General features: G+C 43.1%; 1 protein-coding gene across 1 annotated transcript; it reads right to left on the bottom strand.

Annotated features, from left to right (window-relative positions):
* Positions 1 to 12211: 12211 nt before the first annotated feature.
* On the bottom strand, positions 12212 to 103354 carry LOC134349230 (organic cation/carnitine transporter 2-like). The gene is made up of 10 exons (XM_063053242.1): positions 102921 to 103354; positions 93809 to 93912; positions 75042 to 75196; positions 60996 to 61167; positions 52169 to 52295; positions 43462 to 43562; positions 33193 to 33407; positions 21963 to 22136; positions 17834 to 17969; positions 12212 to 14057 (listed from the first exon to the last, which is right to left on the bottom strand). The coding sequence occupies exons 1-10, from the start codon at positions 103305 to 103307 to the stop codon at positions 13967 to 13969; spliced, it is 1662 nt and encodes a 553-aa protein (XP_062909312.1). The 5' UTR covers positions 103308 to 103354; the 3' UTR covers positions 12212 to 13966.
* Positions 103355 to 121299: the final 17945 nt, after the last annotated feature.

Below are 121299 nucleotides of genomic sequence, written 5' to 3' on the forward strand. Positions count from 1 at the left end.
CCACATCCCATCACTAAAAAAAGGGATATTCCTTGTCTATGAAGTAAAGAAACCAATGAGTGCAGTCCCATCTCGCTGGACATTGAATGGGGAGTGTTACGTACCCCGTATCTGGGTTGCCAACCCAGCCGAAATGGGACACTCGTTGGAGTCTGGATTACTAGGAACTAATAAAGTTTTATTAAAGAAACAAATAATACAGTACTCTAATCGTAAGGATATAAATGTAACAGGTTAGCAATGATAATACACACCTATACACAGAATTAGCGTAGTAGGAATCAACCAAGCTCTATCGCAGTCTAGGGGTAAATGATCAGTCTTACAGTGACGCAGAGTTCATTTCAGCTTGGTGCAGTTTGCAGTAATCGCTATTGTACCGTTGGAGAGAGAGAGAGAGAGAGAGGGGGATGCAATTTGGTCCAGGCAGACCTTTGATGTCTTCGCAGTTGGTTTCAGGCAGACCCTTTTTGATGTCTTCTATCCCGCTGTGGTCACCGACTGTGACCCCTCCGTTCTCGATACGATCGTTCTTCCATGGTGAACCCGGCACCCAGGGAAGGGCGGACATACACACCAGGTTCCCACCGATCGTACCTTTACACCCTGTGAGCCTACGGTCGATTCCCGTGAACTGGACCTCCAAACTCCCACCACTTGTGGGGGCACACCACTCTTTCCAGGGTCTCGTTGTCTTGTGGTCTCGTGGTGTCCCGTGCCTTAGCAAACCTGCTCTTTTTATCCCCCTGCTGGGGTATCACCTGTCCATCAAACTTCAAACAGTTCAGGTTGAAAGCAACCGGTCTGTCAATATTCTGAATTGTGTTTCTTTTCCGTTAATCCATCTCTCCTCTCTTATTAGCATTTTGAATGTTTCTCCATTGTCTCTCTCATCTCTCTCATTAGCATCAATCGTCCGATAGCTTGGTTTGGCGTCACACCCCTACCCTTCAAAGGATTTTTACCGGGGTAAAAATCATGGGCATGAATGCACATTATTAGATACACACTAATACAGGGTCATCAGCTATTCGGCTAATACAGAGAACTTTAAGTTTCAACACCTTGACAGACAGTCAGCAATCTCATTGTCCGTTCTTTTTATATGTTTTATTTTAATATCAAATTCCTGTAAGACCAGGCTCCAACTTTGTAACCTTTTGTTTTTATCCTTCATAGTGGCCAAAAACACTAATGGGTTGTGATCAGTGTAAATTATCAGTGGTTTCCGTGCTGGACAAATATTAACCTCAAAATGTTGTAATGCTAGTATGATTGCCAGTAATTCCTTCTCCACAGTGGAATAATTTCTCTGATGGACATTAAATTTCTGAGAAAAATAAGCTACTGGGTGGTCAATCTCCTCTTTGTCTGTCTGCAACAGCACCGCCCCGGCTGCTTCGTCGCTAGCATCTGTTGCTAGGCAGAAGGGTTTTGAAAAGTCAGGCGCATTCAGCACAGGATGGTGACACAGAATAGCCTTCAGACTCTCGAAGGCCTGTTGACAAAGGTCGTCCCACACAAACTTCGCATTCTTTGGCAAGAGCTTAGTAAGAGGGAGGGTAATATCCGCAAAGTTTATGCAAAACTTCCGATAGTACCCCACCATCCTCAAGAACCTTCTCAGGGCTCTCTTGTCTGTCGGGATGGGGACTTCAGAGATAGCCTGCACCTTAGCCTGCATCGGTGCCAGCTGCCCCTGTCCTACCACAAATCCCAGATAAGTGACCTTCGCGTGGCCGAATTCACTTTTTGCAAGGTTCACTGTCAGGTTGGCTTCAGACAGTCGTTTAAACAGTTCCTCTACTGCCACAATGTGCTCCTCCCACGTGTCACTCCAGACCATCAAATTGTCAATATACGCTTCTGTGTTCTTTAGCCCTTTTATCACTGAATTAATCATTCTCTAGAAGGTCCCTGGGGCGTTTTTCATGCCAAAAGGTAAAACATTATACTCGTATAACCCGGATAGAGTGACAAATGCTGAGATTTCTCTGGCCTGGTCAGTTAAAGGAACGCACCAGTACCCTTTTAGCAAATCCATCTTTGTGATGTACTTAGCTCTCCCCACTTTATCTACGCAATCATCTACCCTTGGGATGGGGTATGCATCAGTTTTTGTGATGGCGTTCACTTTTCTGTAATCTGTACAGAATCGTATGCTCCCATTGACTTTTGGGACAACCACACAGGGGGACACCCATTCCAATTTGGATGGCCTAATAATATCTGTGGCTAGCATGTGTTCAATTTCTTTCTCCACTAGCTTGCCCTTCTCCAAGTTCATCCTATAGGAATGTTGTTTAATAGGCTGATCTGAGGTGACAACAACATCATGCACCTTTGCTTCGCCTCGGGACATCAAGACATACATCTGCATGACGATGAATTAGCTTTATCAGTGGCTCGCTCTGTTCAGGGGTTAAGTGAGAGACCTTATCAGCAAAATTGGCCGAAACAATAGAATTCTCCAATCTAGTTGGCACCATATTTATCTTTTCAAGATGGGTTTTCCCCTTATCATTTGACACCCCAGCCTCATTAATTTTCATGATAACACCAACTAGATCTGCTTTCTGATCGTGGTAAGCTTTTAACATGTTAACGTGTACCAATTGTGTGGGCTTATGCCTGTCCGGCGTTTCGATAACATAATTCAAAGAGTCTATCTTTTTAATCACTTTGTACGGACTGTGGAATCTCACCTGGAGGGGGTTGGTTGCCACTGGGAACAGAACTAAGACCCGATCGCCCACTTGAAACACTTGTTCGCGGGCACGCCTATCAAACCATTGTTTCATTTTAGTTTGAGAGTGTCATAGATTTTCTTTGGCAAGGTCACAGATCCTTTTAAGCCTCTCACAAAACTTTAAAACATAATCAATCACATTGACTTGGACTGCCGGACTGGACCATTGCTCTTTCAGTAAGGTCAGGGGGACTCTGGACCGATGACCGAAGACGAGCTCGAATGGGCTGAACCCCAATGACTCCTGAACCGTGTCCCTTACGGCAAATAGCAGAAGAGGCAAGGCATCATCCCAGCCCCTAGTGTTCTCTTGACAGTAAATTTTAATCATGGTCTTTAATGTTGCGAGGAATCTTCCCAATGCCCCTTGGGACTCTGGGTGGTACGCGGAGGCCAAAATCTGCTTTGCTCGCATCTCATTCAACATCCGTCGGAATGTGTGAGATGTGAAGACACTCCCCTGATCTGACAGGATTTCCCTGGGCAGCCCAACCGTAGTGAAAAATTTTACAAGCGCCTTTACCACTGTGGGAGCCTTGACACTTGCCAGGGGCACAGCCTCCGGAAACCTGGTGGCGGCGCACATCATAGTCATCACATACTCTCGCCCACTCACAGTTCAGGGCAGGGGACCGACAAAATCCACAATTATTCCGGAAAAAGGTTCCCCGAAAGCGGGTATCGGTCAAAGGGGTGCTTTAGGCAGGACCTGATTCGGCTTTCCTACCACCTGACAGAAATGATATCGCCTACAATAGTCAACAATATCCTTCCTCATGTTCGGCCAGTAAAACTCTTTCGTAATTCTATCGACTGTCTTCCTCACCCCAAAATGTCCACCGAGGAGTATCTTGTGAGCCAGGTTTAAAATCTCGTCCATATAAATTTTCAGCACTACCACCTGGTGCACCACCCCCCATTCCTCATCTGCAGGCACAGTACTTGGTCTCCATTTCCTCATTAGTACTCCCTCCTTCACATAATAGCCCACTGGCTCCCTTTCTAATTCTGTTTCGGAGAAAGCTGTCTCCGTCAAAACCATCAGCTCCGCATCTCGTTCCTGTGCCTGTATAAATTCCCTCCTTGCTAATGATAAGTCTACCTCAACTCCCTCACTTCCTTCCGCTCCACTATGCTCCTTCTTCTCACTTTCTAACCCCTCTTGGTACAAGGCTGGTAAAAACGTCTCAGCTAAATCTATATTCGCTTCGGCAGCCTTTCTGGACATGCGCCGAGTCACTGCGCAAACGGGATAAACCTGTGCGTCCATGGGCGGGGCCTCAATCCTGGCAGGCTTGCTTGTCAGCTTTACTGCTGGGTACACCTCTCCGCCTGCAAGGTCATTACCGAGTAAGACCTTCACGTCTTCCATCGGTAGTTCGGCCTCACCCCTATCATGACCGGTCCAGAGACCAAGTCGCTTTTTAGGTGTATCTGGTGCAAAGGTACTGCTTCAGTCCCTTTCCCAATGCCTTTTATCACACTGACCTCCCCAGTCTCGGCCTCTGAACTAAAGTCTAAAATGCTCCTTAAGATCAATGACTGACAAGCCCCAGTGTCTCTCCAGATCCATACGGGAACTGCGTTTGACCCCTCCTTCACTGACACCAATCCGGCTGAAATAAACTTCTCGCGCCCTTCCTGAACTCTATCAGACCTCTTCTCCCCTAGTGGTTTGTTTGCCAGCTCAATACAGCCAGTCAGAGTTGTCGTTTTTCCTTTCCCCATCTCTTTCTTTGGGGCAAAGCACCTGGACGCAAAGTGACCGGCTTTCCCACAATTATAGCATACGACCCCAGGAGACTTCCTAGCAAACTGCTTCCTGTCTTCCTTATCCTTCTCACTAGTTCTCAAAAGTTTCTGGCTTTTCCAGTGGACTCTCTCCACCCTCTCGACTACCCTTCTGGTAGCTTTTACTTGGGGTAAACTTTGCTTTGTGTGTTAACATGTACTCATCCGCTAACTTAGCAGTTGCGACTAAGGTTTCTGCCTCTTTCTCATCTAGATAGGGCCTCATACCTTCAGGGACGCAACCTTTAAATTGCTCAATCAGTATTAGCTGTAGCAGACTGTCAAAATCCCCATTGACCCCTTTCGAGGCACACCAACGCTCACAATATGTCTGTAGCTCATGGGCAAACTCTAAATACGTGCGGCCCCACTGCTTCCTCACATTCCGGAACCTCTGCCGGTATGCCTCTGCTACCAACTCATAAATCCAGAGTATCGCCTCTTTCACCACATCATACCTCAGGGCATCTTCTGCGGACAATGCCGAGTAAGCTTGTTGAGCCTTCCCTTTAAGTACGCTCTGAAGCAAAACAGCCCACTTAACCCTTGGTCAGTCCTGACTTGCAGCAACTTTTTCAAGATGTAAAAAGTACTGATCAACATCAGCCTCCTCAAATGGGGGAACCAGCCTAACCTCCTGGGTCACCCTGAACCTTCCACCTTGATTCGGCATAGGGCCCTGCGCTAGTGTCGTCCTTAACTTCTCCAGCTCAAATTCCCTGTCCTTCTGCTTCTCTCTCTCTTCTCATTCCAACTGCCTGTCTCTCTCTTCTCGTTCCAGCTGCTTTACCTGGAACTCGTGCTTGAGTCTCAATTTTTCCATCTGCAGCTGCACTGCTTCTCCCCCAGGTTTTCTCATAGATACCACCTGCAGCTCCCCTTGGGGAAACACACCTTTAGATACATAATGCTCAGTGATAGCTCTCTGCACCTCTGCTCTCCTCATTGTCGGCTTCCCCTTAAAAAGATTCAACCGTTTGGCAACAGTCGCCAATTCTGATTTCCTGGCATCGTCTCATGCGTCCAAGGTTGGCGCCTTTAGAAATTCCTCAATCTCCAATTCTGCTGTTTGCCCTTTCCTTCTTTCGGGAATTTTAACCCAATCAATTTACCCAGTCCCAAATTTGGCGTTCAAAATCCCGGACAAGATCCCCACTTATGTTACGTACCCTGTAACTGGGTTGCCAAACCAGCAGAAATGGAACACTCGCTGGAGTCTGGATTACTGGGAACTAATAAAGTTTTATTAAAGAAACAAATAATACAGTACTCTAATTGTAAGGATATAAATGTAACAGGTTAGCAATGATAATACACACCTATACACAGACCTACTGTAATAGGAATCAACCAAGCTCTATCGCAGTCTAGGGATAAAATGATCAGTCTTACAGTGACGCAGAGTTCATTTCAGCTTAGTGCAGTTCGCAGTAATAGCTGTTGTACCGTTGGGGGGGGGGGATGCAATTTGGTTCAGGCAGACCTTTGATGTCTTCGCAGTTGGTTTCGGGCAGACCCTTTTTGATGTCTTCTGTCCCGCTGTGGTCACCGACTGTGACCACTCAATTCCGGATACGATCTTTCTTCCGCGGTGAACCCGACACCCAGGCAAGGGCAGACACACACACCAGGTTCCCACCGATCGTACCTTTACACCCTGTGAGCCTATGGTCGGTTCCCACAAACTGGACCTCCAAACTCTCACCACTTGTGGGGGTACACAGCTCTTTCCAGGGTCTCATTGTCTCGTGGTCTCGTGGTGTCCCGTGCCTTAGCGAACCTGCTCTTTTTATCCCCCTGCTGGGGTATCACCTGTCCATCAATCTTCAAACAGTTCAGGTTGAAAGCAACCGGTCTGTCAATATTCTGAATTGTGTTTCTTTTCCGTTAATCCCTCTCTCCTCTCTTATTAGCACTTTGAATGTTTCTCCATTGCCTCTCTTATCTCTCTCATTAGCATCAATCATCCGATAGCTTGGTTTGGCGTCACAGGAGGTATTGGATGCATATGGTATGTCAACTTCTTTGTTATTTAGCAAAAGTAATTGTACTTTTAAAGTGGATTGGTTTGCTTCTGAGATATTCAAACTGTATATTACTTATGATTCTTGTTAGAGATATTTCAGTAATTCTACTAGAGGATTCAGTATGGGGTCCATGAGATTGATGTGGATGAGAGAATCAATTGGAGGACTATATACGAAGGAGAGGTTGCAATTAGATTGCAGGATTCAGGTAGAATAGGAAGGTTAAGAGATTATATTGAGGAGTTTAGTGATGACAATTGATTTTTTGGAACTTGGTTCTAACCTGCTTATCATTTTCAGATTTCTCTGAAATCTATAAGTCTATTCTTTCTTATCATAGGCTCCTCTTCTCACTATCCAACCTATTTATGCTTTGTATTATTTTCTGCACTTCAGTCAGGTCTGCTTTCAGCCTTCTCGCTCCAAGGAAAACAACCAGATTCTCCATTGCCTCTTCAAGCTCCATCCCAGTCAATATCCTGGTAAATTTCTCAGCACACTCTGCAAATAGAGTTGCATATTGGACTCTAGCTATTGCATAACTAAGGTCTTAATTAGGAGAACCATGGATGTTGAGGGAGGTGATGAATTTAGTCAAGAGGAAAAGTAAATAAAGCTTGGGAAGCTAGAATCAAAAAGAGCCCTTGAGGATTATAAACAAGCCACAAAAGACCTCAAGAAGTGAATTAGGAAAGCCAGAAAGTGCCAGGAAAAGTTTTTGGCAAGTAGGTTTAAGAGAATCCCAAAGCATTCTATCCTTATATTGAGCAAGAGCAAGTAGGGAGAGGGAGGACTACCCAAGTATAAACACAAAACAATCTGCAGATGCTGGGATCAAAGCAACACAAACAACATGCTGGAGGAACTCAGCAGGACGGGCAGCATCAATGGAAACGAAGAGTCGACATTTCGGGCCGAAACCCTTCATCAGGACTGAACAAAGAAGGAGGGGGAAGGATTTGAAGAATGCTTGTAGGTTCAGTTGAAAGATCGGTAATTTGAAAGACAAAGGGGTGGGGGAGGGGAAGCAGCGTCGTCATAGGCAGGAAAATAATGGGTAGTAGAAGAAGGAGGCAGAACCATGAGGGAGGTGATAAGCAGCTGGGGGAGGGGGCAGAGTGAAATAGGGATAGAGGAAGGGAGGGGGAGGGAATTACCGGAAGTTGGAGAATTCTATGTTCATACCAAGGGGCTGGAGACTACCTACACGGTATATGAGGTTTTGCTCCTCCAACCTCAGTTTAGCTTTATCATGGCGGTAGAGGAGGCCATGTATGGACATATCTGAATGGGAATGAGAAGCAGAGTCGAAGTGAGTGGCTACCGGGAGATCCTGTCTGTTGTGGCGGATGGAGTGGATGTGCTCAACGAAGCAGTCCCCCAATCTGTGTCAGGTTTCACCGATGTAGAGGAGGCCGCACCGTGAGCACCGGATGCAATAGATACAGCAACAGACTCACAAGTGAAGTGTTGCCTCACCTGGAAGGACTGTTTGGGGCCCTGAATGGTGGCAAGAGAGCAGGTGTAGGGACAGGTGTAGCACTTACGCTTACAGGGATAAGTGCCGGGTGGGAGATCCTTGGGGACGGACGTGCGGATAAGGGAGTCGTGGAGGGACCGATCCCTGCGGAAAGCGGAGAGGGGTGGAGAGGGAAAGATGTGCTTAGTGGTGGGGTCCTGTTGAAGGTGGCGGAAGTTGCAGAGGATAATATGCTGGATCCAGAGGCTGGTGGGTTGGTAGGTGAGGACAAGGGGAACTCTGTCCCTGTTGTGGTTGCGGGAAGATGGGGTGAGGGCTGAAGTGCGGGAAATGGAGGAGATGCGGGTGAGGGCATCATTGATGATGGTAGAAGAGAAACCATGATCCTTAAAGAAAGAGGACATTTGAGATGTCCGGGAACGGAAGGCCTCATCCTTGGAGCAGATGCGGCGGAGATGGAGGAACTGGGAATAGGGAATGGCATTTTTGCATGTGGCGGGGTGGGAAGAGGTATAGTCAAGGTAGTTATGAGAGTACCTTGTAGAAGATGTCAGTGGACAGTCTGTCTCCAGAGATGGAGACCAAGACATCGAGAAAGGGGAGAGAAGTGTCTGAGATAGACCAAGTGAATTTGAGGGCTGGGTGGAAGTTTGAAGTAAAGTCGATGAAATTGACAAGCTCAGCATGGGTGCAGGAAGCAGCACCAATGTAGTCGTCAATATACCGAAGGAAAAGTTGGGGAGCAGTACCAGAATAGGTTTGGAGCCCAGACTGTTCCACATAACCAGCGAAAAGGCATAATTCCCTCCCCCTCTATCCCTATTTCACTCTGCCCCCTCCCCCAGCTGCCTATCACCTCCCTCATGGTTCCGCCTCCTTCTTCTACTACCCATTATTTTCCTGCCTATGACGACCCTGCTTCTCCTCCCCCACCCCTTTGTCTTTCAAATTACTGGTCTTTCAACTGAACCTACAAGCATTTTTCAAATCCTTCCCCCTCCTTCTTTGTTCAGGCCTGACGAAGGGTTCCGGCCCGAAACGTCGACTCATCATTTCCATTGATGCTGCCCGACCTGCTGAGTTCCTCCAGCGTGCTGTGAGTATTATCCAAGTATAAAGGCAGGTGGGGGGGGGGCGCGGGGAAGCATTTGCATGGAAGTGCAAGATGTGGGTGAGTTTCTTAATGAGTATTTTGCATCAGTATTTATCAAGGAGAAGGATGTGGAGGAAAGGGAGTTCAGTGCTGAATGTATTGATATGCTTGGGAATTTTGATGTAAGGAAGCTGATAGTGTTGGGTTTCCTAACGAACATTATGTGGATGACTCAAGGGCCTGATGGGATATAGCTCAGGTTATTGAGAGAGGCAGGAGATGAGATTGCTTGGGACATGACAAATGTCTTCATGTCATTTCTAGCCATAGTCAAGATTCTGGAGGACTGGCAAGCATCTATTGTTGTTCCATTATTCAAGAAGGCAATACAATCATAGAAACTGAAGATCAGTGAGTCTCACATCAGTGCTAGGAAAGTTACTGGAGAAAATTCTTAGGAATAGGATTTATGAACATTTGGAAAACCATGGGCTAATTCGGCACAGCTAGCGTGTCTTATTAACTTGATCGAGTTTTTTGACCAAGTGATGAGCATGATTGATGAAGGTAGATCTGTGGATGTTCTCTTCATGGATTATAATAAGGTATCTGACAAGGTCCCTTGGGGGAGGCTCATCCAGAACATTAAGTACATGGGATCAATGGTGAACTCGCCATTTGGATTCAGAGCTGGCTTCCTCATGGAAGACAGAGGGTAGATAGTGGTCAAAGGGACTTATTCTAGCTGGAGGTCTGTGATTTGTGGTATTTTACATGGACCTGTACTGGGACCTCTGCTGTTGTGATGTATATAAATGACTGGATGAAAATGTAGATGGGTAAGTAAGTTTGCAGGTGATATGAAGATTGGTGGTGTTGTGGATAGCGTAGAAGTTTGTCCAAAGAATATAGCAGTATATAGATCAGTTGTAGATATGGGCATTGAAATGAAGTATTTCATCTTGATAGGTTAAATGTAAAAAGACAGTATACTGTTATGGACAAGACCCTTGAGCAGTGGGATCTTGGGTCCAAGTATATAGCTCCCTGAAAGTGGTTACATAGGTTGATAGAGTTGTTAAGAAGGCGTGCAGCATGCTTGCCTTTATTATTGAGGATTTGAGTTCAATAGTTAGGAAGTTGTGTTGCAGCTTTATAAAACTCCAGTTAGGCCGCATCTGCAGCGTTGCATATAGTTCTAGTTGCCCCATTACAAGAAGGATGATGAGTTCTGGAGAAGGTGCAGAAGGTACTGACCAGAATGCTGTTTGGATTAGAGAGCATGTGCTATAACGAGAGGTTGGACAAACTTATGTTGTTTTCTCTGGAGCAGCAGAAGCTGAGGGGAGATGTGATAAAGGTCCATAAGATTATGAGAGGTATAGATAGAGCAGACAAACAGTGCCTTTTTCCCAGCATGAGAGTGTGCACGTTTTTTGCACAGAGAGTCGTGGGTGCCTGGGGTGGTGGTAAAGGTAGTTACATTTGGGATTTTTAATATGAGGGAAATGGAAGAAGATTGACATTGTGTAGGCAGTAAGGATTAGTTTAGTTGGCTATTTGTTTACTAATTTAATTGGTTTGGAACAACATTGTGGGCTGAAGAGCCTGTCTCTATTCTGAACTGGTCTATGTTCTATTTTCACCTTTCCAGGCATATATTCAGTTCTGAAGTTGAGTGCCTTAAGGCCACACCTTCATATGGGATCCACAATCCCATATTCAATGTAGTCATTAGCTAATAACAATGCATTGTGTTCTTGACCTAAGGTCAAGGATTTCAAACATGGTGAATTTCAATTCTTGGAAAGAGAGGTGAATAGACTAGTTATGGTATCTCTAGAATCAGAACCAATAACAAGGAATTTCCCGCATAGCACTGAGTCAGTCAGCAACAGAAGCAGTCTGATCTGTTGAGTTTTACCAGTATCTTCCTTTTACTATCTGAATTCCAGGATATCACCACAGTAGTTTCTCAGTACCCTCAGTACAACCATCTTCAACCATTTCATTAATGATGTTCCTTCCACTGCAACAAGTACAAAACATAGTGATTGCCCCTAACAGTCTGGGCTCAGGCTACTCCATAGACGTGAAATAATAATCCTTTGGAACCTTCCCAACAGATTGGGGTAGAGCAATATTGCTCTTTAGGAGGTGAGAGAAGATACGGAGAACTGTAAACCAGTTAACCTGCCATCAGCTGTTGACATAATGCTGGAATGCATACAGCAAGATCATGTAGTAAATAACAAATAATGGCAATTATGAAGAAGAGCACTAACAAAAAGAAAGCAGTGACAAATCATATACTGTACTGAAACTTTCTAGGTGTATCAGTTTTGGCTGATTATATTCATGCAGCATGGAGACAAATGGAAGGTTGACCCAACATAAGGTTGGCAACATAACAGAACATCACTACGACTTTGTACTCAGGACTGTTTGTCAAAAAATTAGTTAATGTCAGTCATGATTCAGTTATCCAGTGTTTAAATAAGGCCTTCTGTACCCAAAATAGCAACACTGAACTGAATCACTGATTGGGACCCAGTGCCAACCCATTAAATTGAAAGAAAATGGTGTTGAACTTTTATGTGGAATTGAATCTTGTCATATTGAAAGGTTCCCCAAATTTAATTTTTGAATTAGCAAATATCAGATTGTATAGAAACCATTTGATTTGTACTTGTAGGGGGCAAGTTCCCATCCAGTTAAAACCTGAGCAGTAACCACATAGAGTATTGAAAATAATGTGTCAGTTCAGTGTCTACTTTTATTGGAGTCAGAAAAAAATTGTTTTAATGTATTGAAGATAATTTGTGTTTGTATCCATAGGATTTATCTTTAAATTTGCATGAATAACCTGCAACAAAATCTAAATTATTCTTACGAGACAAATCATTTTCTGTTGGGACATTAATAAATTGGTGATGCATTGAGTCCCTCAGACTTTATTTCCATTCAGATCTATCTTAGCTAATTTGCAACTTAGGTCTGTTTATTTGTATTAAGTTCCAACATACAATGATAATTATAATGCATACAATCAGTTTTAACTGTTGCAGCTATTATGTGCCGAATAGAACAGTATTATCCAGACTGTGTAATTTTTTACCAGTGCGATTGACTAGTAAGTGACCTCAGAATGATCTAACGACAAATTCAGGAGGAAGTAGGAGTGGTCAATAAATACCAGCCTCATCAATGAAGCCCATAGTTGGTGAAGGAAAAGAAATATAGAAAGTAAATATCAGATAAAACAGATTTGAACATGTCATAATACATATTTAAATCCTATAATTTATTCGTATACGAGCAAACAAATTCCAGTATTTCAGTTACATTATTCACACCTAATCCCTAAAAGTAGATTTAATAACCGTAATGACTAATAACAATGATCCCATTTTATTTCAGTAAAACGCGCCATTGAACCAGTATCAACTTCTGCATTCACAGTTTACAATCAATTATGCAAGATTGCCAGAATAACTATATCATTTTTAGAGGATCGCTCCAAACATTCCTTCCTGTATTTTCACTTGCAGGCATATCACCTCTATGAACCCTTATCCATGAATGTGTTAACCTCTTCGTGCTGATACTATCACCACTTGTCTGCTCAAATTCCTCAATCAACTAACTGATGACCTGCTCACCATCTACCCAACTTTATTCCCCGAAACGACCTGAGAAAAAAAATCTAAGATCCCTATACCCAACTAATCTAAGTTACCCGTATCTCTTTATACCCTGATATTGGGAAACTCTATTCTTGAGTTTGACTTATGCGCATTCATCTTAAATGCTACTTTGCAATTTATTCTGTTTACAGAACATTACTATATTTCTTCATTGTCAAGTTATTATCTCCAAATGCTATTTCAATCAGGGTTATTTTATTGATGAATACTCACTTGTTCAGCTACTATGCTGAGAAATATCTTAATGTACAACTATTTGTTTTGTAACTTTTCTCCATGTATTTGACACAAATGATGCATTTCCCATTTTATTTCAACTATGGGAATTATGATTCCATATGGAGGAATGGAGCAGGAATAATGTCTTTCAGAAATAGGAAACAGTATCAACTGCAATTGTTACCTCACAGCAAAATTACTCTCTTTGAAGAGAAACTAGAGAATGTTATTTTGTATGGGTTAATTTCACTTCATTTGATGGATTTTAAGTGAGTGTTATGTGCTCAAATGGAGTTTGTAATTATTACTGTTCTATTTAAAAAAGCTTAAATTTCAAAGGGGCCTACAGTTAAGTGGTCAAGTCTCTCCCTCTCATTTGTTTTCAGCTTTGGGAGCATAAGAACGTGACTACTTTTTTAAAGTAAACTGAATATAAGATCTGCTGAGTTTCAGCCACGCTAACTTCCCCTTAAGTGTTCTGGCATCTTCAGGAGCAGTGTTTTGCTGGTGATTGAGACAGATTTATACAGGGTGACCTCATGCTGTTGAGCTACATCAGGATAGTGCTAACACCCTCAGTCTGGTAGCTGGTATTAAAAGTGGCCAGCGATGAAATGGTAGGCAGCTGAGTAGCTGGCATGCTCCAATGATACATTTTTTAAATAGTAAAAATAACTTGACAAAGCATGTTCTCAAAAATTATAAGTGAACTAGTATAAAATTGAGGATCTTCTAGAAATCTAAATTGTGCGATATTCTGTTGGTCTGTGTGTTTTACACTTATCCCTGAGTATTCTGGTTGTATCACTACATTCTGGTTTCTTCAATATATGTCATTGCAATACAGAGTAAACCGGGAAAGTGATTGTTCATCTGTACCGCTGCAGATCAGTTGCTGGATTAATTTTCCTCATTGTTTTGATCATTATGTTCAGGTTTTCCTTTTTTATAAGACCTGATGTGACCTTTACTCGTACTTCCACATTTGAGTCTACAATCAAATCAAAAAGAAAACATTGTTATAAAGAATGAATGCTAACTGAACCCTTTCCAACATATTCCATGGATTGATACAGTGACATAGTATATAATTTCAGAATGGCATTATTTTATAAGACTTGTGGCAGGCAATATATGTTAACAAAGAAACACATTACTATGACAAAGAACTCCATTAGCAAAACATGCCACATGTCAAAGATGGTAAAGGAAACTTTGCACATATGGTCGTTCACAGAAACATCAGTTTTAATTCATTAAGCAGGAACCACAATTAGTGACCACATTATTATTAAAATACTGCAGAAAGTGGGACAACTGGAGGCAGAATTTATTTGATGGGACTTCCAGGAGTGCATTAGTCTGGAATTAACACCCTGGAAGATGGGTGAAAGTGGATAATGTACTCTGGAGGAAGATGGTGTATTGTAAGGAATGAAGCCAATGGCCAGGTTTGAGCAAGTGTGGAATTTGAAGGATCCTGAACAATCAAAACACACATCAACCCTTGCCATGGCTTTGGCTATAAATAGTTCCCAAACCACAGAAAGCAATAAAGAAAATAATAAATTAAAAATTAAATGGGGATCATAGAGTCCTGGTTCGTCCCCTAGCTTCGTCCCTCCATGTTTCCCTCACTCTGCTCTGACCGTTATCTCTGGCTGGCATTCCATTTCCCACCCTCCTCATGTAACAGGATGTCATCAATCTGTTAGATCAGGATGACACCACTGACATTAACGCTGCAGCTGAAAGGGAGAAACACCAAGTCTATATGCTGATGGAATTCCACAGAGTGTGTGAGAACCTGTTGCTGAAGGTTAATTTTAAAGTATCATGTCAAAGAGGAGTCCAATCGTAGAATGAAGCTGAAGAGAGCCTTCAAGGGAAGACAATAGAATAATTGAGCTGTAGTAAGGAGGAAGGGGACAAGGACACCAGTCATTGTTGCAGTGATTGGTGTTTTAAAATGCTCCACATTCTGTGACAGCTGAGAACTGTGGAAATTATAATGAGAATTACAATGAGAGAACAGGCATTCATGGAGACGGGATGAGGAAACTAAGATTTTCAGGGAGGAGAGAGGCTAATGTTTGAGATAAATTTGCAATAATTTTGCGATAAATTTTTTGGAAGGAGGAGTGACAGTTTGCAAACATAATGAAAATGGGCACTGATAATGTGGCAGCTTCTCATTCAACTCCCAGATAACCTACACATTGTCCTGTTGAACTGCCTGATACCAAGTCATAAGTGAATATTTTTGCAATTGAAGAGAGTGACAACTGTGAAACGGTGGGAATAGGACCTGTTATACTGCAGGATGGGAGGCCTGTGGTGTATGGATCATGAGCACTTCCGGACTGTCAATGCCGATATGCTCAAATCGAGAAGGAATTACTCGCCATAGTTTATGGGTGTGAGAAGTTCCACCAATATGTATATGGCAAAGAAATCCAGGTTGAGAGTGATCACAGATCACTTGAGAGCATCTTCAAAAAGCCACTCCACCAAGCTCCTATGAGGCTGCAAAGGATGCTTCTCAGGCTACAGAGGTACACTCTCACAGTCACCTATAAGCCAGGAAAAGAACTGTACGTTGCTGATGCTTTGAGCCGTGCTCGCCTCAAAGAGCAAAAGGAAGAGTTGCTAGGAAGAGAGCTGGAGGTCAACTGGGTTACACCTCAGCTACCCATCTCTGAGGAGAAGTTGAACATCTTCAGGAAAGCGACTGCAGATGATCGTGAAATGCAAATGCTAAGAGACATTACAATGAATGGATGGCCAACAGAAAGAAAAGATGTTCCAAAAAAAATGCAGAAATACTGTACATTTAAAGAGGAAATCAGCTATGCATCAGGACTAATGTTCAAAACGGCAAAACTCATCATACCAAACCAAATGAGACAGGAAATGCTCAAAAGAATTCATGAGTCACACCTGGGGATAGTGAAATGTAAAGAAAGAGCTAGGGACATTCTCTATTGGCCAGGCATGTCAACTCAGATAGAGGACATTGTGTCTCAGTGTGCTGTCTGTAATGAAAACAAAAACAGCAATCTAAGAGAGCCTCTGCTTCCCATCCACTACCAGGAAGACCATGGGAGAAGATTGGCACAGATCTCTTTCACTACAATGGTGCAGAATATCTGCTTTGTGTGGACTACTATTCAAAATATCTAGAGATCACCAAGTTAAGTTTCACATCCAGTCGAGGTGTCATTACCACAATGAAATCGACATTCGCAAGACATGGTATTCCAGATATTGTCGTTAGTGACAATGGTCCACAATGTGCCAGTGGTGAGTTCAGAGGGTTCTCAGAAAGCTGGGAATTTCAACATGTTACCAGTCCAAGGCACGCTCAGTCTGATGGACAAGCAGCGAGAACTGTACAAACTGTCAAGAACATGCTCAAGAAGGCACAAAGCAGCAACGGTGACCCTTACATTGCTCTGCTTGAATACTGCAACATACCGATTGAGGGTGTGGGGTTCTCTCCTGCGCAGTTGTTGATGGAACGTCGTCTGAAGTCCAAACTGCCAACATCCACAACTCTACTGACTCCTGAAGGTAATGCTCACGTACATGACAAGCAAATAAAGCAAAAGAGCTACTATGACAGACATACAAGACAGTTGCCAGATCTGCATACAGGTGAAAATGTCAGAGTACAGAGAGGAGGCACTTGGCAACCAGCTGTGCTTGTGAACAGACATCAGCAACCAAGATCCTTCATAGTTCACACGCTGGATGGAAGAGTCTACAGGAGGAACAGGAAGCATCTGCTGAAGACAGGCGAGAGGGAGTTTCCATGTACAGATGCACAGGACATTTCCACAGATACAGACATGAAAACAGACGACACCAAGAGTGATGCAGACTACAAAGACACAGAGGTCACTGGAGAGACTGACATTGATGAAGGACAAGCACAGTCACAGTTGTATCACACACGGTCTGGGAGACAAGTCAAACTTCCAGCTAGATACAGAGACTAGACAGTCTCACACAGTTTGAGGCAAAATCACACATGACATAAGTTCCAAGGTGTGAAATAAAAGGTTTATTAGTCTATGTTAGTAAAAGAAAATACACTACTGTTAGTATTGTACAATACAATGCAGAATACAGTACAAGAAGTTAAGATTTTGTTTAGTTTATGTTATGGTTGTTGCACTGTAAGAAGGGCATACCTAGAGGCATTGTTTTGGTAATTCACTGTGTTGTAAAAAGAAAAAAAATATTGAGAAGGGGGATGTAATGTATTTTGTGAGTATTCATAGTGTCAGAGTGCGTATGACATCAGGACATAGAGAAGTAAAAATGGAAGTCTGTTGAATAAACATGGTTATTCAATCTACAGCGGTGTCCAAGTCACATCAATATTACAGTAAGAGATTTAAAAGTGGGAGGTGGAGGGGGAGATCCAAAAGAGCAGGTTGACAGATGTTGATTAGTTAGGGTGTCAAAGGTTGCGGGAAGAAGGTGGGAGAGTGGGGTTGAGAGGGATGATAAATCAGCCAAAATAGAATGGCAGAGCGGATTTGACAGGCAAAATAGTCAAAATTGCTCCTATGTCTTATGGTCTTATGGTCTAAATCAACTCTTGTTATTTTAACTTTAAAAGTAAAGATAGATTGTTTCTTAATATCTTGTTAGAGTCACCTTGTAACATTTGGTGCATTGAAATTATTATACCAATGTACTGTAAACTGTTTGGAGCAGAGAACTGAGAGAAAAATAGAAACTATTATTACAACTTACCCCTTTACATTTTGCATCTGTTCAAAGGTGTCTGGGAGAGGGATTTTGAATGTTTCAGGCAGCAACAAAACAAGAAGTCCTAAGAATGCTGTAAGAATTCCCATTAGAGTAAAAGGCAAAAACTTATCATAAACACCTGTGAAAATACAGAAATATTTTTTAATAATATGAACACGTGTACATCCACACAGAACAATGGACTCAGCTTACCTCACCACATGTTGTCAATAAACACCCTTAATGCAGGCACTTTAATTTTCAAGTTAGTATTTAACCCTTGCAATATATTCCATAAAAAAGGGCAGTTTGTTTCCAATGAGCAACTGGAAAATTCATCTGAAATTTACTAACTGGCTCAAATCCACAGACTCTCATTTCGCCATAAAGTGCAGAAGGCCTTACAGCAAGTTATACAGGACAGTAACGAGAGTCCTAGATGAGGATGGCTTAGACCCAAATGCTGGAGTATCTGAGGCTAGGATTGAGACACGGTATCAAACTGGATCGAGAATCTGAGCACAGAGCAAACACTAGATGAAATCATGAGTTGGCTTATAATTGAGCACCGAACCTTAGTTCAGGTGCCCTTTAAACGCTTAATCCTTGGTGCCCAAAACACGATTGCCAATTAGCAGGACCATCCTGAATCTTTAAAGGGGCCGTGCCAACTATCCATACTCTGGGGAGTTAAAGCGTCCAAACCTCGGAAGCTGGTGTGGATGGGTGCATGTCATAACAGGACCTCTTCCCCTATGCTGCCTCCTGACGGATCTAGCTGCTCTGATAGATAAAGATTGTAGTCATGGATGAGAGCCTGATCCAAAATGTCTCTTTCAGACATCCAGCACCTCTCCTCTGATCCAAATCCCTCCCAGTCCATGAGATATTGCCGAACACCTCAAAAAGTATGTGAGTCCAAAGTTCCTCTCTCAGTGAAAACCTGTCCCCCCATCAACAAACCTAGGTGGTGGCAGAGCTGATGGTATTGGGGCTAACAGCTGGTGTTCATAGGCTTTAACTTGGAAGTGTGGAAAGTGGGATTGATCTTGAGGGTTTTCAGAATCTGCAAGGTATAAGCCACCAGGTTCACTTTCCTGAGAATCCTGAAGGGTCCAATGAACTTGGGTGCCAATTTCCTGGACTGCACTTGGAGAGGCAAACCCTGATTCAACACCAGACCAGTTGCCTAGGCTGCAAAACTGGTCACTGTCTTCTCTTGTGGTTAGCTTTTATCTTAGCCTTCCAGGTAGAAGCTAACAAAATCTCCCTGGCCCTAGTGCATCTCTCCTTGCAATGCTGGATGAGCTGTTTGGCTGCAGGAACCACAACCTCTGCCTCCTGCTCAGGGAAGAGTGGCAGAGAGTACCCAGATTGGCATTTGAAAGGAGACATCCCATGTGCCGAATGCCATGAAGTGTTTTCGGTGACCTCTGCCCACATCAAATGGTCTCACCACTCGTACGGTATTTTAGAGGACAGGCATCTTATGGTACATTGCATTACTTGATTCATCCTCTCTGCCTGGCCATAGGACTGTGAGTGAAACCCAGGGGAAAGACTCGCTGTTGTCCCAATCAGTTTGCAAAATACCCTCTAGAAGCATGATGCAAATTGTGGACCGCGATCCGACGTAACGCCCACTGGGTAACCATGGATCCTGAAGGCCTGCTGCAGGACAGTCTTGGCTGTCTCCACCCACAGATAGAAGTCTGTCCAAAGTGATGAATTTGCAGGCCCTTGAAAAACAATCCTCAGTTTCCATGGTAATGGTCTTCTCTGTGGAAGGATGAAGACCCATGACAAAGTCCATGGGGATGTGAGCCCATGGTGGAGGAATCATTGATATTGGGTGTCACACCAGCTATTCATACTCTAGGGAGTTAGAGCATCTAATCCTCAGAAGCTGGCACGGATGGATCATGTCATAACACAGTACCATGATTTCAGATATTATGTGTGTTATTACACAATGGCCAATATGCTACGATGACTTTATTCAGTGTCTACTGATGTCATCTGTGCAGAGTAGCAACATCCATAACAGCAGAAATTGTTTCTCCTTGCCTATATTTCCACAATGAGAAACAGAAGTGAACATTAAAAAAAAGCAGTAGCAAGAGTAGATCACATGCCTTCTGAGGGTGGCCTACTAATCTACCAAGTAGTGCTTGACATTGTCACTTCCACTTCCATGTCCTTTCACTGTCTCAACACCAACAGTTCAATTGACTTCAACCTTGAATATACTCATTGGCTGAGCAGCCATGGCCTATTAAAAAGGAAAACTCCAAACATTCAAGATCTTCTAAGTGAAGAAAACTCTTCTCAGTCCAATATAGTTGATCGCATGTCTAAGACTATGATCCTTAATTCTAGCAATCTTCAGCTAGGGAAATTGTTTTTCATTTTTTAAAATTAAGAGAATATATTTACATACTAGTTGATAATACATCATAATGAGCTCTCAAACCAGTGAACTCTTATTGCATCCACTCCCAGAGAAATCTATTCTTTATTGAGTTTTGAGACCTAATGAATCTCAATTTCACTCCATTATTTCAGAAAAAGTTTTCTGTCTGCAAACAAATCCACTTTCCCTGTTTATATCTGATTCCTTGCTTTTCTGTCAACACCTCAGCAAGACACTTCAGATAGTAATTTCTCAAAATCCACTTAACATTCAATAATTTATTTGGTCAGCTGTTTGTTACAGCCTTAAAATACTGAAATTTGTTTTGATTTTGGTACTTTTAATGTTGCTGGAAGATATTCTTTACTAACAATGATCATTTTAGACCTTTTCAGAACTTTCATGGGAACTTTGTTTTCTTCAATTTTCATCTATTTTCTGTTAACAAAAACAAAAGGGAGTAATTCATCTTTGAAGATGTATACAAAACGAAGCCAATGGATTAGGGGTGTTTGGAGTTTTGATTACTGGGGCTAGTTAAAACAAAAACTCTCCTGCTCCTTTGGAGCTGTGCAGATGGATCCAGCTGTTCTCGCCTCCTTCTAAGATAACTAAAGTTGTGGAAATCCAGACAATCTTCAGTGAAAAGGAGGCATGTCACCACTATATATAAAGAAAATCAGGGTCCAGACCCAAAGTCTGAGAGGACTATCTGTCCTTGCCTGTGATAAAATGCTTCTTCTTCTTCTTCGGTTGTCCATTGACGGCTTTTCATCACTAACAGTGAAGGCAAGTAGAGTAGCTGGGACACTGGTACTCCATTGACAAACCACTTCTGTCTTGGTGGTAAAATTTCCCCCGCCATCCAAAGGTAGAACATTCCTATGAAATGGTTCATAAGCCGAATGTCGTAAAGTGAAGAAGCAATTACCATTCAGTTATATGGGACAAATTTGTGAGCGTTCGCAGACCCAAAAAATAAACTACCAAATCATGCCAAATAACACATAAAACCTAAAATAACAGTAACATATAGTAAAAGCAGGAATTATATGATAAATACACAGCCTATATAAAGTAGAAGTACTTTTCTACGATCAATGCTGCACTCTCCACCGTAGCGAAAATCTCACGCAAGCGCTTTTGGCAGAAACACAATGCAAGCGCTCTCGGCAGAAACACTCTCTCTCATAACCTTAAAGCTATGAAGCTACCAAATCATACCAAATAACGCATAAAAATACACAGCCTATATAAAGTAGAAATAATGTATGTACAGTGTAGTATCACTTACCGGAATCGTGAAGACAGCACCAAGCACACTGATGACAGCGTGTTAGGCTGAGTTGTTGGAGGTTGGGGTCCACTGCACCACCCCAACCTCCAGGCCGCCGATCGATACCGATCTGCGAAGCACGCAGGTGTACAGCGGTAGCCGGGACGCACCCAGCACATCTTTAAGAATAAAGCCGAAATAAACAAGCTAATTAATTAGATGCTGCCAAATCGCCTCTGATCTGGGCTGCCATTTACGTGCTGGGTGGCACCTAATTAATTAGCTTGTTTATTTGGGCTTTTCTCTTAAAGATGTGCTGGGTGCGTTCCAGCTACCGCTGCATGCTTCGCAGCAATGTATCGGTCCGCGGCCTGGAGGTTGGGGTGGTGGGACACTTCTTTTTAAATCTATGAACAGTAGATAATTTCAAACAATTTTCTTACCAAGATGAAAAACATAAGGTGAGACAATGCTGCCTATCCTGCTGGCCATTGAACTGACTCCAACACCCATATTTCTTACTGCTGTTGGGTACAGCTCAGCTGTGTAGACGTAGATCATGGAGAAGCCACATGTAGTTGCAAGTTTTCCACTCATCACCAGTGCCGTGGTAAGTCCTGAAATATATAAATAATCCAGAAATAATCAGGCAGATCGGTTCCTAAACTCCTGTCTGTACCTCCTGCCATGTGCTTGTTACACAGGAAGATTTTCTGCAAACATGCCTCTGACCTATTCATAGAGTAATGCAACACAGAAACAAGTCCTTCAGCCCAGCTGGTGCATGCCAACCAGTCCCAGCTGACAGCATTCAGCTCAACCCCCTAAGGCCTCCCCTCCATGTACCTATCCAAAATACCTCTTAAGTGTTGCACCTGTACTTGTCTCAATCACTTCCTCTGGCAGCTCATTCCAGGTACTCACTGCCTCTGTGTGAAGAAGTTACTTCTCACACTTCTTTTAAATTTCTACCCTTTTCTATCTGTGTTTTGGGCTCTCCAGCCCTGGGGAAAAGACTGACCATCCACCTTATCCATACCCCTCACGATTTTATAAACTTTTATGAGGTCACTGCTCATTCTCCTGCTGTCAAAAGAATAAAGATCTAGTGTAGCCAACCTCTGCTTGTAACCCAAGCTGTATCCTTATAATCTAGCCAGCATCCCTGTATATCACTTCTGTACTCTCTCCAGTTTGAATTTTTTTCCTGTAACAGGATGACCAAAATTGCACACAATTCTCCAACTGGGGCCACACCACAAATTTACTTTATAACTGCAACATAATGTCCCACTCCTAAGCTCATTACCCTGATTGATGAAGGTCAGCATGCTAACTGCCTTCTTCGCCACAGTTTATTCGCACAAACTGTGGATTTGTACTCCTCACAGGTTGCTCTGTTCCACAGCACTCGTCAGAAACTACCATTCACTCTATAAACACTAGCCTAGTTTGACTGTCCAATGTGCATAACATCACACTGAAGGTGAAAGTTAATATCATTAAAGTAAATACAATGTGCGCTTCCTTCTTTTTCCTTACCAGAGCTTCAATATCTCTCATCATGGATTTTTTTGTTGTTTTTCACACAAGTAAACTCTAGATAAAAATCCCAGGAGAGCATCAGCTTCAAACCGCCCTGCCTATCACCATCAACTACTCCATGGTCAATCACTTAGATCACTCTTCTTCCTCATTGTGATGTTTGTTCTGAATAACAACTGAACCTCCTGACCATGTCTGCTTGTTTTTTTTATCCATTGAGTTGTTGCCACATCATTGACTGATTAGATAGTCCTGATAAGTGTAACTAATAAAGTGGCCACAATGCGTACCTTGTTCTTACGTTGCAGGCAATGTTGAATTGACTCACAGGTATGTGCCAACAGCATTGGATGATGAAGTCGGTTTGGGACAACTGGAAGAAGTGAGGTGTTGGATAGATTTAGTTCACAACATAAGGTAACCATATCCCGTGGGTGTTAGTTCCATGGTATTAATTAAGGTAAGCTTCATCTGTACCTCCAAGAGGACCACAACATTGTCAAAGGGTTTGGAGGCTTGTGTGCCTCAATGATCCAGAGAGCTATGTTGGCTGAAGTCAGGGCTTTGTGCATAAATCTTGTTAGGATCACACTTGCTAAACAGGTCAAAGGGTGGAGACCAGAATGAGAGTAGTCCACTGGTTCTCCAGGTTTGGACGTTCTGCTCAGGGCCAGCAACACTGACCAGATAAAAAAATATTACAGAAACAGCAATGAAGAATCCTATATCTGTGTGCAAGGGTATTCCGGAGTCTCCACCTGGGATTTGCGTGACTGACAGTAGTGAAAACTGAAAAGAAGCTATTGGCAAGATGACAGATGCCCAGCACACCGCCAAGACCAAGACCAAGCTTGGTTTTTGTGATGTATGACCCATGTACAAAATTGGCACGCTAGTATAAATAACTGCAGAAATACGTTGATACAACCTGCATATACTGGGTGTCAGTGAAAGCAGATGGACAGGGTCTGGCAGACTAAAGACAGCAACCAGTGAAACAGTTTTATACTCAGGAAAGGAAAATGGTCAGGAAAATGGTGGTGTAGTTGTCATTTTGAAGAAAGACTTTGAGAAGTGCTTGATGGAGTGGAAACCAATCAGTAGTAGGCTGATAAGAGTCAGGCTGAGAGGGAAGCAAGTGATCCAGTGCTGTGCTCCAGAACAACAGTGACATTGAAGAAAAGGGTGTCTTCTATGAACAACTGCAATTGGAGATAGAGTTAACACTATGCCATGACTTAATCATATTCATGGGAAATCTAAATGCCAAAGTGGGAAATAACAACTCACATTTCACTAGGGTCATGGGCATGCATGGATGTGGAACAAGGGTGAAAGAATGGCAGAATCCTCTGCCATGAACAATCTGGTCATAGGAGGGATCCATGTTCCACACCATGAAATTCACAACCTACATGGTGATCACATCAATGGATGTGAGAAGAACCAGCTTGACCATTTAATGACCAATGGCATGTGAAGACAATCCTGGCAGGATGTAATAGTGAAGTAAGCAGCGTATTGTATACAGGAAGTGATCACCACATTGTTGTCGCAGTGATGAAACTCAGGTTGAGAAGCACTGGGACCACATGTACAAAGATGTTTTGATGTTGAAAGCTCAAGGATACCAGTGAGGGATCTCCCTTCACCATTCAGCTTAAGAACAGATTTCCAGGCTTTGCAAGACCTTGACGAGGATGTGTCAGTAGACAAGATTGACAAAATGTGGAAATGGATTGCCTTAGTCTTCAAGGCGAGTAGTAAGGCGTGTCTAGGATACAGAGCTGAAAAGAAGAAATGGGTACAGAAGGAAACATGGTCAGCCTTAGAATAAAGATGGAAAATTAAGAAGAAAGTGTTTCATGCAAAGTTAACACGAATTAAGGTGTAACTTCAATTAGCATTCGCTTAAGCTAACAAGAAAGTGAAGAGATTTGGAAGAAGGACTAAGAGAGTTTACATAGAAGACCTTGTAGAGGATGCTGAAGCAGCAGCCAATGGAGGTGATCAGGGAAATATATACAAGGTTTCAAAATTGGTATGAGGGAAGTTCCAGGGCAGATCTAGTGGTCCTGTGAGAGATAAGAATGGTCTCCTTTTGACATCTGAGAAAAACCAAAGAACAATGGACAGAGTAGTTCATAGAATTACTGAATAAACCACCATCAAATGAAGAACCTGACATACAAGAGGCAGCAGAAGACTTCGACAGGTCCATACAAGAAAGAAGAGATCGTTGCTGTGATTAAACCATCAAAAAACAGCAAAACTCCAGGATGTGACAGGTCATATGCTGAACAAAGGGAGTTATTGTTAGGATTCCCAAGAAAGGAGCACTAAGTGATTGCAACACTGGTGTGGCGTCACACTTTTGTCAATGCCCAGCAAGTCATTGTCCAATGGATTACAGATGTCTTCAAAGTGTGCAAGGGGAAAGAGCAACTGGCTTCAGGAGAAACAGAGCCTGTGTCAACCAGATCTTCATACTGCGTAGCATCACACAGTGGCAGAGACAACTGTAGGTGAATTTCTTTCTTTTTAAATCTTTTTATTGAATAAGTATACAAAAAGGTAAGCCATATAGGCACTAATACACTGTTAAAATATAATAAAATTACAGAAGATATTAATACAAAAAAAATGATACTAACAATGTAATTTAAACATAACGTACCAAGGTAACATGATAGTATACTAATTTTTATATATATATCAATAGAGAAAAGGAAAAAAAAAACCCAAAAAAAAACCCACCGTGCAACTAACTAAAAGCAAAGCAAAGCAATGGGCTAACTTGAAACCAAACAGAGTTAAAAAACTTAAAATCACGTCCTCAATCCCGACCTCCATTACAAACAGTAAAAAAAACAAGAAGGGTATATATTACATTAAATGAAAATATTGAATAAAAGATCTCCAGATCTGTTCAAATTTAAATGAGGAGTCATAAAGATTGCTTCTAATTTTCTCCAAATTCAAGCATAATATCGTCTGAGAAAACCAAAAAAAGGTAGATGGAGCATTGAGCTCTTTCCAATGTTGTAAGATACATCTTTTCACCATTAAAGTAAGAAATGTAATCATTCTACGGGCTGAAGGGGAAAGATTACTGGAAATTTTAGGTAGTCCAAAGATAGCAGTAATAGGGTGAGGAGAGATATCTATATTCAATACCTTGGAGATAATATTAAAAATGTCTCTCCAAAAAGTTTCCAGAGTAGGGCAAGACCAAAACATATGAGTTAAAGAGGCTATCTGCCCCGGACATCTATCACAAAAAGGATTAATATGAGAATAAAAGCGCACAAATTTATCTTTGGACATATGTGCTCTATGAACAACTTTAAATTGAATTAGGGAATGTTTAGCACAGATAGAGGAAGTATTGACTAATAGTAAAATCTGCCCCCAGTCATCCACAGAAATGATAAACCCCAATTCCTGTTCCCAATCTACCCTAATCTTATCAAATGGAGCTTTCCTAAGTTTCATAATAATATTATAAATCATAGCCGATGCACCTTTCTGACATGGATTAAGGTTAATTATAGTATCTAAAATGTATGTAGGAGGAAGCATTGGAAAGGAAGAAAGTATAGTACTTAGGAAATTTCTAACTTGTAAATATCTAAAAAAATGTATTCTTGATAAGTTATATTTATTAGATAATTGTTCAAAAGACATAAGGGAACCATCTAAAAATAAATCCAAAAACGGTGAAATACCCTTAGTCTTCCAAATTTGAAAAGCACGATCCGTAAAAGAGGGAGGAAAAAATATGTTACCTAAAATAGGAATCGCTAACCCAAATTGATTAAGATCAAAAAACTTTCTGAATTGAAACCAAATACGTAAGGTATATTTAACTATCGGGTTAGACACCTGTTTAAGGCGTTTCAAATCAAAAGGAAGAGAGGAACCTAAAATAGAGCCAAGTGTATAACCCTGAACAGATTGTAATTCCAATGCTACCCATTTAGGAATGGATAGTATATCCTGGTGAAGTAACCAGAATTTCATATGTTGAATATTAATTGCCCAATAATAAAATCTAAAATTAGGTAATGCTAAGCCTCCATCTCTCTTAGCTTTCTGTAAATGTATTTTACCCAGTCTCGGGTTTTTATTTTGCCAAATAAATGAAGAAATTTTAGAGTCGACTTTGTCAAAAAAAGATTTTGGAACAAAGATTGGTAATGCTTGAAATATATATAACAATTTTGGCAAAAAAAACATCTTAACTGCATTAATACGACCAATCAAAGTTAAATATAAAGGAAACCATTTAGATGAAAGTTGAATAATATGGTCTATTAATGGTAAAAAGTTAATCTTAAATAAATCTTTGTATTTACAAGTAATTTTAATCCCAAAATATGAAAAATAATTATTAATCAATTTAAATGGAAAGTTATGATATAAGGGAAGTTGTTTATTAATCGGGAAAAGTTCAACTGTAGGGGAATTTCATGGACTTTGAAAAGGCTTTTCATAGCATCCACAGGGAGAGTCTCTGGCATATCCTCAGATCGTACGAGATCCCTTCTAAAGCTGTCCATCTTATCCAGAGTTTCTGTGCTAATTTCACCTGCACAGTAGGGTGTCACGGTCCAGATCGGGGTCCCTTTAAATTTAGCTTGTTTATGTTACGATCCAGACCATTGATTCCCTGTTTTCCCGTGTTCCTCAACTTTGGTGATTAGAGGCCATTAACACTCGGCTGAACCGGTAGTTTATAGTCTCCGGCTTTCAGCCGTTTGGTGCGAGAGCGTTTGCAAAGTCACCAAGGTACGGCGTGCTGATGTCATCTGGCCGGAGGAAACTTAGTCTCCGCCCGAAGCGAGTGCCGTTAATTCGCCTTTCCTCACCGGAGCAACCTTGTCAAGTTACCTCGCCAAAGCGAGCCTGCAAAGTTTCCTTACTGAGGTGGGTCCGTCAGTTAACCCGCCGGAGAGAATCAAGAGCCGCTGTCTATTGTTCCCGGGCCAAGTCGAGAGCTCGGCACTACCCGGAGGTTCCAAGCACCACGTCCTGGCTCTGGTGGCATCCAAGTACCACGTCCACGTCCTGGCTCTGGTGGCGTCCAAGTACCACGTCCATGTCCTGGCCCTGGCGGTGTCCAAGTACCATGTCCAAGTCCTGGCCCTGGCAGCTTGTGATTCCTGTCCTACCCCCTTGCCTGAATCCCTTCTCTGCCCCTCTCACCTCTAGCCCTTGTCTGCAGCCCCTGCCTGCACTTCCATCTAGTTCCATCACTGGAGCTAGATAGGTACTGTCTGGTATTCATTTGTGTTTGTCTTGTCTTGTCTTGTCCTTGCCTCCATGGGGTAAGACAGGCAGTCTTGCCGTTGCCCCGCAGGGAGTCATGTCTTGTCTTGTCTTGTCCTGTCCTCACCTCCGTGGGGTAAGTCAGGCCATCTTGCCGTTGCCCCGCGGAGGTTCATGAGTCCCGGCCGTATGTCCTGTACCCAAGGAGGGGTCCCGGCTCTCTGTTCTGTGTATGAGTCCTGACCCTATGTCCTGTTCCCAAAGAGGGGTCCCAGCTCTCTGTTCTGTGTATGTGTCCACGGTTCCATGTACCTGCTCTCCTGAGACCGAGGCTCTGTTTTCCATGTCCCTCTTCTCCCTAGCCCATGTCATGTCCATGCCTGGTTCTGGGGTCCGAGCCTGAGGCAAGACCCAGGTACTGGGTCCTTGCCCAGTCTCGGGCTCGGAGTCCATACCCTAGCCTCTTCATGTCTCCTCTAGTTCTGGGAGCCGATTCCGAGTCCAAGCCCAGACCTTTGGTCCCAGCCTAGTCGTAGTCCTGAGTCCTTATCCTGTTTGCTTTTCCTGCTTCTGTCTGGCTTTCCTGGTATCGTACAATAAACTAAACCTAAGTAACCTCACAAGATGTGTCTTGCATTTGGGTCCACCCTTGCTCCCAATGCCCCGCCATTGAGACATAGGGGGACTGCAAATGAGCTTTGAAAGCAAGACAGGACTCAGGCAAGGCTGTGTGATGTTGGTGATGCTGATGCTGGAGATTGACTGGGTTATGAGGCAAACAATGAAAGATAAGCAGAGATGCTTTAGAAGACCTTCACTTTGTGGAAGACCTTATCACACACACGCCAGAAAGAGAAAACTCAGCACCTATGTACCCTTGGTGGATAGGCCAGACACAGAACCAGCCAGATAAAGACTGAGACCATGACCCTCAATGTAGAGGCTCCTCCTGCGGTCAAGGAATATGGCGTCGATTTCTCCAGCACCGGCAGATTCACCTACCTGGGCAGCGTCATTCGGCAGGACTGTGGGACCAAAAACAACATCCGGAGCAGACTCAGCAAAGCTAAGTCCGGATAAATATTTGTTACATTTTAACTCATTCATATAATCTGTAAATTATTTTGTCTTAAACCACACTAGCTGTGGTATCTCATCAGGAAACATGGATGCATTCCGTTCTGATGCAAAACTAAATTGTTAATGGATACCAGAATAGCCATGTCCCTATCACTGATCCCTGGGTAATGGGTCACAATTGATCACATAGGATATTTAATTGTCCATTTAACTTGCTCCTTGTTGCTTGTAAATTAGCCACCTTCCTAACCAGATTAATAATTTACGTCAGTTCATGCAGTTTCAGCTGAGTTCAACTGTTCTTTGTAGTAGTAATCAGTAGATTTTTAATTAATATTTTAAGAATTGCAGGTTGCTGAAGAGCCTAGCATTTATTACCTTTTAGGTTTCTATACCATTATAAGAGATCAAAGTATCTAAATTGCAAGGGAGATTGGAAATGTAATGTTTTAGACATTTGACTTTGTACAATTGATCATGGGGGAAAATTTTGAATTAAAGATTAAAGTTTTTTTACTGAAAAGACTGACATGTTTTATTTTGTCTTGTGACTTCTGAAAACAGTGAAAAAGGTTTTTTGTGATATCATTTGGAGGAACGTTGTATCATTTTTTAATGTATGCATTTCTAACTGACAATAAACGAGGACTGAGTGTCCTCATAATCTGATCTAATAATCGAAATGAAGAGAAAGTGGGCCTTGAAACCTTCATTCTCTGACACTGTTGAAGGACAGTATCCTGTAATAATCAACTGAACTTTTGAAATGCTGCTCTAATTTGTTAAAAACTACTTTGTGTCAAAGTGTTTAAATTAAAATGAATGATTTTGTTTACAATTGATCTGGATCAGTTTCTAAAACACTAATTCAGTTAGTGACACACATCAAAAGTATAGATTAAATTCAGTGGAATGTATAATTAATTTCTCAGACCAGAAATAAGGGACATTTCTGATTTTTTAAGAAATATTCTTATAGAAATCACAATTGTGAAACTCTGCAATCTCTAATCTTTTAGTGCAAGCATAAGTTTTCTTTAACCATGTCCCTTTAAGTTTTCTTTTTTAAAAATCAGGGTTTGCTTGCAATCATTTCTAATCTCTTCCTCCGTTATCCATAAGACATAGGTTCAGAGTTAAGCTATTCAACTCATTGAGTCTGCTCCACCATTCCACCATGGCTGATCTATTATCCCTCTCAACCCCAGACTTCTGTCTTCTCTCAGTAATCTTTGACACCCTGTTTAATCAAGAACCTTTCAACGTCCTCTTTAAATATACTCAATGAGTTTGCATCCACTGCCATCCATGGCTAATTGTTGCAACACACATCAAAGTTGCTGGTGAACGCAGCAGGCCAGGCAGCATCTGTAGGAAGAGGTGCAGTCGACGTTTCAGGCCGAGACCCTTCATCAGGACTAACTGAAGGAAGAGTGAGTAAGGGATTTGAAAGTTGGAGGGGGAGGGGGAGATCCAAAATGATAGGAGAAGACAGGAGGGGGAGGGATAGAGCCAAGAGCTGGACAGGTCGTAGGGAAAAGGGGATACGAGAGGATCATGGGACAGGAGGTCCGGGAAGAAAGACAAGGTGGGGGGGGGGGGAACCCAGAGGATGGGCAAGAGGTACATTCAGAGGGACAGAGGGAGAAAAAGGAGAGTGAGAGAAAGAATGTGTGCATAAAATAAGTAACAGATGGGGTACGAGGGGGAGGTGGGGCCTTAGCGGAAGTTAGAGAAGTCGATGTTCATGCCATCAGGTTGGAGGCTACCCAGACGGAATATAAGGTGTTGTTCCTCCAACCTGAGTGTGGCTTCATCTTTACAGTAGAGGAGGCCGTGGATAGACATGTCAGAATGGGAATAGGATGTGGAATTAAAATGTGTGGCCACTGGGAGATCCTGCTTTCTCTGGCGGACAGAGCATAGATGTTCAGCAAAGCGGTCTCCCAGTCTGCGTCGGGTCTCGCCAATATATAAAAGGCCACATCGGGAGCATCGGACGCAATATATCACCCCAGTCAACTCATAGGTGAAGTGTTGCCTCACCTGGAAGGACTGTTCGGGGCCCTGAATGGTGGTAAGGGAGGAAGTGTAAGGGCATGTGTAGCACTTGTTCCACTTACACGGATAAGTGCCAGGAGGGAGATCAGTGGGGAGGGATGGGAGGGACGAATGGACAAGGGAGTTGTGTAGGGAGCGATCCCTGCGGAATGCGGGGCGGGGGGAGGGAAAGATGTGGTAGGGAGCGATCCCTGCGGAATGCAGAGAGAGGGGGGGAGGGAAAGACGCAACACTTCACCTGTGAGTCAACTGGGGTGATATACTGCGTCCGGTGCTCCTGATGTGGCCTTTTATATATTGGCGAGACCCGACGCAGACTGGGAGACCGCTTTGCTGAACATCTACGCTCTATCCGCCAGAGAAAGCAGGATCTCCCAGTGGCCACACATTTTAATTCCACATCCTATTCCCATTCTGACATGTCTATCCACGGCCTCCTCTACTGTAAAGATGAAGCCACACTCAGGTTGGAGGAATAACACCTTATATTCCGTCTGGGTAGCCTCCAACCTGATGGCATGAACATCGACTTCTCTAACTTCCGCTAAGGCCCCACTTCCCCCTCGTACCCCATCTGTTACTTATTTTATGCACACATTCTTTCTCTCACTCTCCTTTTTCTCCCTCTGTCCCTCTGAATGTACCTCTTGCCCATCCTCTGGGTCCCCCCCGCCGTCTTTCTTCCCGGACCGCCTGTCTCATGATCCTTTCGTATCCCCTCTTGCCTATCACCTGTCCAGCTCTCAGCTCTATCCCTCACCCTCCTGTCTTCTCCTATCATTTTGGATCTCCCCCTCTCCCTCCAACTTTCAAATCCCTTACTCACTCTTCCTTCAGTTAGTCCTGATGAAGGGTCTCGGCCTGAAACGTCGACTGCACCTCTTCCTACAGATGCTGCCTGGCCTGCTGCGTTCACCAGTAACTTTGATGTGTGTTGCTTGAATTTCCAGCATTTGCGGAATTCCTGTTGTTTATGGCTAATTGTTCTCTGTTTCAATTAATCAAACATTGATTGTTAATTAAGTGCTCAATACAGAATTCTATTAATCTTGCAATTTACTGTAGATGACAGTGCCTTTTTTCAAACACAAATCCGAAAAAATTGCTTACATTTTAAAAGATAAAAGGCTTCAGAAAAGATCTGTAGAGTGAACAGATTTTAAGAAACAATTAGCATTTCCATGCTGTTCAAACAGTGTTTGTAAATGATTGCATCAGCTAGGAAGTGTCTATTATCAAGATTCCTATTTCTTGCAGAAAGCCTTGAATAAGTTTCAGATGTGAATAGAAATTGAACATATCAGTAGTTAAAAAGTACATTTCTCTCACTTCCCAGGTGCTTTCGGGAACTGTGACAATGAATGGTGGAAAAGTTACTGGAGGCGATTGTAAGATACAGGATATCTCTAGCAAGCACCATTTTCTTAACCAATAGTAAAGCTTTCAAGAATCAAAAGAACTTTGGAAAATCATAGTGAAGTCATTAATGCTCTCACATTCAGTTCCTGGAAATGTTTCAGCCCACCATTTTCCCTTCAGTGCTCTCATCCCAGCACCTCATAGTCACAATATAACAAATATTGCTGAGATTGAGATACTTAATAGAAATAATAAGTTGAATATTAAGCCCCTTCAGATTGAGAAAAACTACTTAGTTCAGTAAACCATGAATAAAATGATTATGATTATTTTAGTATCACTCTGAAAATATTGTACCTGAAGGCATAAACTGGGTGAGTATAAGAACAGCTCCACCAAAAAAAGTTGTGCTTGAAAGGGTGAACCTGCGTGAAAACCTCCGAAGGAAAAACCAGGCTGCTGTGTAGGCAGGAACCTCAATGGCGGCACAGAAGAAGCAGTTCAAATAGTTATCACCATGAAGATTGGGAGTGCTCAAGGACAGGCCATGGTACCCAACTGCTGTAATTATCCTGCAACAAAATGATAAAACTAATTGTAAAGGAACTTCAAGTAACTTCTGTCATCAGGCCATCATTATCATATTAGAGTCACAGAAACAGTCATAGTGTTACATACATGGAAAGAGGTGCATTGGCCCCACTTATCCATACCAGTCAAGGTACCCTCCTGAGCTAGTACGATCTGATCAAATTGGGCCCATACATTTCCTATCCATGGACCTGTCAAAATGTCTTTAAACAATGTAATTGTACACACCTCACCACTTCTTCTGGTAGCAGGTTTCAAAAACCCATCATCCTCTGTGTGAAAATCTTGTCCCTCAGATTCCCCTGAAATCTTTCCCCTCTCACCTTGTACATGTGCCCTTCAGATTTAGAATCCGTAGAAAAAGAATTTTTCCTATTACTTTATCTAAGCCTCCAGTGAGTTTATAAATGTTCATAAGACTACTGCTCAGCTTCCTATACTGATACAGCATGTCCAGGATCTCCTTATACTAAAGCTCTTCAGTCTTAGAAAAATCATTTTGAAACTTTTCTGCACCTTTTCTAGCTTAATCACTTTATTTCAATAGCATGATGAGAAAAACTTCACAGAATATTCCAAGTGCAGCCTTACAAATATCTTATATAACTGTAACATGGCATTCCAAATCTTGTACTCAATATCTCAGTAATGAAGGTAGGCACACTATAAACCTTCTCCGCCATCTTGTCAACGGTTTCAGAACTCCATCCTAAATCTACCCATATTATTATTGTTATGGAGCTATGTATTTATACCCTTCAGTCTTTCTGATCTACAGCACTCCCCAAAGTCATGCTATTTGTTGCATATGTGCTGCCTGGGTTTAACTTCCAAAAATGCTTCATTTTACACTTATCTTGGTTAAATTCTATCTTCTGTTCCTTTGCTCGCTGTCCCACTTGATACAGATCCTACTGTAACATTGACAACCTTTTTCACTACACACCAAACAATCAAATTTAATGTTATCTGCAAACCTACTGGTCATACATTATAATCCAAATCATTAATAAATATAACAAACAACAGGGAAACTAGAAGCAATTCCTGTGCCATACCATCGGGCACAGGTCTCTAATCTGGAAAACATTCCTCTACTACAACTATCTGCTTCCTGCTGCATAGCCATTTTGCATCCAATTGGCTATGTCACCCTGAATCCCATTTGATTCCACTTTCCAAACTACACTATAATGTGGGATCTTATTAAAAGCCACACTACAGTCCATGTAGGGAATATCTACTGCTCTGCCCCTCAACAATCCTCTTAGTCATCTCTTCAAATAATCATTTTTGTGAGACAACATTAACCACACACAAGGTCATGATAACAAACCAAAACAAAGTATTTCGAAACATAGATAGATCCTGTATCCCATAATCCCCTCTAGTAGCTTTCCCACCATTCATGTTAGGCTCATTATCACAGTACCCTGGCTTGTCTTTGCATTTCTTAAATAAAGACACAGATTAGTCATCCTCTGATCTTCTGAGGCTTTATCCATTTCAAACTGCAACAATTTCTTCCTTTGCTTCCCGCTATATCCTAAGATATTACCTAATGTCGTATTCTGAGCTTCACTGGAAATTTATAGGAAGCCAAGATCCAAACAGAATGAAAAATTAAAACTGACAGGTAACTAGAAGCTCATTATTATGTTGTAGATTTAATGGAGATAGTCTACAATAATCAGTTTATATATGGTGCATTGTGACCTGAAAGTATATTATAAACTTAAAAGCATACAAGTAGTTTACTAATTGTCTGGGTCTCTCAGTAGAACAGAGGGCTATGATTTGTAACACCATAACTTGATTAAGATAGTTTTCTTTAATGGAATTTAGAAATAGGAGTTTACCTCCTGAAGTACTTGATTGTCTTGAAGTAGATTGATATAATGATGGATAGTTAAGTGCATGCATATTCCCTAAATGGACTTGAAAAATTCTGTACAATTGATTTCAACAAAAATAATTTTTAGAGTAATTACAGGGCTCTCAAAACCAAAAAGAAAAGAGAATATTTTAGGAACATAGAAACATAGAAAATCTACAGCACAATACAGGCTCTTCGGCCCACAATACTGTGCTGAACATGTACTTACTTTAGAAATTATCTAGGGTTAACCATCACCCTCCATTTTTCTAAGCTCCAAGTACCTATTCAGGAGCCTCTTAAAAGAGCCTATTGTATCTGCCTCCACCACAGCCCATTCCATGCACTCACCAGTCTCTGCGTAAAAATGTTACCCGACATCTCCTTTGTACCTACTTCCAAGCACCTGAAAACTGTGACCTCTCATGTTAACCATTTCAGCCCTGGGAAAAAGCCTCTGGCTATCCACACAATCAATGCCTGTCATCATCTTATGTACCTCTATCAGGTTACCTCTCATCCTCCGTTGCTCCAAGGAGAAAAGGCCAAGTTCACTTAACTTATTCTCGTAAGGCATGCTCCCCAATCCAGACAACATCCTTGTACATCTCCTCTGCACCCTTTAAATAGCTTCCACATCCTTCCTGTTGTGAGGTGACCGGAACTGAGCACAGTACTCCAAGTCGGGTCTGACCAGGGTTCCATATATCTGTAACATTACCTCAGATCTTAAACTCAGTCCCACGGTTGATGAAGGCCAATGCACTGTATACCTTCTCAACCACATTGTCAACCTGCACAGCAGCTTTGAGTGTCCTATGAACATGGACCCCAATATCCCTTTGATCCTCCACACTGCCAAGAGTCTTACCATTAATATTATATTCTGCCATCATATTTGACCTTCCAAAATGAACCACCTCACACTTATCTGGGTTGAACTCCATCTGCCACTTCTCAGCCCCGTTTTGTATCCTATTGATGTCCCGCTGTAAACTCTGACAGCCCTCCACATTATCCACGACACCCCCAACCTTTGTGTTATAAGCAAATTTACTAACTGATCCCTCCATTTCCTTATTTAGGTCATTTATAAAAATCACAAAGAGAAGAGGTCCTAGAACAGCTCCTTAAGGCACACCACTGGTCACTAACCTCCATGCAGAATCTGACCCATCTACAATCACTCTTTGCCTTCTGTGGGCAAGCCAATTCTGGATCCACAAAGCAAGGTTCCCTTGTATCCCATGCCTTCTTACTTTCTCAATAAGCCTTGTATGGCGTATCTTCTCAAATACCTTGCTGAAATCCATATACATTATATCTACTGCTCTACCTTCATCAATGTGTTTAGTCACATCCTCAAAAATTTCAGTCGGGCTAGTAAGGCACGACCTGCCTTTGACAAAGCCATGCCGAATATTCCTAATCATCATATGCCTCTCCAAATATTCATAAATCCTGCCTCCCAGGATCTTCCCCATCAACTTACGAACCACTGAATTACGACTCACTGGTGTATAATTTCCTGGGCTAACTCTACTCCCTTCCTTGAATAAGGGATCGACATCTGAAACCCTCCAATCCTCCGGAACCTCTCCCGTCCCCATTGATGATGCAAAGTTCATTGCCAGAGGCTCAGCAATCTCCTCCGTCACTTCCCACAATAACCTGGGGTACATCTCTTCCGGTCCCGGTGACTTATCCAACTTGATGCTTTCCAAAAGCTCCAACACATCCTCTTTCTTAAAGTAAATATGCTCAAGCTTTTCAGTCCACTGCAAGTCAACCCGAAAATTGTCAAGTTCCTTTTCAGTAGTGAATACTGAACCAAAGTATTTCTGACGTACCTCGGCTATCTCCTCCAGTTCCATACACACTTTTCCACCGTACACTTGATTGGTCCTATTCTATCATGCTCTTGCTCATCACATACTTGTAGAATGCCTTGGGGTTTTCCTTAATCCTGTTCGCAAAGTCCTTCTCATGGCCCCTTCTGGCTCTCCTAATTTCATTCTTGTGCTCCTTCCTGCTGGCCTTATAATTTTCTAGATCTCTGTCATTACCTAGTTCTTTGAATCTTCCGTAAGCTTTTTGTTCTTCTTGACTAGATTTTCAACAGCCTTTGTATACCACGGTTCCTGTACCCTAGCATCCTTTCCCTGTCTCATTGGAACGTACCTATGTAGAACGCCACGCAAATATCCCCTGAACATTTGCCACATTTCCACGTTTCTGCTGTACAAATCCCTGAAAACATCTGTTCCCAATTAATACTTCCAAGTCCCTGCCTGATAGCTTCATATTTCCCCTTACTCCAATTAAACACTTTCCTAACTTGTCTGTTCCTATCCCTCTCCAAATGCTTTGGTAAAGGAGATAGGACTGTGATCATTATCTCCAAAATGCTCTCCCACTGAGAGACCTGACATCTGACCAGGTTCATTTCCCAATACCAGATCAAGTACAATCTCTCCTCTTATAGGCTTATCTGCATATTGTTTCAGGAAAGCTCTTTGAACACATCTCGCAAACTCTGCCCCATCTAAACCCCTTGCTCTAGGGACATGCAAATCATTCTTGTGGAAATTAAATCTTCCACCATGACAACCCTACCATTATTGCATCTTTCCAGAATCTGTCTCCCTATATGCTCTTCCTGTTACTATTGGGTGGTCTATAAAAAACACCCAGTAGAGTTATTGACCCCTTGCTTTTCCTAACTTCCACACACAGAGATTCAGTAGACAACCCCTTCATGACTTCCTCCTTTTCTGCAGCTATGACACTATCTCTGATCAGCAGTGCCATGCCCCCACCTCTTTTGCCTCCCTCCCTGTCCTTTCTGAAACATCCAAAGCCTGGTGCTCTAAGTAACTATTCCTGCCCTTGAGCCATCCAAGTCTCTGTAATGGCCATAACATCATAGCTCCAAGAACTGATCCACGCTCTAAGCTCATCCGTTTTGTTCATAAAACTCCTTGTATTAAAATAGACACGTCTCAAACCATCAGTCTGAGCGTATCCCTTCTCTCTCACCTACCTATCCTCCCTCTCACACTGTCTGCAAGCTTTCTCAATTTGCGAGCCAACCGCCTCTTCCTCCGCTTCTTCAGTTCAGTCCCCACACCCCAGTGATTCTAATTTAAACTCCTCAGCAAACCGCCCTGCCAGGATATTGGTCACCCTCAGATTCAAGTGCAACCTGTCCTTTTTGTACAGGTCCCAGTGATCCAGAAATCTGAATCCTTGCCCCCTGCTCCAATCCGTCAGCCACACATTTATCCTCCGCCTCACTCTATTCCTATAATTACTGTTGCATGGCACAGACAATAATCCTGAGATTACTACCTTTGAGGTCCTGCTTCTCAACTTCCTTCCTAACTCCCTGTCGTCTGTTTTCAGGACCTCCTCCCTTCCCCATCTATGTTGTTGGTACCAATATGTCCCATGACCTCTGTCTGTTCACCTTATCACTTGAGGATATTGAGGATGCAATCAGAAATATCTCGGACCATGGCAACTGGGAGGCAAACTACCATCCGTGTTTCTTTCCTGTGTCCACAGAATTGTCTGTCTGCCCCCCTAACTATAGAGTCCCCTATCACTGCTGCCATCCTCTTCCTTTCACAGGGCCAGTCTCTGTGCCAGAGGTGCGGCCACTGTTACTTCTCCCAGGTAGGTTGTCCCCCCAACAGTATTATTGATAAGGGGGACAGCCACAGGGATACTCTCTGGTATCTGACTCTTGTCCTTCTCTCTCCAGACTGTTACCCACTTCTCTGTCTCCCAAAGCCTCGTTGTGACTACTTGCCTATAACTCCTCTCTATCACCTCCCCACTTTCCCTGACCAGATAATGGTCATCGAGCTGCATCTCCAGTTCCGTAACCCTGTCCCTAAGGAGCTGCAACTCGATGCAGCTGGCACAGATGTGGCTGTCTGGGAGGCTGGGAGTCTCCCGGACATTCCACATCTGACACCCAATACAGAATACCAGTCTCACAGACATACTTCCTATTCTTCACAAGTTACTTACCTCGCCTCAACCCGTTATCGCTGAAGCCTCGTCAAGATAAAGCCTTCCTATTCTGTCTCCCACTCCTTCCTCACCCGCTATATAAAGCTGTCTTCGTTTTATACTCTTCCCACCATTCTAACTCGCTGACGTCCACGCGCTTGCGCAGTCGTTCCTCGATCAAATGGCTGAAGAAAAATTTAATCGCCTTTTATACTCTTCCCATCAGTCTAACTTGCTAATGTCCCAGCTCCTGCGCAGTCGTTCCTCTATTTTCTCCATGATAAAAGCTTAGGACTATGAAGTACTAGAGGGATTTGAATGCCCTTGTGCGCAACACAATAATGGCTCCTATGCGTAATTAGAATACAATGTTAGCCGTTATCTTGAAGGGTAGTCAGTACAAAAGGAAGGTCCATTATCTCAGGTCAGGCCTCAGTTGGAAAGGTGTGCTCATTTTTGGGCAGTAAGCACCTGGGACATGTTGAAGGCCTAGTGCAGTTTTACCAGCACCTTTGCTTATGTGGAAAGTTTGTTTAAACCTACTCTCAATGTTCAAAGTTCAAAGTAATTTTTATTATCAAAGTGTATAGATACAACCCTGAGATTCATTTTCCTGTGGACACACTCCGCAAGTGTATAGAACAGTAACTACAACAGGATCAATGAAAAATCCACAACAGTGCAGAAGACAACAAACTGTGCAAACACAAATAAAATAATGAGAACATGAAATAACAAAACTAAGAGTCCTTAAAGTAAGATAATTGGTTATGGGAACATCTCAATGAATGGGCAAGTGAGTGTACTTATCCCCTTTGTTCAAGAGCCTGATGGTTGTGGGGTAGTAACTGTTCTTGAACCTAGTGGTATAAGTCTTGAGGCTCTTGTACCTTCCACCTGATGGCAGCAGCAAGAAAAGAACATGGCCTCCGTGATGAGGATCTCTGATGATGGCTACTGCTTTCCTAAGTCAGCATTTCATTTGGATGTGCTCAATGGTAGGGAGGCCTTTGCCTGTGATGTACTGGACTAAAACCACTACACTTTGTAAGATATTCCATCCAAAGGAATTGGTGTTTCCACACCAGACCTATTTTGTGCCGTCTTGAGTTCAAAAGAGCTAATCAAGATTCTGGAAGCTTTAAGGAATGTGAGAGAATCAATGAGAACATGAAGAATAACTCTGCAGGATCTTAAAATTAATGATTGTCAATTTATGAGTAAAATTAAGAAGTGCATTTTTCACACGCGGTCCAATGGAACTTCGGAATATAGGATAACTTATACACATATAAGAATTATTGATGGTTATTAAATAGTTATTGTTCTGGAGGTAAACCAGGAATGCATAAATGTGTTATACTATGCTTCCCAAGCTCCATTGATTTTGATGTAGGTGAATATTGGAGACAAAACAAACTGAACAGTCATATGGACATTTAGCTCAAGCAATGCTCTTTCACAGAATGTGAAGATAGTATGGAAATCGGGTATAGATGGATTATAAACAAGCTTGAGGTTAAACAGACCTAAACCAATTCCTATGACTAACATTTCAGACATAAGAAGAGTTTGTGAAAGGATTTTAAATTAAGAACAGAAGGGGACTGGAAGTCAAAGTAGAAATATAAGCCACAAATGAAAAAGGGTTAAAAAAGGCTTGGGATTGTATCATATGGAGTGTTATCAAATATCCCATCAGGCTTTGGGACAATACTCTGCTGGCTAGAAAGGGATGTTGAGAATCAAGGACAACAGTTGGATGATTGACACATGGTCAGTATTACTGTGAAAACATGGCGGACATAGCTTAACACCTCACTGTGAACTGTTCATAAAACAGAACAAGCATATGAGGATGTTTAGGAAAGAGACATTTTGTGAAAAGGACAGCCAGATCAATAGTAAAAGCAGAAACAGACTCTCTGATGATTAAGGAACCAATGATTGAGGTAATTGTGGAAAATCACCAGCAGGAATTTGAAGAAGTTAAAGAAATACATATTTGAGTGAATGAGGACTGGACTTGCGGTGTAAAATTTTCAATAAAGAACTAAGTAACAACTAAGCAAGGTATGAGAAAGAATGCATAAAAGAGTGCCTCATGAGATACTGGCTACAGCAACTCCAGAAATCAATAACTAATGAAGAAGACTCTTAAGTTAGTGATTCAGAGAAGAAACTCATCCAGATTGATACCTAGACAAGTTCTTCAAGAGTGAGTAATATCTAAATACAGGTAATGGGTTCTGGAAGTTATGGAAATAAGCTAAAAGTTGTATGACGAAGAGAGTTGTCAAAATAAAGTGTTAATGTCTTGTTCAAAACTACATAGTGAATCTTTGAGTTGTTTATACTAACTGTGATTAAGGAGTATAGTTGTTGGGTAATATAATTTTCTGATGTGCTTTAACAGGGGCTGCATTTAATATGCAACATTTGGAGTCCCAAGGGCAGAAGTGGGGGAGAGGCTTTTTAACCAGATGATTTTGTTCTCATCCCGAGCTGAACTACTCATGTAAATTTTGCACCGGGCTGGATTAATCATACCATGGCTATCCACTCAGTTGTCACATCATGGCCATTGACAGTTAATAATCTCACCGTGTTGCTGCCACTAGCTTCATATGACAGTAAACAATGGATTGTGGTGGAAAGACCTCCGGAAAAACTTAAATTAGAAAGTTGCCCAAATGGTGACAAAACAAAACGAATTAGAGGAGAACGCCAAAAAGTAGGGTTTATGAATGGTGTAGAGAAGGTAAATAATACTGCCCAGAGCATCAGACACATAGTGTCTTATTTACCATTATTAATTATGAGAATCAATGCTCACTAAATCACAATGTGATAATAGCAATTTCAATTAAGTAAACAACAACTTGTGGCAAATTAATGATCAATATTTTTGGTGTGCCCTGCCATGATCAATATATGTGTCTCTCTGTGAGTTATGAAGAAATTCTAGGCAATCATTATAAAAGTGACAATATATGGCTAGGCACAATTCAAGTTCCATCTATTTGCTGGTAATACAACTATTGTTAGTAGAATATCAGATGGTGACGAGGTGGCATACAGGAGAGAGATAGATAAGCTGCCTGAGTAGTGTTGCAACATCAACATCAGGAAGCCCAAGACATTGATTGTGATCTTCAGGAAGGGGAAGGCGAGGAAACACACCCCAGTTCTCATCAAGGGATCTGCAGTGGAAAGTTCCTGAGTGTCAACATCTCCGAAGATCTGTTCTGAGCCCAACATATTGATGCATTTACACAGAAGGCAAAACTGTGGCTATACTTCATTAGGAGTTTGAGAAGCCTTTGTATGTCAACAAAGGCTCTGGCTAATTTCTACAGAAGGACCGTGGACCTTGAATTGGTTGCATCATCATCAGGCATGGAGGGACTGCAGCACAGGAGCAGAAGTTGCGAAAGGTTGAAAACTCAGCGAGCTCAACTATGGTCACGACACTCCCTGGCATTGAGGACATCTTCAAAATCCGATGCCTCCTAAAGGAGGCTTCCATCAATAAGGAACACATCACTACGAGGCACACATTCTTCTCATTGCTGCCATCAGGGAGGTACAGGAGCATGAAGACATTCACTTATATTTTAAGAACAGCTTCTTCCCCTCCGCCATCAAATTTCTGAATGTACAATGAATCCATGTGCATTACCACTAATAATTTTCTGCTGTTTTTCTTCCCATTTTGTACTATTTATTGAATTTAATTTATATATTTTATTGTAGTTTATAGTTTAATTATAATTACTCATTTCAATGTACAGCAAAACAACAAATTTCACAACGATAGTGATATGAAACATGATTATGACCCTGATTCTGAAAGTAAAATTGACATATTAACGAAGGTACATACTCAAGGTGATAAACCAAAGAACTGGCGGCAATAGGAAGAAAAGCAATTTTATGCAATGTGTGGTTAGGATTTCCCTGAAAGGATGACTGATACATATTAAATAGGGTCCTTAAAATGGCACCAAATTAACACTACAATGATAAAAAATTGCAGAAATATGGTTAAAGAGGATGGCTGGGCCAGGGGGTGAGAGGTCCATGTCAGATCTTATGAAACAAGCAGTCTTTGTATCATGGTTCCATGAAATACTCACCATATCAGAACATTAATGACAGTGATAGCTCGGATGTTATAAGTTTTAACAAGATGGAAAACTGTGTAAGACTGTGCTTGTCTGGTTCTCATATCTTCAAGCTGAAATAGCAAAAGAAAATAAACCTTTATTGTTAATGTAAAGTATTGCTAATATTAACTTTCACCATGGTGACATTTGCACTGTTGTGACTGTCAGTGAAAGCCACTTTACACACAAGCTGACGGAATTTGGAGTCACTCTGGAGAGAGGCTCCCTGACCCACCATTACATCTTTATATGCTGAAGATCAAAGGTCAATTCTAAAGTTACAATGCATTCACAGTGCTTCCTTTGAGTTACATCTAATTTTCAAACAACTAGAATTTTGCACCAACACTCAAGACACCCTAAACTGAATGTTAATCAGCACTGTCTCTGAGCTACATTCATGCATCTGCCAACACCTCAGGTCAATGAAGTGTTTCCTGGCTTGCAATCAACCCCAATCTGCAGCTCCAGGAAGGCCATTGTGCTGAGATGAGAAAATCTGCAGATGCTGGAAATGCCAGCAACACACACAAAATGGTGGAGCAACTGAGCAGGTCAGGCAGCATCTCTGGAAAAGAGTAAGCTTTTGATGATTCAGGGCGAGACCCTTCATCAGGACTGGAAAAAAAAAGATGATAAGTTAGCAGAAGAAGGTGTGGGAGGAGAGAGAAAGAATTACAAGGTGGTAGGTGGTAGGTGATAGGTGAAACCAGGAGATGGAGAGGGCTGAAGTAAAGAGCTGTGAAGCTGAAAGGTGAAAGAGATAAAGGGCCATTGAAGAGGGAATCTGATAGGAGAGGTAGATAACCTCGGTAGAAAGGGAAGAGGGAGGAGCACCAGAGGGAGGTGACAGGCATGTAAGGAGATGATGTGAGAGAGGAAAACAGGAATGGGAATGGTGAAATGGGGTCAATTACCAGAAGTTCAAGAAATCAATGCTCATGCCATTAGGTTGGAGTCTAGCCAGACAGAACAACTTCATCGCGGCAGTAGATGTCGGAATGGAAATGGGAAGTATATAACCATATAACAATTACAGCACGGAAACAGGCTATCTCGGCTCTCCTAGTCCATGCCGAACTCTTACTCTCACATAGTCCCACTGACCTGCACTCAGCCCATAACCCTCCATTCCTTTCCTGTCCATATATCTATCCAATATATCTTTAAATGACAACATTGAACCTGCCTCAACTGCTTCTGCTGGAAGCTCGTTCCACACAGCTACCACTCTCTGAGTAAAGAAGTTCCCCCTCATGTTTCCTCTAAACTTTTGCCATTTAAAACTCAACTCATGTCCTCTTGTTTGAATCTCCCCCACTCTTAATGGAAAAAGCCTATCCACATCAACTCTATCAATCCCCCTCATAATATTAAACACCTCTATCAAGTCCCCTCTCAACCTTCTACGCTCCAGACAATAAAGACCCAACTTGTTCAACCTTTCTCTGTAACTTAGGAGATGAAACTCAGGTAACATTCTAGTAAATCTTCTCTGTATTCTCTCAATTTTGTTGACATCTTTCCTATAATTCGGTGACCAGAACTATACACAATACTCCAAATTTGGCCTTACCAATGCCTTGTACAATAAAGTAAAATTGAAGTGGGTTGCTGCCGGGAGATCCCACTTTTTCTGGTGGATGGAGCATAGGTGCTCAGTCATTGTTCTGAGCTAGATTTTAAATTCAATCCAAAATCAACATTCAGATCTGAAGAATGGCTGCTGTTCAAATTATTATTTGCTATATTCCATAACTCCAGAGAACACCCTAACATGCACAATGAAAATTTTCCTGTGAGAACTATTACATTAACAGCTTTGTTCATTCGCTTGTCTTTTTTTCTATTCTGTTCATCTTGAACGGACTGGAATTAAGAGTAGCTAGTCTCATTATGAAAATAATGAGCTGGAATGTGATCTTTGATCTGCTGTAAGTCTCAGCACTTCTCTCTTTATTCCTAGGATATATGATTACAACCCCACTTCAATCAACTATCATTCTTGCTTATGTAACACTCTGGTTTTGTTGGCTGTGTAAGTCTAGGGAGACACCCTCCGGCCCTGCCAATCGTGGGAGGTTGAAGTGCAAGCCTCCCAAAATCCCCTTGTTTGTGTGGATGCTACGCGATTTGTTAGCCTGTTACAAATAAGTACCATGAAATAACAGACAGTACAGTGCTTACAACTAAATGATTTAGCTTTATAATTCTTAACTTGACTAAAGGGTTAGTAAAGAAAAAGCAAAAAAAATGAAAAGGGCCCATTTTAAATGAAACAGTCTAATATGCACAAGTTGGAGCTCACGGTTTTCCCTACGCCGATCCTCATTCATCTCCCCGGGCTTCATCGAATCACGACCCTGCTCCGGGTCAGCTCCTCTGACCTCTTCTCTCTGGCATCTTCTCTCTTCTCCCCTCTCAAAAGCCCCAAGCCCAACCTTAGTGTCCCTCACCAGAGAAACCTCCAATGAATGTGTTCATCCCAATTGGATGGCACACATTTTTCCTATCTCTTATCTTCAACAGTAACCCAAACAAGCAGCTTACACGGAAAACAAACTGTGCAAATGCAGACATCTAGAAGAAGACAGCACCAGTAAACAATGCTACCAAAGGTGACATGCTGAAGACAGGTCACAGAGCAATTTCTTTCATTGATTTATTTTTGTTTATTAATTGAGAGATAGCTCAGCACAGGTCCTTCCACCCCTTTGAGCCACACTGCCTAGCAACCTCTAATTCAATTCTAGCTAATCACAGGACAATTTACAATGACCAATTAACCTATCAACCAGTACATCTTTGGAGTGTAGGAGGAAACCGGAGCACCCATGCGGTCACGGGGAGAATGTACAAACTCCTAACGGGCAGAGGCAGGGATTAAACCCAAGTTACCGGTACTGTAATGCGTGGTGCTGCCTACCACACTAGTGTGCCGTCCCACTTTCACTCTGTTTACATCTTGTGTTTATTTCAGATATGTTTCCAGTACCATTAGGCCCTTCATCTACTTTCTGGCGGTGTGATTTCGGGCCGACCGGGCGATCGGGGGGGTTTGTTGTTTCCGAGAGTCTTCCACGAAGCTGTGACCATGCGGGCCAGGGAGCCAGGAGACGGGGTGCGAGCCCAGGATCGACTCCATCACTTGCTGACCTCACCGATTAAAGCGCCGAGCGGAATGAAGTGATTGAGGTGATTGTGAATGCGAGCGAGCATTCAGCGCAGTCTACCAGCCTCTCGCTGCTGCCAGAGAGGGTGTCTGTGTATGGTGGTCTCTTGTTCACTCTCACTGGCTGCTCCCAAGGGAGTACCCTTGCATTCCAGTGATCCCTCTCTCCCTCGATGCTGTCGGCGGGGAGGGCTGGAGTAATCACCACAGAATGTAGATTGTTTCTAGGATGTGTTCTGGTTTCTAGTTCCATTTCTGGTCACTCTTTTTTTGTTGCTCTTTTTGGGCAGCCTGCAGACAATGAACACTGAGTGGAACAGTGGTGAAATATGTCTTCTCATTTTGTGGTTCATATTCCATGTTTTTGGCTGGTATTTTTCTGTTGCCGTTTGCACAATTTTTTTTGCACGGTGGGGTTTTGACGTTTCATGCTTTTCTTTGACCGGGTTGGTTTCATGGTTGTTATTTGTTTTGTGACTCTGGAGATGATGAATTTCAGGTTTGCATACTGCATACATACTTTGATAATAAATGTACTTTGGATCTCTGAATCCATAAACAAAGAGCAATAAACAATTAGAACATGAGTTAATGTGATAAAGAGTCCTTAGAGTGAGATTATTGGTTGTAGGAACATTTTAATGATGGGGCCAAGGGAGTGTAGTTATTCTCTTTTATTCAAAGCTTGATGGTTTTGGAGTAGTAACTGTTGTTGAATCTGGTGGTGTGAGTACTGATGCTCCTGTACCTCCTACCTGATGACAGCAATGAGAGGACAGCATGATCTGAGTGGTGGGGATCTCTGATCACGGATGCTGCTTGCTTCATGTAGATGTGCTCAATGGTAGGGAGGGCTTTACCCATGATGTACTGGGCTGAATTCACCTCCTTTTGTAGGATTTTCCATTCAAAGGCATTGGTGTTTCTGTACCAGGCCATGGTGCAGCCAGTCAGCATACTCTCCACTACACAACTATAGGAGGTTGTCAAAGTTTTAGATGTCACACTGAGTCTCTGCAGACTCTTAAGGGAGTAGAGTCACTGCTGTTCTTTCTCTGCAATTACACTTCAGCGCTCAGCTCAGGACAGGTCCTCTGAAATGATACAGTGGAATTTAAAGTTGCTAACTGCCTCCACCTCTGATCCTCTGCCTCTGATGGGGGCGGGGGGGCGGGCTCATAGATCTCTGGTTTCCTTCTCCTAAAGTCTATGATAAGTTCCTTGGTCTTGCCTACACTGCATGAGGGGCTGTTGTTATGACACCACTCGGCCAGTTTTTAATCTCCCTCCTGTATGCTGATTCATCATCAGTTTTGACTTGGCCCAGGGCAGTGGTGTCATCAGCAAACTTGAATCTAGCATTGGAGTTGTGCTTATCCACACAGTAATAGTAAAGTGAGTAGGGGAGGGGGGTGAAGCACACAGCCCCGTGGTACACCCGTGCTGGTGGATATCGTGGAGGAGATGTTGTTGCCAATCTGAACTGACTGGGGTCTATAAGTAAGGAAATCCAGGATCCAATTGCACAAGAAGGTGTTGAGGCAAAGGCCTTGGAGCTTATTGATTAGTTCTGAGAGGATGATGCTATTGAATGCTGAGCTGTAGTCGATAAAGAGCATGCTGATGTATGCACCTTTACTGTCCAAATGTCCCAGGATTGAGTGAAGAGCCAGTGAGGTGGCATCTGCTATGGACCTGTTGCTCCAGTAGTCAAATTGGAGTGAATCCACGTTGCCTCTCAGAAGGATCTGATATGTTTTATCACCAGGCTCTCCAGACACTTCTTCACTGTAGATGTATTTACAACTGAGTGATAGTCTCTGAGGCAGGTCACCATGCTCTTCTTGGGTACTGGCATAATTGAAGCCTGCTTGAAGCAGGTGGGTAGCACACACTGCTGAACCAAGAGATTAACGATCTTTGAGAACACATCAGTCAGTTGGGCAGCACAGGTCTTTAGAACACATCCAGGTACCCTATCTAATCCAGAGGCTTACCTTGGATTCTCCTTCCTAAAGGCAGCGTGCACATCAGCTTACATATCGAGATCATAGGATCATTGGAAGATGTGAGGGTTCACAATTGTTTCACTGTGTTCTGACGGTCAAAGCTAGAAGGCATTGAGCACATTCGGAAGCAATGTCTCCCATGTCTTAAACAGGAATGTCTTCTTGTTTAAGTAAAAACATAATAAAACTGATATTTTAAGTAAATTTAATATGACTGTAACTGTTTAAAACAGCTCAGTAAAATTAATTTGAGGTTTATTCCCTGATTATCAAAGGCATGAATATGTTACCACAAGACCATCAGTTACTCTGGGGCTGTGCTGACAGGATGATAATTTGAAGACTGTTTCATGGATAATTGCAGCAGCCAGACCTCAAAGTGAATTCCTGTTGTGCTGTCACAAACGATAAGCTTGGTCACACCCGAACCATAGAGATGGAGCCTGGATGGCATACATGCGGGCTCTCACTGACATAAGCCATGAAGTTTGTTGTTTTAAGGCGGCAGTGAAATGCAGGTCTAACAAGTTACAATAAAAAGCAAAGTGCAAAAAAGGAATAGCGAGGTGGTATTCATGGATTCACAGACTGTTCAGAAATCTGGTGGTGGTGGAGGAGAAGAAACTCTTCCTGAAACATTGAGAATGGATTTTCAGGTTCCTGTACCTTCCTCTCTGTTAGTAATAATGGGAAGGTCCTTAATGATGGCTGCTGCCTTCTTGACACATTACCTCTGGAAACTTAACTTTATGGTGGGGAGCCTTGTGCCCGTGATGGAGCTAGTTGAGCCTACGTCTGATACATCTTATGATCCTGTGTAATGGTGCCTCCATCGCAGAGTAGGCAACCAGTCAGAATGTTCTCCATGGTACCTCTGTAGAACTTATTAGAGACCTTGGTGCCATGCCAAGTATCCTTGTACTCTTTGACGTGTGCCTGTGAGCATGAGCTGTTTTCACCAATCCATGTGGACTATGGTCTTCCAATGAGGAAGTCAAGGATTCAGTGGCAGAGGGTGGAACAAAGGCTCAGAGTTAAAAGCTTGTTAATTAGTACTGAGAGGATGCTGGTGTTGAATGCTGAGCAGTAATCGATAAACAGCAGCACAGGCCCAACCCAACCCAAAAATGACTGCCTACTCATTGTTACAGTGCCATGTCAAAATTTGTGACATTGTCTCTGTCATCAAAGAACAATCTTATTCTCACAGTATCATGTAAATCAATGGGACTATATTCTAATTACCAGCAAATAACCAAAGAGTGGGAATAAATGGATCATCCTCAGACTGACAAACAAGTAGGGTACTGCAAGGATCAATGCTTGGGCCCCTCTTTTCATAATGTACATATATTAGAGAGTTGGCTGATGAGATCAATGTCATATTTCAGAGTTTGCTGATGATATTACACTGTAGACGACTACAACACAGTACAGGCCCTTTGGTCCACAATGTTGTGCCCACTGTTTAACATACTATGAGATCAATCTAACTTTCCCTCCTACATAGCATACAAATGTAGTCTAATCAAGGTTTTATAGAGCTGCAAAGTTACCTTGTGGTTCTTGAACTCAGTACCCCAACTAATGAAGATGAACAAATCCTGCCACCTCTAAACTGCCCTATCAACTTGAAGCATTAAACTAGCTACACTGTGACTTTGAGGGAGAATAGAAAGAATCTTCAGGGATAACTAGGGAAACTGTATGTGTGGCAAGATTATTGTAAATAGACTGTCATGTAGAAAAATATTAAGTCATTCCCTTTGGAGCACAGCATAAGAAAGTGAAGCAGTATTTACTACATAAAGAAAGACTCTAATATTCAGAGGGAGCCGGATGTGATTGTGCATAAATTGCTCAGGAGCAACATGCAGGTGTAGCAGATAATTAGTGGCAAGTAATATGTTCACCTGATTTATAAGAAGATTTGAATCATGAAGGATTTGAGACATGAAAATTTTATTCTGAATCTTGAAGATCTAGGTGAAATGTACCTCGGATACTGTGTGAAACTGTGGCTTCCTTACTTTTGAAAACTTGTTCTTGCCACTGAGATAGTGCAGTGAAGAATTATTGTTTACAGGGATGGCATATGAGAAGAGATTAAGTAGACTTGGTCAGTCTTCTCTAGAATTTAGAACAATGGGAGATCCAATTAAAATGTTAAAAATGGCTTTATAGACTTGAGACATTGAGGCTGTTTCATTGGCTGAGGACCTGGGGAGTGGGAGGCACAATCTGAGAATTATGGGTAAGTTGTTTTGTACTGAGATAATGAGAAATTACTTCACACAGAAAGTGTTGAACCTTTGGAACTCTCTACACCAGGGGTTTGTTGAGGCTCCATCATCTCCATTCAAAGGAGATCAATATGTTTATGGACAATTAAGGAGTCAAGTGAGAAAATGCTGCTGAGATAGCAAGCAAGCCATGGTCTTGATGTATGGCCAGATTTCCTATTCTTTATTTTCTGGAAATCCACAAGCATCAACTGAGGCAGCCCAGATGCATTGGCTCCCATCTGCCAAGATTCTTGGGACTCTAAACCAGTTCCTCCAGATTAGGGATGACAATTTAAAAAGCAGGAAGGGTATAACAGTGAAATATTGAACAGACTACTTAACCTTGGTGTTGGGGAAAATGCTAGAATCTATTGTGAAAGAAGTAATAAAAGATTTAAAATATTGGTGGGATTGGGCAAAGTGAACATCGATTTTTGAAAGGGAAATCACTTAACACATTTACTGCAGTTTTTTGAGGATGTACCTGGTGGAACAGATAAAGGCAAGCAGAGACTGTGCTCTATTCAGTCTTTCACAAAGCTTTCAATAAGATCTCATAAGAAGCAAGTGTACATTTTAGCAAATGAACTGCGTAACATGGCCTGGCCTTAATTGAGAAGTGATTGCCAGATAGAAACAGACCAGAGGAATAAAGAGATATTTTGTCTGGGTGGCAGATGATGACTGGTGCGTTGAAGCAGAATTCAATGCTTGGGTTCTTATTTATATATCCATAATGTGGTTAAGAGAGCTAAATGGAAATATCCAAGTGTCCCTAAGAGTGGCAGCAGATATAGATAAACTTGTTAAAAAGGCACATGGTATACTTGCCTACATTACTAAGGAGAGAGTAAGAAAACTTAATCAATACAAAATACAGTATTGTCACATTTGAACTTTTCTCTGTGCTTTGCTGATAATATTGTTGTTGCTAAAACTTATGGGGAAGTATTCATTGAGGTTCTCATGGTCTAATCAATACATGGAGAATCCTCCTGGAAAATGCATGTGTGGTTTGTTGCTGGGTGAAAGTGGAGCTGAAATTACCTACACACAGCAGCAGAATTCACATCTGACTTACATGAATGGAATCTTGCTACAGCAAAAGGAGATGGGGTAAGGAAGAAATATATATATATATTTTTAAATGAACTGGTCTCTATTATTGAACTAACCGATCACTCAGTAAGCAGAAACATGGTGGCTGATACCTTAGGTTCATCGAGAAGCAACTCTGGGAGAGTGACACCATTCTTCTTTGCAATATATTGGAGTATTTCTTCTGCCTCCTTTACCCTTCCTTTTACCAACAACCAGCGTGGAGATTCAGGAATAAGCCTGAAAGTAGAAGTGTTATTTTAGGATACTGACTTCACAAATAATTTCGCAAGTTGAAATACTTTCAAATCACATGACATAACGTAATTTAATTACCTAGAAACATAGAACATTACAACACAGTAAAGGCCACTCAGCCCACAGTGCCAACATTTCAACTTCATCTAAGATCATAGAACATAGAACTCTACAGCACATTACAGGCCCTTCAGACAACAATGTTGTGCCGACCATGTAACCTACTCTAGAAATTGCCGAGAATTTCCCTACTGCGTAGCACTCTATTTTTCACATACCCTACCGCATAGCACCTTGCCTGGGTTGACGAGTCCACCACAGAAGAACGGTCCCCTTTGTTGTGGTCACAGTCTGTGACTTTTAAAGGATTTCGGAGGACAACAGGAAGATCGACAGCGTCAGCTCACCTGAAGACTCAAATCTCTCCCTTTCTCTCTCTCCATCACTACTCAACTCAATACCACGAAATGAACTGAACTTTACTCATTATCATAAGACTATCTATTTGCCCCTAGACTTGAAGAAGCTTGGTTTTCATATATATTCCACACTTACTTATCTTGAATCTTTTGTAAGCTTTTCTGTTCTTTTTGACTAGATTTTCTACATCCTTTGTACACCATGGTTCCTGTTCCCTACTATCCTTTCCCTGCCTCAAGGGAACATGCCTATGCAGAACACCATGCAAATGTTCCCTGAACATTTCCTGAGCCAGACTCAGCAATCTCCTCCCTCGCTTCCCACAGTAGCCTGGAATATATCTCCTCCAGGCTCAGCTTTTCAAAAGCTCCAACACATCCTCCTTTTCAATGTCCATATTCTCAAGTGTTTTAGTCCGTGCATTTCCCTGAGAATATTTGCTCCTAATTAATGTTCCCAAGTTTCTGCCTAATAGCATCATATTTCCCCCTACCCCAGTTAAATATTTTCCCAAATTGTCTGCTCCTATCCCTTTCCAGCACAATGGTAAAGGAGAAAGAGTTGGGAGCAAATAGGAGTTTACTAAAAAAAGTATATTACTCTAATCAGAAACATCACGTAGTTGAGTTCCCACCATCTTTTGAATTTTATATACATACTGTCTTTTCTTTTCAAAGATGTTTTAAAAGACCCAGTGACAGGATGTTCAGCTGTACTTTACATTCCAAAGTTTCAGGTGATTATTAAGAAAAGATTCTAAAAGTATTGGTAATCACATCTGAGATGGTTCCTATAGTTTTAGCCTTGGAATGCATTGAAGAAGTGTGTTCACACATTTTTTTCCACATGCAATTCCTTCTGGCATCTTTTCTCCCACTTATTTAGTTTGCGTATATTACACGAGAGCCTATTTACATTCTTCTCTGTATTCAAAATCCCACCTAAATTTGCATGTTTATTGAAATACAAGATTTGGTTCTCGAGGTCATATTTTTCCATTGAGGAGAACTGTGGCCCAACCTCTAACTACTGCAGTACTCCACCAGAGAAGCTGAAAGGAATTCCCTCATTCACGCTCTTTGCCTTATCCCTGGCATACAGTTCTTTAGACATTTCGGTACATTATCTAAAATTCCATGTGCACTATCCCTTTTGACAACCTTCCATGCAAGTGCAAAGTATTTCCCATCAGAAATATTCCTGTCGTAGCTGATTCGCTGATTGGTAGGAGGCAGTGAGTGGCTATAAAAGGATCCTCTTCTGTTTGGCTGCCAGTGACTAGTAGTGTTCTGCAGGGGCTGGTGTTGGGACCACTTCTTTTTATGTTGTATATCAATCATTTAGATGATACTGCGATGACAAACCAAGTTATCAGAAGATTGATGCTGATGAGAGAGATAAGAGAGACAATGGCAAAACATTCAAAATGCTAATAAGAGAGAAGAGAGAGATTAACGAGAAAGAAACACATTTCAGAATATTGACAGACCGGTTGCTTTGAACCTGAACTGTTTGAAGTTTGATGGACAGACGATACCCCAGCAGGGGGATAAAAAGAACAAGTTCGCTAAGGCACAACACACACCACGAAATCACGAGATAACGAGACTCTGGAAGAGCGGTGTGCCCCCACAAGTTGGTGGGAGTTGGAGGGCTGGCCGTGGGACCCGACCATAGATGCACAGGGTGAAAGGGTACGATCGGCGGGAACCTGGTGTGTGTGTCCACTCTTGCCTGGGTGCCGGGTTCACCGCAGAAAAACGGTTGCATCCGGAACGGAGGGGTCACGGTTGGTGACCACAGAAGACATTAAAAGGGTTCGCCCGAAAGCTAACTGCAAAGAACTTCAAAGGTCTGTCTGAATCAGATTTGCATATTATCTCCCTCTCTCTCCAACGGCACAACAGAGATTACTGCCAACTGTACTAAGCTGAATTGAACTCTGCGTCACTTGAGACTGATCATTTTTCCCTTAGACTGCGATAGAGCTTGATTGATTCCTCTTACCCTAGTTCTGTGTACATGTGTGTTTTATCATTGTTAACCTGTTGCATTTATATCCCTACGATTAGAGTACTGTGTTGCTTATTTCTGTAATAAAGTATTATTAGTTTCTGTTAACCAGACTCCAACTAAGTGGTCAATTTCTGCTGGTTTGGCAACCCAGTTATGGGGTACTAAAGTAAGTGGGGATCTCGTCCGCGTTTTTGAACGCCAAATTTGGAACTGGGTAAATTGATTGGGTTAAAATTCCCGAAAGAAAGAAAGGGGAAACAGCAGAAATGGAGATTGAGGAATTTCTAAAGGCGCCAACCTTGGAGGCATTAGAGGATGCCAGGAAATCAGAATTGGCAACTGTGGCCAAACGGTTGAATCTTTTTAAGGGGAAGTCGACAATGAGGAGAACGGAGACGCACAGAGCTATCATAGAGCATTATGTATCTAAAGGTGTGTTTCCCCAAGGGGAGCTGGAGGTGGTATCTATGGGCAAACCTGGTGGAGAAGCAGTACAGCTGCAGATGGAAAAATTAAGACTCGAGCACGAGTTCCGGGTAAGGCAGCTGAACAAGAAGGGAAACAGTTCGAACGGCGAGAGAGAGAGGCAGTTAGAGCGACAAGAGAGAGAGAAACAGATGGAAAGGGAATTTGAGCTGGAGAAGTTAAGGATGACAATAGCGCAGGGCCCCATGCTGAACCAAGGTGGTGGGTTCAGGGCGACCCAGGAGGTTAGGCAGGTTCCCCCATTTGAGGAGGCTGATGTTGATCGGTACTTTCTCCATTTTGAAAAAGTCGCTGCAAGTCAGGACTGGCTGAGGGATAAGTGGGCTATTTTGCTTCAGAGCGTACTTAAAGGAAAAGCCCAGCAAGCTTACTCAGCATTGTCCACAGAAGATGCCCAGAGGTATGATGTGGTGAAAGAGGCGATACTCAGGATTTATGAGTTGGTCCCAGAGGCATACCAGCAGAAGTTCCGGAATGCGAGGTTTGCCCATGAGACGCAGATGTATTGTGAGCATTGGTGCACATCAAAAGGGGTCAATGGGGATTATGACAGACTGCGACAACTAATACTGATTGAGCAGTTTAAAGGTTGTCTCCCTGAAGGTATGAGGCCCCATCTAGATGAGAAAGAGGCAGAAACCTTAGCCGCAACTGCTAAGTTAGCGGATGAATACACGTTAACGCACAAAGCGAAGTTTACCCCGAGTAAAGTCTACCAGAAGGGTAGTCAAGAGGGTGGAGAGAGTCCGCCGGAAAAGTCAGAAAGTAAGCTGGGGACTAGTGAGAAGGATAAGGAAGACTGGGAGCAGTTTGGTAGGAAGTCTCCCGGGGTCGTATGCTATAATTGTGGGAAAGCCGGACACTTTGCGTCCAGGTGCTTTGCCCCAAAGAAGGAGACGGGTAAAGGAAACAACGACGGTTCCGACTGGCTGTATTGAGCTGGCAAACAAACTGCCAGGGAAGAAGAGGTCTGATAAAGTTCAAGAAGGGAGCAAGAAGTTCATCTCGGCCGGATTGGTGTCGGTGAAGGAGGAGTTAAACCCAATTGCAGTGCGGATCTGGCGAGACATTGGAGCTTGTCAGTCACTGATCTTAACGAGTGTTTTAGACTTTAGTTCAGAGACCGAGACTGGGGAGGTCAGTGTGATACAAGGCATTGGGAAAGGGACTGAAGCAGTACCTTTGCACCAGATACACCTAAAAAGCTACTTGGTCTCCGGACCGGTCACGATCGGGGTGAGGCCTGAACTACCAATGGAAGACGTGGAGGTCTTACTCGGTAATGACCTCGCCAGCGGAGAGGTGTACCCAGCAGTAAGATTGATAAGCCAGCCTGCCAGCATTGTGGCCCTGCCCATGGACTCACAGGATTATCCCGTTTGTGCAGTGACTCGGCGCATGTCCAGAAAGGCTGCTGAAGCGAAAATAGGTTTAGCTGAGACGTTTTTCCAGCCTTGTACCAGAAGGGGTTAGAAAGTGAGAAGGGGCGTAGTGAAACGGACGTTGAGGTAGACTTATCATTAGCAAGGAGGGAATTTATACAGGCACAGGAACGAGACGAGGAGCTGACGGTTTTGGCGGAGACAGCTCTCTCTAAAGCAGAATTAAAAAGGGAGCCAGTGGGCTATTATGTGAAGGAGGGCATACTAAGGAGGAAATGGAGCCCAAGTACCATGCCCGCAGCTGAGGTATGGGGGGTGGTGCCAAAAGTTTATGGGGATGAGTTTTTTAACCTGGCCCACAAGATACCCCTCGGTGGACATTTTGGGGTGAGGAAGGCAGTCGATAGAACCATGAAAGAGTTTTACTGTCCGCACAGGGGAAAGGATGCTATTGACTATTGTAGACGTGAGCTAACACAGTTACAGGCTATTGATATGCTAACAGCTTGCCACGATAGGCGAGCAGACCTAGTTGGTGTTATTACGAAAATTAATGAGGCTAGGCTGCCACCTGATAAGGGGAAAACCCATTTTGAAAAGATAAGTGTGGTGCCGACCAGATGGGAGAACTCTATTGTTTTGGCCAACTTTGCTGATGAGTTCTCTCACTTAACCCCCGAACAGAGCGAATCGTTGATAAAGCTAATTAACCAGCATGCACACGTATGTCCGGATGTCCCGAGGCGATGCAAAGAGCCGAGACATGGTGTTGTTGCCACATCAGGTCAGCCTACTACGCAACACCCCTATAGGATGATTAATTCAGTGACAAAAGGGCTAAGGAATGCAGAAGCGTATATTGGCGATTTAGTGGTCTGGAGTGACACGTGGGAGGAGCACATTGTGGCAGTAGAGGAGCTGTTTAAAAAGCTGGCTGAAGCCAGCCTGACAGTGAACCTCGCAAAAAGTGAATTCGGCCATGTGAAGGTCACTTATATGGGATTTGTGGTAGGACAGGGGCAGCTGGCTCCGATGCAGGCTAAGGTGCGGGCTATCTCTGAAGTCCCCACCCCAACAGACAAGTGAGCCCTGAGAAGGTTCTTGGGGATGGTGGGGTACTATCGGAAGTTTTGCAAAAACTTTGCGGACATTACCCTCCCACTTACTAAGCTCTAGCCAAAGAATGCTAAGTTTGTGTGGAACGACCCTTGTTATATTTGTCCGGGATGGAAACCACTAAGAATTTACAATGATCACAACCCATTAGTGTTTTTGGCCACTATGAAGGATAAAAACAAAAGGTTGCTAAGTTGGAGCCTGGTCTTAGAGGAACTTGATATTCAAATAAAACATATCAAAGGAACGGAAAATGTGATTGCTGACTGTCTGTTAAGGTGTTGAAAACTTAAAGTTCTCTGTATTAGCCTTATAGCTGATGACCCTGTATATTAGTGTGTATCTAATAATGTATTCATGCTCATAATTTTTACCCCGGTAAAATTCCTTTGAAGGATAGGGGTGTGACAACAAACCAAGTTATCAGAAGATTGATGCTGATGAGAGAGATAAGAGAGAGAATGGAGAAACATTCAAAATGCTAATAAGAGAGAAGAGAGAGATTAATGAGAAAGAAACACACTTCAGAGTATTGACAGACCGGTTGCTTTGAACCTGAACTGTTTGAAGTTTGATGGACAGGTGATACCCCAGCAGGGGGATAAAAAGAACAGGTTTGCTAAGGCACGACACACACCAGGAGATCACAAGATAACGAGACCCTGGAAGAGTGGTGTGCCCCCACAAGTTGGTGTGTGTTGGAGGTCTGGTCGTGGGACTCGACCATAGACACACAGGGTGAAAGGGTACGATCGGCGGGAACCTGGTGTGTGAGTCCGCCCTTGCCTGGGTGCCGGGTTCACCGTGGAAGAACAGTCGTATCCGGAACGGAGGGCTCACGGTCTGTGACCATAGAAGACACTAGAAGGGTTCGCCCGAAAGCTAACTGCGAAGAACATCAAAGGTCTGTCCGAATCAGATTTGCATGTTATCTCTCTCTCTCTCCAATGGCACAACAGCGATTACTGCTAACTGTACTAAGCTGAACAGAACTCTGTGTTACTTGAGACTGATCATTTTTCCCCTAGACTGCGATAGAGCTTGGTTGATTCCTCTTACCCTAGTTCTGTGTACATGTGTGTTTTATCATTGCTAACCTGTTGTATTTATATCCCTACGATTAGAGTACTGTGTTGCTTATTTCTGTAATAAAACTTTATTAGTTTCTGTTAACCAGACTCTAACTAAGTGGTTCATTTCTGCTGGTTTGGCAACCCAGTTATGGGGTACGTAACAATACGAATATTGATGGAGGGGCATGAAAAGTGAGTTGCCTGATGTTGCTGAATTGAGTCCTTAAGGTTTATGAAGGCCTTTACATTGGAGAGATCAAACACAGCCTGAGGGATTGCTGTGTGAAGCACTTTATTCAGGGGATTGGAGGGGCATGCGTATTCTGGCCCAGTCCCATTTTAGGCAAAAGGTTGGGAACCCCTGTTCCAGAGGGAAACAGAACAGAATGGTGTTTAGCTTGACTGTTCTTGTAGTTGCGTATCAGGAGATCGTAATTCCTCTGAATCAATGATTATTCCCCATTATTTTCCGTCCAAAGTTTACTTTGCATTTTGTTATTAAAAGAGATAGTGGACAATATTCGCATAATGAGTTGCAATTTTTGGACCTGAAGTAAAATTAGATTTGTAAGTAAATTCTTCTGTGGTTCCTTTGTGAGGTCAGTACCAAAGTACCATTTAAATGTTTTGCCAATTCTTTGTTCCCAGGTAGTAATCTCTCCCATTTCTGAGTTGGACTTCTAATTCAGGTACAATGTCCTTAAACTTGATCTTTTGAACATTATAACCCAGTGGTCCCCAACCACCCGGCCGCAAAGCATGTGCTACTGGGCTGCGAGGAAACGATATGATTTGGTGATATGAGTCAGCTACACCTTTCCTCATTCCATGTTGAACTTGAATGCACGCGAGGTCATTACGCACGCATCATCTATACCAGCGCAGGAAGATGATCAACTCCTCAAGCTTGCAAATGACGACGGGCTGAAAAGCATGTTTGACATAACATCTCTGCCGGCATTCCAGATCAAAGTCAAGACTAAATATCCTGAGGTAGCAACGAAAGCACTGAAAACATTGCTTCCATTTCCAACATATCTCTGCGAAGCGGGGTTTTCTGCAATGAATGTAACGAAAACCAAATTGCAGAATAGACTGGACATAAGGAACCCCCTTCGAGTATTGCTGTCTCCCATCACCCTTCGATGGCACCGTCTTGTTGCAGGGAAACAAGCCCAGGGCTCCCACTGAGTCAGCGATATTGGTGTGTTGCAATGATTTTATATGTTCATACAGGGAAAATATGTGCTGTGTGTTTAATATTCAAATGTTACTTAAAATATTATGATGCTATTGACTTATAATTGACATCACTATATTCATGCGCTGTGTCACATAAAACTTAAAATAACATTAACATATAGTAAAAGCAGGAATGATATGATAAATACACAGCCTATATAAAGTAGAAATAATGTATGTACAGTATAGTTTCACTGAACAGAATTGCTAAAAACGATTTGTAGAAAAAAGTCAGCACGTACACGCATGTGCACATCACACAAGCGCACATAGGTGCCCACGCAAGGCTTCATGGTCATGGTAGACTTTCTCGGGGTAAACACAACGTATTTGACTGCTACTCTTGTCCGTTGGCAACCCTACCCTCCCCCCAACCAGTCGGCCGGTCCGCAAGTATATTGTCAATTTTAAACCAGTCCGCGGGGCAAAAAAGTTGGGGACCACTGTTATAACCCCTCTTAGATATTTTTATTTGTGTCATGGCCCTACTTCCCTCTCATCTTTTTTATTTTCTCTTCCATTTATGCTCCCTTTTCTTTTTGGTGATTTCTTCACGTTTCTCCCTTCTCTTTCCCTGCTCTAGTTCCTGTCAACCTACCACTCGAGTTTAAACCCTCCCGGAGAGCAATACCAAACGCGGTGAAGCCTGTCCAGTCTATGCTGGTTCCATCTGGCCCACTCATTTCAAATTTACTCAATTTTTTACCTCAAACTGGTCCTTAGTCTTGTGAAAATGATACAACAGGGTAGCAATCATTTGATGCCAAGAAATATTTGATACTTATGTTACAAACAAGCAAGAGATTACTAGACTTTTTAAATACATTGCCAGTATTAACACAATCCCTAACCTCACCTGAGGAGGACACTCATCCTATTTCAAGTTGTTTGTAATTTCTGGCAGAAGACAGCAAGAATAAGTGGTTAAGGTAGAAATTGCTACGTACCACCACAAAGGAATGTATGTCAGGCCTATGAGAGAAAGAGCCAAAAGCAGTATCCGCCAGTTTCTTAGAAAGTATGCAATGAAGGGCAGCAACATGTAGCCAAGAGCATAAGAAATGCACACTCCCAATGTGCTGTACACAAGCCGAGTGGATTTTCCGAGAATTTCTGATCCTGGAAGAAAAAAAGTAGTAATTACAACAGAATTCATGACTTCAGTTGATGATAGGTCAACACAATGACATTTTGTTCTTTGCCAATATTGCACTTTGAGCATTTTCTGTCAGTAGTATACATCTTCTTCTTAACCATCATTTTGTTGACTTGATTGTCCAGTCATACCTAAAATAGAGCATGTGAGCACAATGTGAGCAAATTTATGGTTATGAAATATTATTTCCTCAGCATTTGGACAGAAGTGCAAAGGTCAATTGTAACATCTGACTGACTACCATAAATCAGATCAGGAGAAGCCAACAATCTTACTTTGCAATTAGTTCTGAGTTTCTTGGGCCACAAGAAAAGAAAATGGAAGCTGTGTGTATGATTCAAATCCATTTATAGAGAACAATGAAGTTATTAGATGAGGGTCGGGGAGTGGGTTATATGTCCTCACAAAACAAAGAAATATAACTGGGGAAATTCCTGGTCTCCCATGGGAAGTTATAACTTTTCAAGTACCCAACACCCAAAATGTAGAAAACTAACACAGGTTTTGCTAAGGACATTTAAAATGTCATAAAATTTTCACAGCAAGTATTCATTGGTTCCAGTGAGATCTACTGTACCTCCATTAATTCCAGGACTCTGCAGAGAGTGGTGTGGACAGCCCAGCGGATGTGTAGTTGTGAACTTCTCATGATTCAGGACATTTACAAGGACAGGTGTCCAAAAAGGGCCTGTAGGTTCATTGAGGACCCAAACCATCCCAACCAGAATCTACTCCAGCTGCTACCATCTGGGAAGCAATACCACAGCGTAAAAACCAGGACCAACAGGCTCTGGGACAGCTTCTTCCACCAAACCATCAGACTGATGAACTCACTCTGATTTGAGTGTACTCTATATTACATTGACTGTTCTATTTATTGTAAGTTACTATGATTGCACATTGCACATTTAGATGGCGATGTAACGTAAAGATTTTTATTTCTCATGTATGTGAAGGATGTAAGAAATGAAGTCAATTCAATAAAAGTGTAAGATAACATGTTTTCCTGTCAAGCCACTCTTATTCCATCAATGATAATGTGGTTATCATCCTGGCAATTGATCTGGCGATAATATTGAAGCCTCTTGGAGATTGAAATCAATCACCCCAGGCAGTGATCTGTGCAAGTTGGAATGGGAGGGTGATACTAATGGAGCAAATCCAGAAGTTACCCAACAGTTTATTTACTGATGAGTGCATTTCTGTTGTGAAATACAGGAGCACTGAAATAGAAATCGCACTTGGAAAAAATCCTCAAATTATATTAAGGATAATATATGCATGAAGAGGACTTATGCTGTGCTTGTGCTTGGCACCGAAACACAAGCATTTCTGGTGTGTTTCACATACTGGCAATAAAGTGATTCTGATTCTGATTAATTAATGAGGTATAAGAGGAAACAAGTTCAAAATTATCTACCATGTGAAATAGAAATAGTTAAATACTTTGACCAATTATACATGAAGAATGATCATCTCACAAATGAAAAATACAAATTTGAAAATAGTTGATTCAATAACTATGTCCTTAAGTTCTTTTTTTCTTTTGTAAAGGAATACCAGGAATGTGTTGGTCAGTGGGATAAACACTGGTTAATTTCATTGTGGGAGTGTGGAATGTATAGCTTCTGATTGTTAAAATGCGGTGGGTTGTGTTTAATTTCCGCACACAGAATTTAGCTCATGTACAATGAAAACAAATATCGAACCCACAGAGAATTAAAACACATGGGAGCACAGACACATTAGAGAAGCAGTCCCTCCAACCTATTATTTAATGAGACCATGGACTAATTTGTAGTTAACTTTATCCATCCATATTGTACACTGTAATAATACAGTATTTAATGAATTTCAAATGAATCACCTGATTTAAAATTATGAAATGAAGTGAAATATCTTCGTCATTTCATAGTACAACTTGTCATGCACAAATACAGAGAAAATGAGTTTGCAACTCTCATACTCAATGCTATGAAACAACAAATAAAATAAATAAACAATAAATAAAATCAAGTAACCAGCCAGCACAAGTATTGTCCAGCAGTACAAAAGCACAACTCAGATGCATGACCGCCATAAAACCAGTAGCAATATAACAAATTTATGGATGATGCTTGATCGATTGGTTCAGAGCAATTATAGCTCTGGGGAAGAAGCTATTTTTCAGTCTGGAAGTGTGGGCATAGAAAATCTTATAACAACTGCCAGGTTGAAGAAGTTCAAACAGATGATTGCATGGATGTGTATTGTCCTTTCATCTGCTACATTTGAGGAGAAAAGGTTTCACACTTCCAATACATTTTGTGAGAAAAGGGGCTTTATTTCCTCCTAAAGGACCAACTCTAATTTTGGAGTTATTTCTGTTTGTTTTTGGTTTCTCCTAGTACTAGGAGTTTTAAACTGCCTCATAAAGTCATAAAAATCTCAGTCAAATATTTTCTTGATAATTCCCAGGGTGTACAAATTTAGTTTCGGCAATCGCTTCTCGTAAATTGATCACTCGAACTCTGAAAATTCCTAGTGAGATCTTACTACTTGTATATTTACTGGAATTAGGATGCAACAACATTACGTGACACTCTAGGTGCGCTCAATTCAGTGTTTTGTGTAGAAAAGCTTCCCGTTTATTTTATATAGCGGACAAAAAATATTTCAGTATTTATTGATCTGTGTACATAGATCCCAAGGTATATTAGAATTCTATTCTTTGATTATCATCAGTTATAAGTGTTCAGGTCTATACCTATTTGAAAGGACGGTCTCAGTAAAGTGCATCTTCCACCTTCAACCCACATTCTGATTATCCATGGTTCTTTGTAATTTAATGCTTTTGTCTACACTACTTATTGGGCCAGCAATCTTTGTGTCATTGGCAACCTAAGTTAATTAGCTAGTTGATTTCAATGTTTTTGTTAATATAATACCTATAAATTTAATAAAACTGTGAATGATTAAGTGCCACTTAAGTTTCTTTTGAGACATCAGGAACATGGTACATAGAACATAGACCAGCACAGCACAAGAAAAAGTCCTTCAGCCCACAATGTTGTGCCAAACCAATTAATTTAGTAATCAAATAGCTAAACAAACTAATCTCTTCTGCTGAAACAATGTCTATATCCTTACATTATACTCACGCTCATGTGCCTATCTAACCAGCTCTTAAAAGTCTCTAATCTTCTGCTTCTACCAGCACCCCAGGCAGTGCATTCCAGGCACCCATAACCCTCTGTAAAACACTTGCCCCTCACAACTCCTCAGAAATGGCCACATCTCACTTGAAATTCATGCCCTCTGGTATTGAATATTTGAACCCTGGGAAAGAGATACTGTCTCTCTGCTCTGTCTCAGCTTCTCATATTCTTATAAACCTCTATCAGCTCTCCCCTTGGCCTCTTCTGATACAGGTTACCCCTGCCCTGTAAGCGGTTCCGATGATCCAAGAACCTGAAACCTCGTCTTCCTACACTTGTACTATCATCTAATTCCTGCCTTGACTAGCACGTAATACTAGGAGTGAAGCAGGGATTACTACCTTGGAGGTCCTGCTCTGCAGCCTCTTTCCTAAATCCCTATACTCACTGTGCAGGACCTCTTTCTCCTTTCTACCTATGTCATTGTTGCCATTGTGCACCATCACCTCTGGCTGAGTTGAATGTTTATCCATCATCACTAACGTCTCTCTTCTTTCACCCAACCAATTTTAATCAGGCCAGTAAGTTGCTTTAACTCCATTTCTCTTCCCTGTTGTAATTAGAGAAAATTTTTCTTCACCTACCATTGTCATGGTCCCGTCTGGCTAGTCCCCATCTCAATCCCTGGATTGTGCCCTAATTCCCGTTGTCTGATTCCCAATTGCTGCCTGTTCAATTAATTACAGCACACCTGGTTCTCATCAGGGAATACAGGATAAGAACTCCGATATCACAGTCATAGGTCACCAGTTTGTTGGAAATTCCAGTGAGTGTTAGCCTTGTTTCTTGATCCCTTAGGACTGTTAGTTCTAAGCTCCAATCCATTCTCTAGAGATTCTACGAAAAGCTCATCTTCAAATCAAGACTCCCGTTATCTGTTCTACGTTTGTGACTGAGCCAGCATCTCTTGACCCTGTCTCCATGCCTGTGTCCTGCACTTGGGTTCATCCCCAGTCCCTCCCTTGCAACAGAACGAGCAGGCCAAGAATGAACCCAGCAGACATGAACCTCCCACAACAGTCCCTCGCCAGCCAGGGCTCCCTACTGGGCTTCCACGATCAACTGCTCAGAGGTCACGGAAAACCTTCGAACTCTGTCTGAGGATGTAAAGAAGGTCAGTGAGCAGGTCGACTGAGTATCCGCTCCCCTTACTTTGTCCTTTCCAGGAACCCAGCCTGACCAACCCGCACAGCCTGGGATGACAACACAATCACCTAGAGAGCCGCACGTTCCCAAACCAAACCCTGGGGACCTAGGGAAATGCCGGGTTCTCTTACTGCAATGCTCCTTGGTCTTTGATCAACAGCCATGTACGTACACCACCGACAGATCGAAGATAGTGTTCATCATGGGGTTGTTGCGAGGGAATGCCCTAGCATGGGCCACGGCAATCTGGGATAACCAGCCAGAGACCTGCTCTTCTTTCTCCACCTTCGTCTCCGAAATGAGAAAGATTTTTTTGAACATCCCATTCGCGGAAAGGACGCCGCTAAGCGCCTACTGACTCTCCGTCAGGGCTCACAATATGTAGCCGAATACTCCATAGAGTTCCGAACATTAGCGGCCGGCTCAGGGTGGAATGATGAGGCTATGAGCAGAACCAAAGGAAATGGGGGAGATCTTAAATAGGTTTTTTGCGTCTGTATTTACTAAGGAAACTGGCATGAAGTCTATGGAATTGAGGGAATCAAGTAGTGAGATCATGGAAACTGTACAGATTGAAAAGGAGGAGGTGCTTGCTGTCTCAAGGAAAATTAAAGTGGATAAATCCCTGGGACCTGACAGAGTGTTCCCTCGGACCTTGAAGGAGACTAGTGTTGAAATTGCGGGGGCCCTGGCAGAAATATTTTAAATGTCGCTGTCTATGGGTGAAGTGCCGGAGGATTGGAGAGTGGCTCATGTTGTTCCGTTGTTTAAAAAAGGATCAAAAAGTAACCCGGGAAACTATAGGCCGGTGAGTTTAACGTCGGTAGTAGGTAAGTTATTGGAGGGAGTACTAAGAGACAGAATCTACAAGCATTTGGATAGACAGGGACTTATTAGGGAGAGTCAACATGGCTTTGTGCGTGGTAGGTCATGTTTGACCAATCTATTGGAGTTTTTTGAGGAGGTTACCAGGAAAGTGGATGAAGGGAAGGCAGTGGATATTGTCTACATGGATTTCAGTAAGGCCTTTGACAAGGTCCTGTATGGGAGGTTAGTTAGGAAAATTCAGTCGCTAGGTATACATGGAGAGGTGGTAAATTGGATTAGACATTGGCTCAATGGAAGAAGCCAAAGAGTGGTGGTAGAGAATTGCTTCTCTGAGTGGAGGCCTGTGACTAGTGGTGTGCCACAGGGTCCATTGTTATTTGTCATCTATTTCAATGATCTGGATGATAATGTGGTAAATTGGATCAGCAAATTTGCTGATGATACAAAGATTGGAGGTGTAGTAGACAGTGAGGAAGGTTTTCAGAGCCTGCAGAGGGACTTGGACCAGCTGGAAAAATCGGCTGAAAAATGGCAAATGGAGTTTAATACAGACAAGTGTGAGGTATTGCACGTTGGAAGGACAAACCAAGGTAGAACATACGGGGTTAATGGTAAGGCACTGAGGAGTGCAGTGGAACAGAGGGATCTGGAAATACAGATACAAAATTCCCTAAAAGTAGCGTCACAGGTAGATAGGGTCGTAAAGAGAGCTTTTGGTACATTGGCCTTTATTAATCAAAGTATTGAGTTTAAGAGCTGGAATGTTATGATGAGATTGTATAAGGCATTGGTGAGGCCGAATCTGGAGTATTGTGTTCAGTTTTGGTCACCAAATTACAGGAAGGATATAAATAAGGTTTAAAGAGTGCAGAGAAGGTTTACAAGGATGTTGCCAGGACTTGAGAAACTCAGTTACAGAGAAAGGTTGAATAGGTTAGGACTTTATTCCCTGGAGCGTAGAAGAATGAGGGATGATTTGATAGAGGTATATAAAATTATGATGGGTATAGATAGAGTGAATGCAAGCAGGCTTTTTCCACTGAGGCAAGGGGAGAAAAAAACCCAGAGGACATGGGTTAAGGGTGAGGGAGGAAAAATTTAAAGGGAACATTAGTGGGGGCTTCTTCACACAGAGAGTGGTGGGAGTATGGAATGAGCTGCCAGATGAGGTGGTGAATGCGGGTTCTTTTTTAACATTTAAGAATAAATTGGACAGATACATGGATGGGAGGTGTATGGAGGGATATGGTCCATGTGCAGGTCAGTGGGACTAGGCAGAAAATGGTTCGGCACAGCCAAGAAGGGCCAAAAGGCCTGTTTCTGTGCTGTGGTTTCTATGGTTTTCACTACAGGAAGTATTTCAACAGGGTATCTGTGACACAGGGGCGGCGCTAAGGTGGTGCCAAGCAGAAATTGCATTAGCACCACCATTGCACCACCAAGAAATTAACTGCAGCTGCTTTGTTTTCTCTGTATAGTTTTGAATACAGCTTGTTTCTCCAGTTGATCTGGTGAAACAGCGCCCCCAGTTACCATAGCACCCATGCAGTAATAAAGTTATAAACTCTGTCAGATCCACTATACACTTCTGCTTATTCGTTCGTTGTCAATGTCTTGCCGTTGCTCTCCTCAGATCAGTTAAGCTAATCTAAGATCACTTAAGGTGGTGACGTCACTCACTCTCAGTCACGCCAGAGATTGATAGTATACATCCAGGCACAGATCCATTGTCTCGCGAGACTAACGGATGCCATATGCAAACATTGTGCTTTTACAAGAGAGCGTGGGCCTGGCACGTGCATTATTTTGGCCGGCGTGAAAAATGGATAAATTTTTAGTCAGAAAACAACCTCATCCAGAGGAATCAGTGGTGTCTCAGCCTGAGCCTGTCTTAATTGAAAGTGACATGCAGAAAGAAGTAAGTGGGGATGAGGACGACAGCAGTTCATTGAAGGAGTGTGAGGGCAAAGTAGAGGAACAAGAAATGGAGCGGGATTCAGAAGAGAACATGGATGAAGCTGCTCTTAGTGCTAGTGGGAATACTGTTAGCGATGTTAGCCAGCAGCCTGAGGAAGAACCCCGTCGGCCAGCATTGAAAAAGTACCCTTCGCAACAGTTTGGCAATCAGCAAAAGAGTTTTATTTGTGGCTGGTTTGACCTGTACTCCTGGCTGGAATATTCAATCACAAAAGGTGCTGCATTCTGCTTCGCATGCAGGCATTTCCTGTGTGGAGGACATGGGTTCCATTCTGAGTCTCCCTTCGCAACTGGTGGAAAGCTACAACAGCTTTCAAAACCCACCCTGTAAGTGCAGTTCATAAGTTTGCTATGGAGGCATGGGCCGAATTCAGATTGAGAAACCAGGACGGTTCAAGATTGGGAAATATGCTTGATAAAGGACATGCAAAGATTGTCCAAGAAAATCGTGAGTATATGAGAACAGTAGTTGACTCTCTACGCTATACTGCGTGCCAAGGTATTGCCCACCGAGGACACCGGGAGAATGATGGATCCGGCAATAGGGGAAACTTTGTTGAGTAGCTCAGTGTAATTGGGAAGTTTGATAAGACTGTAGCTAAAACAAAAGAGAACAATCCTGGAAATGCAAAAAACACCCATCACGATATCCAAAATGAAATTATGGGTATTATGGCAGATATGGTCAGACATCAAATAAGTGTAGAAATGGTTCACCAGATTGATTCCTGGGATGGCGGGACTTTCATATGAAGAAAGACTGGATGAATTGGGCTTGTACTCGTTGGAATTTAGAAGATTGAGGGGGGATCTGATTGAAACGTATAAGATCCTAAAGGGATTGGACAGGCTAGATGCAGGAAGATTGTTCCCGATGTTGGGGAAGTCCAGAACGAGGGGTCACAGTTTGAGGATAGAGGGGAAGCCTTTTAGGACCGAGATTAGGAAAAACTTCTTCACACAGAGAGTGGTGAATCTGTGGAATTCTCTGCCACAGGAAACTGTTGAGGCCAGTTCATTGGCTATATTTAAGAGGGAGTTAGATATGGCCCTTGTGGCTACGGGGGTCAGGGGGTATGGAGGGAAGGCTGGGGCGGGGTTCTGAGTTGGATGATCAGCCATGATCATAATAAGTGGCGGTGCAGCTCGAAGGGCCGAATGGCCTACTCCTGCACCTATTTTCTATGTTTCTAAATCAAGGAGGCTGGATATTTTGCCATCATGGTGGATGCAAGTAAAGATTTGAATAAAAAGGAGCAAATATCAGTGGTGGTGCGGTATTTGAATAACGAAACAGTGCTTGAAAAATTCTTGCACTTCACTCCAGCAGAAGGGTTGGACGCAGAGTCGCTTCTTAAAAGCATTGAACAGACACTCGCCCAGTGTGTTATTGATAAGAACGTGTGTATGGGTCAGTGTTATGACAGGGCGGCAGTGATGTCCGGGTGCAATAACGGGGTACAGGAGAGGTTCAGGAAAGAGGTCCCGCAGGCATTATATATACACTGCCATGCTCACAGACTTAACCTTGTTTTAGTGGATGTTGTGAGCAATGTACCACAAGCGGGTGAGTTTTTTGAAACTGTGCAACCTCTTTACAACTTCCTTTTCTGTTGCCCACGATCTTTTCATGAAGAAACAGAGAATTGGAATCAACTGCACAGCCCGTGGAGTTGAAGGAATTGTCAGATACACGTTGAGCATGGCAGTATACAGCTTTGTGGGCGATGAGGAAATCACTCCCTGCCATTCTAGCTACACTACAGGATATTATGGGTCAACCAAATGCACGGAGGAAAACAGAGGCCAGAGCTGTAAATGGACTGATTGACGAGCAGTTTGCTTTACTTCTCACTCTGTCTGAGGATTTATTCCGAGTCACCAAGTTCATGTCAGACCAGCTACAATCTCCCAGTTTGGAGCTTTCATCCGCTGTGGACTTGGCTCAGTCTGTTATCGATGCACTCTCAGCAAAACGGGAGAGGAATCATGGCGTGAAATTCAGACAAGAGCTAGGGAACTGTGCGTCAAGGCCGGTACACAGAGCAGACCACATGAAAGGAGGCAGGCCCAGCCACCCCGCCGCCTACATGATTTTGTTGTTGAGCCCCAAACTGAACGCACACCTGACACATCCTCTGATGACCTTCGCAAACACTGCTTCTATCCAGTTATAGGCAGACTTCTGACTGAAATGAAAAGGCGGTTCTCAGTTGAGAATGGGAGTGTTCTGGCTGGAGTCTCAGCATTGAGTCCCAAACACAAGTTCTTCCTAGACAAGAATTGTCTTTTACCAATGGCCCAATACTGTGGAGTGACTGAAGTGAACCTGACTGCAGAGCTACATCAGGTTCGGCGTCTGCTGGAAACAAGACGAAAACAAGGACAGACAGTGAACGACACAGTGGAATTTCTAGCTCTAATGAGACCCTACCACGATGCATTTATAGATTTATACAAACTAATCGGCATATCACTGACTCTGCCTTTTACATCTGCCTCATGCGAACGGAGTTTCTCTTGCCTCAGACGCGTCAAAAACTGCTTAAGGAATAGCAGCGGCGATGCTCGGGAACAGCAACTTGGCTCTTTTGGCCATAAACAGCCAGAGGACCAAGGCACTTGACATCCAGAAAATCATTCATGCTTTCGCCACCAATCACAACAACAGACGGATTGTGCTTCTCTGAAAACATTAATGGTGAGTGCAGTTGATTTTTTTTTAAATTGGGCCAAGACTAATGCTGATTATTGTTATTATTTTGTGGTGGATACCCCATAGTCCTTATGTTTCCTGCAAATCCTAAAATATTACATTTACTATTAAACCTACTGGTTTTGCTTGGACTTCCAAGCGGTGATTCTGTTGATTTTTGTTTTATATTCAATAGCCGAATTAATTGAGGTATTGCATGGTCAGAGTACGATTTCTCCAACTCCTGGTAAATCCTTGCGTCTGTTGTTTGCCTTATTTGACTTTAATAACGGTGTATCTTTTGGCATTGCTGTCTATGTAATGCGAATAGCAGTGGGTTCGTTTTGTGTTTTTCAGTTGAAAAGCACGCATTTGACGCTGATTGCGGGATCGGTGCCTGATTCACGTTGTCCGCTGTTGCTCGGATGCTCTGTTTGTTTTTTTTTTGTTTAAGCTCCGTGTAGCCCAGGTTGTCTCCGATGCTGTTGACACTGTAACACTTCACTTCTATATTAGATCTAATTGCTGTTGCTTGTGAATCAACAGAGGCATTTATAGTAGGCACATAATGCTTGAAACTGACTTTCTAACGCCACGCGTCTGGCCTTGCGAATACATTTTACCATACAGTACATCCCTCAGCACCATCACTGAATAATTCAGCCCCTCTGTAGTACCAGCAAGAAAAAATCTCCGGCGCCGCCACTGCTGTGACAAGATAAAAAACGAATTAGCGGCGAGGGATGAGGTTAACAGTGTGGATTCTTTGGTCTCTCTAGGCACCAGGCTAGATACCCGACTTCTAGAGCGTCAGGGAGAGAAGACCGGTCGCCCCACTCCTCGGGTCACTCCACGGCCCGTTTTACCATCTTCGACCAGCCCTAACCTCTCTCTCCCTTCCGCTCCTAGCTTAGCTCCCGCTCGGACTGTTCTGATCCAGGCTACTGTGAACTACCACCAACAATCCCTGTCTCTATCCGCCTTGGTGGACTCCGGCGCCGAGGGAGATCTGTTGGACGAGGACATAGCCCCCGGGCCGGAATTCCTCGGGAACCGTCAAGTACCACTCTGGAGGCCCGGGCGCCGGACGGGAGACTTCTGACTCGGGTCACCCACTGTATGCCACTCCTGACCTTGATTCTGTCTGGAAACCATCGGGAGCAGGTACAATTTAATCTAATGCATTCTCCTCAAGCCCCTATTGTTCTAGGATACCCCTGGTTGAACCACCACAATCCCCACATTGGCTGGTCTGCCGGGAGGATAGTCACCTGCTACCCGTTTTGCCACTCCACCTGTCTGCAATCGGCTCCATCCCCTCGGGAGGCTACAGCGACCTCGCCTGCCTTGGAAACCCTCGACTTGTCCAGAGTTCCCGCAGAATACCACGGCTTGGGACAGGTGTTCAGCAAACAACGGGCTCTGTCCCTGCCTCCACATCGCCAGTATGATTGCGCTATAGACCTTCTCCCCGGGGACTCGTTACCCACCAGTCACCTGTATAACTTGCCCCGGCCTGAGAGAGAAGCCGTCAGTGTGTCTCTCGCGGCGGGCATTATTAGACCCTCATCCTCCCCGGTGGGCGCAGGTTTCTTCTTTGTGGAGAAGGAGAATGGGTCGTTACATCCCTGTATCGATTACCGAGGCCTTAACAACATCACCGTTAAAAACAAGTACCCACTGCCCCTCATTCACTCAGCATTTGAACCACTTCACGGAGCCACGTCTTCTCGAAGTTGGACCTTCGAAGCGCCTACAATTTAGTCAGAATTAGGGAGGGAGACGAGTGGAGATGGCATTTAATACCCCGCTAGGTCACTTGGAAAACCCGGTCATGCCGTTTGGCCTCACCAATGCCCCCGCCGTTTTTCAAGCCCTGGTTAATGATGTGCTGAGAGACTTTATTAACCGCTTTGTGTTCATCCATCTAGATGACATCATAATATTCTCCAGCAGCCTCCAGAAACACATTCATCGTGTCCGTCAAGTCCTACAGAGACTGTGGGAGAACAAGTTATTCGTGGAGGCGGAGAAGTGTGAATTCCACGTCCCCCTGGTCAGCTTCCCGGGCTACATCATCGAGAGCGGACAGGTGAGGGCGGATCCCGAGAAGATCCGGGCGGTGGTGGAGTGATCCAGACCCAGGACCCACAAGCAACTTCAGCGGCTTCTGGGGTTTGCTAACTTCTATCGCTGATTTATCAGGGATTACAGTCGGGTGGCGGCGCACCTTACCCGATTTACCTCGCCTACAACACCTTTTCTTTGGGACTCCGAGGCTGACTCAGCATTCATTGAACTGAAGAGGCGTTTCACGTCCGCTCCCATCCTGGTCCAACCGGATCCCTCCTGTCAATTCATTGTGGAGGTCGACGCCTCCGACTCCGGGGTAGGAGCAGTTCTGTCCCAATGATCAAGTCCAGACCTGTGCCTTCCTTTCTCGCCGGCTACGTGGGGAACTGGGAGCCACTGGCGGTCAAGCTGGCGTTGGAGGAATGGAGGCACTGGCTAGAGGGGGCGGAACGCCCGTTTATCGTCTGGACCGATCATAAGAACCTCGGATCTATCGAGACCGACAAACGTTTGAACTCCCGCCAAGCCCGTAGGGCGTTATTCTTTGGCCGATTCAAGTTTTCTCTCACCTGCCGTCCGGGGTCCAAGAACGGGAAACCTGACGCACTCTCCTTCAGGGGCCTCCAATACCTGGTCGACTGGGAAGGATACGGCCCAGAGGAACGTTCCTGGATCCCCCGCTCCTTCATCCTGGACCTCATCCGTGACTTCCATGGGGACCATTCAGACAAGCCTGGAGGCTCCCGTTGACGGGGGGGGGGGGGGGGGGGGATACTGTCCTGGTCCCGTCTGGCTATTCCCCGTCTCGCTCCTAACTCCTTGATTGTGCATTACTTCCCGTCGTTTGATTCCCAATTGCTGCTTAATTAATTAATTACAGCACACCTGGTTCTCCTCAGTTCATTTATTGCCCGTCCCTCAATATCTTTTATGATCTGAACTCTGTCTTTTTAGAGTCATGAAGTCACAGAGCAATACAACATGGGATTAGGCACTTCAGCCCAACTTGTACATGTGGACTGCATGCCTTTCTACAGTAGTTCTCTTTGCCCACGTTTGGCCAATATCCCTAATATTTTCTTATGTACCAAATTCTTACTTGCATGCATTATTGCTTCTGACTGACCTCTCTCCCATTTATTGGTAACTAAAGTTCTTTATACCATCTTATCTGACATGGTTGAGAAACAAACTGTTCTAGGAATAACATTTTCTCCTCTCCTAATATTGAGTCTAATATCAAATTAAATAAAACTGCTTCTTCCTCCTGGATCTCATTGCCCCTTTCCATTACCAGATGCATTTGGAAACCACTGCACTTGAACTCCTTTTGAAGTTAGCTCCCAAATCTCATTAGGACCATTTCCCTTCCTCCTGATGTTAGAAGATTCAATAAAGATCACAAGAATTGTGTTTTCCCCCTTCCTATCCATTCTTTCCAGCCAAACAAATGCATCTCATAGAATTATAGAATTAAAAGATGAGGCTATTCTGCTCTTCATGACTGCACTAAGCAAAAATATTTTTTAAAAAAGCTATTCAAGACGATTCCTACTTTTGACCTGCAATCTCAATGTTTACTGCTCTTCAGGTGCTCATGTGGGGCTGTTGTCTGTACATAGGGCCAAAGATTTCAGATACATAAATGTAAAATTCAGGAATTTTTGTGTATATTTTACTGTATCGAATATTTCTGCATTTCAGAAATGATCTGATTAGCAGGTCAACTGAAGCACTCAAACTACTCAAAATGTTTCCAGATTTTTGAGATATTCTTTCCATAGCAAAGGAATTAGAAAAAGAATAAGATTTCAAAAATGTATGGGTGTTCTACTAGCCTCTAGTCAACTGACCAGACTTAATGCTTTACTGACAGTGAAAGAATAATCTATGGTATTCAAGGGCCAGTAAAGATACATACCAAGAACAAAGGCAGCTACATAGTTTGATATTTGTCCGAGACCAATGAGGAAATTAAGAAGGCAGAATATTTCCCAGCTTGGAGCGAACACTTGAGCAATGCTGAATATACACTGTACAGCCATCGTTCCAAATAGAACTAGCTTTCTTCCAAACCTGCAAAGCAACATCAAATGAAGATTTAGATATGCATACACAGACTCCCTGCCACTGATTAATACACATGTTATGGATTTATTCTGTACGTTACTTCATGGAAATGATCTAAGCAAAGATTTATGCATGGCAACAAATCAAACAACTGCATGGGAACCTATTTCAGATGCAGCTTCCTCACCAGGCTCTTATGTTAACCTGGCTCGTTAGTCAGTCCTGACAACAGCCACGGGACTCAGCGGTGAGAAGTCCACCTTTCATAAACAATGGGCATCTGGGGTTGGTATGATTTGGCTTTCAACTAAACAGGAACGTCGTGATGTTCCGACTAAAGAAACCTCAATTTGAGTGAATACTGCATAAATACTGTCCATACACAAATGTCGGTCGGCAAGAAATAACAAATTGTACACTGCATAAAATTTATAAAGAAAGTGTATTTACAAATTTCAACTTTATTGAGCAGTTAATAGGAGAAAGAAAAGGAGAAAAATAAAGAGCAGTAAAAACCTTAATCAGGGCATCAGACAAAACCAGAAATTCAGCAAGTTATGTCCAAACATGCACATAAAGTTGGAGCTCATCCTAAAGTTGTCTTATTACCCACACGCTGGACCCACAGAACATATGAAAACACAAACCATATTCCAAACCGCTTGAAATCTATCTCAAACAAACGGCTGCTCTCATTGGGAGTATTGGCCCTTGAAGCCATTCATCCACACAAAGCACTTTGTGCAACAGGGATGCTCCTTCCCGGGGCATCCTCAGCCTTTTTCCCTCCTGTCCTCTCAGCAACTCCCATCAAAAAAAATGCAAACCACACTGTCCATCAGAAATCTCACCCCACACACAGCTCCCTCTGGAACTGTCTCTCCATTTCACCATCCTGATTGGGTGACACAGCATTCCCAAGCTGAACATTAAAGCCCCTTAGCTTTTAGCCAAAACCAAAACATTCTTATCTGCTTTTACGTAACTGCTAAAAAGAAGTACCTACAACATAGCTTTGAATGTGCTATATACTTGACTTGACTTGATAAATAAGAACTGATAAGGGCAATAATGGGACAAGCCCTTGATACAGCTATGTATGAATGAATACCGGATAAGAAAAGGACCTCCGGATGTTAACAAAGAAACTAGGGAAACAGTGTCACACATCAAAGTTGCTGGTGAACGCAGCAGGCCAGGCAGCGTCTCTAGGAAGAGGAACAGTCCATGTTTCCGGCCGAGACCCTTCGTCGGGACTAACTGAAGGAAGAGCTAGGGGGTCTCCCCCTCCCACTTTCAAATCTCTTACTAGCTCTTCCATCAGTTAGTCCTATCGAAGGGTCTCGCCCCGAAACGTCGACTGTACCTCTTCCTAGAGATGCTGCCTGGCCTGCTGCGTTCACCAGCAACTTTGATGTGTGTTGCTTATGTTACGTACCCTGTAACTGGGTTGCCAAACCAGCAGAAATGGACCACTCGTTGGAGTCCAGATTACTGGGAACTAATAAAGTTTCATTAAAGAAATAAGTAACACAGTACTCTAATCGTAAGGATATAAATGCAACAGGTTAGCAATGATAATACACACATGTACCCAGAACTACGGTAATAGGAGTCAAACCAAGCTCTATCACAGTCTAGGGGTAAAATGATCAGTCTTAAGTGACGTAGAGTTCAGTTCAGCTTAGTACAGTTCGCAGTAGTCGCTGTTGTGCCATTGGAGAGAGAGGAGGGGTGCAATTTGATTCAGGCAGACCTTTAATATCTTCACAGTTAGCTTTTGGGCGGACGCTCTTATGTCTTCTATCCCGCTGTGGTCACCGACTGTGACCCCTCCGTTCCGGATACGACCGTTCTTCTGCGGTGAACCCGGCACCCAGGCAAGGGCGGACACACACACCAGGTTTCCACCGATCGTACCTTTACACCCTGTGAGTCTATAGTTGATTCCCACTAACCGGACCTCCAAGCCCCCACCGACTTGTGAGGGCACACCGCTCTTCCAGGGTCTCGTTATCTCGTGATCTCGTGGTGTATCCCCTGCCTCAGCAAACCTGTTCTTTTTATCCCCCTGCTGGGGTATCGCCTGTCCATCAAACTTCAAACAGTTCAGGTTCAAAGCAACCGGTCTATCAATATTCTGAATTGTGTTTCTTTTCTGTTAATCTCTCTCTCCTCTCTCATTAACATTTTGAACGTTTCTCCATTGTCTCCCTTATCTCTCTCATTATCATCTGATAACTTGGTTTGGCGTCACACCCCTATCCTTCAAAGGATTTTTACCAGGGTAAAAATCATGGGCATGAATATGTTATTAGATACACACTAATATACAGGGTCATCAGCTATTCAGCTAATACAGAGAACTTTAAGTTTTCAACATCTTGACAGATAGTCAACAATCACATTGTCCGTTCCTTTTATATGTTTGATTTTAATATCAAATTCCAGGCTCCAATTTAGCAACTTTTTGTTTTTATCCTTCATAATGGCCAAAAACACTAATGGGTTGTGATCAGTGTAAATAATCAGTGGTTTCTGTGCCGGACAAATATAACAAAGGTCGTCCCACACAAACTTCACATTCTTTGGCAAGAGCTTCGTAAGAGGGAGGGTAATATCCGCAAAGTTTTTGCAAAACTTCCGATAGTACCCCAACATCCCCAAGAACCTTCTCAGGGCTCTCTTGTCTGTCGGGGTGGGGACTTCAGAGATAGCCTGCACCTTAGCCTGCATCGGTGCCAACTGCCTCTGTCCTACCACAAATCCCAGATAAGTGACCTTCGCGTGGCCGAACTCACTTTTTGCAAGGTTTACTGTCAGGCTGACTTCAAACAGTCATTCAAACAGTTCCTCTACTGCCACAATGTGCTCCTCCCACGTGTCACTCCAGACCACTAAATCGCCAATATACGCTTCTGCGTTCTTTAGCCCTTTTGTCACTGAATTAATCATCCTATAGGGGTGTTGCTTACTAGGCTGGCCTGATGTGACAACAACACCATGTACTGTCTCTTTGCATCGCCCCGGGACATCCGAACATATGGCTGCATGCCAGTTAATTAGCTCTATCAGCGGCTCGCTCTGTTCGGGGGTTAAGTGAGAGTTCTCATCAGCAAAGTTGGCCAAGACAATAGAGTTCTCCCATCTGGTCGGCACCATACTTACCTTTTCAAAATGGGTTTTCCCCTTATCAGGTGGCACCCTAGACTCATTAATTTTCATGATAACCCCGACTAGGTCTGCTCGCCTATCATGGCAAGCTGTTAACATATTAATAGGCTGTCACTGTGTTGGCTCATGCCTACAATACTCAATAGCATATTCGGCCAGTAAAACTCTTTCAAGATTTTATCGACTGTTTTCCTCACCCCAAAATGTCCACTGAGGGTTATCTTGTGGACCAGGTTAAAAATCATGCCCCTATAAATTTTCGGCACTACCACCTGGTGCACCACCCCCCATTCCTCATCTGCGGGCACAGTACTTGGTCTCCATTTCCTCATTAGTACTCCCTCCTTCACATAATAGCCCACTGGCTCCCTTTTTAATTCTGCTTCAGAGAGAGCTGTCTCTGTCAAAACTGTTAGCTTGTCTCGTTCCTGTGCCTGTATAAATTCCTTCCTTGCTAATGATAAGTCTACCTCAACTCCCTCACTTCCTTCCGTTTCACTACGCTCCTTCTTCTCACTTTCTAAATCCTCCTGGTACAAGGCTGGTAAAAACGTCTCAGCTAAATCCACATTTGCTTTGGCAGCCTTTCTGGACATGCGTCGAGTCACTGCGTAAACGGGATAAACCTGTGTGTCTATAGGCGGGTCTTCAATCCTGGCAGGTTTGCTTGTCAGTTTTACTGCTGGTACAACTCTCCACCGGCGAGGTAATTACCGAGTAAGACCTCCACGTCTTCCATCGGTAGTTCGGGCCTCACCTCTATCGTGACCGGTCCGGAGACCAAGTAGCTTTTATGGTGTATCTGGTGCAAAGGTACTGCTCAGTCCCTTTCCCAATGCCTTTTATCACACTGACCTCCCCAGTCTCGGTCTCTGAACTAAAGTCTAAAACACTCCTTAAGATCAGTGACTGACAAGCTCCAGTGTCTCTCCAGATCCGTACTGGAACTGGGTTTGACCCCTCCTTCACCGACACCAATCCGGCCGAAATAAACTTCTTGCGCCCTTCCTGAACTTTATCAGACCTCTTCTCCCCTAGCGGTTTGTTTGCCAGCTTAATACAGCCAGTCAGAATCATCGTTTTTCCTTTCCCCATCTCCTTCTTTGGGGCAAAGCACCTGGATGCAAAGTGACTGGCTTTCCCACAATTATAGCATACGACCCCAGGAGACTTCCTACCAAACTGCTTCCTGTCTTCCTTATCCTCCTCACTAGTCCCTGGCTTACTTTCTGGCTTTTCCGGCGGACTCTCTCCGCCCTCTCGACTACCCTTCTGGTAGCTTTTACTCGGAGTAAACTTCGTTTTGTGTGTTAACACGTACTCATCCGCTAACTTAGCAGTTGCGACTAAGGTTTCTGCCTCTTTCTCATCTAAATAGGGCTTCATACCTTCAGGGACAGAATCTTTAAATTGCTCAATCAGTATTAGCTGTAGCAGTCTGTCATAATCCCCGTTGACCCCTTTCGAGGCGCACCAACGCTCACAATACATCTGCATCTCACGGGCAAACTCTAAATACATGCGACCCCACTGCTTCCTCACATTCTGGAACCTCTGCCGGTATGCCTCCGGGACCAACTCATAAATCCTGAGTATTGTCTCTTTCACCACATCATACCTCAGGGCATCTTCTGCGGACAATGCCGAGTAAGCTTGCTGAGCTTTCCCTTTCAGTACGCTCTGAAGCAAAACAGCCCACTTATCCCTCGGCCAGTCCTGACTTGCAGCGACTTTTTCAAAATATAGAAAGTACTGATCAACATCGGCCTCCTCAAATGGGGGAACCAGCCTAACCTCCTGGGTCACCCTGAATCATCCACCTTGGTTCGGCATGAGGCCCTGCGCTAGCGTCATCCTTAACTTCTCCAGTTCAAATCCCCTTTCCTTCTGCTTCTCTCTCTCTTGTCGCTCTAACTGCCTCTCTCTCTTTTGCTGTTCTAACTGTTTCTCTTCTTGTTCTAGCTGTCTTACCCAGAACTCGTGCTCAAGTCTCAATTTTTCCATCTGCGCTGCACCGCCTCTCCAGCAGGTTTGCCCATAGATACCACCTCCAGCTCCCCTTGGGGAAACACACCTTTAGATACATAATGCTCAATGACAGCTCTGTGCATCTCCGCTCTCCTCATTGTCGACTTCCCTTTAAAAAGATTCAACCGTTCGACAACAGTCGCCAATTCTGATTTCCTGGCATCCTCTAATGCCTCCAAGGTTGGCGCCTTTAGAAATTCCTCAATCTCCATTTCTGCTGTTTGCCCTTACTTTCTTTCGGGAATTTTAACCCAATCAATTTACCCAGTCCCAAATTTGGCATTCAAAATCCCGGACGAGCCCCCACTTATGTTATGTACCCCGTAACTGGGTTGCCAAACCAGCAGAAATGGAGCACTCATTGGAGTCTGGATTACTGGGAACTAATAATGTTTTATTAAAGAAATAAGTAACACAGTACTCTAATTGTAAGGATATAAATGCAACAGGTTAGCAATGATAATACACACATGTACACAGAGCTAGGGTAATAGGAGTCAAACCAAGCTCTGTCACAGTCTAGGGGTAAAATGATCAGTCTTAAGTGATGCAGAGTTCAGTTCAGCTTAGTACAGTTCACAGTAATCGCCATTCTGCCATTGGAGAGGGGTGGGTGCAATTTGATTCAGGCAGACCTTTGATGTCTTCGCAGCTGGTTTTCGGGTGGATCCTTTTATGTCTTCTATCCCGCTGTGGTTGCCAACTGTGATCCCTCCATTCCGGATATGACCGTTCTTCCACGGTGAACCCGGCACCCAGGCAGGGGCGGACACACACACTCGGTTGCCACCAATCGTACCTTTACACCCTGTTAGTCTATGGTCGGTTCCCACGAACCGGACATCCAAACCCCCACCAATTTGTGGGGCCACACTGCTCTTCCAGGGTCTCGTTATCTCATGATCTCGTGGTGTGTCCTGTGCCTTAGCGAACCTGTTCTTTTTATCCCCCTGCTGGGGTTTCACCTGTCCATCAAACTTCAAACAGTTCAGGTTCAAAGCAACTGGTCTGTCAATATTCTGAATTGTGTTTCTTTTCCATTAATCACTCTCTCCTCTCTCATTAACATTTTGAACATTTCTCCATTGTCTCCCTTATTTCTCTCATTAGCATCAATCGTCTGATAACTTGGTTTGGCATCAGACTTGAATTTCCAGCATCTGCAGAATTCCTCGTGTTTACGTAGGGAAACAGTGTGGCCACCAGGGGAAATGAGCAGTACATTTGGGAAAAGAACTGCGGTAAAAAGTGGAAATTATTGATTAAAGAATGGAAAGGGAGAGCCCATATTAAATGGAATGGTACCTTACTGGCCAGCTGGAGGAATAATGCATGTGATAAAGAGATAGAGGTATGTACAGCAGAAGGGACTCCCAAGAGTTGGGAGACACTGCAGGCGGAGTGCTAATGGGTAGAAGGGAGAATAAAGAGATAACAAAAAATAAAGAAAACAGGTAAAAGCAGATATAGACAGAAAGGAAGGTTTAAAATTGGCAGTGCCGCACGCGAAGATCTAGGGCCAATACGGGATCCCGAACCCATATCTGGCATACCGACCCTGTTTAAGGACAGTGACCGTGATGAGGATTGGGCACCCACCTTATTCCCCACCTTACCAGAGGCCGAGTGCACCCAGTACTTCCGAACCCCAATCCTCCCAGTACTTGATACGGCGGCCGCTCGGGTAAAACAGCAGCGGCAGGAAAGGGAAGGCTCCCTGTATCCTGAGATCCAGAAAGGGAATACCAGGGATTAATCTGAGACAGGGAGGGAAGAATCCAATAAAACCCTAGAGTTAAGGGCTCCACAGAGACAATTGCCTACCCAAAAGCTGCCCAGTCCACGAGCAGCCGAGGAGGGACAGCCTCGTATGCACCCTGGAAGCCTCAAGAGATGGTAACGATCGTGAATCAGGCCCCCGACAGAAAAGAAAAACCAGCACAGTTTGCATAGTATGTCCGCAGTACTATACAAATGTATAATGCGACCCCGCAAGATTTATTTGGTCTTTGCTGCTGATTCTCTCATCTGATGTTGGGCGGGGGGGTGAAAATGGAAGGCAGAATTAAGATACCAAACCTATCAGGAGTTACCGGTGGGAATCCATAATGAGAATGAACAGACAGACAGTCCGGATTATTCAAGCCTTGGAGAAGGCTCTCCAACAACCTGTAATATCACTAAAGTACTTGAATGCAAACCTAAGCCTGGGAAATCAGGACCAGACTATTGGGAGCGATTTATGGCCTGCTATGGCACTTTCGCAGGAGACCAAGCCTCTAATAATGGAATCCGCTCCCCCAGTTTAATGCCCTACTGCTCAAGTGTTTACCAACTAAGTTAGCCAACAGGATTAAAAGTAATAATATGGATTGGCCTGACATACCGAAATCGAATGCGACGAGCTTTGACATATTACTGGGACCTAGCTTTCGAATCCCAATCAACACCGAAGGGAACTAACATTAAAGGTGAATATGTTCATCAGGAAGAAGGATGCTTCCTACCGTGAGTACCACCCGTCAGGAAGAGCCCAATATAATATTGCAAGATGTTGCAATTCTAATTCCGTTTATGATGGTATAGGGAAAGGGATAGCCAAAACCAAAACATTCTAATCTGCTTTTACGTAACTGCTAAAATGAAGTACCTACAGCATAGCAGTAAAAATCTCAACCAGGGCATTACACAGTCATCATACGAAACCAGGAATTCAGCAAGGATAGACTAGAAATTAAGCTGGATCTTACTTATGCACAGTGAATCTCTAGATTCCAACTTAATTTTTGGTATGACCTCGCTGAATGCCTCAAAGATGGCTTTTGGTGAATATACCTATCACATAATAATAAAGTATTGAAGGGAATATTTCAACCTATAATGTTCTTAATATACCTTGTATGAAAGACCAAGTTGACTTCAATTTTAACACACACAAAATCCTGAAGGAGCTCAGCAGGCCAGGCTGCACCTATGGAAAAAAGTAAGCAGTCAACGTTTCAGGCTGAGACCCTTTATTAGGACAGGACTCTTGCTTGTGACTTCACTTGTAGCCCAATGATCTATGATAGGTCTGGTAACTTTTAGTACATGATGGGTTCTGCTCCAATTATCTCTAGGGCTGTAGGTTCTTATTACCTGTCAACATCACCAAACAGTCATTTCCTTAAAACTGTGTTGCCTCCTGAGTTGGGTTACCTGACTTCCACTCATTCTAAACCTCATAAACCACAATCAGAAACACGAGGAAATCTGCAGATGCTGGAATTTCAAGCAACACACAGAAAAGTTGCTGGTGAACACAGCAGGCCAGGCAGCATCTATAGGAAGAGACACAGTCGATGTTTCAGGAAGGGTCTCGGCCCGATACGTTGACTGTACCTCTTCCTTTCTTTACAAATCTTTTTATTGTTATATTATACAAAAGAAATAACATGAGTACCTTGAAGTAACAACACTTACAATGTCTCAAAAAAGACATTACCTTAAAGATTGAAAAAAATTTGTGATAACAAAAAAAACCTACTAGGCAGAAAAAGTGAGAAAAAAACCCCATTAGGTGTACAACCCCGGAGCCATGCATCATACAGAAAGCTTCTAAAAATATACATCAAACCGCCAGCAAGAAAAGAAAATATACCAAAAAATTTACAATTAGATTGTGGAAAAACTCTGTCAATTAGCTTAAATGATAATAATGAGCAAATGAGCCCCATCTTTTCTCAAAATCAAATAAAGATTCAAAGGTTCGACTTCTAATTTTCTCCAAACTAAGACATAGCATCACTTGAGAGAACCATTGTGACAAAGTGGGAGCTGATGTATCCTTCCATTTCATCAAAATGGCCCTCCTAGCTATCAATGTAACAAACTCAATAACATGTTGGTCAGACACAGAAATACCATGAATATTTTGAGGAATTATTCCAAAAAGCAGTTAATTCATTAGGTTGTAGATTAATTTTAAGTGCTTTAGAAGTTGTTGAAAAAACTGACTTCCAAAACTGTTCTAATATAGAACAGGACCAAAACATATGTGTCAGTGTAGCTATCTCAGTATTACATTTATCACACTTTCTGCAATACCTTCAAGTTGGACATTTTTTACAAAAACATTTAAATATTTTTCCTTACATATTGGAGGCTGACGTGTTAGATACTATTATGAGTATGAATCCTTCGATCAAGGTTCTATTGGAAGAATTTATAATTTATTATTACAATGGGATAAGCATCCTTTATCTAAGATTAAACAGGTTTGGGAAAAGGAACTCAATTTGACTTTTATGACGGAGGATTGGATGCAGATTTTGAAGTTGGTTAACTCTTCTTCAATTTGTGCTAGCCATTCATTGATTCAATTTTAAATTGCACATCGTTATCATTTGACAAAGGTGAGACTTTCTAGACTGTACCTCTTCCTATAGATGCTGCCTGGCCTGCTGCGTTCACCAGCAACTTTTATGTGTGATACCACAATCAGATATGCTTTCCACATCCTCTATCCTATAAAAAGATAATTCCAACCTAGCCCATGTTTCCTCATACTAATTTCTCCAACCCTGGCAACAGCGATGTAAAGCAGAAGTAACCAATTATAGAGAATGTTGGAAATAGTCAACAGTTCAGGCTACAATTGTGGAAAATACTTTAATATTTCAAGGAAATGATTTTGCTTCTCTCTCCAAAGATACTTCCTTACCTGCAAATTTCTAATATTTTCTGCAATTTTTTTCCCCAATTTCTGGCACTTGAACTCTTTTTTCCCTTTTGAATCCCTATAAATGTCCTCTATATCCTGAATTGAACTAGTAAACAGTGGCATGCAAAAGTACGGGTACCCCTGGTCAAAATTTATGTTACTGTGAATAGCTAAGCGAGTAAAAGATGAACTGATTTCCAAAAGGCATAAAGTTAAAGATGACACATTTCTTTAATATCTTAAGCAAGAAAACTTTTTTTATTTCCATCTTTTACAGTTTCAAAATAATAGAAAAAGGGCCCAAAGCAAAAGTTTGGGCACCCTGCATGGCAGAACTTAGTAACACCCGCTTTGGCAAGTATCACAGCTTGTAAATGCTCTTTGTAGCCAGCTAAGAGTCTTTCAATTCTTGTTTGGGGGATTTTCACCCATTCTTCCTTGCAAAAGGCTTTCTAGTTCTGTGAGATTCTTGGGCTGTCTTGCATGCACTGCTCTTTTGAGGTCTATCCACAGATTCTCGATGATGTTTAGGTTGGGCTCTGTGAGGGCCATGGCAAAACCTTCAGCTTGCGCCTCTTGAGGTAGTCCATTGTGGATTTTGAGGTGTGCTTAGGTTCATTATCTGGTTGTAGAAGCCATCCTCTTTTCATCTTTGGCTTTTTTACAGACGGTGTGATGTCTGCTTTCAGAATTTGCTGGTATTTAATTGAATTCATTCTTCCCTCTAGCAGTGAAATGTTCCCTTTGCCACAGGCTGCAACACAAGCCCAAAGCATGATCGATCCACTCTTGTGCTTAACAGTTGGAGAGGGGTTCTTTTCATGAAATTCTCTACCTTTTTTTGTCCAAACATACCTTTGCTCATTGCGGCCAAAAAGTTCTACTTCAACTTCATCAGTCCACAGGACTTGTTTCCAAAATGCATCAGGCTTGTTTAGATGTTCCTTTGAACCTTTTGAATAAACCTCCTGGCTTTTTGTAAGGCCAGTGATGTTGTGGGGATGGAACTGGACTCTCTAACGGTGGTGTCCGAAAAGAGGATGCTTTCCAAGTTGCATGCCATCTTGGACAATGTCTCCCATCCACTACATAACGTACTGGTTGGGCACAGGAGTACATTCAGCCAGAGACTCATTCCACCGAGATGTAACACAGAGCGTCATAGGAAGTCATTCCTGCCTGTGGCCATCAAACTTTACAACTCCTCCCTTGGAGAGTCAGACACCCTGAGCCATTAGGCTGGTCCTGGACTTATTTCCTGGCATAATTTACATATTATTATTTAATTTTTTATGGTTTTATATTGCTATATTTATACTCTATTCTTGGTTGGTGCAACTGTAACGAAACCCAATTTTCCTCGGGATCAATGAAGTATGACTATGACTATGACTATAGAGAAGGTGTTACGGCCAGCTCATCTCTCATGCCTTAGAAATTTCCTTTACTCCACCATAATAATGATACATCTGACTTTAGCTTCTCCTTCTCAAACCTCAGGGTGAATTCTATTGTAGTATGACCACTTCTCCCTAAGGATTCCTTTCTGTTAGTCTCTCTAATCAATTCTGGTTCATTGCATAACACAAAATTCAGAATAGCAGATCTCCTATTGGGCTCAACCATGAGCTGCTCTAAAAAGCAATCTCATAGACGTACTACAGATTCCTCTTGGGATCTAGCACCTACCTGATTTTCCCAATCTACCTGCATATATATTAAAATCCCCAGTGACTATTGTAACCTTGCCCTTTTCACATGTATTTTCTATCTCCCTTTGTAATTTGTAGATCACATCTTTACTATTGTTTGGGGGTCTATATATAACTCCCATCAGGGTCTTTTTACCCTTGCAGTTCCTTAGCTCTACCCACAATGAATTCTCCACCTTCCAACCCTATGTCATCTCTTTCTAATGATTTGATTTCATGTTTTATTAACAGAGCCATGCATTCCCCTTTGACTATTTGCTTATCCTTTTGATACAATGTGTAACCTTGGACATTAATGTCCCAGCTATAATCTTCTTCAGCCATGATTCAGTGATGCCTACAACATCATACATACCGATCTGTACCTATGTTTCAAGTTCATCTACCTTACTCCGTACACTGCGTGCATTCAAATGTAATGCCTTCAGTCTTGTATTCACCCTTTTCAATTTTGTCTGCCTTTTCCATTGCAACTCATCCTGTTGACTGCAATTTTTCCCTTTCACCAGCCTCTCCTTGCTAGCAGTCTCACACACATCCTCTCTTTGTAATAAACTACCACATTCTCTGCCCAACCAGTCCAGTCCCCATGCCCCTACAAAATTAGTTTAAACCCTCCCGAACAGCTCCAGCAAAGCTGCCCACATTGACATTGGTCCCCTTCTGGTTCAGGTGTAACCCGTCCCTTTTGTACAGGCCCTACTTTCCCCAGAAGAGATTCCAATGATCCATAAATCTGAAACCCTTCCCCATGCACCAGATCCTCAGCCACACTTTCATCTGTCAAATTACCCTGTTCTTGCCTCACTATTGTGGGGCAGTCGGCAATCCAGATATTACTACCCTGGTGGTCCTGTATTTCTGTGTCCTCTGGCAGACCTACCCTAGCTCCCTAAAATCTCTCTTCAAGACCTCTTCATCTTTCCCATGTGCAGTATTTATAAAATGAAAAATCTTCGGGCTTTCTTTGATTTTACTTGCTGGTAATATATTGATGGACAGTTTGCAGTTCCTACGTTTAGGGTTGCAGTATTGCAGAACATTAATAGTGAGCTTAAGCATTCACTGCCTCACTCAATCCAGAGTACTTCTCCACCTTCAGCGCTTTGTAGAATTGGAAGCTCCAGCCTTCTTTGTACTGAGAATGTATCTGCTCTGAACTCTGCCGTGTACTTGGATATGTCCCACACTATCACCAATTAACTTTATAGAGATTTTTCCAGTCAACTTTTGCTGCAGCTCTATCTAGTATTTTTGCTCTAATTGAAAATTTGTATTTTCGACCTATGTTTGTGCTTTCCCTCAACTTTGTTAAATCTAAATAAGTCTGTATGCTTGCTGCCAACCAAACATTCTCACACTGATATTTATTCCCCACACCAAAATTAGCTTTCTGTATTCTGATTTAAGATTTTCTGGAACATTGAACAGCACAAGAACAGGCCCTTTGGCCCACAACATTATGTTGAATAACTAAGCTAATGATGTCTAATCAAACTAATCTTTTCAGTCTGCCCACATCCATATCCTTCTATTTTCTACATTTCCATGTACTTATCTGAAAGTCTCTTTAACACCTCAGTCATATTTGCCTCTGGCACCACCCCTACCAGTGCATTCCCGGCACCCACCACTCTATTGTAAAAAATCTTTCCCCAGACACCTCCTTTGAAATGTCTCCCTCTCATCTTAAATGCATACCCTTTACTGTTAGGCATTTTGGTCCTGGGACAAAAAAGTACTGATGATCTACCTATATTTTTCATTTTAATAGCTTCTACTAAATTTCCCCTTAGCTTCCACCACCCCAAGGAAAATAACTCCATTTCTTCCACGCTCTCCTTATAGCACATGTCTTCTAATCCAAGAGCAACCAGGGAAGTCTCTTCAGAACCTTCTCTACAGTATCCACATCCTTCCTATAATGGGGCAACCAGAAATTATTGCAACGTTTCTGATGTGGCCGAAGCAGAGCTTTATAAAGCTGTAACTTTATTTTGTGACACTTGAAGACAATGCATTGACTAATGAAGGCAAGCATAGTTACATCTTCTTTATAACAGCTGGAGTCACCCATCTTGTAAAGACACTGCCCAGATAGCAAAGACAAGCCACTCCTGTAGAAAAATTTGCCAAGAGCAATCATGGTCATGGATAGACCATGATTTCTACATCATACAAGATGGTCCATAATGATGATGATGATGAACTGTTGCCCAAGAGTTTTACCACTTTTGAAAACTTATGAATGTATTTTCTCTTCTCTTTCCCTTTGAGACGAGACTTAACATAGACTCAGTGGCCACTTTATTAGTACCTCCTGTACCTAATAAAATGGCCACTCAGTACATGTTCAGGATCTTCAGCAGCTGTAGCCCATCCACTTCAGGGTTTGGTGTACTGTGCATTCAGAAATGCTCTTCTACACACTACTGTGATAATGCATGGTTATATGAGTTACTGTTGCCTTCATGCCAACTTGAACCAGTCTTGCCATTTTCCTCCAACCTCTCACTAACAAGGCATTTCTGCCCACAGAACTGCCATTCACTGGATTTTTTTTTTTTGTTTTTCACACCACTCTAAGCTCTAGAGACTGTTATGCATAAAAATCCTGGAGATCAGCAATTTTGGTGATACTCAAACCAGTCTGTCTGGCCCCAATAACCATTCCAGTGTCAAAGACACATAGATTACATTTCTTCACCATTCTGATGTTGGTCTGAGCAATCACTCAACCTCTTGACTATGTTTGTATGCCTTCGTGCTTTGAATTGCTGCCACATTATGGGCAAAAATGCCCTGTTGATGAAAGAGGTCAGAGGAGAAAGGCTAGACTGGTTCAAGCTGACAGGAAGGTGACAGTAACTTAACTAACAATGCATTACAACTATGGTTGCAGAAGAGCATCTCCAAATAGCTGACACATCAAACCTTGACACAGATGGGCTATAGCAGTAGAAGACCACAAACGTGCACTGAGTGGCCACTTTATTACGTACAGGAAGTGCCTAAAATAGTGGCCACTGAGTGTTATTCACTTGTCATTGGTGTTAGTTGTAATCCAAAGTTTGCCACTACTGAAGTGCTGGTTTGTAATAACTTCCCTCTTTCCCAGCAATCTACCAGTTGATTACATCCTTCTTTCAGCCTGTGCTATTGGAAGAGGCTCATGTAATTTAATCTTTCCTCTTTGAAATTCTTTGCAGCAACAGTCATGTAAAATACATAGAATAAAATCATGCCTTTGCCTGCAGAAACAACCTGACTATTGAGCAAAACATACAAAATGCTGAAGGAACTCAACAAGTGGTGCAGCATCTATGGAGCGGAATAAACAGTTGACTCTTCATCAAGACTGATGGAAGAAGGCAGAACCCTGAATAAAAAAGGTAGAGGAGGGGAATGAGCACAAACTGGCAGGTGGTAGGAGAGGAGAAAGTTGGGTGGGCGGGAAAAGAGTTTCAGTTAGGAGCTGGGAGGTGATAATGGAAGAGGTAAAAGGCTGAAGGAGGCGGCAATGGACCATGGAAGAATGGGAAAGAGGAGGAGCACCAGAGGAGGGAGATGGGAAGATGATAAGAGAAGGCATGAGAGAGGGAGCATTAAAACAGAGGAGGTGTAGCACTTATTGGAAGTTAGATTAATTGATGTTCATGCCATCAGACTGGAGGCTACCCAGATGGAATATGAAGTCTTGCTCCTTCAACCTGAGCTTGGTTTCATTGCAGCAGTAGAGGACAGACATAAGAATGGGGTCAAATTGAAATGGGTGATCACTGGGAGACCTTGCCTTTTGCAGCAGACAAAGCCAAGGTGAACAATGAAGCCATTACTACTGATTTCACTGATAATATGGCTTTGCTGAGCATCTTCTTCCTCCTCTGTACATTCACAAATGTACGTTGGAAAAGGAACACATATCAAAGTTGCTGGTGAACGCAGCAGGCCAGGCAGCATCTGTAGGAAGAGGTGCAGTCGACGTTTCAGGCCGAGACCCTTCGTCAGGACTAACTGAAGGAAGAGTGAGTAAGGGATTTGAAAGTTGGAGGGGGAGTGGGAGATCCAAAATGATAGGAGAAGACAGGAGGGGGAGGGATGGAGCCAAGAGCTGGACAGGTGATAGGCAAAAGGGGATACGAGAGGATCATGGGACAGGAGGTCCGGGAAGAAAGACAAGGGGGGGGGGACCCAGAGGATGGGCAAGAGGTATATTCAGAGGGACAGAGGGAGAAAAAGGAGAGTGAGAGAAAAAAATGTGTGCATAAAAATAAGTAACAGATGGGGTACGAGGGGGAGGTGGCCCATCTGTTACTCATTTTTATGCACACATTTTTTCTCTCACTCTCCTTTTTCTCCCTCTGTCCCTCTGAATATACCTCTTGCCCATCCTCTGGGTCCCCCCCCCCTTTTCTTTCTTCCCGGACCTCCTGTCCCATGATCCTCTCGTATCCCCTTTTGCCTATCACCTGTCCAGCTCTTGGCTCCATCCCTCCCCCTCCTGTCTTCTCCTATCATTTTGGATCTCCCCCTCCCCCTCCAACTTTCAAATCCCTTACTCACTCTTCCTTCAGTTAGTCCTGACGAAGGGTCTCGGCCTGAAACGTCGACTGCACCTCTTCCTACAGATGCTGCCTGGCCTGCTGCGTTCACCAGCAACTTTGATGTGTGTTGCTTGAATTTCCAGCATCTGCAGAATTCCTGTTGTTTAGGAAAAGGAAATCTGCTTTCCTTACACAGTTGGGTCTTTATTTGACTCCAAACCCACCAAGATGATTGACACTTAAGGTTTCAGATCTTGACCGCAATAGAACCCACAGCAATGTATATCCAAAGGTTAACTGCAATTTCATTTTGGGACAATCCAGAATTGACAATTAATTGATAGCAATGCTAGCATTATCCATACCCTGTGAAAGAAAAAAAAATAAAACAAGATAATAATAAGAAGAGAAACCAAGGAGTTGGGATCAAAACCCAAAACCCTGGCCTCAAAGATCATCAGTGTAGAAGAGGTGGAGCTATGCTTGGTGAGATGATACATGTCCATCTACTTTTAATATTGCAGTGGATGAATATCAGAAAAGTGTAACTGTCCTCAGCTCAAATGTAGCACATCGGTGTCAGATAGCAAAGCTCACAGTGAAAACCTTTAAAGTGGCTGAAGCTACAGCTAACAAATATTATACTCTGGCTATCCAGAGGCCATTTATCATAGCCACAGGATAATGCAGCAGTATTTCTTAATGAGGCAGCATTCAGTCATTATGAATGATTTTCTGTTTGCATAATGTCAGGAATGGGGAAGTCTGCTGATGATCACACGTAGTCCCATTCTGGACCTAAAATATAATCCAACATCTCATGTTTCATCTACAGCAGCAAGTGCTTTCTGGCATAATATTTTCACATAATGATTAACTGAAGCAGATAACCCAGCCATTTTCCTTTGACCTTAAGTCAAAGGAATATGCTTGCTTAGTGCACTGTCGTCGACATTTCATAGAGTCATAGATAAGGACAGAACAGAAACAGGCCCCTTGGCCTGTTTTGCAGAAAATATTTAAACTGCCTACTCCCATCCACCTGCACTACTGGGACCATAGCACACCCCCCCGCCCCCCGCCCCCCGTACCTCTACCACCCACGTACCTATCCAAACCTCTCTTAAATGTTGAAATCGAGCTTGCATGCACCATTTGTGCTGGCAGCTCATTGTACACTCTCATGACCATCTGAGTGAAGATGTTTCCCCTCATATTTCCCTTAAACTTTCCACCTTTCAGCCTTAACCTATAACCTCTGGTTGTAGTCGCAACCAGCCACAGTGGAGAACATCTGCTTGAATTTACCCTATCTATACCATTCATCATTTTGTATACTTCCATCAAATCTCCTTTCAATCTTCTACGTTCCAAGGATTACAGTCCTAACCTACTCATTCTTTTATAGGTTGAAGACAAATGATTGGATGTTATGTTGAAGTGTATAAGACGTTGGCGAGGCCTAATTTGGAGTATTGTGTGCCGTTTTGGTTCCCTTTCAAAAGGAAAGGTGTAAACAAGGTTGAAAGAATACAGACAAAATTTACAAGAATGTTGACAGACAGACTTTTGATAACAGATCTATCAACATTCTTGTCTTCCTCGCTGGCCACTACACCCCCAACCTTGGGGGTCATCTGCAAATTTATTGATCCACTCAACAACATTATTATCCAGATCATTGATAAAGATGACAAGCAACAAAGGATACAGCACCAGTCCCTGCACCACACCACTAGTCACAGGCCTCCAGTAAGAGAGACAACCCTCTACTATCACTGATTGACTTCTCCCTCAAAGCTAATGTCTAATCTAATTTACTACTCCATCCTGAATGGCGAGCAACTGGAACTTCTTGACCAACCTCCCATTGGATCAATGATCAATAGTTACTTTGAATGTAAAACTATATTTTAAAATCAAATGATGTAATGAATTTCATGGTTTCTCATTATCACAAAGAGGCCTACACTCAATTAAGCAAATTTGATTTGCACTCACGACTGCTGAATCATGAGACTCTTGAACAAAATGGATAACTTCCTTCAACTTCACTTGCCCCACATTGAAATGTTTCCACAACCTATGGACTGATTTTCAAAGACTCTTCTCTCATGTTCTTGATATTTATTGCTGATTTATTTATTTATTAATTACTTATTTTTGTATTTGCACAGTGTGTTGTTTTCTGCACAGTGGTAGAAAGCCCAAGTTGGTGTGTGCGTTCATTGATTCTGTTACAGTTATTATTCTATGCATTTACTGAGTATATCTGCATGACAATGAATCTCAGGGTTGGATATAATGATATAGCTGTATGTGTACTTCGATAATAGATTTTACTCTGAACTTTTAACGTTGAACTTTAACTCAAAAACATAGTAGCTCTTACAAATAGCAAATAAGAATGACAATAAAAACTACCTTGGGGCAAAACTAAATAAAGGAGATAACTCACCTGTCTGATAATTGGCCAGAAACAAGGGAACCAACCAGCACGCCTGCAAAGAACATCGACACAGAAAACGGAGCTTTCCAATCATCTTTACATACCAAGTCCCACTAAAAAGAAACAAGAAGAAAATGAGGGGTCCAAATATGTGCTACATTATATTGGATCTAAATCCATGCACTATGGACTTTCAAAACAGGTGCAAATCTCAGTCAACTTCTTTGATGAGTCTCAAAAGTGACAAACAAATGTCCAAACCATTAGTCTAGAGCTTCAAATCTCATTTAATAATCTAAAGCATATACAGTTATGTGAACTATATATTTTCTTCCAGAATGAGAAACAACTCCCATTGCCACAACTATCTTTGCCTGTAATGTGGCCTCAGAGATTATAAAGTTACAGTTTTTTGGAACTTAATTAGTGTTATAATATGAGCAATGTCCCATGACAAGTTAAAAATGCCATGTCATGATATGTTTTGGATGAATTGATAAACTTGTGAATCCAGCTGTTTTCTTTGACAGATATGAAACATTCTATGGCACCTTTGAAGAATATGGAATAGCTGTAAAATTACATTGCTTTTCTTTTGACAGTGTTATGAATAATTTTAGTTCAATAATATGCATAACCAGAAATAATTAAATGTGTTTATCTCATTGTTCATATTGCATTGGGATTTAAGTATCCAAGATTCTAGGATTATGAGAGGTTGTTTCCCTTGGCTGGGGAGGTCTAGAACTTGAGAGATAGCCTAAATATAAGGCAATTGTCAATGAGGATAGATATACAGAAACAATTTCTTCCGAGATGGTGATTCCTTGGAAATCACTTCCTTACCATGTTGAGAATGTTTAGTTGCATATATTCAAGGCTGGTAAATTGGAAATTTGGTTTATTAGTATTACATATACCAAAGTATAATGAAAAACTTATCTTGCGTAATACTGTTCATACAGATCAATTAATTACAACAGTGCGTTGAGGTAGTATAAGGTAAAACAATAACAGTGCAGAATGAAGTGTTGCAGTTACAGAGAAAGTATAGTGCAGGTAGACAATAAGGTGAAAGGTCAAAACGAGGTGGATTGTGAGGTCAAGAGCCCATCTCATCATACTTAGAAATGATTCAATATTCTTAATAGCACTTCCTGAAATGCTGCATTGCGGCAGACGTGACAGCTCTACAATGTACGCTAGCCTACCTGCCATCAAGGGCACATATACAGAAAGATGCCAGAAAAAGGCCAACATTACCCTGCTTGTTTGTCCCACTTCAGTCAGGGAAGAGGTTATACAGCATGCACACCACGACCACTAGACTCAAAAACATTTACATCCCCAAGCCCTCAGGCTGACCAACACCTCCATACAGTAACCCACCAGCAATATATCGACATCAGCCATTCCTCTCTATAACCCTTCAACACACTTTGCCCCCAGCCCCCATGTACCGCCACTTTATGCTTACACTCCACACCTCATACCTACACTGATACAGTCATGTCCTACATGTTTTCATATGTCCTGCTGCAATCTAGAAGAGCTCCTCTTGCCAAGAGACACTTTGTCACTTCATCATTTCCTGTCAGTGTCACCTTACGTACAAGCAATCAGTCAATGTACTGTACTGTATATAAGCTAATCTTATTTATATACAGCCACTCTCCACACTTATTTGTACATTGTGTTTAATAGGTTTGTTCTTATATATATAATCTTGAATCTTGAATGTTGAATATTTAACAGCAGGATAGAAGCTGTGTTGAGAGCACCCTGGCAAGAGGGGGTACTCAATTTTGGAGTGGCATTATCTCTTGCCATCCCTGATAGCTTTACAATGGCTAATACAAGTCAGAGCTGCCTGATTTGAATACTGCAGTGCTAGTCTTCAGTTGGAGTGAATTTCCCAGTTCATCCATGGTTTCTGATTTGGAAAAACATGGATTTTTGCCTTGGTACGTAGCCCTCAACACACTTGCTGATAAAGTCCATGGCAATGGTGATATACACATCTAAAGCAACACACACAAACTGCTGTAGGAACTCAGCAGGTCAGGTAGCATCTATGCAAAAGAGTAAACAGTCGATGGTTTGGGCGGAGACCCTTCATCAGTCATGATGAAAGGTTTTGACCTGAAATATCGGCTGTTTACATCCATAGATGTAGCCTGGCCTGCTGCATTCCTCCTGTATTTTGTGTGTGTTGCATTGGACTTCCAGCATCTGCAGAATTTCCCATGTTTGTGGTATACATCCTAGGCTGCTTGTTGAGTCTTTAAATATGGACCAGCCTACTGACTCAGAAGAGTTGTGTGGAAGATCGTCTGTTTCTTTTGACCAGCACTGAATGACTTTCTGTACTGGATCCTGTTTCAGCTTCAGTGTGTATGCAGAGAGAAAGAGCACAGCCTGGAGGTCTGCTTTTCCAAAGTGTAGGTGTGGGTTGTCTGGGTAGGCACTTTAGTCAAAGGTGTCTGGTCCCCAGGTGAGACAGGAGACATACTGGTAGTATTTTGGAACACATTCTTGGTTGGACTGGTTAAAGGTGCTAGCTGCGCTGAAAAAGAAGAGACCCTCAGGGCATCCTGTATCAAGGCTGTTGTGAAGAGGAATAAGCCATGTTTCTGTAAAACAGAGCACAAAGCAGTTCCTCAGTTCTTTTTGGGAGGTCAGTTTTGCCCTTAATTCATCAACTTTGTTCTTAGCAGCCTGGCATTAACTAGTAGTACAGTGCGGATAGGGAATTTGAACCTATGCTGTTTCAGTCTCAGTTGCAGTACAGACCTCTTACCATGCTTCTGTGGTAAGCGGCTGTGTCTGGTCAGTCCTGGGATCCTGGGATCCTGGAATGGAGTGACCTGGGCTGGAAGGACAGTGATTGCTTGCAGATGGACCTGGAAGGCTGGAGCACATTCATTTGGACCAGAAAGTAAGTGATTTATTCTGGGCTGCACATAGAAAATGCTGGAGGAACCCAGTAGATCAGACAGTGTCTATAAAGGGAAATTAACAGTTGATGTTTCAGGCTGAGATCCTTCATCAGGACTGGAAAGCAAGGAGGAAGGAGCCAGAATAAAAAGCTGGAGGGATTGCGAGGATCACAAGCTGGCAGATGATAGTTGATTCCAAGTAAGGAGGTGGGTAGGTGGGGGTGAGGGAGTGAAATGTAACAATGTGAGAAGCTGGAAGGTGATAGTTTGAAGAAGTAAAGTTTGGAAGAGAAATGAATCTGATGTGAGAAGACAGTAGACAATGGAATAAAGGGAAGGAGGTGGAGAACCTCCTGTCTTCCCCCTTCCTTTCTAGACCTCATGAAAGGTCTTGACCCAAAATATTGATGATCCGTTTGCCTCTATAAGATGCTTCCTGACCTGTTGAGTTCCTCTACCATTTGTATGCATTGCCAGAGATTTTCAGCATCTGCAGAATCTATTCCATCTTCTTCTGGGCTGCCCTAGAAAACCTGGAGTAGATTCAGCAAGTCCATATGTTAACGGAGACACACAGTGAGGCTGTAGATGCTGGAAACCTGAACCAACATACACAAAATACTGGAGAACTTAGCAGGTGAGGCATCATCTATGGAGGAAAATGATGTCCTGATGTAGGGTCTCAGCCCAAACATCATCTATTCCCTCCATAGATGCTGCCTGGTCTGCTGGCTTCCTCTATCATTATGTGTAGTCAAGTTGTTGTAAGATAATGTAACAACTCATATTTTTGTTGATGGAATCAAGGACAATCTGGATCAAGTGAGTTCAAACTGACAAAGGATCAGCAATGATCTTATTGTGTAGTGGACCCTCACAACTACCCCTATTCTCATGTTCTTATGGCAAATTCTCATTTCTTATAGCAAATTTGAGTCAACACATAATTTCTTTCCAAGGGCCAATGACTATTGAACAACATCAAGGATATCTACTCCTGCCCCACTTGCTTTCTTTTTTGAAAACATCTTCTGAATCCTGCTGCCGAGATCTCTTCCGTTATTCCAACATACAGTGAAACATTACGTAGCATATCATCTAGGGTAACGTTTCAGTCCCTAATACTTTAATGCATGGTTATTCCTTACAACTTCAGCCTTAAGTGCATCAACCAGCTTTGCAGATGTTACCGAGAAAAGAGACCCTGGACTACAAACACATTACAACTTCTATAATACAAAATGGAATGAATTTCTCATGAGAAAAGGCTCTTTTATTTAAATAGGAAATTATATTAAGGGAGCAAAGAGACAAATCTACTTGATTTGATCTTTGTCCCTTTGATTTATCCTTTACTTAGCACCTACCTGTACTTCCTCTGATATGAAATATCAGGTGTTTCAGAGCAAGATACCTCTTTTGAGGCAGTCCCGTTTGTCTGTATTTGGCCCATATTTCTCTAAACTTTCTCCATCCATGTACCAATTGTTAAAACATTGTAATTATACCCTGCTTCCTCCAAAAGCTCATTCCATTGACCCGTGATCCTCTGAAAAAATTGCCTCTCAGTTCCCTTTTAAATCTTTCCTCCTCTCACCTTAGATCTATGCCCTCTAGTTTTAGGCTCCGCTATTCTAGGAACAAAACTGTGATCATTTACCTTATCTATACCTAGCAACTTTTCTCTGTACTCTTTCAGTCATATTCTTAACTTTCCTGTAGAAAGACGACCAGAACAGCACACAACACTCCAAATTAGGACTTGCCCATGTCTTATACAACTTCAGTTTAGCATCCCGACTCCCGACTCTTGCACCCTGTATTTTGATTTATAAAGGCAAATATACCAAAAGTTCTCTTTACCACCCTCTCTACCTGTGACACCACTTTCAAGGAATTATGGATCTGTATTCCCAATGTCCTACCATTCATTGTCTAAGACCTACTCTGATTTGTCCTCCCAAAGTGCAACACCTCGTTCTTGTCTGCTTTTGATTCCATCTGCCATTCTTCAGCTCACTTTTCCAGCTGATCCAGATCCCAGTGCAAGCTTCAATAGCCTTTCCTGGTATTCACCACACAAATCTGATAATCCAAGTTGCCAAATTATCATCCAGATCATTGATGTAGATGGCATACAGCAATGGGCACAGCTTTGATCCTTGAGGCACACCACAAGTTACGGCCTCCAGACAGAGAAGCAACCATCTATGACTGATTTCTAGCTGTTCCCATGAAGTCGATGTCAAAACCATTTTACTGCCTCACTCTGAATGCCAAGAGACTGAACCTTCTTGAACAGCCTGCCATGCACTGGGCTTATATCCCTCCACTTCTGTCCAAGTATCGGTTCAAATGCCTTTTAAATGTAGTAAATGCAACTTTCCACACCACCTCCTCCAGAAGATTGTTCTATATAACCACCATTTTCTGCGTAAACAAAATTGCCCCTCAGATTTTCTTTAAATTTCTCCCCTTTTACTAAACCCACCTTTTTTTTGTCTTCTCATTCTTAACCACTATCATTCAGTCATTGGCCAGTTACTTTGTTTACACCCTGCTCCATGGTAACCCCAGCTTTGCCCTATCAGAGACATCCCCTCTCTTCTAGCTTTACAAGCTACTCTTGTCTCCTTTGAAATCATGACAGAGGAGCTTCTTTAATATGCTGGATATTTCCAGCACCATTCTTTATATTTTGGGATTTCCAGCATATTGCATAAAAGAATTTAGGAAACAAGTGATTAAACTGCCTGTTCTTCTGGCATGAGATCAGACAAGCATTGGACTGGAAGTCCCTACAAAAGCCTGTGAGAGCAGCTGACAGGATCATAGGGGTCTCCCAACCAGCCATCAGGGATATTTATCAGGAATGCTGCATAAACAAGGCCCTTAGTATTATCAGGGTTCCCACCAGGCTTCTGAACTTCCTACTGCATTGCATTCGAAGTGTTATGGATTAATCTGTTTGTACCTCACAATATTTAATTTATGCACTTTACTTTGTTTATCTGTTCTGTCCAGGGTGCAGAATCTCCCCCAAACATCACCATTGATGGTTGCTGTCTTTATGTAATTGACTTCTTCACCTATCTTTGGTTGACCATCACCAGCTCCCTGTCCCTCGAAGCAGAGGTAAACAGCAAGATTGCCAAAGCTGCAGCTGTCATGGCCATTCTGAGCAAGAGAGTGTGGAACAACAGACAGCGCACAAAGAAAACAAAGCTGGGTACGTGCCAGGTGTGCGTGCTCAGCACATTCCTCTATGCCAGTGAGGCTTGGATGCTATACTTCAGATAAGAGGCTAAACTCATTCCACCTACGCTGCCTCGGGCACACCTTGCACATCTCCTGGCAAGACAGAAGCACCAACTCAAAGGTTCTGCAGCGGGCCGACACCGCCAGTATCCAAGCACACCCAGCCACAGACGCCTCAGATGATTGGGCCATATCAAACAGGTGAACCAGGGAGGCATTCCAAAGGACGTGATGCAACGCAAGCTGAGTGAGGGTTAAAGCCCATGAGGGAGACCATGCCTCTGCTACAGGGCTGTCTGCAAACACTACATGAAGCTGGCAGGCATCGACCTCAGCACCTCGGAGGAAACCGTTGAAGGCCAGATAGAATGGAGGGCTGCAGTCAAAAGTGGTGTACAACGTGCAGAGATATCAAGAACCAACATGCTCATCAACAAGAGAGCCAGAAGAAAAGCCAGAGTTGATCACCCAGAGCACCTTCCTCCTTCACCTGCAGCCTCTGTGAAAGAGCCTGTCACTCTGGAGTAGGGTTGGACAGCCACTCTAGAAAGTGCAAATAGTTGCAAGACTACAACCCCAAGAAACATCAGAAAAGATTGTCTCTCAAGACGTACATATGCTAACAACTTTGTTTATTTATCCTTACTTTCCTCAGTTATTGTGTATTATATGTGTATTATGTACGCTTTACAACTTGGTTCAGAGAATCGTCTCATTTGACGGTATATGTGTATACAGTTAAATGACAATAATCTTGACCTCACTTGATTAACGGGGTATACTTTAGCTCAGGATTTCTCAGCCAGGGTTCTGGGGAAAGCTAGGGTTCCATGAGAGGTCACTTAAGGGTTCTGTGACAGATTGTGATTAAAAAAAATCATTGTTTTGTGAACTTCATGCGAAGCGGTCGCAGTGGTGGGCAGTGAATGAGCAGCCCCATTAGCACTCTAATCACAAACAAGAGAAAATCTGCAAATGCTGGAAATCCAAGCAACACACACAAATGCTGGAGGAATTCAGCAGGCCAGGCAGCATCTATGGTAAAGAGTATTGTCAATGTTTTGGGCTGAAGCCCTTCAGCAGGACTGGTTTCAGCCCGAAATGTCGACAGTACTCCTTTCCTTGGATGCTCCTTGGCCCACTATGTTCCTCCAGCATTTTGTGTGTGTGTAGCCCCATTAGCAATCTCATTAGATGTCTCTCAGCCTAGTATGGCAGTGTGCAGTAGGACTGTGATTATTTGGTTGTGTCCATTCTCAGTTTTTCATGTGAGATACGGGATGCCATTGATAATTGGTGAGTGCTGTATTGTACAGAGGGGAGGACAGTAGGCTGGTGAGGAGCGTGAAGTGCATTTTCCGAGCATTGAATGGACCCATCGAGCTTGGGCTGTGATGTCAGCCTCTCCCTCCCGGATTACCTCACCCAACTTTTTACATGTGTAAGCAAGCTTTTCTTGTTTAACAAGCATAAAAGCAAGGATAGAAATTGTCTCCTTTCAGCTGAAAGTGAAATCTGTGTATGCTTATCTCAAGTTCAACCCGGAACTGAGTAGTTATGCAGCAAAAACAAGCACAATTTTCACATTAGATGTCTGAGCCTGATCATGTCACCCAGTGCTGGATGGTGGCGCTGTGACATCAGCGCCAGACTTCGGAGTGAAGGCTCCCGAGTTCGAATCCATGTCGGGCCACCCCCGGGGCACGCTTTCCATCCGTGCCGGGTGGAGCGTCGAGCTAGCCCCTCGGCCTCATAAAATCAAGGGTCGAGTCAGGAACGGTTATTATCGTGACCTGATTAATCCGATAGGAGACCAATCCTAACACTACGCACCAGACAGAATGGCTGACTGTCTGAAGCGACATGCTAGAAAGGGTGTCACTTAGTAAGAAAATATATTTTTTAAAACTTCGTATAAAATTGTGTCTTAGGCTATATTTTTATTCATATTGCTTTGGCTTATGGTTTTTAGTAACTTTACATTTCAACATTGTCAATAAATTTTCATATTGTAAATAGCATAAAATCATTTTTCAAACTATTCAAATTAAATCTACTGAGCCTATCTTGAGAAAAAAATTAAATCCCATTTTGGTTTAAGCTAGTTATTTAACAGAAATTTATTATGTTTGCCTTATGAGTTTTTCAAATTTATGGAAGGGAAAGAAAGATTAATTTCAAGAAAGGCAAGCTAAGCTTAACTACCTTTTTTCAAGGTTGGCTAAAGATTGATTCTCTACTCAAAAGAGCATTGACAATTATTTTTGGATTATTATATCTACGACTTACTCATCACGCTAAGGTGCTGTGAGCTGTAGCTATAATTTTTTAATGCAGGGACGACCTGACACGTGAAAATTATTTCACGAGTTCCTCAGGGGCTTGAATGTTAAGAAAGGATGGTTTAGAGGAATGCATGAATAAATTGAAAGATGATGCAACCCATCTGGTTCTACAGTACATTTTAGTAAACAATTCCTCAGTCAAAAGTTTGTTCGGGAGCTTAAAACACTTTTCTCTCCTTCCCCTGACAGCTTTTCCATTCATTCCCCACTCTTAAAACCAAGAAACTCTCTTTTATCACTTCCTTTCAAAAATCGGAGGTTATGAAGTTTTCGAAAATGTTAAACTAACAGAAGCGGGCGGTAAATTGAATGAAATTAGACCTCTTGGAAGAAGGGGACATTTTGAATTCTGATCGAGGGAGTTAACGACAGGGTTGAAGTTTAATACTTAAAAATCCTCAACCGAGGTTAAACGTTAAAAATATCCCTGACTCGAGCTGGTATTGGCGATAAATTTACAGCTGTAGGCTCATGAATGGATTCAAACGCACTTCGTCCATTCGCTCTTTAAAAACTATTGCACCACGGCTAATTTCAAATGTGGTTGAGTGTGAGCAGTGTACCTGCCCAGTCACAAACCTCGGAGACGATAGTGGAGATGTACTGCTCCTTACTGTACTCCCATCCATCCAGACACGGTTCCTGTTCGATCTCAGACATGTTGAGGAAATCGGGGTCGGGGAATGTCTCCGAAAGGTTCATTATCACGTTCAGCCGGTACCGAGTGCATTTACTATGCTGTAGTTCGGCACCTTGTATCAGAGGAATTGTCCTGTTCCTCCATGCTTCACTGAGGTTGAGATTCCCAGGAATTAAGCAGCGGTGTTCCGGTACATCACCAACGAATACAAAGGAGAGTCCGCAAAAACCGTTGCTAAAGGTGCTAAAACTCAAGATGAAAAATATAAACTTCTGGTACGGTCCCCATTCTCCCAGAAACGCGACAATTTCTTCATAGTCCCGCATGTCAGTTGCAGTGGCAGAAACGACTGTGACTTTCTTCCGGAAACATGCACGATGCAAGTATGAGTAATATCGATCGCCTCAACAATAATTAGACTGTGAGACGTTTACAGTCACGGACCGCCTTTCAGTCGGCAATCTGTTTGTTTAAACTGAAGTGTTTTCCTCTTTTGGCAGGACAACCACTCGTCACATTATGAGGCTACAAGGCTAGAACTTGCGGGTGTGAATTGGGATGAAGTTTTTTGCAGGGAAATGTTCTATGGACATGTGGTCGATGTTAAGGGATATCTTGCAGGATGTTAGGGATAAATTAGTCCCGGTGAGGAAGACAAAGAATGGTAGGGTGAAGGAACCATGGGTGACAAGTGAGATGGAGAATCTAGTCGGGTGGAAGAAGGCAGCATACATGAAGTTTAGGAAGCAAGGATCAGATGGGTCTATTGAGGAATATAAGGAAGCTAGAAAGGAGCTTAAGAAGGGGCTGAGGAGAGCAAGAAGGCCTTGGCGAATAGGGTAAAGGAAAATCCCAAGGCATTCTTCAATTATGTGAAGAACAAAAGGATGACAGGAGTGAGGATAGGACCAATTAGAGATAAAGGTGGGAAGATGTGCCTGGAGGCGGTGGAGGTGAGCAAGGTCCTCAATGAATATTTCTCTTCGGTATTCAGCAATGAGTGGGAACTTGATGATAGTGAGGACAATATGAGTGAGGTTGATGTTCTGGTGTAATGGTCCGGTCCGTGAAGTCCGTATTCCGGTTCACGGTCCGGTTCATTGTTCCTTATGCCAGGGTTTCTCGTTTTCCTCAGTTTCTGTTGTAGGCACATGATTCTTGTTTTGCGGCTGAGACATAAATACTTCTGCAAACCAGGGATTCCCGGCTGGACTGTTCTGTTCCCTGGCTGGACTGTTGTTCCCCTCCTCGTCTTTCCCCACTCACCTGACTCTCTGCCTGGATACCTCGCCTGTATACCCCGCCTGTATCCCTCGCCTGCACCACTGTTTAGTTCAATTGCCAATGCAGAGATGGAACTGTATGTCATTCTTTGGTGTTTGTCTCTTCTTGCCCTTGCCTCTGTGGGGTAAGTCAGGCCATTCTGCCGTTGCCCTCCAGGGGAATCTGTCTTGTCTTGTCCTTGCCTCCGTGGGGTAAGTCAGGCCATTCTGCCGTTACCCGACAGAGGGACCTGTCTCACCTTGGTGTGGAGATGAAATTGAGTCCCGGCTTGTCTAAGGATCAGTCCCGGCTCTATGTCCATGTACTGTCCAGTCTCATGTTATTGTCTTGTTAAAGATGAGTCCCGGCTTTTCGAAGGATCAGTCCCAGATCTATGTCTATGTACTGTCCAGTCTCATGTTAGTGTCTTGTTAAAGATGAGTCCCGGCTTTTCGAAGGATAAGTCCCGGCTCTATGTTGATGTACAGTTCCCAGTTTGTCTCCAAGCTCAAGGCTCAAGCCTCAAGACCCCAAGCCTGTCTCCAAGCTCAAGCCTTAAGACCACAAGCCTGTCTCCAAGCTCAAGCCTCAAGACCCCAAGCCTGTCTCCAAGCTCAAGCCTCAAGACCCCAAGCCTGTCTCCAAGCTCGAGCCTCAAGACCCAAAGCCTGTCTCCAAGCTCAAGCCTCAAGACCCCAAGCCTGTCTCCAAGCTCAAGCCTCAAGACCCCAAGCCAGTCTCCAAACTCAAGCCTCAAGACCCCAGCCACCAGTCCTGTAGCTATGTCATGTCCTTGCCCGAGGCAAGACCCAGTTTCTGGGTCCTTGTCCAGTCTGGCTCAGAGTCCGAGTCTTAACTCCTAGTCCATGGTTTCTAGTCCTGGTCCCGCTTTCCCAAGCCCAGGCTCCTAGCTCCTAGTTCCTTGCCTAGTTTCCCTGTTTCTTGTCCATGTCCTAGCCCAGGTCCTGCATCCTAGTCCTGTCCCTAGTACTTCAGTGTCTGTGTCTTGCATTTGGGTCTGCCACCAGCGCCCCATTGTGACATCTGGAGCATGTTGATATTAAGGGGGAAGAGGTGTTGGAGTTGTTAAAATACATTAGGACAGATAAGTCCCCGGCGTCTGACGGAATATTCCCCAGGCTGCTCCACGAGGCGAGGGAAGAGATTGCTGAGCCTCTGGCTAGGATCTTTATGTCCTCATCGTCCATGGGAATGGTACCGGAAGATTGGAGGGAGGCGAATGTTGTCCCCTTGGTCAAAAAAGGTAGTCCAGGTAATTATTGACCAGTGAGCCTAACGTCTGTGGTGGGAAAGCTGTTGAAAAAGGTTCTTGGAGATAGGATCTATGGGCATTTAGAGAATCATGGTCTGATCAGGAACAGTCAGCATGGCTTTGTGAAAGGCAGATCATGTCTAACAACCCTGACAGAGTTCTTTGAGGAGGTGACCAAGCATACAGATGAGGGTAGTGCAGTGGATGTGATCTACATGGATCTTAGTAGAGCATTTAACAAGGTTCCACACGGTAGGCTTATTTAGAAAGTCAGGAGGCATGGGATCCTTCTTAAGCAATGAGGAAGGGTTAGTTATTGAGCAATGAGGAAGAGGAAAGGTTAGTCAACAATCTTGTCGTGCGAGGCCCCTTGGGTAAGAGTGACCATAATATGGTGGAATTCTTCATTAAGATGGAGAGTGATATAGTTAATTCAGTAACAAAGGTTCTGAACTTAAAGAAGGGTAACTTTGAAGGTATGAGACGTGAATTAGCTAAGATAGACTGGCAAATGATACTTAAAGGGTTAACGGTGGATATGCAATGGCAAGCATTTAAAGATTGCATCGATGACCTACAACAATTGTTCATCCCAGTTTGGCAAAAGAATAAACCAGGGAAGGTAATGCACCACCCGTGGCTGATGAGGGAAATGAGGGATAGTATCAATTCCAAAGAAGAAACATACAAATTAGCCAGAAAAAGCGGCACACCTGAGGACTGGGAGAATTTCAGAGTCCAGCAGAGGAGGATAAAGGGCTTAATTAGGAAAGGGAAAAAAGATTATGAGAGAAAGCTGGCAGGGAACATAAAAACTGACTGTAAAAGCTTTTATAGATATGTGAAAAGAAAAAGATTGGTTTAGACAAATGTAGGTCCCTTACAGTCAGAAACAGGTGAATTGATCATGGGGAACAAGGACATGGCAGACCAATTGAATAACTACTTTGGTTATGTCTTCACTAAGGAGGACATAAATAATCTTCCGGAAATAGTAGGGGACCGAGGGTCTAGTGAGATGGAGGAACTGGAGGAAATACATGTTGGTAGGGAAGTGGTGTTAGGTAAATTGAAGGGATTAAAGGCAGAGAAATCCCCAGGGCCAGATGGTCTGCTTCCCAGAGTGCTTAAGGAAGTGGCCCAAGAAAGAGTGAATGCATTAGTGATAACTTTTCAAAACTCTTTAGATTCTGGATTAGTTCCTGAGGATTGGAGGGTGGCTAATGTAACCCCACTTTTTAAAAAAGGAGGGAGAGAGAAACCGGGGAATTATAGACCGGTAAGCCTGACATCGGTGGTGGGGAAAATGCCAGAGTCAGTTATCAAAGATGTGATAACAGCACATTTGGAAAGCGGTGAAATCATCGGACAAAGTCAGCATGGATTTGTGAAAGGAAAATCATGTCTAACGAATCTCATAGAATTTTTTGAGGATGTAACTAGTAGAGTGGATAGGGGAGAACCAGTGGATGTGGTATATTTGGATTTTCAAAAGGCTTTTGACAAGGTCCCACAGAGGAGATTAGTGTGCAAACTTGAAGCACACAGTATTGGGGGTAAGGTATTGATGTGGATAGGGAATTGGTTGGCAGACAGGAAGCAAAGAGTGGAAATAAACGCGACCTTTTCAGAATGGCAGGCAGTGGCTAGTGGGGTATGGCAAGGCTCAATGCTGGGACCCCAGTTGTTTACAATATATATTAATGACTTAGACGAGGGAATTAAATGCAGCATCTCCAAGTTTGCGGATGACACGAAGCTGGGTGGCAGTGTTAGCTGTGAGGAGGATGCTAAGAGGATGCAAGGTGACTTAGATAGGTTAGGTGAGTGGGCAAATTCATGGCAGATGCAAATTAATGTGGATAAGTGTGAGGTTATCCACTTTGGTGGCAAGTACAGGAAAACAGATTATTATCTGATTGGTGGCCGATTAGGAAAGGGGGAGGTGCAACGAGACCTGGGTGTAATTGTACACCAGTTATTGAAAGTGCATGCAGGTACAGCAGGCGGTGAAAAAGTCGAATGATATGCTGGCATTCATAGCAAGAGGATTTGAGTACAGGAGCGGGAAGGTACTACTGCAGTTGTACAAGGCCTTGGTGAGACCACACCTGGAGTATTATGTGCAGTTTTGGTCACCTAGTCAGAGGAAAGACATTCTCGCCATAGAGGGAGTACAAAGGAGGTTCACCAGATTGATTCCTGGGATGGCAGGACTTTCATATGATGAAAGACCAGATTGACTAGGCTTGTACTCTCTGGAATTTAGAAGATTGAGGGGGGATCTGATTGAAACGTATAAAATTCTAAAGGGATTGGATAGGCTAGATGCAGGAAGATTGTTCCTCATGTTGGGGAAGTCCAGAATGAGGGGTCACAGTCTGAGGATAAAGGGGAAGCCTTTTTGGACTGAAATGAGGAAAAACACAGAGTGGTGAATCTGTGGAATTCTCTGCCACAGGAAACAGTTGAGGCCAGTTCATTGGCTATATTTAAAAGGGAGTTAGATATGGCCCTGTGACTAAAGGGATCTGGGGTATGGAGAGAATGCAGGTACAGGGTTCTGAGTTGGATGATCAGCCATGATCGGACTGAATGGTGGTGCAGGCTCGAAGGGCCAAATGGCCTACCCCTGCACCTATTTTCTATGTTTCTATGTTTCTATCCAGGGAAGTTTGGCCAGGTGGATTCAGAATTGGCTTGCCTGCAGGAAGCAGGGGGTCATGGTGGAAGGAGTACATTTGGATTGGAGGGTTGTGACTAGTGCTGTCCCACAAGGATCGGTTCTGGGACCTCTACTTTTCGTGATTTTTATTAACAACCTGGATGTGGGGGTAGAACGGTGGGTTGGCAAGTTTACAGATGACACAAAAGTTGGTGGTGTTGTGGATAGTGTAGAGGATTGTCACAGATTGCAGAGAGACAGTGATAAGATGCAGAAGTGGGCTGAGAAGTGGCAGATGGAGTTCAACTCGGAGAAGTGTGAGGTGATACACTTTGGAAGGACAAACTCCAAGGCAGAGTAGAAGGTAAATGGCAGGATACTTGGTAGTGTGGAGGAGCAGAGGGATCTGGGGGTACATGTCCACAGATCCCTGAAAGTTGCCTCACAGGTAGATAGGGTAGTTAAGAATGCTTATGGAGTGTTAGCTTTTATAAGTCGAGAGATAGAGTTTAAGAGTCACGGGGTAATGATGCAGATCTATATAACTCTGGTTAGGCCACAATTGGAGTACTGTGTCCAGTTCCGGTCGCCTCACTATAGGAAGGACGTGGAAGCATTGGAAAGGGTACAGAGGAGATTTACCAGGATGCTGCCTGATTTAGAGAGTACAGATTATGATCAGAGATTGAGGGAGCTCGGGCTTTACTCTCTGGAGAGAAAGAGAATGAGAGGAGACATGATAGAAGTATACAAGATATTAAGAGGAATGGATAGAGTGGACAGCCAACACCTCTTCCCCAGGGCACCACTGCTCAATACAAGAGGACATGGCTTTAAGGTAAGGGGTGGGAAGTTCAAGGGGGATATTACAGGAAGGCTTTTTATTCAGAGAGTGGTTGGTATGTGGAATGCACTGCCTGAGTCAGTGGTGCAGGCAGATAAACTAGTGAAATTTAAGAGACTACTAGACAGGTATATGGAGGAATTTAATGTGTGGGGTTATATGGGAGGCAGGGTTTAAGGGTCGGCACAACATTGTGGGCCAAAGGGCCTGTACTGTGCTGTACTGTTCTATGTTCTATATTCTATGTTATATCGCCACAGATAATACAGAAAGAATCCCAAGCGGTTTAATACAGTCTACTTGAAAACATTTGGTAAATGGGAACAAATGTCACATGTACCAAAGTAGAGTGAAAAAACTTGTTTAGCATACTTATCTATTCAGATCACTTAAATACAAGAGTGCATCGATGGAAAATAGCAGAGTGCAAAATAAAGCGTTACAATTACAGAGAAAGAGCAGTGCAGATAGACAGTAAGATGCAAGTTCACAGAGAGGTAGATTGTGAAATCAAGAGTTTATCTTATTTTACCAGTGAACAGTTGAACACTTTTATAACAGTGGAATAGAAGTGGCTCTTGAGCCTGGTAATAAGTGTTTTAAGGCTTTTGTATCTTCTGCAGGATGGGAAGGGGAAGAAGAGAGAGTGTCTGTGGTGGATGGGGTCTTTGATGATGTTGAGTGCTTTAGTGGGAAGTGTACTCAATTTCACTTCCCACTAACTGCTGGGGGTCACTACCGTCCTGTCGCACTCACATCCATCATCATGAAGTGCTTCGAGAGGCTCATCATGAGGCACATCAAGACTCTGCTGCCCCCCCCCCCACTGGACCCCCTGCAGTTCACCTACCGTCCCAACCATTCAACAGACGACGCCATTGCCATCACCCTCCACCTGGACAAAAAAGACACGTACGTTTGAATGCTGTTCATAGACTTCAGTTCAGTATTCAACACAATCATTCCTCAGAAACTGATTGGAAAGCTGAGCCTACTGGGTCTGAACACCTCCCTCTGCAACTGGATCCTAAACTTCCTGACTGGGAGACCTCAGTCAGTCCGGATTGGAAGCAACATCTCCAACACCATCACACTGAGTACGGGGTCCCCCAGGGCTGTGTGCTCAGTCCACTGCTGTTCACTCTGCTGACCCACGACTGTGCTGCAACGCACAGCTCGAACCACATCATCAAGTTCGCCAATGACACGACCATGGTGGGTCTCATCAGCAAGAACGATGAGTCAGCATACAGAGAGGAGGTGCAGCGGCTAATGGACTGGTACAGAGCCAACAACCTGTCTCTGAATGTGAACAAAACAAAGGAGATGGTTGTTGACTTCAGGAAGACATGGAGCTACCACTCTCTGCTGAACATTGACAACTCCTCTGTAGAGATCTTTAGGAGCACCAAATTTCTTGGTGTTCACCTGGCAGAGAATCTCACCTGGTCCCTCAACACCAGCTCCATCGCAAAGAAAGCCCAGCAGCGTCTCTACTTTCTGCAAAGGCTGAGAAAAGTCCATCTTCCACCCCCATCCTCACCACATTCTACAGAGGTTGTATTGAGAGCATCCTGAGCAGCTGCATCACTGCCTGGTTTGGAAATTGCACCGTCTCAGATCGCAAGACCATGCAGCAGATAGTGAGGTCAACTGAGAAGATCATTGGGGTCTCTCTTCCCGCCATTACAGACATTTACACCACCCGCTGCATCCATAAAGCTAACAGCATTATGAAGGACCCCACGCACCCTCATACAAACTCTTCTCCCTCCTGCCATCTGGCAAAAGGCACCGAAGCATTCGGGCTCTCACAACCAGACTATGTAACAGTTTCTTTCCCCAAGCCATCAGACTCCTCGATACCCAGAGACTGGACTGACACAACCTACTGCCCTCTACTGTGCCTATCATCCTGTTTATTATTTATTGTAATGCCTGCACTGTTTGTGCACTTTTTGCAGTCACGGGTAGGCCTGTAGTCTAGTGTAGTTTGTGTTGTTTTACGTAGCTTAGTGTAGTTTTTGTATTGTTTCATGTAGCACCATGGTCCTGAAAAATGTCTCGCTTTTACTGTGTACTGTACCAGCAGTTATGGTTCAAATGACAATAAAAAGTGACTTGCCTTGACTTGGCTTTTCAATATTACTCACTGAAAAATAATATTTATACATATCTGGGATGTAAGCTGCATGTCGAATGGAGAGCATTTATAGCAACCCACACAAAATGATGGAGGGACTCCGCAGGTCAGGCAAAAGAGTAATCAGTCAGTGTTTTGGGTGAAGACCCTTCATCAGTCATGATGAAAGGGTTTGGCCTGAAATATCGGCTGTTTACTCTCTTCCATAGATGTAACCTGTCCTGCTGCATTCCTCCAGTATATTTCGACTACCAGCACCAGCCTATTTTCCCATGTTTGCGATATACATATCTAGGCTGCTTGTTGAGTCTTTAAATATGGACCAGCCTACTGACTCAAAAGAGTTGTGTAGAAGATCGTCCGTTTCTTCAGATCAGCACTGAGTGACTTTCTCTACTGGATCCTCATGATTCAGCTTCAGTTTGTTGAATGGAGAGCATTTATAGCAACTCACACAAAATGCTGGAGGAACTCAGCAGGTCAGGCAACTGTGCTTCTCAAGTCTACTCTGTGAACTAAGCTGTCCTCATGTTCTGAGGAATATCAGGCTACATCATCTAAGTCTTGCAACTATGGTGTTTATGGAGAACAAGCTTGAAGTGAGGTTCCATTCTAAGTGTCATGAAAATACCAAGGAGGCAACAGTGACATGGAGGACATGGCAAAGAATTTGTATCTGCTATGAAACCAGATTAGGATTGCCACAAAGCAGGTCTCTTTTGATAGTTTTATTGGCATTGCTTAAAGAGGATAAAATCATGTGTATTGAGAATTCATCGCCAGAACTGAGGATGACTCAAATCTCTTAATGAGCCTCCAACTAAGTCATCAATGAAAAAAGGTTTGGAAAGCAAACAATTTATTGATGCAACACTAAATAAACATACTCTTCCTGGTCTTACAACTGTTATAACCAAACAGTGTCAAGTATAATACTTCTTAGCCATATTTCACCATAGGTCTGTGACATGTGCATCCATACATTTACGTGAGCTGGAGAGACAAAACCGGTAACAGGTTCAAATTACCCCAAGCCGCAAACTGTAAACTTAAGGGACTCATGCCTGCTTACCAGCTTAATAAGAATCTTATTAACTCTTGAGTGGAAGCTTGCCAGTCTATATACATGGCATATGGTAAAAGTGGAACTGCTCAAAGTTGATATAGCACACAGAGCAATGGAAACACGTGCATCACATAGATATCCAAGCACAGCACAACAAAAGGCTTATATTTATAGCTTTTGTGTATACGTACTGCAGAGTGGGGATAGTGAAAAGTAGATAAGAAATGTCAGGACTTACACATGAGTTTGATTAAAGTGAGGGGTGAGTTGTGCAGGATGTCAACTCACTCTCTCGTCCTGCTCCATCTGGATCCAGTGGCAAGACGAGAGTCAAGACAACTGGAGATAGGTCAGGATGCAGTTGATGACCAGGGTGATCTATATGTTTTGCTGTGTTCTTTGCGCTCCACAACATGTGCTGCGAAATCCCTTCCTGCCCATTGAACCAGCTAGTGGTTTCCTCCACACAGTCTGCCAAATCCAGTCTTCACCTGCTTTAGGTAGACAAGCTCGAATTCAGTGAGGACTCAAAAAAACCCTGACGGCTACTCTCACCTAGACTGTTGAAGCCTTTGCCCGGGGTGTGGCCACTGTCACATGCTAACAGCTTACTTGGAACCACAGCTGAGAGCTGAGTGCAAGGTGAAGACCAAAGGTGAAGGACCTACCTCGGAAGGTGCAACAAGTCTTCACACCAGAGGTGCTACCCCTCCCTGACACCCCATACACCCCAGATAGGAAATAGTATAAATATAATGAAAACTTTGGATTGGAGAGGTTTGGTTCCCGTATGAGTGATTCCACTGTTGAAGTTGACTTGTAGTAAAATAAAGTTTGTTCTGATAGTAAACTCCAGACTCTAGATTCCATGTCAATTCTTTCAATAGGCAGTGTAAGCAGTTTAACACAGGCAGAATGCTGGAGGAACTCAACAGGTCAGGCAGCATCTATAGAAAGGAATAAACAGTTGACATTTAGGGCTGAGACACTTCTTCTGTCATGGTCCCGGTTGTGCCTCCTGTTTATTCCTCAAGTTCTCCTAATTCCCTTTACCCTGTGTTTCTCCTGCTCTCGTCTGTCTCTGTTTGTGTGTGTGTGTGGACACGGTGGGCGTGGCGTCCTGATTGCAACGCACCTTAATCTCATCTAACCTGCAGCATAAATACTCCGGCTTTCCATCCACTCATCGCCAGATCATTGCTCCAGCCAGTGTGATAGTTCACTTTCTAGGCCGCTTAGAATTGTGTATTCTAAAGGCTGATTTATACGTGCGTCAAATGTATGCCATAGGTACGGCGTAGCGGCGCACCCTACGCTGTACTCTACGTGAACCTTACGCCGTAGCCAAACGCGCACCTCTCCCAAGGCCTCAACAAGTGTGATTGGTCCGCTTGGCAACATCGCATTTCCTCCTACGCTGCGATAGCTTGCCATTGGGTGACTGAAGGGCAAGGAAGCAACTCTGGCTGCAATGCTTTCCATAAAGCTTTACAGACCTCCGAAATTATGGAGGACCCTGTGCTTAGCACTAGTTTATAGCTAGCTGCTACAGCCTGTTGACTTTCACTTGAAGCTAAAACTTGAATGGTGATTGCCAGTCTCTGAGTATACTGTGCGTACACTGATGCGATATTAATTGTTGGAGACGATGAACCAAATTGTCAAATCTACCTGCCAACATCAGAAAATATTTGAAATGCATTTCCTCCTCCATGTCTCTCAGTGGCTGGACAAGCACAGAAAATTCATCCTCCTTCAGTTTCAGTCGCCATTGTTTGAAGTTTGAGTTTCTTCGTGTTGAGTTTCAACACAAAGAAACTCACAGTGGCACAGAAACCCCATCACCAACTAGCATTTTGGTGGTGAATTGCAGCGTGACGCAGACACACCAACGCACAAGTATAAATGCTCACAACACCATAGCCCTCTTGCATAGGCTACGGCACCAGCTAGTACGCACAAGTATAAATCAGCCTTAAGTTTTGTTTCCGTGCTGTTGTTTGCCTGTGTTAACAGGCGCATTGAATGCTGCTTGGCTTCTCGTTCATCCTCCTGCCTGCCCCTCTCCTCCAGCCATGCTCACACCCTTGTCTGTATTACTGCTCTGCTTCATCCCGCCGCCCACCTACATTCTCCAGGCTGATTTATACTTGTGCGTCAAATGTATACCGTAGGTACGGTGTAGCCGCAAAGCCTACGCTGTACCCTATGCAAAACCCGCGCCGTAGCCTAATCCGCACCTCTCCCAAAATGTAACTACGCATCACGGCAACGCAGACCGCAACAACTGTGCATCGCATTTCCTCCTACGCTGCAATGGCTTTCCATTGGGGGACTGAAGGGCAGGAAGGAAATCTGGCTGCCATGCTTTCCATAAAGCTTTACAGACCTCCGAAATTATGGAGGACGCATTTCGCTTTTACGGAAGACCTACATTAGTACCTGTTTTCGTTAACCGAAAGAGGGATTTTTGCTTTTAGGAAAAAAGACGCTCGCTTTAAACTTGTTTATCCCGAGAAAGACTACCATGATCATGAAGCCTTGCACGGGCAGGTGTGTGCGCATGCGTGACGTGCGAATGCTTGACGTGCGCATGCATGTACGTGCCGAAAAAGACAAATCGATTTTTGCTCAAAATTCCCGATTCTGTTAGGTGATACTACATTGTACATACAGAAAATTCACCCTCCTTCAGTTTCAGTTGCCATTGTTTGAGGTTTGAGTTTCTTCGTGTTGAGTTTCAACACGAAGAAACTCAACACAGTGGCATAGAAACCCCACCGCCAACTAGCGTTTTGGCGGTGAATTGCAGAGCGACGCAGACACACCTATGCACAATTATAAATGCTCACAACTACGTAACCCACTCGCGTAGGCTACCGTGTAAGCTAGTATGAACAGGTATAAAACAGCCTTTATGGACTGCTATGAATATTGTACAGAAATCGGCAGCTGAGAAGAAAGGCAGCACGAATCACACCAGCTATGTAAAAAAAATTGAAAAGCTGCAAAGTTAGCTCTCAGCTCTGATAGTAAAAATATGTGCATTTGGTGCAAGAGCTTATGATGATGGTGATATAGATTAGCGCAATTTAGCATATGAGGCGATACACTATAATAGTAAGGATGATTGCGGAAGTGGCCCTGCTTCCCATGGATTTTTCTAAGAAGGATTGGAACCTTCAATACCCACTGCTCCAGTGGCACCTGTGGTAATTGAAAGACTTCAGGAACCCATTTGTGACACGGTATTCTAACCCTCTTAACGTGGCCTAATTGAGTGCTATAGCTGGGAATATACCGAAGTGTGGGCTAGGAGACAATCCTTGGGAAATTTTCCAGTGCACACAGCAGCAGAGGATGATTCACAGTTTAGATAAAGCAGAGGAATGGAAGTTAAGTTTTCTGTGTCCAACCTCAGCGCTACACTCATCCATGCTGGAGGAACAAGGGATACTGTGTGATTTACAGGAGGCTATATTAAAAACTGCAAGGGCTAATTGAGGTGACCTGTGGAAGCTTCGCGTTAATGCAGACAACAGAAAGGGGTGCACACCTCTGTATTTGTGATGAGGCTGTGGCCAGTTTTCTCGAGTGTTTATGGTCCTACATTGGATAGACGAAATTTGACCAAACAACAGAACAGTAACTGACTGAGGACTCAGGTGGTGCACAGTGCTGAGGAGAGCAGAGTGCGTGAACTGTTTGATCCCAGTGACCCTACACATACTGAGGCACAGGTACCTAGGAAAATGATTAAAGTTTCAAAGATTCAAAGGTTCATTCATTATCAAAGCATGTAACCATATAGAACTCCAAAATTTGTATTTCTCCAGATAGCTACAAAACAAAGAAAGAATATGAATGTGTCATAGATAGGGCGTCGTTGAGAGGACCCAAATGCAAGACTAGGAACAGGACTTGATTAGAGTCTGGGACAAGAGCACAGACTTGGGCTAGGACATTGGTTAGGCAAGCGGGACCAGGACAGGGAACTGGGAACTAGGAGCCTGGGCTAGGACTCCGAGCCGGAGACTGCACAAGGACCCAGAACCTGGGTCTTGACTCAGGCTCGGACCGCGGAACTAGGCGAGGACATGACGTGGCTACAGGACCGGATATAGCTTGGGTCCTTCCTGGCTTGGGTACTTTGAAGCGAGGACATGACGAGGCTCGGGTTCCTCGAGGTGATATGACGAGGCTCGGGTTCCTTCAGGCGAGGACATGACGAGGCTCGGGTTCAGACTCTGAGCCAGAGACTGGACAAGGACACAGAACCTCGGTCTTGACTCAGGCTCGGACTCTGGAACTAGGAGAAGACATGACGTGGTCTTGGGAGACAGGAACCTCGGAACACGAAGCCAGAAGCCTTGACTTGATGTTGGGGAGGACAGGAACACAGAGCCTTGGTCTAGAGCATGAGAACACAGAGCCTTGGACTTGCGAGACAGGAACACAGGGACATGGAACACAGAGCCGGAACCCCCCTTTGGGAACAGAACTTAGGGCCGGGACTTGTACACGGAACACAGAGCCAGGACCCCTCCTTGGGAACAGGACTTGGGGCCGGGGCTCCACACAGAATGCTGAACACGACGAGACAGTTCCCAACACAAAGTAGTGGCAAACGGCCGGACCTACCTAGCGAAGGAATGGACACAGAGACAGTTCCAACTCAATGATAGACAGTTCCTCATCTTGACACAGCAAGGCTCCACTCTTGCTCCCGTGGTTGAACTTGACAAGGTTGCAGGCAAGGCTCCAGACACAAGTTGCAGGCAAGGCTTCAGAAGGAAGGGGAAGGGAAGGGAACAGTCCAGCTTCAGGGTAACAGCAAAGACGGCTTGGTTTACCCAACAGAGGCAAGGACAGGATACTGACAAGACAAACCAGCCACCACACTTGAACCCAGGGCCACTTATATTCCCAGCCCCAAGGGGAGCATCAGGTGCCTATGATTAAGCCCAACTGAAACAAGGGACAGCTGGAAGACCCGGATTCCGGAGTCCACGGACCGGACCATGAACCAGAATGCGGACTTCACGGACCAGACCATGACAGAATGTCATTCAGGAAAGAAACATCAAATCCACATTGCCGCCACACAAAAAAGAACGGATCCCAATCATCAACCCCCAAAACTCCCCTCCCCCACACAAAACAGAACAGGAACATCGAACCCTAGAAACAATCCCCGCCCCGCCCAAAAAAAATAACAGCACACAACAGAGTATAAACCCCCAAACAACCTCCTAACGCACAACCCAATGGAAAAGGAAGCTGCAGTAAAAACACAGAATATAAAACAATAATTCTGAAGAAGTCCACAGTCCATAAATGCAATAGTCCAATCCATAAACGCAAAACCATGATACTGTCCTATGATATCACCGACAATGATCGAAAGAGAGGGACACTACATGAGACAGAGAGGCCTACTCGCCTGTCACAGCGAGCCACTCAGCTGCAGCCTGCTCACAGATTCCTCCTCCGGCAGCAATCAAAAGAAAGACAGTTGACGCTGAACGCCCCCTCGCCTTTCGCATTTGCATTTGTGTCAATGTCTCAATCTGCCTCGACACTTTAATTGGCGATTATGAACGCTGTAACTGGCGAAATGAAATTGAACATCGGTTCACGCCCATTTCAAAGTTCCTTCTCATTGAGGCTGTCCGAGTATGGGCTCACTTTGCGAAATCATCTCGGAGACAGCAAAGTGCTGGATCGCTCAGACTGTCTCCTGCTTGGGAGAAGGAAGTGCAGGAGCTAGATTTTAACGTTAAGAATACTTCAGGGGGAACTAAAGAGTTATCCCCTCAAGGAATTGTGTGGCGAAATGCAGGTCAGGATAGAAGCCAGCAGAGAGAATATAGGAGCAAAGGAACACATCACTGGAGTTCACCTTCACCCATTCAGCGAAGTAGCTTTCGGGGATAACCACCTTGGTACAGTACTCAAACCTGCTGTTTCAGCTGTAATTTAGTGGGTCATTATGCACAGAACTATACAGTGAACAGTTCATTCAATCTGAATTCTAACACAGATCAAAAATGGGAGTTACTGAAAGGTCCAAATATGTTGGAATTTTGGTTAATTTGGGGATATCATGCTTTAAACTTGTTGAATGCCGCATGATGAATAACTTCCGGCATATCTTTGTTTTAACTTCTTCGAGTAACACATTTCCTCAGTTTTGTCAGATTGTACCTGAATATTTTGGCAATGGTTTAATCCATAGAACAAGAGATTTTTGCAAAAGTTTAAAGTGTGAATGGTTTGTAGGTTTTAATTGTGTAATGTGTGGTCACATGTGAGTTCACTTGAGAGGGAGTGTATACCTGTGTCTGTGAGAGAGAGTACAAAAGGCTGTTTTACGAGGCTGTGCCTTTAAGAGGTTGCATCAATTTGTTACTGTGTTGGGGGGCCCCTGTCCATCAGATTTTTCTTCCTTATTCCTGGTTCTTTAGAAAATGTGTAGAAGCTTTCCATGGTGGGAATTAAATGTTCATTCTAGGTTTACAGTTAGTTGCAAAGGTTCTGAAGGACAAAGAGTGCAAACATGGATTTTTGTGTTTTGTCTAGTCTGTTTTTGGTTTGTTTTTCATGGAATTGATGTTAGAGAAACCCAGATTTCACACTGGCCATGTGTAATCTAGGTTGAGCTGGAAAATTGTGCACCTCTATTCCAGATATGTGATGCTGACATTTCAAAAGGAAATGGGCATTCAGGGAAATTACTCATTGGTAGACAATTAGATGAGGAATTTGTAATTAACAATTTTGGGAAGTTTGGAGTATTTGTGGAGCAATCCTGAAGTTGTTTCACTAACAAGACTGCTTTCTTTTACAGAACATAAAAGATGTGTTCAAAACCTTTTTCATATTGACTTTGAGTTTCAGATTCCTTGGAAATAGTTTTGAAACAATCAGTCTTGTAAATTGTAAATGGGAGTTTAATTTAAAAATTGGATCAGTCCAAACAGCATTTCAATGTTAATTCCTTCACCATATTAAAGCACACATTTATCTAGCTATTGCTGGCTATTCAAATTTAAATGATCTGGTCAGTTATTTTTGATACTTCAGGTTTGGCATGTAGTTGTAAAGGTTATTAAAGTTTCTACCTTCTTTGCAGGTAATCTTAATTGTACTCGACTGTAATGATTTGATAGCAAATGATCCCAATGAGCCATTTTTATCAGAATAATAAAGGAGGAGGTGGAAGGAGATCAGGAACCAATACCCAAGAACAAAGGATTTTTTTTGTTGTTGAAGATGCTTCCTCATATGTACAGAATGGTGAGAGGAGATGCAACCGGGGGATATCTATGAGAGTAAAAAAAAAGTCCTTAAGGTGGAAGCTCACATCAAATATCACTGAAGGAATAATAGTCAGTTTTTAGGTTTAATTACAAAGCAGCCCTTAGGTAATGATTTCCATGGTAAAATTACAGTTCTGTTGGATAACATCATTGGAATGTGAGTGGGGCAGTGACTCATTCAAGATAATCTCCATTGATGTGTTTACACCCAAGTATTTTCCACAGGATGATTTGATCATTATTAACTGTACACAGGAGAACACTGTACATGGCCGGGGGTGGGGGTGGGGCAAGTAGAGTGAAAAGCTTCACAATGAGGGCAAACGTCATGAGACAAAACTTACAGACTTTGTTGACAGTATCTATGGAAATTCTTCATTGTCTAATTTGCCTGTGAATAATCATTTTCTCTTGCTATGTGCATTGGTGGGACAGACATTTTGTATAGCAACACCCATAATAGAAACATAGAAACATAGAAAATAGGTGCAGGAGTAGGCCATTCGGCCCTTCGAGCCTGCACCGCCATTTATTATGATCATGGCTGATCCTCCAACTCAGAACCCTGCACCAGCCTTCCCTCCATACCCCCTGACCCCCATAGCCACAAGGGCCATATCTAACTCCCTCTTAAATAGAGCCAATGAACTGGCCTCAACTGTTTCCTGTGGCAGAGAATTCCACAGATTCACCACTCTCTGTGTGAAGAAGTTTTTCCTAATCTCGGTCCTAAATGGCTTCCGCTCTATCCTCAAACTGTGGCCCCTCGTTCTGAACTTCCCCAACATCGGGAACAATCTTCCTGCATCTAGCCTGTCCAATCCCTTTAGGATCTTATACGTTTCAATCAGATCCCCCCTCAATCTTCTAAATTCCAACGAGTACAAGCCCAGTTCATCCAGTCTTTCTTCATATGAAAGTCCTGCCATCCCAGGAGTCAATCTGGTGAACGTTCTTTGTACTCCCTCTATGGCAAGGATGTCTTTCCTCAGATTAGGGGACCAAAACTGCACACAATACTCCAGGTGTGGTCTCACCAAGGCCTTGTACAACTGCAGTAGTACCTCCCTGCTCCTGTACTCAAATCCTCTCGCTATAAATGCCAGCATACCATTCGCCTTTTTCACCACCTGCTGTACCTGCATGCCCACTTTCAATGACTGGTGTATAATGACACCCAGGTCTCGTTGCACCTCCCCTTTTCCTAATCGGCCACCATTCAGATAATAATCTGTTTTCCTATTTTTGCCACCAAAGTGGATAGCTTCACATTTATCCACATTAAATTGCATCTGCCATGAATTTGCCCACTCACCCAACCTATCCAAGTCACCCTGCATCCTCTTAGCATCCTCCTCACAGCTAACACTGCCACCCAGCTTCGTGTCATCCGCAAACTTGGAGATGCTGCATTTAATTCCCTCATCCAAGTCATTAATATATATTGTAAACAACTGGGGTCCCAGCACTGAGCCTTGCGGTACCCCACTAGTCACCGCCTGCCATTCTGAAAAGGTCCCGTTTATTCCCACTCTTTGCTTCCTGTCTGCTAACCAATTCTCCACCCACACCAATACCTTACCCCCAATACCGTGTGCTTTAAGTTTGCACACTAATCTCCTGTGTGGGACCTTGTCAAAAGCCTTTTGAAAATCCAAATATACCACATCCACTGGTTCTCCCCTATCCACTCTACTAGTTACATCCTCAAAAAATTCTATGAGATTCGTCAGACATGATTT

This window comes from Mobula hypostoma, chromosome 7 (assembly GCF_963921235.1).
Source record: "Mobula hypostoma chromosome 7, sMobHyp1.1, whole genome shotgun sequence".
Taxonomy (NCBI): Eukaryota; Metazoa; Chordata; class Chondrichthyes; order Myliobatiformes; family Myliobatidae; genus Mobula; species Mobula hypostoma.

Excerpts from the sequence above, each read along its gene's own strand:
- LOC134349230 (XM_063053242.1), bottom strand. The coding sequence starts at position 103,307 with ATGCGGGACTATGAAGAAATTGTCGCGTTTCTGGGAGAATGGGGACCG. Across the intron at positions 22,137-33,192 it reads CACCCAGTTTATGCCTTCAG|GACTTACCACGGCACTGGTG; the intron begins GTACAATATTTT and ends TATATATTTCAG. Across the intron at positions 14,058-17,833 it reads CAGATGCAAAATGTAAAGGG|ACTCAAATGTGGAAGTACGA; the intron begins GTAAGTTGTAAT and ends ATTTGATTGTAG.